The following is a 143556-nucleotide window of genomic DNA, read 5'->3' on the forward strand; positions in this document are numbered from 1 at the left end:
TGGAAATTTTCAGTGGGAATTCTAATGCTCCTTGGAAGCTATCTAATGATTGGGAAATTTGTAAATCTAAGATTGCTCAAATGAATTTCAGAATTTCCCACATTTATAGAGAAGGCAATGCTTGTGCCGACAAACTTGCTTCTTATGGCATTTCTTCTCACACTAATTCCATTTGGATCTCTACTCCTCCCTTCATAATTGAGGATTTTGCTAGGAATAGGCATGATCTCCCGAACTATAGATTTCGGAACTTGTAACATGCTTATTGCCTTTGTTTGTATCTCCTTTCATCTATATATTTCGGTGCTATTGCACCTTGCTTAAAAAAAACAAGAAGAAAAAAAAGTTGAGATTTTCTCCACTACTGGAGAGACCACTGTACTATGGAGTATAAAAGAAAAAAAATAATTTTCTTAATTTTTAAATTTATTTTATGGAAATATAATTTTAAATTAAGACTATTAAATATTATTTCTTGATATATGTCGTCATCCTCATTTAATACTAAATCTTTTAGTATTGGAGATATATAAAGAAAAAAGAAGGTAGGAGGATAGCTTAAAAAACCATTGGACATGCATATATTAACAAGAAACCAAAGTAACAAAATACACAAAATCCGAACCAAACAAAACTTAATACAAGCATGAGTCAAATATTACAAGGTGGGAACATATTTCTTTGTTCTCTTATGGATAAATTTTTTAATTGATTGTATGAGTGCATCTACTTAAATACTGATTGCAATATTAATTATATGTTCAAAATTTGCATGAATTGCACATTGACACAGGATAACTAATAATCAATTAATAATATATAATAACACAAATAAAGCAATCTAGAATTTATTCTCTGCCATGATAGAAATAAGAATTAAACTAAGGTTGCGTATGTTTTAGTGATCGAATGAGCAAAATATTATGTCCAAAAAGAAATATGCTTTTTAGGTTCAGTGCTACTATTTTTTAGATAATAACATGCATCGAAATGCCAAGGGGGAACATATTTTGTTGATGTAAACATGAAATACATTTTGATGTCAACTAACATTAATATTTAATAATTAATGAGAGTAAGGAGTCATAAGGTGATTTGATGGTAGAATGTAGGAGGTTGAGGGTTGGAGTTTCACCAACAACAAAATACTAATATACTAACAATTACCGATCAAAAAAATAAAATAATTAACGAGAGTAAATAGAAAGTAATATTGAATTTTTAGCCAATCATAATATTTGTGACACATATTAGTGATGATTGTAGATGTTGTTTGGGAGTCATAGGTGGTAACATTGTTGGTGTGAAAAATGAAATGATAAGAAGATTGATAGTTCGAATATCACTTACAATAGATATTAATATATTAGTATTTGTCTATTAAAAAAGATAGCAAATATTACTAAGGATGACAATGAGTTAGGACGAACGAGAGTAATGTTTTCCTATTTCCATACTCATTATATGCATGTACTTATATGAATAACGGATACCTAATGAATTTTGAACTTTATGTATATATCTTTTTATTTTATATTAATTAATATATATATAATATAAGACATGAATAATATAATTTATGTATATTTTAAATTTATCATTACATGTTAATATTAAAATTCATTACAAAATAAAAACATATATTACAAAATAAATTTTAAACATGCATGTATGAGGAGGCAAATATCATATTACTTATTCTCACCGGTAACCTATTTATACGTGTTACTCATATTATAGGATATATTAAAAACATATTTTATTAATGGTTGTAGTTTGAGCATTAAAAAGAGTCAACGAGTGGGACCTGGCTTTAGTTCAGTGTTACTAGTCACCTGTAATTGAGTCAAAGTGAAGCATTAACTTGTGAGTGGGGATCAGATTAAAACATGCGGCAAATTTTTTATTAAAAAATAAATAAAATTTCTTTAAAAAAATATCATCCTCATATTTCAGTACTGATTTTTTCAGTATTGGAGAGGAGTTGAACTCTTAACTTATTGACTACCTTAACTGCTGCTTTGCTTATGTCTCATTCGCTGCTTCTTCTTTCAATGCCTATTTTTTAACCAAAATTTTCGCCCAATAATTCATCACTCTTGCTTCAACAAGATCTTTCATTATTTAATTGCTTCTGAAATTTTTACACAAATTTAATGATGCTCATCTTTCTGAAGGAAGATTGTGATTACATACGAGCTTCTCATTTTGGTTAACACAAATTTTTTGCATTATTATTAGTTTGTACAATCTTGAGCACAATTATCTTGAACAACATAATTCTTGCATCTAAATTCACGTTGCTAAAATAAAACAATTAAAGAGCATGGCAATGATCTATTGAATATAAAATACTTAAAAATAAATAGGAGGACGAGAATAAATATAAGAATATATAATGAGAGATATAAACTTCATTTAGATAAATATCTTTGAAATAATTTTCATTATTCCTTTTTCTTAAAGTATAAGGTAGGTGAGTGATGGATTTTCTATAGTATGATGCCTAATCAAATTAAAGACTCTCGTAATGGCACTTTTTCATACACATGAATCTCACAATCAACCCTAAAACCATACTTACTTAAAACAGAGTTGATTAATTTAAGCAACCTTCCACAATTTATAAATTATATGTTAATTTCATATATTTGTTTGCTTTCTTATATTATCATCTTACCTATATATGTGAAAGCTTAATCTTTCATCATATGCCAAATGCAAAATTGTTTTCAATAATATTTTTTCATACACATGAATTGTAGGTTAAACCTAATATCACATAAAAGATCCAAGCATATATATTTTACACTAAACATAAACCACTCATTTACTCCAATCTTTTAGGTCATATAGGAAAATTAATAGGAGTTGGGTAACTTTTTGAAAAAACAAACTGAGCAACAACAAAAAATGCAACACTCATTAATTCCCCCCTCAAAACTATTATTCAACTCACCAATTAATATATAATAAATTGTTTACCATAACCCAACTTCAAAGTAAATCAACTTCACAGATTTTAGAAACTATGAATTGAAAACAACAACATAGCAAAATAAGTATCATAGATACATTTTCACATACAAAGTAAACAATAACATTACATAAACATTAAACTCAAATAATACTATTAATAATAATAATCTAACAATAAATCAACCATAGAAAAACTTTTGATTGGGAAATTAGGCTAAATATAATTGAATTATGAAGTATGAGTAAGTTACACTTGATACTCTCTGAGTTTTAGTGAAATTATACAAACCACTTTTCACTTTTCTACATCTACACAAACCCCATAATTTTTATACTTTCATAATACTAACCACCCGTGAATGAGAAATGAGTGTAATCTTTTAAACAAAAAATGTGATAAATGTAATTAAGTTAAATAAAACATGGTATAATGTGGAGATAAATCCAAATAATATACAAAATCAATGTGTTTTCGTTATTTTTTGTTACAAAATACATCAACAATTCTAAAGAGATATTGTTTAAATCGCTTTTATACTATATCGTAACGAACCAAAAATAATAAAATGGTATTGACTCATATATTATTTGGATCTGTTTCCACAATATACTATGTTTTGTTTAAAATATTACACTTACTTATTTATCATGCAAGAGTGATTAGTATAATGAAAGTTAAAAATTAAGGTTGTATAAGTATAGAAAAAATGAGAGATGATTTATATAATTTTATTAAAAGTTATTAGTGTAATTTACGGAAGAAGTATTTAACCTGAAGTTGTTGTTGTTGTTGTGATTATAAAAATAATTAAGGCAAAGTCGATTGAAAGTGAGTAAAAATTGAATGAAGTAGTAAAAGTGAAGCTGAAATTGGTAGGTCCAAGAAAAGATTAATTAAAGCTGAAAATAAGGAAGAAAAAGAATAACAAAGGTTTTCAAGTGGGACCCACTCTCAAATCTGTGACAGAGACATTAGTTTCATTTCTCACCGCTTCCCTCTTTTCTTCTCTCTCTCCCTCTCTTCACTGAACTATTCAAATATAATAATTTTTATTTTTTATTACTATTTTATGTTTAATATATAAATATATATATATATATAGAGTCTAAAGTTGGAAACTTTGTATTGTTATGTATGATGGGTGTGTGAATTCGTAAGTGAAGCAAAGTCTTCTCTTTCATACCTTTCAATTCTAAACCCATGGATGAAGAAGAATCTAGGGTTTGACAGTACCAAGTTCAATTAAGGTCTGTGCTTTGGTTTTTTTTCTTGTTTTTTTTTGTCACTGCAAAATTGGATCCATTTTTTCCCCTTTCTAATTGCAGATATGCTGCAATCTTTTACGTTCAGTTGGTTTTGATTCCTGGGTCTTCTCTGTTTTTCCAAAAAAAATTAACCCCCGTTTTCAAAATTTGAAACTTTTACTTGAAATCCTATTTTTGTGACCTATTGTCTGGTGAAAAAATGGAAAAATTTTCTTCTATATGGGTTAGTTTATTTGCCACAAATGGTTGAATGTCTGGTATGTTTGTGGATAAATAGAATGTTTTTTTAAGTCTTATGGTGTGTTTGGCTTAGTTCTAACCACTTTGATTTGGGAACTGAGTGTTTTTGTTTTGTTTTCAGTATTTAGATAGATAGAGGCAAATAACATGGAAGAGGTTGAAGTAGCTAACAGAGTAGCTGTTGAAAGCTGTCATAGAGTTCTTAGTATGTTGTCTGATCCCAAGGGTCAGAATCAGCAAAGGAATTTAATGGTGGAGACTGAGGGAGCAGTGGCAAGGTTCAAGAAAGTTGTGTCCTTGCTCCATAATGGTTTGGGTCATGCTAGAGTTAGGAAGCTTAAGAAACTTCAAGTCCCCTTTTCCCAAAGTATTCTCTTAGATAACCCAAATTGCCAAAGCAAAACCATCAACCATTCTAAAAATCTTCACTTTCCATATACCCAAACTAGCTTTCCTGAGAATTCAGTTCAGGAATTTGGCTCAAGTGTTGTTAGGAACACTCTCTCTCTTGGAAATCCATCTTTGGAATTGAGCTCCAGTGGGAAAACTCCTCTTCAGCTTGCACAACAAGCTTCGTCGGCTCACTATCACGTCCTTCAGCAGCAGCAACAGAAACAACAAAGGTTGATAGTGCAGCAGCAACAAATGAAACATCAAGCGGAAGTGTTGTACCGGAGGAACAATAACAGCGGCATAAACCTGAACTTTGACAGCACTAGCTGCACGCCAACAATGTCGTCTACCAGGTCTTTCATCTCTTCGTTGAGCATAGATGGAAGTGCAGCGAACTTGGATGGAAGCACCTTCCATTTAATTGGAGCTCCGCACTCTTCAGACCAGAATTCACAGCAGCATAAGAGAAAATGCTCTGCCAGAGGCGATGAGGGCAGCGTGAAATGTGGGAGCAGTTCTCGATGCCATTGCTCAAAGAAGAGGTAAAACATCCTTCTAGGTTCTGGTATTATGGTCACTGTCATGAATGTATGTTATTTTAGGCTTCAACGATTTAGTATTTCTGTCAATATATAATTAAATAATTCTCGTCGTTTTCCTCAGGAAGCATAGAGTGAAGAGATCAATCAAGGTGCCTGCTATCAGCAACAAACTTGCAGATATCCCTCCCGATGACTATTCCTGGCGGAAGTATGGGCAGAAGCCTATCAAGGGCTCTCCTCACCCTAGGTATGTTCAATATCCAGTTTATTGCTTTGATGCTTGAATGATGCCTGAGTATAATTGTGCTTTCAGCTGTGATAACTTTGGAAGGTTTATGAACTATTTGGTTATCTCTTCTTAATATTGTGCTGTTCTGTGTGCATTTATGATTTATCCTTTTCTTTTCGGCAGCATAAGTAAGTACACTTCATGTACTAGCCTTTAGTTTTTTTCGTCCTGTGAGGTGAATGTGTGATGGTGGTGCTTCTATTGAAGTTTCTAGCTAGTTCCCTTATCCTAGGATGTGTTAATGTTGATGAGAACACTGTATGAAGATTTTCTTTATGTACTGTCCACCACTCCACCAGCATCTCATAATCTTTGTTGAAATTATAGAGTTTAGATATGAAAGGAGAAAAAAAGGATTGCTCAAAATACTAAATTTATAGTATTTTATACTATTGTGAGCGATGATGTGATTATGTTGTGATACAAAAGACATAATACTAACCCCTATTTATACTAAATACTATACTCTTAATTGAATAAGGAAACAAATCTTTGAGATATTATCTAAGATATAATCATCATAATATGAGATATTATCACTATATCTAAGCATCATTTAAATATTGTCTACAATAAAATTTAAAATATCCTAAGATACTTTATATATTCTAATAGTCTTTATTACAAATCCTATATCCACAGTTCTATTAGTTCCTTGCTTTAGATAAACTACAAAAAACTTATTCCGCATGTTGAAAATCTGAATGGCCAATTAATCAGGCATTATTGCCAATTATAGATGAAAGGTGAATGTGAAGTTTTACTATGGAGGAAATTGACCGTAGTTCCTATTTTTTCAGGGGATACTATAAGTGCAGCAGCATGAGAGGCTGCCCTGCTAGGAAGCATGTTGAGAGGTGTTTGGAAGAGCCTACAATGCTGGTTGTTACCTATGAAGGCGAGCATAACCACCCGAAGCTACCAGCGCAATCGGCAAATGCGTGACATGCGTGTGTACATATATGTTAAGTGGTGGTGCAAGCAGGGATGATTTCCTTGGCACAGATTTTGGCTTTTGGATAGTTTGGTCAGTTTATGTAGAGAGTGGAGATGAGGATCAGTGATAATATCATGAAGTCTGTAAAATTGGGTACTTTCAATTTGTAAGAACTATTTTGTCCATTATTTAGCTTGGTAAACATTTAAGGGTTTTCTAAATGAATAGAATGCCTTTGAAATTTTTTATGTTATTGCAGTTGATTTCTCACAGTCTGAGGTTTCAGTCTTAGTTAGAATCAAAAGTCTGTAAAATTGGGTAGTTTTCAATTTCTCAGAACTATTTTGTCCTTTACCTTGTTAAACATTTCAGGATTTTCTAAATGAATGGAATGCCTATGAGAAATTTAAGTGATTACAATTGAGTTCTTTGACAGTATCATGTTAAAGAGTTTCAGTTGTTGGGAGGGATAACTATGTATCTGAAGAAATTAGTTCTTTAATCATGGGTGAAGGGATATCATTGTTAGTATAAAAAATAGTATGGGGTTTCAATACTTAGACATAATCTATCATGAGCACTAAAATTATCATTTTGAAATAATTTAATATTGAATAATGATTTTAAAAATTGTTTTTCTTAGTCAGACACACAGTATATCATGATCACTAAAATTATATTATGATTTAAATGTGTAAGGTTATGAGATTCATGATAGAGTTTTACTTCAAAAATGTTTTAATACATATTGAATAATGATTTGAATGTCTAACCATAATTCAGTCACACAAAAATTGGGTTTCTTTTCTATGTAATGACAACTTAGACTAAATTAAGAAAATGAAAGTGCCATTTAGTGACAATGGAGTGTGCCAACAAATTTGATAATCTACTTAGTCAGTTAAAGCTGATTTTGGACCATCAATTCTGAACATTTCTTGAACATTATGAGGTAAATGTCACAACATTTCTTGATTTGTATTATAGCTACAATCATAGCATCATTGAGCTAGTTGTTTATTGGTTTATGGAAGTTTCTCAACAAAGATTTTGAGTTGCAGGGGGACCAATATAGGCATTCATGCTGGATCATATTTTCTTAGGTCCAATACCAATTGTTATCAATATCATTACAGAATAAATTCTATTTTTGACTCCTTTACTATGGTACCATTGGCCTTTTTATGACCAATTACTGCATTCATCATTTTTAAATTGAGGGGTGTGGAATATACTTAAGTTGGTGGTTGCATTGAGCCTATAACTTTAAGATTAGGATGAAGAAAATATCAAATAGTAAAGTCTCTATGTAGATATTTTTATAAAGGACTTAGTGGTGATAATAGTAATGATTATCCACTATTCCTCAACTAGCACACACATATACATAATGGTCTAGTTCTAACCTCTGATCAATGAGAAGGTGGACTTTAGTTTCAACAGATTGATGATGATTTCAAAATGTTTATAACCTTTGATAGATGGTGAGCTTGGTGCAACGGTAAGGTTATTGGTTATTGACTATGAGCGAGTTCAAATTTTAGAAATAGTGTCTCCACTTACGGAGTAAGATCCCTGGATCATTAAGCAGTAATTTAAGCAACACTGGCCAATGACTACTTGTGAAAGTTTAAAGTTGAGGTGGTAACTTTCCTTGGTCACAAATTTCAATAAATTATGGAAGCTCATTGAGCTTATCTCATGTTTAAATTTTGTACTGTAAATGATTTCTATCTTATGAACTTCATCTTAAAAGCTAAAAGTGGAAAAATATAATGACAGGTTCATAAACAACTTTTATATATCTCAACTTTTTGGATTGAATACTTGAGCTCCTGCTGGATATTCAACCTTGAAGGTGATAATACAATGTCTTTCCATATTGATCCAGCTTCACAAACTGGGTTTGGGTGCTTGTAAAGTTCATATACTGAGTTAGCATCTTCATTCAACCTTGCAACATTCTTCAAACAGTCTATTTCATCTGGATCAACCAGTAGTGTCTTGTCCCTATCTTTCCACCCTATTAACTTTTGAAACATTTAACATCTTAGTTTTGCATGTTGAATATAGTGAGAAAAAACAACTAATGTTGTAGTAATTACATGAGTGAGTAATAAAATGATTAGTTATAGAGATATCTAAAGATAGCTTTCACTTTCTGTTGCAACAAAGTTTCACTCATGATGGTAATTTTCTTAGAGGAAATGGTAGGATGTAAATTTTACTATTGACTGTGACAACAATCATTTGTATATATGCAAAATCCAAACTATGATATTCTTTTTCCTCTCCTTGTAAAGAGTGTGTATATAGGCAGGTTTTTTTCATCTAAGGGAAACTATAATGTAAATCTTCAGAAAGTTTTAAGACTAGTCTTATGTTAAGACTTGAGATATGCAATGCTTTTCAATGTCTTAAATTGAGTCTATGAATCTTAAGACTCTACCATGTACTGGTGGGAAAAATGTTGATGTAAGTGGAAGTGCAGTGATGTACTGATGTATGTAGCGGTCTAGCGGAGGCATCCTAACAGACCGGTAGACTTGAACCTTTTTCCTACATGACCCGATTGATTCGGGTCAGGCACTCACCATCTATCCAAGGGATGGAAGGGCAGAGGTCTTTCGAGTCTTAAATTACGCATATGAGATTAAGATGGCCTATAAAAGAGGATGGAAATATGTGTAGGGTACCTTTGGTGGCCCTTCCAAAGCATTTGTACTATATATCCTGGCATTGTCTACTAGTTGACAATAAGTCATAAATGCATCAGCAAATCTCTTGTGTGATTTCAATTGTGGTTTCACTCTTACTCCTCTTCTACACATTATAGCCCTCCTATTGGTATCAAAATGTGATTGTTAGAAGATTCCATTTCAATTGGAAAAAGCAATGATTGATGATAAGTAAGAATGCTAAAATAGAAGATTAATGATGAATCTACCTTATGCCTCTAATGACTGCAAGGTAAGCATCACAAACTACTCCAACAAGTTCTATCCTATATGGTTTTCTCTTTTTCCCTCCAACTTTTTCAGGTTCTTCATCTTCAATTCTTTGCCAGTAGTTTTCAGTTACAGTTCCATCTCCATTCATTTTGTAGCCTGCTCCCATGCGGTAACGGCGACGATGGACATTTCGGGCCATTGTTATTGTTTGTACAACAAATGGTACCCACGAGAGTGTTCCATCCATAATTACATCCCTCCCCTCATTTAGTGCTGTTACCAGAAGGGATGAGGCTGCATCTGTGGATGATTGGTGTACCTATTCGCGACAATGACTTCATCATGCAAGAACCAAAAGCATTGTACAACTAGATTGAATAAATTTGGACTATGCCACTTTTTCACCATATTCACCACAGAAAGGAAGTAAAAAAATGGAATGTTGTGCATATCTATGATATATATGAATAGAACTACGGTTTTAAATTGTGGTTGCAGTGGCGATTTTAGTTAGATTGCTTGAGCGAAAAATGCGGCTGCAGTTATTAACATGATGCGGTTGCGTAAGCTATCGAAACTGCAGTAATTAAAACCTTGAACAGGATAAAATGCAGGGGAAAAGCGGAGAAGAGTTTCAACAATCTCACAAGTTCGGCTGTTCGAATCATATCATGATGCCCTCTTGAACTAAGGGCCCTGTAGATGACATCTGATTCTTTAAAGGCATCTGCTTCAATAACAACTGCATTCCCTGCTGCTCCTGCCCAGAAAGGTCTGTTCAAATTTCATTCATAAAGAAACACAATTAGACTCTTTCTGTTTTTTGTTTTCATCATTTCGCATCAAAGGATAGCTAACAAAATCAATGGTTCATTTTTGTCGAAAAATTATAAATGTTCTTACTCTTTGAGAATTTCCTTAAGCACAGTGCTCTTTCCAGCTCCCATACCACCTCCCATGAAAAGGAGCACCGGACTCCTATCACTGTGAGCTACCGGAGCCATGACCTCTGTGCATTGAGAATCATCAGCTGATACAAGTCCCATTGCTTTCATCTCTTCTACTAATGTATTAAAAACTCTAGCCACCTTCAGATTCTTGGTTACCCTCTCCACCCTTTGTTCTCTGTGCAAACCACATTATTTAACTTCTAAAGCAAGAAACTATATATCCCTTTTCACACAGTTGAAATTACTTGCAAGCATGTTTGGATTATAGTTCTCAAATCATGGTTTGACTCAATGAAAAAGTAACTTTTGTTACTACCACTAGAACTTTGGTTTTAGACCCAAGTTTTTATTGTTCAAACACAATAATTTGAGTACTACTTAGTTCCAAAAAATGAGTTATTTATGCATGAAAACCTTCTTTTAATAGCAATGTATTGCTACTTCAAAAAGAAAGGGAATAGCAAAGATGGTATAATTAGTATACAATACATACCTAGTTGCAGCCATAACTATGTTCTTGAGCTTCCTTTTTGGCTCAATTTCTGAGCTCAAAACCTACAAAATCAGAATAAAAAACAAACATTTTTGTACCTAGTTTTACACAAAGAATTCAACATAACATCCATATCTTCCCTTAAATGACTAGATTACCCATTTACCTGACTTATCAATACATCACCATGTTTCCAATGGAATGCAAAGTAACTAAGAATGCATCTCTCAAACTCCTCCACAAGCTTCACAAATAGTGAATCAGCATCTGGTTCATTCTCAAAGAAGGTGTATATATCATCTTCACATCCCTCACATTGCCTTATATATTCAGATGCCAATTTACATAAATGTGGACAACTTCTCCTATCTTTGAACCCCATTTGCCTAGCTGCACCAAATCACATAGAATATCGGTTGGTACCGTAGTTTTTTAGATTTCACACCAAAAAAGTTCTCGGCAATATTATATATGGAGATGCATGCATGTTATAATGTTAATATTATTACCTACGTAATGAGAGAATCTTTCAAGCTTAGGGGGTTGGGCATGTTTAGATAATCTTAGACGTGGAATGATCTTTCGATCTCTAATATTTTTGAGACGATAATGCATTGCAAAAGCAAACATCAACCCAATGGAGGAAGCAACCATGATTTGTGTCAAGCTTGTTGTTTTCCCATCTTGTGGAGAACAAGATTCAGGTGCCACTGTACTTTGCATAATCAATATATATCAATATAAATACACAAAATTAAACCATATACTATATATCATATAATATCATGTTAACAGTGTTAGTTATCTACCTTTCTGCATTTCTTTCACCATGAGAATCTCAATTATATTGTGTCTTCTTGTTTTATTTTTTTAATTTTTCTGAAGAATGTGATTATGTTCGATCAAGGAAATTCTTCACTCCTTTGACAAGTGGGTGCACTTCTTTGCATGGCATTGTAGACAATGGGCTTACACGTATCAAAATTATTTTTTTACTAGTCATAATGATAATTATAAGTATAATATATGGTTTGGAATGTATGACATTAACATTTTATTTCTACATTTACATTTTACAACAATCTCTCTCCCCTTTCTCAAATGAACTTTTTTTTCATCATTAGATTTTTCCAAAAACCAAACCAAACTCAAAGAAGTTTATTTACAAAAGTGCTTATTCTGGAAAGTAAGTCAATTCAAACGTGCTCTAAATTGATATCATTTATTTTATAATGAATAAAATCATCTCAAACATAGTTGGTTGATAATTGAATTTTACATGATATGTGTTTCAATAATTTTGTCATGCTTATGAAAAAAAGACTTTGTTAGTAAAGATAAAACCCATTTTTGGTATTATATGCATTTCAAAAGCTTCAATTGCCAGCTGAGTATATCGTTAATGCGCCCAAAAAATGACAACTTTTGTTATCTCAACAAATTTATTCATTACCGATAAAAATGTAATTACACATTATCTTCTGTGTGTTATTGTATGACATTTGCCTCTCCATTTCTAATTTCGATTTTTTAGTTTCCACATCTTATTGCTGCCACATTTTTGTACATATCATTCTTGACAACTTATGATATACATCATCAGATATTCCCTTAATTTGGTCTCAAGACATATCTTTGTCTACACTCTCAAAGAATAAGCTCCAATATTTGTGTCCATCAAAATCATGGGCCCACTTCTCCCTAGTGAAAAAGAAAGGGACAATCAATAATTCAACTGCTAAAGCTAGCTTTTTTCTAAAAGCATATCATATTTTGAGCTATTTTCATTATCATAAACTAACTTGCACAAAAGGGTATTGGATGACCAACATCACTGATGTTTGGTGAGGACAAAGTGCTACAAGTTTGGTCTCTAAGACGTAGAAAACGAAACATTAAAGCTCCTGCTACAGCTCCAATACTTGGGGCTATGATATATATCCATATATCCTTATATTTGTTTGAGAGAATTGCTGGGCCTAATGATCTTGCTGGATTCATTGATCCACCTGACACAGGCCTGCAAAAATGTAGGTAGGGGAAAAGTTTTATATACTGTCCGTTCATCATCCACAATTCATTTTTAATCATTGATTCTTTAAAAAATAATACAAATGAACGATATACTGATTTTATATAAATCTTTATGCCGACAGTGTAGAGATATATTACATTCATAAAAAAAATGAGGATTTGCTAAGTGTTTTATGGAAAAAATTAGAGTTTATGGGAAGGTTACCCTGTGATTAGTACAGCAAGACCAATTGCCATTCCAGCAACAAAGCCAGATAAATGACCTACCTGCACAGAGCTTCAAATTTTATCTCATACAAATCGAATTTCTATTTTATTATATCGAAGTTTTGTATTTTATCATTCATTGGATACTATTTTTCGTTCGACCGTATATATTATAAATTCTGATTGGTCAAGAAAACATTATTTCTCATCACATCTTATTAGAATGTATGACACAAGATTGTTATGGACATTATGGTACATTAGTTGTCCCTTTACTCAAAATTTGATTAATGATTAAATAATGTAATATTACTCCTTACTGATTGAGATTCAGATGTCAAAGCTGCAATGAGGAACATGATGATGAAGGTTGCAATAAGTTCAACCCAGAATGCAGAGTTGCACCCTTGGAGTGGCTTAGTCATTACAACTTCTGATTTTATGCCATAGACAAGGCTACCAATATATGTTGCAATCACAGAACCTATTGTCTGAGCTATTATGTAAATTGGAACCTGTTCACCAAACAAAGGAAACATATGATAAAAATATTAAACTAACCAATTATGGTACCTGAGCTATTATGTAAATTAGAACCTTGATCCATGGAAAATGACCGAGTGTGGCAAAGGCTATTGTGACAGCTGGGTTAACATGAGCACAAGATATTGGCCCAATGGAGAATATTATCACAACTACTGTTAATCCTGCTGTGGCTGCATACTCCAGAAGGCCCACTGCACCATTTTGGAGTTGTGTGGTTGCAATGATTCCACAAACACAGAACATCAAAATAAAAGTACCCATCATCTCTGCAATCACCTATATATAAAAAAACAACTTACATTTTCTGTGTTGCCAAACATAATAATGTTACTTATCTTTCTCTCATAAATAAAAAAAAACTGGGATTCCATGCAATAATTTCCACTCTACATTTCCCATCTCAACACATCTCAAATTATCATGAAGAATAATCAAAGGGGTCATTGCACTCTAAATGCTACTGACTTTATTTGGTTTAGCTTTCTCCCTTAGGATTATAAGGGCTTAACATCCCTCCCCTTGGAACCTATAATGGCTCCTCAAGCCAAATGCTATTATGAGAAGCCTTAAGGAAATAAAGTTAGGCCTTGATTAACAGTTTTAATTACGGTTGTGGTCCGATTACTGTGTGATTGCGGTCATTGCAGCGACAAAGCAGTTGATTTGAGAAACCATAGGGAAGTAGAGTTGCATAGTGACTAAAAGCTATAACTTTTGGCCTAATGGTAGATGTTTGATCCTACAAATACACTTGGAAGGACTGAATATACACTATACTCTTACCATGCGAGCAAAATTGAGGTCAATTTTGAAGGGTAAGAAATGAAAAACAGAGTTTTTGGCCGAAAGATATCCATGCTTGAATGTTGCAACTCCATACCCGATCTCCTTATCGTCACCGGACAAACCACTGCTTGATGCATAATTGGAAACATCAGAAGATGTCTGTTTCTCAAACATGTCTGTCATGATCAAACTTGTCCTCAAACACACATAAGATATTTCACTAAGTCTCTAATAAGATATCATATGATATATGCATATAATAAGTGAAACTAACATGTTACATAAAAAGGTTAAGTTGTAGTATTCAATGGAACAGTGATGATGCAATAATCCAGGGATCATTAAATATATGGTTTAAGTCTTCTGTTGCTCACACATATTTGGTTTCTTAATATAAGGAGCTTCAACACACGATTCATGTGAGGGTCGAAATGAGTTAGAGAGGAACAATTTGTGCTTATTAACTGCTTCAATGTAGAAAGTAAACCATATATTTTCAACAAATATAAACCTTCATCAATCTACTCTTACCTTGATGGTGTAGATTCCAAACTAAATGCTACATCTCAACTACTTCCTTACTATTATTACTATGTTTGTTTCTTATCATTCTCCTACCTTTAACTACTCCCCTATTTCACTATTTGTGCATGTCATCAAAACGGGAGTCACATTTGTTAGGAGGAGCAATCACGCATTCCGATTGCAATTCTTACTTGTGAGGGATACTCTTAGTTAATGAAATGTGTTTGGGTATATAGGAGTGAACATTCATTTAGTTGAGAGAAATACAAAAGTGAAGAATGAAATGTATTTAGACCAAGAGAGGGTAGGTTTATCTATCTTAAGAACCTTAGTTGATTATTATGCACTATTAGTATAAAGATTTATACATCATCCAATTCATTTATATATCTTTTTTTTGAAAAGTCGATAATGATTAAAAATGAATGATGAATGATAGACTGACAGTATATAAAATTCTCATGCTATAGATGCATACATTTTTTTCTCTTCTAAGATTACATATAATAATGGTTTAGTTGAAATGTAAACAAATACTTTGCCTCCAAAACAATAAAAACAAAGCATTTTGATGTGGATATTATGGTAGAAATGCAACAATGAGGCCTTGACTTTTGAGCAAGTTGCAATTGCTTTTCATACTTGTCTATGAGAAAAGCTATAAGCTTATAATCGATTATAGCTACACTTTGACCATAATGAGGTGTTGTGAAATCTTCAAAAAGCAAGTTTAAGTGTCGGTGGCTTAATAGGTAATAATGCTAGCTTTTGAGGTGGCAGAGGAACATGTAGTTTGTTATCTGAGCTTTTTGCAGTCTATTTTAGCTGCTAGTTGCTTGGAGAGTTAGGTAAGTGATCTTGGAATCTGATTCTGTGTAATTAATCAATCATGGTAACTTCTGTATGAGAACTAGAATCTTTTTCTACTTATGACATGTATTGCTTTTTGTTCTTTCATTGTACCAAAATAAAATGATCACAAAGATGAACCCAATTGCTATTTGATTGCAGCTAGCATGTAGGGCCAACAAAAAAGTTCTCATAAAAAAAGCACGTATAGGAATATGAGTATCGAAACGATATATAACTTCGTGGATAAGAGTAGTCTTGAAAATTACAGGATATAATATGTTTGGGATACCCATATAAAATATGCGCATAAAAGTCATGCAATATAATACATATATAATTGTTATTCTAAAATTCAAATAAAGAATATAGACATTCATATTGCCATAAAAATCATTATTGCCCACAAATTGAAACAATGTTGATCTCGTTTAATCCTTGATCGTCATTATGGAGATCATTTGTTCTTCATTCTCTATGCAATTACACATGTTTTATCTTCATAGGATACATGTGAGTCCCAGATATGCACTTGATTTGCTTGCTTCTGCATTGGATGTCTAGTAAAAAAAATCAGTTAATTCAGTTATAATTCAATGTAATATATACTTTCCAAGCATAATGCTTTCTTTTTTGGACTACCCCTTTTCTGGTCTTTGTGTGAAAGGTTATATATTCTTTTGCCCCTAGTTAAGAATGTCATTTCTTTCAAATCATATTTATTGTTTATCTAGTTTATTTTTTCATTGGATAAGGATTGATCTATGATTTACCTTTCCTAGTTTTCAACCAACTTTACAAATTTATAAAGCCATAAATGTCAGTGACTTAGCACCTGCTGCATGCTGAACAATTACACTGTTCTTTTCTCCATTTGTGCAAGTTAATACACAAAGTGATACTCTACTGTCCATAATCTGTAGAAAAGATGTTCCTGTCTCTGTAACTGCAATTTCTGCAAAGGATGATGTTAAGACTCCAAAGTGCCCATAGATACATTGAATCAGGAAATGCCAGATGAATAGTGCTAGTTAGATATTAATTATAGTACTTTTATTAGTACATGATATTTTACTTGTCTTTTATCTTCCTTATATACATGCATGTCAAAAATATATAAACAAATCAATAATATATCATTTGGTGTCCCTATTTTATTGCAAATTAAACATTTTCAGTAACATTATATGCACAACTTTCTACACCTAACATTGACACTTTCCTTACAAGGTTTTGTGTTCAGCTAATAATATATACCTATATCAGTATTAATTAAAGATGAATTAGATTGACTAGGTGAGCCTAAACTTTATGCCACAAATCACCCATGACTTTGATCCTAACAAACCCTGTCCTTTGATATCTATATCTTATTGTGAGTACTTTTCCATGTGATTATTATTGTAGGATAATAAAAAGGGTATGAAGAATCTTGTGATGAGATTTTATTGCATCAGTTACAGCAACTAAGGACCACTTTGAATAAATTGGATAGACTTACATAACTGCTTTTGTTCTCTCATTTTTCTCTTTCTGCTTCTGTAGCTTTTGTTTCTTTATGTTCAGGTTGATCCACAAAGAGTAAATTCCTGTTCAGCCTGGTACAAATAGTTTAGAATGAACAAATGTTTTATGATGAACCAAAAAGTGGTTGGTTCATATGGTCATTCTTGATTCCCCTTAAACAAGAACCTAGTTTTGAGTCCTGCCTATAGAAAAACCTCCGTTGGGAAAGCTAAGCCGGTCGCAATATGAATGTTCTCAGCTCAAACAAATTGCCTCCCGTGGAGGATACCTGTTGGTCTAGACCAAAAAAAGATTTTTATGATGAACTATGGATCCGATTAAAGAGCTTATTTCTCGATAGAGCGCAAGTAAATGTCACATAGAAGAATAGACTAACTATACACAGTTCAGATCCTGAAAACAATAAAAAAAACTCCACGAGAAGAGTTTATCAACAAACTAACATATACCTATTCTTATGAATATGAACATATTACAAGAACAACCTGACCTGGAAGCTTATCCAATTACCAATTACTCTTGCATAGCTGTTTCTGCAATCCATCTCTTATCTTCAATTGCATGAGGACTAGTTCTGAAGCAAAACTTTTCAAAGGAGAAAATGATTCACTTGCATAGTGTCTGTTTGGTAGTTGAGGGGAATGAAGCCTGGTCCGAAATCACTCATCAAGAGTTATGCCTGAGGCTACTTGCATGGATGATCTCGAGCCAGACGACATTCCCCTCAACCTTTTATGTAACATATGGCAGACAAGGAAAGTGTGGAGAGGGAAGAGAAAGATAGAGGAAGAAAAAAACTAGGTTGTCAATGTTTTTGATATGGCCATGCATTATTTTTCATGGGGTCCTTATTATATACGTAAGTTTGGAGATCCTTTCTTGGGTCACATGATTTGTAGATTGTAGTCCACTTTTTACACTACTCCTAACTTGCTTTTCACACGTAGGATTTTCATTCAATAGTAACAATTGTTTCAATCAAGAATCATGCATTTGAAGAAATCAAAAATTCACTATAAATCTTGCATTGGGATTAATGTACTTTGGAAATTGCATTATCAAGTACCTTATTAATTGTGTCTGGTGGTGTTAGATGACAAAAAAAAACTAACCAACTAATTAAAAGAAGGAAAAAGATTTGTTGTCCTAAATTATGTCTCAAATTATATTTCAAATTAATCATATTATGTAATATTCATGATTTTATCAATTTTTATTTCATTGTGAATGGTTAGGAACAGGTTTCAGGACAACAAATTCTCTTCCTTAAAAGAAGTGGTTAAGTTTCCTGTGAGATAACAAAAGTTTTACTGAAATTGAATACACATAGTAAGTACCCTTTATTAATGGTATCCTAAAGTTTTTGTATTCTGATTTATTTTGATGCTTTTGAAGGTTATGACATTTGTTTTATTCTCATATCTCAAGTAAAGAATTTCTCCTTTGCTTGCCACTAAGGTAAAGAGAAGAAGATAGTGATCCGTTATTAATGATGGCATAGATGCAATATGCCAAACTTGACTCCCAAGCTTAACAATGAAAAGTGATTTAAAGGTACAAGCATATATATATAAAGAGAATAGGGTAAATTGTTCCAAAGAAAAGGAGATTATAAAGTCACAATAACTTGTTTTAATGTAGTAGACCCTTGAGTATTTAGCTATCTTAAAATGTAATAATGTTCCAAGAAGTGGTTATAGATATGCACATGAAAGCATATTCTAAAATCTAAATGCAACTTATATAAAAAGACTAAGCAAAAATGGAATTATTGTATCTACAATTATAATTTAATATAATTATCTATGATTAGAGAGCCTCCAACTACAGGAGAGTTCCATTGTTACTGGGGTGTCTCCAAAACCTTAAGGCATTAGTTCTATAAGCTTTTTTCGCTTATAAATTCTTTAATTTCTCCTCTCGTATTTAATGTATGACTTCATACTTGAATAAATCGAATAACTAAAGAGAATTGGTTAGATACATGGACATGAGAAATTGTATGAGATAAGGTAGAGAATTTGATGAAATTGGGAACACATGTGAGATCCAGCTAAGGGAAATATGTGCCACCACATTCCTATTGACAAGTCTTGTTGAGAGATTTCAACCATTAAGTTCATTATCAAAACCAAAGTTATTAATTATGTTAAGGACATTTTCTGATCTAGAAGTCTACATAATAATGTGCAGGAAAACACATACACATACAAAGTCTATAAAGGAAATTTGTTTTGTGAAAATGAGCTTTTGGGGGGCTGCAATTGTCCTGAAAGAATAAAGATTCTTTGATATAACTTCCAAAAGCTATAGATAAATCTAGCACCAAACAAGTCCAACAGAAAAAGGTATATGAAATCATGACTTTTATAATAATTAAAAGAAATTATCCTGTAAACTATAACCTAAAGTCAAAATGCCTTTTAGTATGCCACTATGTGTCTACATTTCTGAGCATCTTCACCTAAAAAAGTTACATGGTCTTTAAATTTTGTGAAGGTGGCAATCACTAGTAACTTCTACAAGAGAAATTGTTAATCTATTGACATCCTATATAGGAATATTTTTCGGGGATTTGGATCCTCTCTTATAGTTGTATTTCTCTAGTTACTACTTGTCCCATAATTCCATACGGGGATTAGATGATGTGTATCGTGAACCTTTCTATTTATACATCATCCTGTATGGAATATATAGGGAAGAATTCCAATTGATGCCGGAGATGATCCAAATTTTATTTTCCTTCTCTTGTAACTTCATATCTAGTGGCTTCTTGCCTTTATTACATTGACCTTTTGGTTGGAGAACTATGTATTATCAATCACTTCAAGCTGGCAAATCTCTGAATGAGTGTGTCTTTTATTTGGTTACCACTTAGAATAATTGTAACATTCAAACTTTGTTGGGTCCGCTTAAAAGCAATTATTGTGAAAAGTAACTACATCATTATGTAGTTGTGTCACTCTTTATATCAGATGATTTGTTCTACCGTTACTAATGTTATGTGATGTTTTAAATTGTATTCTATTCATTTGTATTATTATGGTTTCGACGGTCTCCACAATAAGATCAACATCGTGATTATAATTGCATCAATTGTATTTTTCTGCTATCTAAGATACTAATGTTATATATATGAAGTATAAGTGCAAAATTAAATGGAACACAACTGGTTTATTATATGGCTAAGATGGGTTGAGTTTGTGAGCTCATTTGTTCCTCAAATTACTTGATATCAACTTACTCATAATATCACACATTGAGAAAATAGTATATACATTTAATAGTATAAGGATTTTTTTATACTTTGAGCGCATGTTCTAATATTCATTAATTAATACTCTTTAATAAAAAACTAATATATATAAATGATGTAATGATGATATATAAAAAATGTAGACCAAATATGCAATTGATATTAAACTCAACATTTTATATGGGTTGGCCCATGTACCCCGACCTATGCATATAATTGTCATCATATTTTTGTGAGTGGCCAACAATGTTATCAAACATCATCATTACATTTGGAAGTTCACTCTCTTGAATAAGGTCATCAAAACAGAATCATTTGCTAAGACATTTCAAGCAAAGGGATTAGCCTCATGTTTTGTTCCTTTACTTTTTTTGTCAAATGCAACAACTTCTGAAACGTTCTTCCATGCTTTTTTTTTTTTTTTGTAATACGAAGAGTATTTTTTCTATGGGTAAAGAATTAATTCCTTTCGGGATTCGTGTTTCTCCCTTCCAACAAGTGTCGTTCCCAAGAATTGAGTCATCGACCTTGGGGATCTAGTGGAGCGTTACACAATTAGACCAACACATTGTTGGTTCTTCCATGCTCTTTGTTTCTACTGCACTTAGCTATTTTTTTATACTCCCCAAGGTATATCTTCACCTTCTTGAGTAAGGAACTAATCTCTTTTGGGTTTCGTTGCTGCCCCTCCCAACAAGTGTTGCTCCTAAAAATCGAACTCTTAACCTTGGGGCTTGGGGATCTAGTAAAGTCTTACACTATTAGACTAACGTTTTGTTGGTGTTCCTTTCTTTTTTAAATGAAAAAGGGGTAAAAAATGAATTAAATGGAAAAGTTGCTCTCCTAATAACAATTAACATATAGGAATTTTTTTTACAGTGAAATACAAGTGTTATTATAAATACAAAATGTGGAAGGAAATGACTATGAAGGGCAATTTGGGTGGGTTAAAAAAGATGTTCAATGATGACAACTAGTACTACTTGTCCTGATTTTGAGTGTGCTTTAAATCATCACCAGAATCTTCCACTGCTACTTTTGTAGATGATTGAAAATATGGCAAAAGGGCACTATTATTGAAGAAAAGGCTTAATATTTGAACAATTATTGTGTCTCCAAATCTAAAGTTTCCTAACTTCCACAAAAGATATATATATATAGTTAGATAAATAGGCAAGGTGACAAACTATGCACAAAACATAAAGCTTGAGTTTCAAAGTATAGGCTCACTCTTTAGTTCGAATTTATTGTAACACCTCATAAACAAATAATCATTATTCACACATGAGTCGTTATCATTAAGTTACTATAGTATGTCAGAACTGGGGTGTTACATTTGTGACTTTAAAATTCACAATTTGAGAAGGTTGTTTTGATTTGATTTGATGGTTATAAATAATTCCACATTCTGGTTCTTGAGTTTGACTTTGGGCATTGAATTTTTCACATTCAGTGTATGCTGCATAACGAACTAATGATATTGGACTTGACTTTCAAGTTTTCAACACACAGCTAGACCATATGTCAAAATAATATCTCCAGTGTAAAATTTCTACACAATACACATTAACCAAGGTTATAATGTAAGGTTTAGGTCTTGAATTCACACTGCATAAGAATTAACAAAGTGATTATTTTATAAGTAACTTGACTAATCAACTTATTCCTTTGATAAATGTAATGACTTATGTTTTGTAAGGATATTCAGCTATGAATATATTTGTTATATTAAATAATGACTATGAATGGAAATCTAGATAGTAATATACTCATGGGCTTAAAAATGAGGTTAGGCCTGGTAGTTTTATAAGTCTCCTGACTTTATTTTTATTAACTGAATTAAACTTCATTAACATTTGTATTTTAATTAAATGTTCTGGTTTTTTTAAGTAACTAATAAAAAAATTAATTTAATCATGAAGTGTGACTTAGTTGGTAAACAAAGTTTCACTGGGAAGGCTTTGTCTGATATGTTTAAAGTTTTTTACACTGTCATTATATCATTGACTGACAGTATAAAAATACTTACACGTCAATGTATACATGTTAAATCCATTTAAATAAAGCTTTGCTTGATGTCCCATTAGACTCACATTGTGATCTTCTAAAAAAATTATAATGTTGAGTATAGCTTGAGACAAAACTATTTGTCAACATAATTTTGTTGGTTTAAAAAAAATATTTTTTCACATTATAATGGAAAAATATTTTGACCCAGATTAATTTATAAACATAGTAAAATAAATTATTTTTTTTCACATTATTTCACCCTTCCTATTTATAAGTTGAATTTAGAAACTAAACTGAAAGATTTTTCTCTGTTCTGTGTAAAGACTCTAACTACTTGTCTTCTTTGAGTTTCTTTCATTCTGTTTTCTTCCAAATGTCACTCTTAAACACAGAATCTCTTCCACAGAACATGATAGTGATGATGATGAAAAAGTAGAAGGAGCAAGTGAAATAGTAGAAAGAACATCACAGTGTTTGTTTCATGCATATTTCTCTCATATACTCATCTTTCTTCAATCTTTGTCAACTTCATAATAACTTAATATGCACAGAGATTAACATGCTTTGTTGCATGTCCCTTCTTGAGATTTCCTATCCTCTTGTAATATTCACCCTTCTTTTCCAATCATATTTCTTGTCCATAATAAAAAACAAAACTTTTTGGGAGAACCACATTGTACAAGTTAGCTATTGTAGCTGTAAAGGAACATGTCAAGGTGTTATTTCAATATATTTAAACTATCATCATGGTTATTAATAAAACTTGGTTCTATATATTTTTGTAACTACTTAGTGCTTCAATATATTTGATTATTTCTTGTATTTTTTTCATGAATTCAGAATGAAAACTGATGAAGTTAGGCTAAATGTATATAGTAAAGTCTCACAGGATAAGATTTTTATCAACCAAGTACCATTTTCATGTGTGTTCATACCATGTTTTTTTTTTCTTTTTCGATATTGTCAGCGAACATGGTATAAAGAAAAGTGTATCCAAAGGAGAGAAATACAAAATGTAGCAGTTATTAAAAACATGGTTGGGACTAGTTTTGTGGTTGCTCCTACATCTTGATGCACCTGTTACTGTGTTTTTGTTTGGTTTTAGTGCATTTATCTGAATTGGCTATAATATATCTGATGCAGAATTTCATGGCTGAAGATACAAGTGCTGCATCACAGCAGGATCATATGGGGGGGTCAATGAACCAGGTTACAAGGTCTATCAATCAAGGCTCCTTCTGCAGACTATGGTCCTGTATATGGCACCAAATATGGCTATTAACCATTTTAGTCTGATTCTAGTTTGATTCTGGGAAGATTGTGATTTGTGAGTGATCATGCTAAAGAGCAAGGTGTCATGTTTAATGCCAATCTGAATCTGAATCCTCATCTTACATTATCATGAATATGGACTTTATTAAAAATCAAGGTTTAAGTATTATGTTTCTGATACTCAATGATAGAGACAGACTCAAACAAATATGAAAGCATCCTTTTCCGAATGAACCTCTGAATATCCTTTACAAGAATTGGACAACAAAGTTAAATATTTTTAGGCCATGTACAATTCATGAAGTATGTCAATCAAAATGCCCAAAAACTTGAACATAAAAGGTTGCCTAAATTATATGACCACTGGTTTGGTTTCTTCACAAAAAGAATGAGCTAAACAATGAAGATAATGTACTAATGTGACATGTGTTCCTGTCTTCAAACTAAAAGACATGCTATGTTATGATCTATCTGGTATATTGCTAATTACTTTGCACCTCACATAGGGACAAAACATGTGGTTCGAAAATGGCCTGTTTGATTACAGCGGCTGCAATGCACAACTCGTTTCATTCGACCACCGCTCTCTTCTGCAGCAGGAGCTCTCCTTTTCTTCGGGTTTCCAGGTGGGTTTAGAGACTTGGGTGGATTTATGACAACTTCTACGGCTCTACTTTCAGACCCGTCAGATATTGTGCTCCACATGGTTTTATCTGGAATTGGGTGTATGGTTTGTGAATATGCTTTACGATAGTTAGCCACAGTGAAGCAACTTTCAGTAAACCTGTGCACATTCTGCCTGCATGAGAGGAGCACTGCCACTGCATGAGAACATGGCACACCACATAGCTGCCATCCATTACAAGAACAGCGGCGTGTTCGGATGTCCACTATGTATCTGCCTTCTCTTGCATGACATAATACTTCAAACTCAGCTTCATTTCCTCTCAGTACTTGGTAGCTGTGTGCTTGTTCTATTGCCTTTGTCACCTGCTTTTCAGCAAAAGGAACCAGGATGCTTGTCCACTGCATGCTAACTTCACGCCGTTCATTGAACATCAGCATCAGTTTGCGGCGAATACACTCCATCATCTGAACAATTGGAAGTCCAGAGGATTCAACTATCAAGGCGTTCAAGGATTCAGCTATCTTAGCTGTTAGATGGCCAAGCCTAGTCCCTTCAAAATATGTTGTTGCCCACAAGTGAGGAGATATATTTCGAACCCATGTAGCTGCTTCTTGTGAGATATCTTCTATTTCGAGGATTTTGGTTTCAAATTCGATGACAGTGAGGGAATGAGCAGCCTCCCAGAATATGTTACTAAGAACAGTATTGTTGAATTCATTTCGGAAACTCTCACTCAAATAATGCATGCAGAACCCATGGAAAGCAGTAGGGAAGTTTATTTCCACTGCATCAACGATATCTTTCTGTCTATTAGACAAAATTGTAAGCCTTGGCATGTTTTGAGCATTAGTTTCAAGCAGATTATGTATCTCGGATAGGAACCACATCCAATTATCATCAACTTCTTCATTGACCACCCCAAATGCTAGAGGATATAGGCCACCATCTCCATCAAAACCTGCAGCTAAAATCAAAGTTCCAAGATACTTGCTTTTAAGTGGAACACAGTCGAGTCCAATAATGGGGCGGCAGGCATTCAAAAACCCATGAATTGATGCTTGAAATGATATGAACAAATGTTGGAAACAGCTATCAACATGATTGCCATATACCAAGGCAATACTTCCTGGATTTGACCTTTTAAGTTGGTCACAATACTGTGGAAGTAGGCGAAAATCTTCTTCAAATGAACCCCTAACAGCAGCCATATACCTTTCCTTTCCCCTCCATGCTTGTTTATATGTTAAAGCAATCCCGTGAACTTGGTGGATCTCTTCGAGTATCTCTTTTGGTCTGCAATTAGGATTTTCCCTCAGGTGTTGTTCCACAGTATCAGCAACCCATTGCACTGAGGCTTGCTGATGACCTAGATGTGTGATTCCAGCACAAGTATGAGGCTCACGGATGGTCCTAATCGTGAAGGTGGGAACACCAGGAAGCTTTGCAGCATGGATTCTCCAAGAGCATCCTTCACCTGCACATTTAGCAGTGAAACGAACCTTATCTGACTTAACTGTCTGTATCTCAAAGTGAAGAGCAATGGCTGCCTCCCTCAGTGCCCTACGGCAGCTATGAACATCAGGAAATTGTTGTCCAACAGTTAGTTGATGGTTAGGAGATGAAACCTGGGCTCGGGACTGAAGGACAGGAGGAGTGCAAACCAACGCCATTGGTTGCACGTCAATCATATTCGAGACATTCAAATTATCCATTTCCACATTTTGATCTGTATCATTATTATCCTCGGCAATAGCTAGTTGGCGATCGTCTGACAAATTCAACTCAAATGCCTGAGTAAGCAGAGCCAATCTATCATCACAGTTTTGAGAAAAATCATGGTCCTGAACATGATCATCTGCAATCAACTTAACACCATGTTGTTCAAGACTCTGAGCACGATCTAGTTGTTCAATTTGAGAAGCCAAGTCATTCACATGCCTCTCACTCTGACTAAGAACTAGTCCGTGATTATCCAAACATTCAGAGCCGACGTCATGAACTGAATCAATAGTATGGTCAAGACCCAAATGACAAACAGGCATGGATGACACATCCTGACTCTGACCAGGAACTAAATCATGGTTTGCCATAACAAATTCACCACTTTGACATAAACAGAAATACCACAAAATATTGATAACACCCCCAGTTCGTCTCGAAATCCAACGTTACCTAAACAAAACAACAAGGATAACAACAATTATGAAACTTCTGAGACAAATAGAATTATAAAAGAAGCTGCAAAAAAGTGAATTTCCAAAGTTGAGTCAAAATACAAAGACCTCTCACAAATTTCAACTAACACAAATTTCAACTAACACAAATTTCTCCCCCATTACCAAACAATGTATTTTAAATGTAGATAAAGAACATATTTTTTCGTATACCCATGTTGTTTTCTCTCATGGAACCAGATACAAATTTCACAAAGTTAATTGCTTTATAGTTCCTTTTCTCTAATCAGTCATTCCCCATAAAACCCAATAAGATCAATAAAAAGAGCACTTGATTTTGCTTCAATAATTGAGAAAATAAATAAAAACAGAAATTTTCCCTCAATGAGAGAAACAGAGAAAGCTAAAACTCACAAAGTAGAAGCTGTTGTATGTGGAAACAGAAAGAGTACCTGCAATGAAATAAAAAATAACAGAGAAGAGAACCCATTAATCAAAATTCGAAGAACAAAAAAAAAATGTAGAAAGAGAAAAGGAGAGAGAGAAAGAATGAAAAATTTGAAGTTTGATTTGAAGAGTGAGGGGTTTGGCGGGGAAGAGGGAAAAACCTGAAAAGAGAAGGGTAATGGAAGGGAAGAATGAAGAATTGGAGGGGCAAAAGGGTCGCACCACTATCAACATTTGAACCACACACTCAGCTTTTTAGGGTTTTGTTGTTACCCAATCTTTCTCAACTTCCCATTTTGCCCTCCTCACCTTTCCTAACCTACCCCTTCACTTATACCCTTTTTTTAAAGTTACTTAAAACCTTACTTCAATGCTTAATAATAATAATCAAGTAGCAAATCCAATCGTTATTAAAAATGTTAGAAAAAAATTGATTGAGAAAATGATAAAATCAGGAATTTTTGTTTAAATTGATAAGATTTAAAAAAAAATTGTTTGGATTTGTGGATTACAAAAAAGAAGGATTATTTGGTGAAAAAATACAAGGACTAGATTAGCTTTCGAGATAATAAGGGATTTGTTATTCAATAGAATCATCGATAAACGTGATTAAATCTATTTATCAGTATTGTTAAAATTGTTTTATATTAGTCGGTTCAATCGGTAAACTAGTGAACTGGTCCTATTATTAGTACAGTACAATAATTATATTGGTTATGCAATCATATCAGTCAAAACTAGTTAAAATCAGTCATACTGACCGGTTTTCAGTTTAACTGAACCGGTCATACCGACGAGTTTTTATTTTAAAATTAATTTTTTAATGAAAATAAAAAAATATTAGTTTTTTATTGATTTTTCAACATTAATATTAATATATTATATACATATATCTAATTTTACATGAATGTAGTTTAATTAGTGAATATATTTACCATTAAAATATTGATTTCATTTAATAAAATTAACAATTAGATTATTCATTACTAGTTCAATTTTACTAAATAGAACAAATTGACATTCAAAATAATTCATCCTAATAGAAATAGATTCTACCCCATACAAATTTTGCTACACAAAGAGGATTAATTTAGTGGTTATGCAAGCAAGGACACCTTTTTAAAGATTAAAATAAGGTTACCAATGTTTATTAGTCGAAGTGGAAGGAGCTTGAACCACTTAAATATAAGCCTTTGAATTTGAACCACTAATTCATAATTGTGCAACAAATATTTTAGAGGGATTTTTACTTAAATCATACACTCAAAAATTGATCTCTCGTCAATTTAGACAGGATCATACCATGAAAAACTTTATAAAAAAAAGACAATGAAAACTTTGGCATTTTATAAAAATATATATTTAATCTATACAACTGAAAATTTATAATATATAATTCTATACTTCACTAATTAATTAATATAAGAGTTTAATCTGAAAAACTTTATATGGTTTGAGAATGATATGGTTTCATTAGGGCATGTACATTGAAATGTGGAGTTATTAGATCATCTATTTTCAAGTTTGTAAGAATATTTATGTAACAATATTTGATTGATTTTGAAGAGAAAATAAGATAAATTTAAGAACATGTGATTTCTACCACTACAACATTTTTTTACCTACAACAACTAATAACCGGTTGTCAAATTTAAAAAAATCGTTTTATTTGTCAAAATTTAAAAAAAAAATCGTTCTCTTTTCAAAAACAACAGTTTTGTACTTTGACAATATATATGGAACAATAATCCTCTTCATTAATGAAGAATCAAGTAATTATTTTTATTCATATTTTTAATAATAAATATGTGATTTTATAGTAAACAAAATGATAAAAATGTTATTATATATTAACTTTTGTGTGTTATTATATAGCACTTATCTTTTGATTAATGAAGATGAGTATATAAGAGGCTGCCATATTTTTAGGCCACTATTTGACTTTTGGAAAATGATGTAAGTTATTCTATTATGTAGTTTTTTTTGTTACGATTGAATGGTACACACAAAGTTGTTGACCACAATAATATTGTTTAAGTTGATATTTCCAATTTATAAATAATAATAATAGAATCAAACCATAACATAACTTTTGCATCGGATTAGATTAAATTTGACATGTAATAAAATCAAACTAACTCACAAGTAGGGCCAATTTTTATATTTCTTCCATCAAATTATTATTTTTCCTAACCAATAATTAACAATATTGGCATGGGTATGCATGCATGCCTTGCAATGTTTTCGTTCTGCCAATTATTCAATAAAATACTTACTCCCAAAGCATTATTTCAACACTAAAACTGAAGTATATTACAACTTCTTTTGAATTATTGCAATTGAATATGTAGAAAAAAATTTAAAGAATGAGCTTTACAAATGAGAAGTTGAGAACTGATCAAGCACTACTTTTGCTATGACAGTTCCCATTAATTAAACCCAAAGAGGGAAAGAGAAACTAAAAATGTGAAGAACTAGATATCCTATATTGAAGAATTTCTCAGATGAGAGAGGCATTGATGAATCAAAAAGTTGATGAGCTGAACACATTCATGTTGCTTTAATAAAGGGTCATTATGGAGTCATAAGGTGGTCTGATAGTGAAGAGGGTGATCGTAAGGAATGGAGTGCAGGAGGTTGTGGGTTCGAGTCCCACCATCAACAAAAAATGGGAGTTACAAGGTAGTTTGACGGTAAGGTGTAGGAGGTTGAGGGTGGAGTCTCACCCACAATAAAATACTAACATAGTAACAATTGCCGATAAAAAAAATAAAGGGTGATTAGTTGTTTATACTTGTTTTTCCATTTGAATAATATAAGTTATTATGGATGAATTGGGTCAGGAGTTGATGGCTTTGAAGGGCCTCGTGGAAGTAATTGCAACAGAAGTTCATCTTGTAATGGCCTACAAGCTGCACCATATTGAGGAGAAACAACCAACATAGCAAAAATGATCAAAAGAACTATCAACATAATCCTCATCATGTAACTATAACAAATAGACATGTTTGTAATAGTAACTATCTATATATGCTTTGAAGTTGTCTTTTTCTGATTTTGAAGTATGGAAAAAAGGTTCGCAGGGAATGGGAGTTAATGTTTGTGATATGGATATGATGAATATTGAAGCTTATATATATGTATATAGTGCAAGAATGAAGACATTGACTTGTGTGGTGAATTAATATATTAAATGGTTTTATGACTGAGTATGAAGTTTGAAGGTTGAAAGGTATATAGCTGAAAGAGATTGAAACAATCAAAAGAAAGTAAGTTGGACGCAAAACACCCATCTCCCTCCAAACTAAACTGCATGCTATTGTAATAGATCATTTATCTCAAATAGTGTGTCACTTTCCATATCAAACCAATTAATTAGAATGTTAAATTTTAATACCTTGTTTTTAACTTTTTTTTATTCAAGTAATAATATGTGGTTGGCTTGAGATAGGGAATGAAACATCACTAGGGACAGGTAATCTCCATCTGCATGCTACATCCAACATAAGGATCGTATGTCCCCATTCATGTCTTATTTGGTTTCTCAAGTCAATGAGAAAACTTCATTCATTTAAAAGGAAAAATTATAAAAACAGAAATTAATATTTTAATATTATTTCGTGAAGTTTGATTGGTTTGGGATATGAATGCAGAAAAATTATGAGACAAATAATCTTTCTCCCTACGTCCTAATCAACTTTCTTTCTTAACCATTATTCACACCCTTGCTTTATAAGTATTATAATTTTTTATTTTTTAAATAAAATTATCATTATTATTTCCATGATACCCTTTTCAATTCATTTTAAGACTTCACTTCATACTTTTTTTCCACAATAATGAGAATTTGTCTTAAAAATCTAATGAGACAGTTAAGTAGAAACAATTTATTATTTTGTAAAAAAATAACACTTGTAAACAAACAGACCAATAAGAATAATAGTTCTTTTAACCAAGATGCAAGTATAGATGACTAATCCTATAATGATGGTCCCTTTTAACAATTATTTTTTCAAATATTCAAATTTATGTTAACAAGAAATGCATTAGTATTAAGTTTGCTTAACAAACAAAAGCTTCTTAGCTAAATAATAATAATTTGCGTGATACTTGGTTTATCTTTCATAAAAATAAATTATTAATGAATTAATATTACTGTTTTTAGTAAAATATCACATGTATAGTTATATTATATTTTATGTGGAAAAACGTTGTCATGCATTAAGACGTGTGCTAAATATGTGCACGTAGTTCAATATCGATGGATTTACAAAAATAATAATTCATTTGCAACTTAATTTTTATTTTAATTCTTTTGAAAAGTACCCTTGGACTTGTTACTTATTCAAATTAAAGAAGCGAAAATGCATGGTTTTCAATCGTTATTTTTTTCGATATAATCCTTTAGTAAGGCTCGGTCTTTGTTGAAAAACCATATATAATAAGTGTTGTGTGTACTAAAAATAACTATACATGATGAAATGAAGAAAAGAAAATGAATATAATGTTTAATTATCGTACGTGACCTAAGCATTTAAAACATCATGTGTATAGTTATATTTAGGAGTTTACTTCTCCTAGCATAACTCGTTTTCATATTATATTGTTTGGTTCCCAAGGTTGAGAATATTTGAATCTTGATTCATTCAATTTTCAATCTTCAAGTTCAACCCATATTTACTCGGTCAAGCTAACTAAACGAGTTTTTAAAACCACTTCAAGCTCCGGTCAAGACACAATCCCAATTATAAATCCAGATATCATCAGATGTCTCATTTTTGTACAATTTCATGTATCATCAATTCTGATTTATTAAAATTTTTTATTTAAATTAAAATTATTAAATATTTCTCCGACCAATCACACAACCTGGTATATGGAGTGACACAAAACTATGAGACATCTAGATCCGTTCCCTTAAGAAAACTCACCACTAATGCACTATATATATATTTATGCATGTCTCTTCAAATCTAATTAACCAATATCATAAATTATTACTAGAAACTCATCATCCAATTTAAAAGAGCTAGCAAGAGCATAAGCAGAATAGTTAGAGACTTAAAAAAAAAGTGGAAGCTAGAGCAATTTTATTTCATTGAATTAAAGTATAGATATATAGAATCATAACTTACAAGCATGGGTTTATGTTATAGGAGGTTGTTTTTCCGAATTCTAATGATTATCTTCACCATTTTGGTTGCTTATTCTGAAGTTGGTGCAACATATAGGCCATTGAAAGATGAAGAATGGGTAAGGAAAAATAATAGTCTTCTTTTGCAGTTGCTTCCAAGAGGTCCTTCCTTGCCATCAAGTCCTGATCCAATTCATCCATAAATTCAAATATAAAAGTTCATATGATTTTATTTGATTTCGTTGGCTAACTCATAAAGAAACCCACCCATGAGGAGGAGTTGTTCATCCCGAAGAAGATCACTGTACCAATAAACCCTGTTTTTTCTTGTCTCTCTCCAATTAAATTATACTAATTAACTTAATTTGATTTTTATAATTTTTTATTTAATTGAATGACATATTATAATTGGTGGGGTGGATGACAGTGTTAAAGATACAATCGGGGTCGTTCATCCTTACCTAGCTACTTTTAGACCAATAGACTTACATTTTTTTTGTAAATGTTTCATTCAAATTCATTTTTCTCTTTTGCTTTTAAGTTGCAGATCCATGCAACTATTCTATGTAATTGTTAACATTTTTTGGGATAAGTTCATATTTTAATTACACAATTAATAAACCCCAGTTTATTCTTCTAATTTTTATAACATTTGGTTTTAAATACTAAATTTAAGCTTGTACAAATAGTCTATAAAATTATTAAATGTGATCCAAAAGTGACAAATGTTCGATTCCTGATAGCAATATTTATTAGAACAACCATCTACACTATTCCAAAAGTGACAAATGTTCGATTCCAACCATCTACACTATTCCAAATATTCAAAAAGTAAATGTGATCCAACAGTGACAAATGTTCGATTCCAAAAGTGACAAATGTTCGATTCCAAAAGTGACAAATGTGATCCATGAAATAAGAACAACATTTACAGACAATATTCTTATTCTTATTTTTGTCTCGTAACATCTACTTTTTCCAACAAAATATCTTTCCCTCCCTTCTTTCACTTAGTTAAGAATAACAAAAAGTAAGAAAATAAGAGACACGGTGAAAAACATAGAAAAAATATATTCATATTAAGTTAAGAACAACCTCAAGAACGACCATCTTGGATTCGTGGTCGAATATATTATAATATTGAAAGGGTTCCATTCCATGGAGTGCGGGAGAAATAGAGAAAGAGTAAGAGGAAGAGTGAGTGAGAACCACAAACATGGCTATTTTGAAGGACCTTGTAACTTTTACGTTTCCACAACCACAAAACCTCACTCTCCTCCATTCCCGCAATACCAACAAAACCACTTTCCCTTCACATTTTTTTTTCAATTCCATGCAAATGCTACCTATTCTTCCAATTTTGATTCAATTTTGTCCAAATCTTACAAATCATTGGTGCTGTTGTCCTGTGATTTCTATTCAGCTAACTGAATATGGTAATTTCGCTTACAGCATCAGTTTTTGTTAATTTTACCATTGTTAAAATCTATGTTAATGTTATGAGGAATAGCTACATTGTTTTCGCTTTCTTCTTTAAATTTGATTCATATTTTGTTGCAAATTTGTATGAACCGATTGCTGATTACCATAATAATGCGGGTGGTAGCGGAAACTTTAAAAACTACAATATTATGGTCACAGTTGTGGCCGCAGAGCACAATTTTAGAACACCTTCAGCATCTGAGGGGATCAATTCCAAAAAATAGAGATTAGTTAATTTGTAACTCATGCACGAGTAGAGATTTTATGATTCATTAGAAGGTGGTTTTTGTTGTGGCATTAATAGGGAGGGATGATAAAGGAATTGAACTATTTATAAACCAAGATGTGAGAAACTTCAAATAACTGCTGATTAATTTAGTAGATGCAGATTTTATGTCCTTGCAAATCAAAGGCCTATAACATAAACTAGCTAGAAAGTAGAAACTATTTCTTATATTTTCCTTACCAAGAATAAAACATGAATGTTTACTTTTTAAATGTTATTTTCTAAAAACCCCCTAAGTGCTTTTGATTACAATTGTTACAGGGCATTCCGGAAAACATAGTTGTCGGTTCCCATGTTTGGGTTGGAGATCCAGAATTAGTTTGGATTGATGGACAAGTACTGAATATTAATGGAGATGAAGCTGATATTCAAGCTAGCAATGGGAAGAAGGTAAATTCAGATATTTTCTAGGTCATAGCTTTCGCTCTTATGTTTGCAGTTATCTCTGGTTTCCCTTTTTTTGTCATTCCCTTGTGAATTGTGATGGCCTAGTTTTCAAGATTTCTTGATATTTCAAATTCCTTTTTCATTGTCTATTTGGTGTATTTTTTTAATACAAAAGAAACATGTATGTATGCCATGAATTTTGAGTAGGATCTTGTCCAGTTGTCCTTAAAATATATTGTGAAGGGTAGCCTAGAAAGCTTAAATATCTATAAAACAATGCTTTAACGTTTCTCGTGAACATCTTGAGGACTTGCACTGCATTCATTATAAAAGAAAATTTTAAGTTCCATCTCATGTTTTTTTGTTCTTATTAGTACGGTGAATCTTACAAGTTAATCTGAACTTCCTATTTAAAAGAGATGGAGAAATGCCTATCACTTTTTTTCCTAGAAAGGATGTCTTCAAGGGTGCAATAAAGAAAGGGAAGTTCAAGCAATTGTTCTGTTGTTATTTTGGTTATCAATGATTGAAGAGAGAAAACATAGACAAGTGTCTCATAACTGAAAAAATATTCAGCATTTCATTCTCTGATAGAACTTTTGCTAACTTGAGCAATGAAAAAAAGTATCCAAGGACTTCAAATCCATTTTATGTTTATTCAACTCAGGCATTATGTCATCCGTCACTCCTTAAGAATTGTAAGTGTTGAAAAAAAAGCAAATTAAAAAGGTTTATGGAAACATTAATTTGGGATGCTTATATCTACCAAGATACCTTATGCCTGATAGGACTAAGAATGGAATTGATTTTACTTACATGAGCAACAATACCGCAGATATGTGTGGTCATATACTCTGAATCATTTTTCTTCTATTTTATTTCCATGTTCTTTAGGTTGTTTCCCGTTTATCAAAATTACATCCCAAGGACACGGAGGCTCCTACTGATGGAGTTGATGACATGACCAAGCTTGCATATTTGCATGAGCCAGGGGTGCTGCATAATTTGGAAATTAGATACAAGATGAACGAAATATATGTAAGATTAGTCCCACATTCAGTATGAAATCAGTTAATGTTCATCTTTGTGGGAGATAATAATAATTTACCACTTATTTGGTATTATGGCAGACTTACACTGGAAATATTCTTATTGCGATCAATCCGTTCCAAAGTCTTCCAGACCTGTATGATGCAAATATGATGAAACACTACAAGGGAGCAACATTGGGAGATTTGAGCCCACATGTTTTTGCTATTGCTGAAGCAGCATATAGGTGAGTTTTTTGCTGTCAATTTGTTTTTCTTAAATGGTATCCAAATTATCCACTGTTTTGTTAAAATAGGGCAATGATTACCGACGAGAAAAGTAATTCTATCCTGGTCAGTGGTGAGAGTGGTGCTGGTAAGACAGAAACCACCAAAATGCTTATGTGTTACCTAGCATATTTGGGTGGTCGCGTTGCATCTGAAGGAAGGACTGTTGAACAACAAGTTCTTGAAGTAAGATGGTTATCTAACTCTGGATTATGGTAGCTGTTACTTCTACATGTTTGGTTGGCTTTACTGAAGACAATTTTTTATAATCATATGAGACGTTTTTAAGAGCTGCATGCTTTTGCTCTTGGCCAAAGTAAGAACATCATGGAGATGCCTGGAAAAAAGAATCACTGTCTAGACATATAAAGAATAATAATGAAGGCCAAATACATTTCTCACGTTAGTAACTGGAAACTGAAAACAATGGATTCAATTTGAAGATAACACATGTTTTTTTATTGTTTTTTATGAACCTGACAGTTCACTTCAAGATGGATTTGGCCTACCTTAAGATACTCTGAAATGTACTTATTGCGACTTGTATGCTAGAAAAATAGGTAACATGCAATTTGATCAATAAAAAGTGCCTAAGTGAAATGATTTCTAGTGAGAGAGTTTGCTGAAAATGACTTACTGTTTTTTACTAGTATCTGTATTTTGGTTGTGATTAGAACATGGTTAAAACTAGTTTAAACTCCTTTTTGCTTTCTTCAGCTGTTTTCGATATCTTGTTTCTCATATTTCGTGCTCACTTCATTCCTTCTAATAAGTCACAATCTATAACGTTTTGGTGGTGATTTTAACAAGGCACTTTACAATTTCAGTAACATATTTATTTTTTTGTCCTCTATTTGTCCTTGTTAAATGTTTGAACTATTTCTACTCTTTTGGTCATTGATTAATGAGGAACCAATTAGATAAATCAATACTAATGAAATTAAATTAAAAGTTTTTTATTTCTAATACTATTAACTATAGAGTACTCCAATATTAAATAAGGATAAAATTGTAATTTTGTTGTACTCCAATATTACAATTAGAGGTATTTTTTTCCTCTTTTAGATAATTCTGGTTTTGATTACTCCTCTTTTGATATGCTAATATGCTATTTTCTTTTAAATTATACTTGGCAAATGTTTAACTCACTGTGCCCCCTAAGTTCTTAAAATTGTTGATATGCAGTCAAACCCAGTTCTTGAAGCATTTGGTAATGCAAAAACTGTTAGAAATAACAATTCCAGGTAAGAAATGATGGTTATGCTCTATGATGCTTGGCTTTTTATATCCTTTCGATGCAGTATTTTTTTGAGCTTTCTACTTGTATTTCCATGTATGTGATTTCGAGTATATTCAACTATCTTTTTAATTTCATAATGGTTTCTTATATCTGTAACATTTATGAATACATGATTCACTTTTTCTCCATGCTTTTGACTTTACCATTATGTACACAATTACCTATGCTATACTTTTTAGTTCTTCAAGAATTTTATGAGGAATAAGTATTTAGTTTTTCACGAATTTTTCACCAGTATCTGTTTCTTCTATTCATGCTACCTATATTCAATGTCAGTGAAAAGTACCTTGCATCATGAAGGTTCTTTGTCATTTACAAATTAGTGATTTGAATAACAAGTAGCAGTTTTGTACCTACTTCTGTTTGCCTTATTTTCGTGCAGCCGTTTCGGAAAATTTGTTGAGATTCAATTTGATAAGTATGGACGAATATCTGGTGCAGCCATTAGAACTTATCTGCTAGAGAAATCTCGAGTTTGCCAAATATCAGATCCCGAGCGTAACTATCACTGTTTTTACCTTCTTTGTGCTTCTCCCCCCGAGGTAGGAATGCCAAAAGATTGATCTTCTACTCACTACTCTTCATGTCTTGTATAAATTTCTTGGTGGAATTCTGAATTGTTAGTTGTTTTGTTAGGAAAAGGAGAAATATAAGTTGGGAGATCCTAGAGCATTTCACTACCTAAATCAATCCAGTTGCTATGAATTAGCTGGTGTTAATGCTGCTCAAGAATATCTTAGCACCAAAAGAGCCATGGATATTGTGGGAATCAGTCAGGAAGAGCAGGTGTGACTATGACCTTCATTAGTGATTCTAATAATTCTCTTAGCTGCCCCGAATAACAAATTTGAGTAAAATTAGTAACAGATTTCCTTCAATCCTTCTCAGGATGCAATTTTCAGAGTTGTAGCTGCTATTCTTCATATTGGAAACATTAAGTTTGCAAAATCAGAAGAAACAGATTCATCGGTTCTTGAAGATGAAGAGTCTAAGTTTCATCTCCAAACAACAGCAGAACTTCTAATGTGTGGCTGACTTTTTGCTGTTATAGCATTGTGCAATATTTGTTTCATACTAACTATTATTTATGTATTGAATTTATTCTTATGTTCAGGTGTGATCCTAATGCTTTGGAAGATGCACTTCGTAAGCGTGTGATGATTACCCCAGAAGAAATTATCATGAGAAGTCTTGATCCTATTGGTTCAACAGTTAGTAGGGATGGTTTAGCAAAGACACTATATTCTCGTTTATTTGACTGGTAATATGCTTTTGTCATGTGCAAATATGAAATTAGAAAAAAAAGGATGTCCAGTGTTTGTTAAGGTCTAAATGATTTCTTATTTCACTAAAATAGAGTAAAGGAATACATCAATTACAATTATGTATTTTTTGTTATGTCCAGGTTAGTCTATAAAATTAATGTCTCCATTGGGCAGGATCCTACCTCAAAATTTCTCATTGGCGTTCTTGACATATACGGCTTTGAAAGTTTTGTTTCTAATAGGTGAGAATTGTATTACTAAGTTATCAGCTATAATATTTTGCTGTATGTTTGCATGCTCTAGTTTAGGCACAAACATACAATCACACTGACACATAAAGCCCCAAGATTGACATTCGTTCTTGTTAATAAACAGAAATATTTGAAAGTTCATGTTGCTCCTAAGGTTCTCTGCTTCAATGAGATTAGATATCTTGAACTCCTTATCCTCAACATTACCCCTCTTCCTCAATACCATTAATATTTTTAGTTGGAAAGACATGATTGCAAAACATGCTCTCTGTTTCCTTTTGTTATGTTAGTGAACAAGATAAACCCAAGCTGATTTTTAATTCCCTCTATGCAGTTTTGAGCAGTTTTGTATTAATTTCACAAATGAAAAGCTGCAGCAACACTTCAACCAGGTATGAGGTTAGTTTTTCATATATTTGACAACTTCATCATGATTTGTATCTTAACATGCAATCTGATGTTGATGATGTCCTGCAGCATGTGTTTAAGATGGAGCAAGAACAATATACAAAAGAAGGGATTAACTGGAGCTACTTAGAATTTGTAGATAATCAAGATGTACTGGATCTTATTGAAAAGGTTTGTACTTTGTACATGCTTTCAGTTTGGGCTTAGTATCACTTTATAGAACTATTGTAACCATACTGTATAGCTTTTCTTCTTTTAGTAATCTTTTTTTTGAAACCGAGACAAACAATTCCGGAACCCATGTTTCCAGTGCAAAGACCATTGCCAAATTTAATACCATGCCTTGCTTCTATATATGAACATAATTGGGTTTCAGTCAGTTAGTTAGAGATAATCTGACCCAGTATTCCATGTCTGCTTGCAAGTTGCATACTTGGATAATGGGTATGTAACTGTATTCTATATTTGTTCCGTGCAAGTGAAAAGTAATAGTGGTAATATCTTGATTTTCATTGGTGTTCAGCTCATGCCACTAAAAGGTATCAGGGTCGCCAATGCTTAAGGTGCTAGGTAGAGGTCCAAGAACTATTGTCATATCTTTAACATTCCGCTTCACACAAAATCCTTGCAGGTTTGAACTTTGAAGTGTAGACTGATGCATAGACCCTTTTTACGTTGCACCAAAACGGGTGTAACAAGGATTGAACTCTTGACCACTTGGTCATAGAAGCTTTCTGGTTCCATGTCAAGAACCAGATACTCTAGAAGCTTATACTGTTACGCATAGGCCCAGCAAACATTTTTATATCTCTAGTGAAGGGATTTACAGTGGCTAAGTTTAGAGAGATTAAGAGCCTTTATTGTTATGGACTAGTGTTTCTTGTCTTTGTTTTACACTATTGTGCATGATTCAGCCATAACAAACCATATATCCTTACATACACTGGACTTATACTCTGGAATATTTGTAGAATATTATTTCTTCTTTTTGAAATTTTCTTAGATCGTGTCATCAAAATCTGCTTTTGGACTGTTATAACACTGATATCTAAAGAAGTCTTCTTTTGTAGAAACCGGGTGGAATCATTGCTCTGCTTGATGAAGCTTGGTATGAAGAAATTTCTGTATTCTTATATTACTATACCGTGTATGCATTACTAGGATTTAATATTTTCTTACAAGTTTGAAGAGAAATATGGTTAAGTTTTGGAGTCTTACTAATTACTTTTCCTGGAAAATACTTCCACTATCTTATGGTTGTTTCCTGATAATCGTCCTTTTGTATTCATTGTTGATATATTGCAAAGCTGTTCACAGGCTGTGTGCAAGCTTGTTGCTGCAATTTTGAATAAATGATACCCTGTACTGAAATGCCCATTGTCTGCTTTCAGTATGTTTCCAAAATCAACTCATGAAACATTTTCGCAAAAGCTTTATCAGACGTTCAAAGATCACAAACGCTTCATCAAGCCAAAATTGGCACGCTCGGACTTCACTGTTGTTCATTATGCAGGGGAGGTGAGTTTGATTCTTCATTATTTCTATGTAGTTTACTATTTTTTTCATCCTTGGTTTCTGATCGAAGTTGTAATTTATGCATTTCTTGCAGGTCCAGTATCGGTCTGAGCTGTTTTTAGACAAAAACAAAGACTATGTTGTTCCTGAACATCAAGACATGCTAAGTGGTTCCAGATGTTCATTTGTATCAGGCCTTTTCCCCCCACTTTCTGAGGAGACAGCCAAATCTGCTAAGTTTTCTTCTATTGGTTCTCGTTTTAAGGTATCTAAAGCCTCGTATACTGAGCAGCTTTTTTAAAAGCCTTATTACAATTGAAAGGTGAATGCTGTTGAAATAATTTGTGCAGCTACAATTACAACAATTGATGGAAACTCTCAATCTGACAGAACCCCACTATATTAGGTGTGTGAAGCCAAATAATCTATTACAACCTGGAATTTTTGAGAATATGAATGTCATCCAACAATTACGTTCTGGTGTAAGTAGATTTTGGAATTCAATTATACGATATTTGCTTTAAGGGTAGGACTATTGGCACTTCCATTGCCAACTCATATATTCCACTAACTACTAATTGTAGTTTCCTACATTTCTCTTTTTAAATAATGGAATATTCAACCAAACCTTTACTTATATTGCTATTTTTGTATTCATATTTTTTAAAGGATAATTAGGAATTTTCAATTAATAGTTATTAGTGAGAATTGTCAGTAGCCAATTAGAAGTGCTAATAATCCTGCCCTAAATTTAAACTAAGATTTGTAGAATTTATACCCATTGTTGATATTGTAGGGTGTTCTTGAAGCAGTACGAATTAAATGTGCTGGATTTCCCACTCATAGGACTTTTCATGATTTTTTAACTCGAGTAGGAATTCTTGCTCCAGAGGTCCTTCTAGGGAAGTAAGTATAATATAATGCCTTTATGCCATTGTTTTCTATTTACTTGGTTTTCCATCTTCAATCATCTGCATCTATGCAGCTTCAATGAAAAAGATTCTTGTAAAATGATTTTGGAGAAGATTGGCCTATCAGGTTATCAGGTAGAACTGGAACTCTGTTGAATTTATATTGTCCATTACCCTAATTAATCTCTATGTTCCTATTTATCTGTTAAATTTTCTGTTGCTGTTCCACTTAGAAGATTAAGAGGGTTTTAATTATTCCCGTTTTACCCTTATTTTCACATTAATTCCCAATACAGATGTGATTAATAAGAGGGATAAGGAACATGCTAAGGAAATTTTCTGTATGCTTTCTTGTAATGAGCAGGATAAATAGGAATTGTGGAGTAAGAACATGGAATTTGTTATCCTAAAAATTAAATTACTGTCATTTAGAATTTATCGGTTAAGATATTTTCCCCCGGTACCTTCCCATTTGATTTGGGCAAGAAATGGAATGTGTAAACTTGTTCTTGACTTATGAGGATGCATATTCTGACTCACATATTTTAGTCAAGTTCTTTACTCCAAGATGCTCTTCTGCATCCAACTTTCACTTTGTAATCTTGCTAATTTTGCAGATAGGGGAGACACAAATATTCCTAAGAGCTGGTCAGATGGCTGAGTTGGATGCGCAGAGAGCACGCCTGCTTAACAATTCTGCAACAATTATCCAGAAGCAGATTAAAACTCATTTTAGTAGGAAAACTTATGTTGCATTGTGGAAGTCCTCTGTCTTTATCCAATCCATTTGTAGAGGTCAGTCATTTCTATTTTATGTATTTTGTGAAGGATGAAAGGCATACTATTGACTCTGCCTTGGATACTTAGAGGCTGAGTAACTCCATGTGGTGGAGAGCATGAAGCCTTTTAGGTTGAGATCCACCTTCATTTTATTAAAATTAGTAGTCTTTTTCCTTTCATAGTTTTGAAAATAAGTGAAAATTTGAAAATTCATCATCAAAATGCGAAAAGACAATAACAGTGCATTGTCTTGACTCTTGAAGTCTAACCCCCAAAAATGAGGAAGAGAATAATATTACCATTTGTAATATTTGGAGAGGAACTTCTAAGAAACTCTGATAATGATTTCTTAGAATAAAAAATAGACACCCAATGATATTATTTTGGAAAAATAATCATCCCATCTCTCAAGACATGCTTCTTGTTGCAGAAAAGGTTTCATCCAAGCAACAAAAAAATGGAATTTACCATTTGCTCATGCCACTCTGGCATGGACCCATGTTGATTTGCCTTTCAAATTCTTTAAATAAAACAGTCTGAAAAGTAGTATAGTTTACACAGAACAATCAAAATACGGTACATTATGAAGACTTATCAAGATATGGTACATAATGAAGACTTATTGTACAATTTTCCTTGTGGTGCTCCTGAGTCCTGATAAATATTGTAAGTTAATGAAATGCGTACATTATGAAGACTTATCAAGAGTTTGGTCCTCATGACATTTTTTGTTGTAGCTTATTTGATGCTTTCTTTCTGCAGACACAACAGAATTCTGACACATATATTTAAGAAGTTCATTCAATGTAGAGAAATCTACAAGCATTCATTTAATTAGTTAATTTATTTGTTAAACACTTTATTGTCATGACTTTTAGGGGAATTGGCTCGGAGGTCATATTATCACATGAAGAGGGAGGCAGCTGCAGTTAGAATTCAATCATATATGCGAGGAAAACTAGCCAGAAAGAAGTACACTGAGATAAAGATTTATGTCATCATCTTGCAGACAGGTTGTCGAGCAATGGTTGCTCGAGATAAATTGAGATATAGAAGGCATTCTAGGCAAACTAGTGCATCAACTAGTATTCAGGTTGGAGCTGTCCCAATAATAGTATATGTTTTTTGAAATACTTTTCCCGTGTCTGAATTTTAGGAATGAACAAAAAATGCAGTCCTATTGGCGCCGACATAGAGCACTCTTCGAGTATCAAAACCTTAAGAAAATGTCAATCATTTCACAAAGAGAAAATCATGCCATGGATAATCATGAACAGGAAGTTGTACGTATTTACGTTTTTACTCTTGTTAATTTTCCATATGTTCGCATTTTTTATATTTGTTGTATATGTAATTGTTAGTGGTAATTACTAGCAACTGCCAACTAATAAGAGTAGAAGATGTGTAATTGTTAGAGATATAATTGAAAACTATTCTGGATCCTTATCTTGGGAGCATAAAGCTTTCTGGAGGGCTACTTCCTTTTCATCATTAAGTAAAAAACATTATCAGGGGTGTCTTTGGTGCTGTAAAAAGCACTGCCAAGAATGAATACAGAAAGTCCTGAAGGACCCACTTTCCGCATAATTCTCTTCAAGCCCTTGTCAATGACAGAAGAAATGATCTGGTTTGATATTATGGAATGCCAGGTTTTGGAGAAATCAGTAGAAAATGAAAGTCCTTTGGTTGAAGAATTTTCAAATCCTTTCCAAGCCGAATCCCCAGATCCTTTCCCTGAAGAATCCCAAATTCCTTTCCAAGAAGAATCTTCAAATCCTTTGCAAGATTGTGAAAGCGTTGAAGCTACAAGGGGTTCCTCTATTCCTTTCCAAGACACTGAAAAGACGGAGGATCTTACTGCAGAAATAAAAAACTTAAAGGTAAACTTAGTATATCTATTACCTTCACCTATTGAAAATTAGAACCCTTAGTTCTACACCCATGTCCTTATTCTTCTTCTCGTTTTCTGACTGGATATTCATAAACTAGATAAATCATAATTAAATTTCCAGTTTAGTGTGGTAGTTTTTAGTTGAATCACATGAAAATGTACTGTATCAGTGGTGTAAGAGAGCAAAAATATTTGTTTGTCATAGAACTCTTCTATATGTTTTAGAGGCCGAGTGAAGTTGATAATTAGACAATTAGTTTGATGTTTAAGTACAAAAAACTATTGGGAAGTTTATGATGAAATGGTTGCAAACAATCTATGATTGCAGATAGCAATATGACCGAGAACTGATAGACTAGGTAATTTGTGTACATGCTTGTAATATATTTTCACAGAACGTGTGATATATGACAATAGATCTATAAAGAATCCAATGGTTGCCTATTATAAATATATCAGTGCTTTTATGTGATATAATCCTATGTACATAACATGTTTGGCATATGGTTTTATGATTCAAACTTATCAACTGATTGTTGCAATGTGCAGATCATGTTGCAGGAAGAAAAACAAAGAGCAGATGAATATGAAAGGAAATATATAGAAGCTGAAGGATCAAGTGAAGAGTTACGAAAGAAATTAGCAGAGACTGAAAAGAGAGTATATCAGCTTCAGGACTCATTGAACAGGTAGTATTAGTATTATTTCCTTGACGATTCATGTAATGTTTAACTCCTCAATTCAATACTAAGATCCATCAATGATGGTTTACTCATAGCATGATGATACCAAGAGAAAATTGATAGCATAGTGGAACGAGTGATACAACCCCAGAATATAATTCTACATAGTCTTGCTTAAGTGATATATTATCTTTCCACTGGAAATAGAACTTGCATAAGCAATTATAAAACCAAATGAATTTGCTTAAAGGATCAAACTCTAACTTAAGAGTCATAAACACTTTAAGACATACTTACTACAAAGATTTGGTTGTTTTAAGTTTAAATATGTCAACAAGTCATATGCTTTTCCAATACTGTTTTTGAATTAACACTCATGACTTGTTACTGACCTAGAAAACCTATTGGATTGAACTTGTATGAAAGTATCTGATGCATAGCTAATAAATTAAGATGCAAGGGTGAATAGATTTAAGGGTAAATTAAGGCACCAATAAATTAGGTTTCTGAAAGAATGATTTTCAAAGTCTATCTGCCCAAGATGTCTGGTTTGGACATTTTACAAATTGGAGGGGGAAAAGGTGAAGATATAAAAAGAAGAAAATCAACTTAGGGTTACCCAAGAATTGAATTCATCACAACCAAGAAGAAACTAATTTTCTTCAAGTAAAACTAATGGTTCACTGGAGTTATTGGTCCGGGTAAGGTTCCTAAGATATCTTCTTCAGTAAGCATGGAGCCAACCAAAGATTGTGAGATAGAAATCCTTTTTCATTCCTCATCATACTTCAGTATATTATTTCAAGAATATTAATCATGTATGTTAGGCATATCTCTAGAGTTGACCTTGTGGGAGAAGATTAGAGTATACTATAGGCATTAATTTATGACGAGGTGTGATGATTTTGCTTGAATTCTTAGAAATATGTATTCATACATTCTTAATATTTGTTGGGAAGAGAATGTTCAATGCACTCTATTATATAAGGCCAGTCATCTTCAAAGGCATAATTGGAACGCCAAAAAAAGGAAAGCTGAGATTTACCACATAATGGTAAAGGTGCATTTTTAGGCCAATATAGATATCATAGTTAAAGGAATATAAGCTGAGGGAAAACATATTGAAAGTGGCATTAACCATGATAACAATCACCGAAATTGTTTAAGTTGTCTGGCTTTTGTGGGTATTAGTATGATATGAATTATGTCTTTTAAAACTCAATACTATTTGGTTAATGCTAGATCTGAATTAGTGTGTATCAGGATGATATCTTCCATGTCAAGTCAAGTTGCGGACCTGAAGATGATCTTAAGTACTTCATCAAGATTGAGCTCAACTTTTCGACCTATTGCTAGAGTTGATGTCGCTTCCAGTAACTCTGATACTTCATCCACAGACTCTGATTTCACATTTCCAGCTACTGTTTCAAACCCAGAAGATGTTTCTTCTCCCCAGCCAAGCTCTTTTCAATTAATAGTTCAGGATATCTCTGCAGTGGAAGGATCAGGTCAGTCCAACTTTCTTCACAGATGTCAATGTCTTCCATTCCCATTGAATTTGTGTACTAAATAATGAGAAAATAAGTTTGGTTCATAGAGGAGTAAAGCCACTTATTTTATAATAAAAGAAATATTATTAGAAGACAAGAGAAAAGTACATAGTGGATAAGGCCTCCTCACAAAAAAAAAAAAAACCATGCAACAAAATGTAGGTTCTAAGGAGCCCAAAGCACCAAAGGGATGTCAAGAGTTATCCTATCCCAATCAAACTCTAGGGTTCCAACCATATGCACCAAAGAACAACAAAAACAAAGCACTGGGATGAAGAGTCTCCTAGTCCCCACTACAGGAAGACCAAATCTTGAATAACTCTATTTTCGACCTTCGGCCCCTTTAATCTGGGGTTTATAATGGAATATCACTTCTAAGGTGGAGGTAATAGGATTTAGTTTCTTTCTATATTAACAGACACACAATTAACAGTAAAAACATGGTTATATTTTGATTCAATTGTTTTTATTGTTCTTTTCTTATTGATAAAGAGATCAAAATAAGATCTGTCTGACATTATCATTTTTCCTTTTCCCTATGGTTGCATTTTCAGGTTCTGAAAGTGAAAAAGAGGGTTCCTTTGATGATTTCTTCTAGCAAAACTGTATTTCTTAGATTCTGGCTTAAAATTTCATCCCCTCTCTGTACCCAGGGAAACAAGTAAGAAAGGTGTCAACGAATGATCGTTGCATCGGTTAGTCACGTTCACTCCTTCTGTTACATAAGTACAAATTTGTAGATACACAATTCATCTCAGGATCCTGTAGATCAGTCAGGTAGAGTAGCAAAAGTGTCAATGAATGATGTGGTTGTTATTAGTGTTCGACCTTGTCGTCATCCCTTCTGAGTTCCTCATTATTTGATGTCAAATGACAGATAGAGTGACAATTTTGTATATAACATTTCTGCAGAGGTATTACCCCTTCTGTCTTTCATTTTTTTCTACATTACTGAGTTGTAATGTAATCTGCTTAGTGCTTAATATCTTTTCTATGTCAGTAAATTGTATATTGCACGGCCTGGGGCTTCATTGGGTGTAAATTTTACTGACTTTTTTCCTATGTATCTTACACACTTGAAAATATATGCATCAAGAAGAGCAATCCCATTAAAATATAGTCTTGCACTTTTGGTCCCTATATTTTTTGCAAATTAGTCTGAAACATGTTCAATCATTAAGATGTTTAGGGGAGATTTGTTAAGGGCAAATTTTTATCATAAGGAGGTAGGGTGACATTACTGAATCGGATGCTTTATGAAATAAAACTTAGATATGAAGATATGGGCAATTTAATTAACGATATATGACATGACAATAATGTGCATATAACTATTAGTGAGGGGATCCCTAAGGTTGAGGGTTGCATCCTTGATAGCGACATTTGTTGGAAAGGACATTCACGAACCTCGAAAGGGTTTAGTTCCTTATCCAAAAAAGGTGAAGATATACTTTGGTAGTACAAAAAAAAGAGGCATATAACTTGAAGAAAATACATGATTATTTTTCCAGTTATCTAGATTGAACTTTGGTGAATATGGTGTTGCTTCAGTTTGGAAGAGATCGAACCAATTATTATTAACCTGAAAGTTAATACTAACGATAATGAAGAAGTGCTGAGTATAAGGAATTCTTTTACCACCAAACCCGTTTTTCTTACCAAGTTCTTCTTGCTCAACCCTTTTAATGTGGTTCACGCACGATTCTCATAGAAGAATAAAAGTTAAATAAGATGTTTATATAATTAAGTCACAATACTTGATGCATCTACATGAACATATGTATGGAAATGATATATTTTTCCATATATCAGAAAATATGCAACACCACAAAAAAGAATTGTTCTAATGGTGTAATGTCCTATTGAAATCTTAAATATCGTACAGGTAGTTCAATCTTTAAGAATTACATTTGATCATCGAGACAACCACACACATACATTAGTTATTAGCTCACAGGTTAAAAATATATTCTTAAGCAACTAGACTAAGTTAGGAAACTAAGTAGTAAGCATCTATTTGGTGTGTGAGAAGAGTAGAGTTGATAACAATTGAGGCCTTTGGTGCCCACACCTTTCACCTACAATCCTCTAATTCCCATGCAATGCAATATTTTTGGTATATATATGGAAATGATGATAGATACTTGTATGTGTCACTGTAGTATTCATGAAACAACTTTTATGTTCATTGATTGAACTTCGGAAGAAGATGAATAATGAGATGCAAAATGAAACAAAAAATATTTGGAAATTTGAGCAAGCCATGGAAGGAGCTTCTGCTTGATTTAGAGTTCAACATATCTTAATACTATCTTATTGCTTGTTTTTAAACATATGTCGCACCAAACCATCAAGTTAATTAATGCTTTTTTGTTTTCCAAATCCTCTCTTTATTTCCTTCTATTTGAAATATACTTTTGCACGATACCCTTATATATAGCATACCGCACCATTATATTTTGCAATGTGACCGAGGAAAACTTCAATAGCTAGTTACCTACTACACTTCCATGTAGTCCTAATCTGTAAAACAAATATATTTAATCAAATAATCAACATCATGACAACGTAACGAAGGAAACTTCGAGCTCATATTAGTCATAGGAGCAATTACTTAGAAGTACATTTTGTGAAATAGCCCTTCCTATCTGATAGAAAAGGATCCCATGATCCTGAACTGATCTTAACAGCATCAAGCACCAGTGGTCTAGTGGTAGAATAGTACCCTGCCACGGTACAGACCCGGGTTCGATTCCCGGCTGGTGCATGTATCATCTTTTTTTTCCAAACCATGGTAAATTCAAAAATGAATTTACATTTTACATAGTTGGTACTTGATATAGTATTATTAAAGATGAAACAATAACTTTAATCAAAGGGAATGTAAATTATACACAATGTGGATATGGACATTATTCATTGACTTGAGTGTGTGTATAAAAACATCTTTACACAAAAGTCTTAGAAGTAGTAACAGTGATAGAACAAGTAGCTTCATCTGGACCAATTACTTAGTTAAATAGTATATTATAAGAAAAATCACCACAAAGGATGCTACAAGTGAAAACATTCTTCGGCTGGATTTTGTCTCAAATACCTGAAAAGTGACACAAAATCTTCAATACACAGATATGGGGGAATAAATATTTAATGGGAAGAGAAAAAGGAAATTAGAAGACAACAAATATAAAGTGCAAAGAAAAAAAATGGAAACACTTCTTCAGAAGGCATATAGGATAGGACTACAAGTCTATATACCGTTTTGAATTTGTCCATAGTGCCTGAGAGGACCCCTCTTGAAGAATCCATGTCATTACCCTAAATGAATACCAACAGAAAAATTAAAGCAGAAAAAGAAATAGCAGGACAAATGGCAGATACTTCCAAATAATTGAATTATACACACCATGCTATCCAACATGCGGTTATGACTATCCACTTCCTCATGTATATCACCTGACAACTGTTGCAATCACACCCATTAGAACTTCAATTCTAGTTGATAATAAAGCAAGCTAAATTAGACAACCATGAAACTGCTTGCAACTTAAACCTTTACATACAATTCGAATAATTTAACATGTGTGCACACTCTCGAAGAATAAGGTATTGAAAAACTAATCAGATATTGTAACACACAAAAAAGTGAGCACAACCAGCTATGATTCACAGACATTCAGCAATTTGTGGAGAATACGAATTCGATACCCATAATCCCATATAATATTGTTGCCTACTACGTATTTTTGGCATATCACCCTTTCTTGTGGATACAGCCCTCAAAGTATTACTACTCAAACAACACGATATACTAATTCAAGTCCTATTCTCACTAATTACCTACCTCAAAGCACATTTTCGCTCTTGCAATCTAGCTTTCCTCAAAAGACATTGCACAAAATACCAAACTTTCATCCTCTCTAATGTGGCAATGCATAAAAGAATGTATGGGACTCACGTTAGGGGACCATTACATGATAAATTCACCCTTTTAACATATGTAAACAAACATATTTCATGAAATACAAATTGACAGACTTGTATCTTACTTGTACTGTTGTAGTTGTACCCTAACCCATCAATCGGATAATGAATAAAAGAGAAAAAATATAATTTTAGACAAAATTTCCAATTTCAAAGTCGAGAAGGTTGTAATTCCCGTAGTATAGTTTACCTTTTACCTCTTAGCAGGCAAAATAACATTACATTAAGAGGCATATATTAAAAACAATGGCATGGTTACCAATAATTGAAACAAATTGGAGCAGGGATTATAAGATGCAACTATTATCTATATCCATGAAGAACTAATAGAAAATCTACAGCCAATTACAAGCAATAGAAAACTTACTCTTTTCAGCAGATTGACTCTATCTTGCAATCCATCCATTGCTTGCTCATTGTCATGTTCATCAATTTCATGGGAAGAGGAGTACAGAGATGATGCTCTGATGCCACCCTCCTCAATACCATCAAACAGAGAAACTCTGCTGTTACGATTGTCTCTGAAACAAGAAAATAAAAAAAGGAAAAATGGTGAGATAATAGTAAAGAGAAATAAGATAATTTCCTCTTATAGACATTTGGACAGATTTAGACTTGTCAGAGTCATTAGACATCTCCATAACTGCACAAACTATTAAGATCTTTTCTCAACTGTATGTCTGTATCTTGGGCAGCTAAGAATTTCAAATCTCTACATTAGGTGACTCAACTAGATATTTATTAAACAAAACTAACAAAACAAAATTTTATTATGTCAAACATTCATCTGTCCCTTCCAAGTTCCAGGGACAACCTCATCAGTCATCATAGTCTTCCAATTACAGGAGAATACACGCAGAAACATTTTTCATATCATTGTTTTCAGTACCCATGGAAACAAACATGTTCTGTCAAACTGAGCTGCTTGAATCAAATGTGGGCAGTTAAACAGGTGTTGGAATCAGGGGCGGAGCTTCCCAACAACAAGGATGGGCTTTTATTTTTAAATAAATATGTACATACCTAACATAGCTCAGTAAAATGTTGCTCTTAATTCCCACTTATCGAATTCCAACATTTTAGTAGAAACAGAGAAATCGAGATTCAAACTTCGATTGCGAGGGTAATAACTAATAGAAGAGGCATTGTGCCGTGAAGCCATTAGTATTATACTTTAATTTTAAGCTAATAAACTCGATTTTGAGCCTACAATCTAAATATATATATAATCATACTACTGTATGGCTTTATTTTGGCTCCACCACTGGTTGCGAATCATGCCCGAGTCCACTTCCAGGGCACTCAAATTTGTAAAATTTTCCACATATTCGGAGAATCAGCTAAATTTGTAACATGAATCTACACGCCACTGATAAGTGCGGATGAAATTTATTCAAAATTAGAAGATGCAAGGAAAAAGATCATTGAATAGTGGAGTTCTGAAACAATAAGAGCATTGACACCCAATCTACATTAACATTTTCACGATATCAAAGTTATTCCAAAATGAAATAAAACCATAGCCTTGAAACTGTAATTGATCAATCAATAAAATCATAATTGAGATTGAAATCCAAAAGTTCCGATGCGATAATACATCGCGTTCACGGATCTGACCTAGGAAAATCAAATTGATCAACTATGGTAACGAATTTTCAGAAATTAAAAAGGTGATTAAATATAGTAAGGACCTTCTAACATTCATGGCTGATTCCACTAGCGTTCAGCAAATTCTTAATATTCCAATCTCTGCAACAAAGAATTATTAATGTTAAAAAAATTACGATTAAATAATCGAAATTTTGAGAAATGATAATGAAAAAAAAAAAAGGAAGAATGAAAGAGGGAACGGCAATCAGATCTGAAAAGTAAATAAGAAAATGACATGATAAAAATTGAAGAAAGAGTGTGTGTTAACCTTGGTGGAGAGCAGAGAAATACAACTAAGGTAGAACTGAAGAAGGCGAAGAATAAGAGAGTTATATCATATGTGGCCGAATATTAAATCGACTCGTTAATTAGAATCATTGGATTTCTATATTTCCCCATAATTGATAGTTAATATGACTTTAGAGTAAATAGATTCCCTCCCATGAGGTATATTAAAATTAAATTATCATTTCACTATTGTATCACTTTTATAATCCATGCCTCATATTAGTTTCTGAATTACTAACAAGGCTCCAAGGTTAATGATTTTATTCTTAAATGTCATAATTGTTGAGAGAGATAGACACAAAAATTGAAAGAGATTAATTTCTTACTAAAGATGTGAAGAGATATCTTTGATAATACAAAAAAACATTAGTTTCTGAATTTTATTTTTCAAACAAATTAGAATACTCTATAAACAACACAAATGTACTATATACGTTATTACATTTTACATATTTTATTTATACTAGCGTGTTGACATGCACTGTCGTGTCTGTCAACCCGCTTTCCTATCGTTTGTATTTTATAAATTCAAATATAATTTTTTGCGCTAAATTTACGGTTGAATTTATTCAATTGGTCTAATATTCAATTTTTAAACACACTTTTAAAATAAGAATATAATAAAAATAAAATAAGAAAATAATATTATATGGTTTTTTTGGTAAAAATAAAAAGATATTGAGGGTAATATAGGAAAACACAAATTACACCATGATGGGTGGTTATTTTGTGTTTTCCCTTTATTAATAGTATAGATGTAAAATGTAAGTCTGATTTATGGCTAATGAAACATATAGCTTGTATTAAATAACATTAACCTTTGTTACAAACTTATTTAAATAAGTGACATTAGCAGCATTGGAGTATGTTAACTTATTGGTTTATCATCATTCAGTGGTGCATTGTCCCTTTCATTTGTCTCCTTTAAGGACATACCATATTATATATTGCTGATTTTTTCAATGCTATAATTCTTATTTAATTGCCCATGAAACAGTAGATATAACAGCAATCCTCATTGTTGCTTCTGTAATTTGATTCTTTGTACAGATTTCTTTATTTATTTATGTTGCATTTGTAATTGAGTTAGACTATTTCTTGTGCTGAACTTCAGTAACCTCTATTTCATGATGTGTCCCGAGATGAAGTTTAATTGATATATCATGTTTTCAGTGGCGCGAAACAATGTATCAGACATGATCTAGGACAATTTTGGAGTAAAAATTACTCCTTTAAATTTTTTTGCATATACCAATTTGGTACTAGGTAATTATTCTTAGCATTCTATTTTGACTATATTTATGATCTTTTTGAATTTTTATTTCTTGAGATATTAATATTATGCAAAAATTTATAAGATATATTTTTTTAAAGAAGTTCCATAAGAGAATGGGGACCACATGACCTTATTCCTCACTCACTTTATATCTCTCCTCAATTAAAAAGTATTATTTAATTAAAAAATTATAAAAATAAAAATTAATATTTTTATATTATTTTGTGAACATGATTTTCTTCTGAAATATGATCGTGTTACGGAAAGAGCAGCACCATACTAATGTAGTGGTAGAGGTTCACCATTCCACTCCTTTAGGCAGTCCAAAAGAGGATGAATGAAGTTCCCTTCACTCAATGCAGAGAATACCTTATCACATTCCTCACCTGGTGACCTTACTTTCTCACCTGTAAGCAAAGATGTACCCAAAGTTTCTCTAACAAACTTGTAAAGTGGATAAGACCTACATTCCTTAATCCTGTTAGCAACAACAGGATTTCCTTTCTCAACTTCAACCCTTGCATTTTCCACTTCCTTAGGCAAAAGGGTCTTGAGCTCTTCCTCAAAAGCTCCTATCTTTTGGAATATTGAGGTCCTTGGATTCACCTCATTATCACTATTATTCAATGCATGATCAAATAGTACCCTTCTCAACTCCTGCATTAAAGGGTATTTTGCATTGCATGGGTCATCAATGTAAGCAAACACATGCTCCTGGTCAACAACTTTGAGCAAGTCCTTCTCACAGAACCTTGATGGATGCAACTCACCATTGGTATGGATTGTGAGGACCCTCTTTGCAACCTGACTCACAGTGTTCTTCACACAACTCTTCAAATTCTCCTCCAAGTGCCTCAAATCAATGGCTTGGCACAATGCAACTAGGAAAGTTGAGGACATGAGCATTAATATGTCCACTGCTTCAGATGTTTTTCTTGATGAAATCAAGCCTAAAGAGTTCACATCTTGGTTGTGTTGCTCAGCACTTTGAACATGAGTGGTGACAGGATTAGCAAGGTATTGAAGTTCTGAGCAGTAGGATGCCATTGCAATTTCTGCACCTTTGAAGCCATAATCCAAACTTGGGTTGGAGCTAGCTGTAAGATTTGAAGGAAGACCATTGCTGTAGTAATCATTCACAAGCTCAGAGAATTGAGCAAACATAAGTTTACCAATTGAAGCAATGGCCAAACGTGTGTTATCCATTGAAACACCAATAGGGGTGCCTTGGAAATTCCCTCCATGAATTGCTTTATTCCTTGAAACATCAATTAAGGGGTTGTCATTGACAGAGTTTATCTCCCTCTCAATCATCCTTGTTGAATGCCTTATTACTTCAATCTGTGGTCCAAGCCACTGAGGTGATGTTCTAAGAGCATACCTATCTTGTTTAGGCTTCTGAAGAGAATAAATCTCATCTGTAACCTTAAAATATGCACTTCCATCCAAAATATGTTCCATTATTGCTGCAGCCTCAATTTGGCCAGGGTGGTGCTTCAATTTATGTGTCAAGTGGTCTGTGAATTCTAGTTTCGCATGCATAACTTCGGCGAAAATCGCAAACATCACTTCTGAGAGGATAACAAGTATGTGTACATCAAAAAGAACCTTTGAAGCTAAACCAGATCCGACTGCAGTGCCATTCAGTAATGCCAAACCTTCTTTAGGTAGCAACTTAAAGAAACCACCTTCAATTCCAGCTAGCTCAAAGGCCTCTTCGGCATTAAGAACTTTTCCATCAGGTCCAATAGACTTGGAGTTTGGCCTTCCAATCAAAAGACCAGCAACATATGACAAAGGGACAAGGTCACCTGATGCAGTGATTGTACCCCTTAGAGGGAGGCATGGAATTATGTTTTGGTTCAGGAATTTGGCTATTGCTTCCATGATTTCAAATCTGATTCCTGAATATCCTTGAAGCAAGGTGTTGATCCTAACAAGCATGGCTGCTCTTGTGGCTGAGTGAGATAAGATGTGCTTGGATTCTGTGCCATTGCCAAAAATGCCAGCATTCAAGAATCTGTTGCAAGAAAATGGTCAAGATAAATTGTGTAGAGTCAATCATATCCATTTAGATTTAATTTTTTGGTTTCTCACATGTATCCTCGCATTGGAGTCAATTTTGTCCAAGCCGGGAACATACACAAGTATGTGGGGCTAACTCTCGCAGTGAGTATTTTTTTCATCCACAAGACTCGAAATTGAGATATTGCTTAAGGGAAATCAAGCACGTACCACTTGAATCAACACCCGCTGGTTTAGATTTAATTTAATAACTCAATCATGAGCTTTTCTGTTTAGTTAGACGTGTATTTTATTTCATTTTGTAATATTTTATCAGACAAATAAGTTAAAGAATAAGAGAAATCATAAAGTATAAACTGTTCTTTATCTTCTTATAGAAATATAGCATTTAATATGGGCTAAGTTGTAGCATGGGTGGTTCTGGTGTCTCCATAATATCGGCAATTAATTGTTCTGCCATTTGAACTATTGTAGAAGTGTAGAACTTTTGGCTCACTAATTGATTCAAAAGATAAGGTTATATCATGCAGATAAGCTTCAAGGGGCCAAGAGAATGGAAAATGGCTAAGCCAAATTCAGAAAATTTTGAACACACTTTGTTGGACCAGATTGCAACGGGGAGTCTCCAACTATCGCCAACTATCAGATATGAGAAGAGTGAAGAGCCACAAATGAGATATTCTTAAGTCCACCATATCTCTGCAGAACCATTGCCCTATTACCACTTGTTGGACCACCAATGAATTTCATTGTTATGGGTGCATGGAAATAGTGAAAAACCACGATTGAAACACTATATCTTAAACAAAAAAAACCTTAAAACATTAATTTTATATATATTTTTTACTTATAACCTTTACACTTCTTCGATATATAACTTCACACTTCAATAAACCTAACACAATATTTATTTATGCTATGAATGCTTAACAAACAAGATGACTTGTATATATTCTTTTATAATTACTCATAGGGGTGAGCCCCATATGTTAGGGCCCAATAATATCATGTTTGATAAGTTCAGTTCCTCTTAAGGTACTGAAGAATTCCATGCTTGAATACAATGAAAAATAAATAAAATTGCTATATTTATTTTATTACAGAATAATTAAAAATCATGACCTTAGATGTTTTTGTGTCACATCCTCGTCTTGGTCTAGTACTCAATACTTGAGAGGATCTATTCTCAAGTTTTATTGGGTCTAGGTTTAGGTTTAAAAATTAGACTTCATAATATTTAGGATATGATAATGACAAACATGACTAGTTATGCTACATGGTCATTCACTCATCATATTTGTATATGTGTTTATTTAATAAATTGTGTATAGAGTGATGACATTTCTTTAGCCAAAATATTATTGATTCTCTAATTTTTCATAATATATATATGATTAATAAAATATCTATATATATCATTTCATACGTCAAATTACATATTTATACTAATAAGTAATATTAAGAAAATTTTATCTAAAAAATATAAATAATGCATTATATTTAATTAAATCTATGTCAACATGTATACATATGCCAGGGATGAGAGAATTATTCAACATCAAATTCAAAACAAATACAACATTTTTTTTATGTTTAACCAATCATAAATGGAAAAAAAACAGTCTAAGCTTTTATATATAAAAGTACTTGTGTCAAATCGAGTAAACATACGAAAAAAACTAGTTTTCAGATCATGACATAAACCTTCAACTAATTACATCTAGCATATCACTAGTAACCCACCAACCCCCATGTCTGGAATATTAATACTTAGTTACACTAGTAAAAAAACACCCCACAATAACTTAACTTACTAATTGTGAATAAAATGTTCCAAATTTTTTTTTTCAATGATGGTATGAGACTATTCAATAATATTCTTTAATAAAATAGAAAATATTATTTTTAATAACAGTCTTTTTTGTATAAACAATCTTATACCCTAACCTTATAATGGATAATAATAGTATGCTAATTCAAAAATGATTTAATATATATACATCGATAGTATAAGTGTTTTTTATACTGTCAGTAAATCTTCATCATTCATATATATGTTAGTTAGTATTGACTTTCAAACAAATGTATTACAGATCAATGTTGGATGATGTGCTGACAGTGTAAAATTAACTAATTAATTACCTTATGAGTTCATTTTGTAGGGCACCACCCTGATTTGTTCTTCTATGTGAGCTAGAACCAAACCCAGTGGTAACTCCATAGCAATCTGTCCCATTCTTAATACTGTCCAATATCCACTGGCTACTAGCCTTAACACCGCCACGTGCCTTCTCCGCCAGCTCCACCGTCACAGCACGGTGGTGGCCTGCAACTGCTGCCACCTGAGCTATGGTGAGGTTCTCACCACTTAACTTCACCACTGGCCTCCGGTACTCCTCCACCATGCGCTTGACCTCATCAAAATGGCTACCTTTCAAAGCATCAGCAGCTTTGTTCCAATTCAGTGGGTCTTCATGAGTTATAGTACTGTTACCATTACAAAGGTTCAATGAAATTCCCATCCCAAAATGTATGATAATTAGTTATCTCTATGTATGAGAGGAAATGGAATAGAGAATAAACCCAAGGTTTGTATGTGTGTTTATGTAGCTATCTATGGTAGGTATATATATATATAGGTAAATGGATCGAATTAACAATGATGGCCATAATCTAAAAATGGAGAAATTGTTTTTTGTTGTAATAAGAAGGATATCCCAGAGATGGATTAGAAGGATTAAGATTATGTTGGCATTAAGAATGATAAAATGGAATTTTCTTCAAAAATGTTATATCTAGGAAAGGAAATTTTGGTGAGAGATATGAGAGTAAAATGGAATTTTATTCAAAAGTGGTGTAGGATAGGAAATTTTCGTAAGAAGTATGATAGTGAAATGGGCACACACACATATATATATATATATAGTGTAAGAGTTTTTGTATATTCTTACTATATCATCTATCATTTATATTTAATCATTATTGACTTTCAAGTAAAAAATAACACAAATGTGTGTAAATCTTTACATTGTAAATATAATTAGAATTAAAATATTAATATGTTATCAAGATCTTATTGATTGTCTCTACATGGTTTCGCCTCCACATAGGTCTTTCTCTCAAAAGATAATTGATCTATTTAAATCTACTTATTGTTTGACATATATCTTCTTTCTCTTCCTTTCAGAAGTTTTTATTTTAAATATATTATAAAAAGAAAATATAATACATATGTCAAATAATGAATGAATTTAAGGAGATAAATTATTTACTGATGTAAGAATATATTTTATTCTTTTTTAAATAACCAGATCAACCTGGGTCTAACATTCCAATACTAGAGTGTTTAGTACTAGAGAGATCCTATTCTCAACTAACCCTTGGGATGACATATAGACATTCAATTGACCAACTCAATTATTGGAGTACATATGTTGTTCCATAGAATATGTTAGTTCATGTACCACTCTTTGTGATTGATTGAAAAAAATGTATTTAAGTTAAAATTTTAATAATTAAGTATTTTTTAACCAATCACAGAGATACATGAAGTGATATACTTTTGTGGGATAGAAAATGTTTACCCAATTATATATATATATATATATATATATATATATATATATATATATATATATATATATATATATATATATATATATATATATATATATATATATATATATATATATATATAATTGGGTAAACATTTTCTATCCCACAAAAGTATATCACTTCATGTATCTCTGTGATTGGTTAAAAAATACTTAATTATTAAAATTTTAACTTAAATACATTTTTTTCAATCAATCACAAAGAGTGGTACATGAACTAACATATTCTATGGAACAACATATGTACTCCAATAATTGAGTTGGTCAATTGAATGTCTATATGTCATCCCAAGGGTTAGTTGAGAATAGGATCTCTCTAGTACTAAACACTCTAGTATTGGAATGTTAGACCCAGGTTGATCTGGTTATTTAAAAAAGAATAAAATATATTCTTACATCAGTAAATAATTTATCTCCTTAAATTCATTCATTATTTGACATATGTATTATATTTTCTTTTTATAATATATTTAAAATAAAAACTTCTGAAAGGAAGAGAAAGAAGATATATGTCAAACAATAAGTAGATTTAAATAGATCAATTATCTTTTGAGAGAAAGACCTATGTGGAGGCGAAACCATGTAGAGACAATCAATAAGATCTTGATAACATATTAATATTTTAATTCTAATTATATTTAATCTTAAATGAAAACATAAAATCATAAAATGTACTTGTCTTCAAATGTGACATGTTACATATGTCTCCATACTAGTTTTTATTATCATCTAGTGTAAGTAGATATTTTATTATCTTAAAAAAAACTTTATTTAAAGATAAGTTTTTTTAATGTCATGTGTTGCCATCTCCTCTTGGGAGTTATATGTGTTGTCCTAAGATTTGCACAACTTCATCTAATCATTGTTTTTCATTTGTTAGAAAAGTAATCATGAAGATGCATATAATACGTTACATTTACAGACAAATATATTTATATTTTCTATGTTATCATTTATGACTAAATTTTAATTGGAATTAAATTTTTAATATATTGGTAAGGTTTTATTGGTTATCTCCACATACATACATATTTGTACAAGTCTTTCTCAAATATGAATTTAATATATATTAACTTTATATTTTTACCAATGAGAATGAATGGGTAGATAGAATGGTACACATCTAAGAAGAGAAGGTGTGCTCTCCATTAAAAATATAATTTGTTTATAAAAATACGATATTATAAATTGTTATAATTATAATTATAATTTCTTTCTCTTTACTATAATACCAAATAACTAAAATATCATTTCACTTTCTAGTCTCTTAGTTTTTCTCTATTATTCTTTCCTTAACTCTTTTTTCCTTTTCTTTTCCAAACTAAGTATACCTTAGTGTAACTAGGTTTGAGCCTAAAATTTTGCAAAAATATGCTTAAAAGAAACTAGATGTAGGTGAATTGTTTGTTATTTTCTATGTATTTTTTTTATTTGTAGTTTGTCTTATTTTATTGTTAATTTTAATAATTGTGCTCATCACCCCATGAGGACTACCTAATAAAGGTTTGACTTATGTTTATAATAATGTATATATATATTTCTATACTAATTTATAAAGTAAAAACATAAAATAACTACCCATAGTAATTTACGTTTGTCTAATTTACCTTTGATAATTTGAAATTGGTACAATGATATCTCACAATGTAAATTCATACCTTCCACTTTCTTTCCATAATTACTTTAATTTTTATATTCTCTCTTAAAAAACAACTCCAATCCTTCTCCAATTACTCATTTAGAATCAATCAAAATTAAGAGGACATCATAATGTCTTTGATTTGTGTTTCTAATACTAGCAAATTATTTCTCAAAATGTCACATTTACTATATACTAATGTAGTTGTTATCAATTGTGACAAAGCAAAATAATGGATAGCGTCATCATCATTGTTATTCTCTTCCTTTTCCCTAAATATGTTAATCTAACGCAAAACAATTATGGTGATTGGGAGACACAAATAGGATAGGATTAAAATAGGATTTAAGGTTCTACTCTTTTAACACTCTATTTCTATAATTTAAAAGATGATATTTTCTTCAAATACATAGATTTATTTTCTCTCTTTTTCCTCTGCATTATAGATATTCTTCAATGATCAAAATACATAAGTTTATTGTTAGAAGAATTAACTAGAGGTGAATGTGATTGTTTGGTTTAGTTTTTTAATGCAACCTAACTTGAGGTTTTTGATGAAACTGATCAAATTGTCACACATAAAGAGGAAGACTTTTGAGCATAGAAAGAAATATGAGATTGGAGAAAATAATTGAGAGATAGTTCAATGATGGTTCTTATTGTAATACTAGGCAATTCTTTGAATTTTCCCCCTTCACCTACTACTAAATTCTTAATATGCTTTACAATTTTCACTAACGAAGCTCAATTACATTCTTCTAGACAAAGAAAACACTTATTTTGATTTAAACAATTAGTATCAAAACATAAAAAAAAATTAGTTATTATGATTATCTAAAATTAAGAATGTAGACCAATATGATTTTATGAAATGAAATATTATGTTATTATATGTAAAGATTATACAATCTATATTAGAAAAATAAGAAAAAGGATTGACAGACACGAAAGTATTCGTTAACACGCTAGTATAGATAAAGATTAAATATAAATAAAACCAAATATAATTTTTAATACTTTTGATTTTTATGATGATCCTTATTGATAAACAATAAAAATTAAACTAAAAGAAAGATAAAAATAATTTTATATGTCTAGCATCTCGATTTGAGAATATTAATTTCATTCTTATTTGGGACTCGTATATTATTCTATAATTTATTAGACATTTAATTTCCATAAATTAAAAATAATATTTACTCCTTTCCAATAATAACAAATATCATTCTATTTTTACTTGGGTCTCACAACCTGCCCATATACACAATTTCTCTCTCATTCTTTCTGTCTTTGGGGTCTACATTTTTTTATAATAATAAACATGAGAATGTTGATGAAAATGAGTATTCTTAAGAAATAAGAATCTCACACCAAAAAATAAGAGAAGAATATTCCTAATTCAATAAATATCAAATAAAAATGAGTTGATGAAAATGCTCTGAGAATGAATATATCTAGGTTGTAGTTTATAGTTGTGCATATAACTTTTTAAACTAGAGATGTTATGTAAAACAGATTTGTAACTAGCTGAAATTTGAAAAAATGACTAAAAATAACATACATTATAATTGGATATGTGATGTTTTAGTTATTTTTTTATTTTAATATATATTTTTTGTTCTCAATTTTTTTCCCTTAATTTAAAATAATCATTACTTTGGTATAGAATATAGATTATTTAAAATAATCACTTATTCAATAGTTTATTTTAATATAATTGGAGTAATTTGTTTGTTTTATTTTAAATATATTTTTAGTTATAATTGGATAAGATTTTAATTAAGGACATCTAATGTAATTTTTTAAATATTGAAGTGAAAATTAGTAAGCAATTACTGAAATCTATTTTTATTTTCTAAACGCTACTTGAAATAATTTTCCAAAAAATAGTTTTCAAACGCTACAAGGTCTTTTTTTAAAAGCTAAAAGTTACCTTCATTTTTTATTTGTTGAACGACTCTAATAGCTTTTTAACTCAGTAAAAAAACTACAAGTTACCTGAAAAATTACAAGTTTGTTTTCTTGAACAACACAAAATAGATTATATTCTTCCTAATCCACAACTTAAAATTTCTAGATCCACTAGAGGAAAAAAGAGAAATAAGAGAAACTAATTACATATACTTACATAAATATTATTGTTATTAATATGTTGTGCCTCAATTTTCGATGGAACAACGAATGCATGACTAGTTTGAGTTGTTACTACATTTTTATGGTCAAAGTATAGAAAACCCTCTTCACGTCCATTTTGGATTGTATTGGTTTTTAAATTCAAAATTTGGACACGAGAGTCGGTTACGGGCCGAAGAATATATTACCACCCCGTTCGCCTGTACTAAAGAGTACTTTTACTAATTCCATGGACTAATATAAAACCCAAATTTGTTTATTATTTATTTATTTAGGAAAATGTTTTTTTATTTTATTTTTGTGTGTCACAAAATTTTACATGGCTCTTACGTATCTCAATGGGCAATAAGAAATCAGACTAATGTTTGTTGGTTGAGTAATTTTTATTTTAAAGTTCGAATAGAAAAACAATGTTTAATCGTAGTTCATACTCAAGGGAATGGAGTACAACTTTATGTCTCCTACCGCATCTCCACTCAATCAGAGTGAAAGTACATCATATCGCATCTCATTTTCTAATGATTAAAAGATTTTTATTATGAGGTTTAAATGAATGATTAATTATTCATCATTATTTGTGGACCAATTTCACGATGGTGAAGCACAACCCTATATCTGCTATCACATCTTAACATAAAAGATTGACAAATATGATTTTAATTGAAACGTCATGTTAATCATTATTAAAAATTTATTATTATTTATGAAAAATAAGTTTAATAAATAGGATAATATTTATTTATATAAAAACAAATTAACAAATTAATTATTACTTAATTATATACCAATAAAAATTTATTACTAAAAATGAAATTAAAATAAATAAAAATAGTAGGTGAATATAAATTGAATACATGTATCACACATTAGAAAGAAAGGAAGAAAGGACACAAATTTCCCTCTTGCATTTTGTTGTGTTTCTCTCCATTTTTGTATGAGATGATACACAAATTAGAAAATCAATAATATTTTAGACCAAAAAAATGGAAAGAGAAGACACACAAATATAAAAGTTTAATTAGTACTATTTTGATATTGTAACAGAGTCAGAATGTGGTTTGATGGTGAAGATGAATGACTTAAGAAATGGAGTGTATGAGGTTGTGAGTTCGAATCCCACCATCAACAACCTTATGTCTCTCACTTATCGACTAGGGGATCCAGTTGCCGATATATCACTATATCAATGTCATGTTAGTATTTATCCTTCACACTTTAAAAAAGATATAGTTCATCATGATAATATTTTAATTTGTTTCCCTCTTAATATGTTAGAACAAATAGAATAACATAAGAATTAAGACAAATTAAGCTATTTTCATGATTTGTTCTCTAACTTATTGCTTGCAACTATATATATGGATTGCCATACCTTATTTTTTTCAACGAGTTCAACTAACAAGTAATATTTCAACACCATTGCCACTCCAATAAATAGAAGAAAATTACATCTATTATGTGCAGCTCCATACCCACTGAAAATTAATTGCACGCAGTAGTGACTCTATATGCCATGATATGTGGATGTGAACAACATTATCCGTTACACTGCTTTGTGGCAAAATTAAATAGGCCACCATTATTGTCAACATATACATTGATATTTTAGTAAGGCTAAGTTCTTAATTTAACATTCTCAACCCATAGCCCTTCAGATCCTTCATTTTGGTGTATAAGGATCACTTGTCCTCAATAATGTCTTATTTTCTGTCTTAGACCAATCACATATTGTCGTATTAATAAAACAAAAATTTTAATAACATAAAGTAATAAAAAGTAACATTCTGGTTGTTGAGATCAGGTCATGAGACATCATTTGGGACATGTGATCTCTGTTCTATTTTGGTATTAATCTTATATTGTTATTTTTGTGGTACTTCCAATTATATCATCTTACTCTATAAATAAGGAAATAATTCATTTTTTGGATTGTATGACTATCTCTTTCAAAAATATCGCTCATAATAATCAAACTTTTACTCTTTTGATCTTTCTAAAAATCTAACAGACCTTACATTAGTATTATTATATCATAGTCTTATTTGCTCCGCATCAACCACACCAAATAAGATCAACAATACTATGGACATTCACAAATGATGTGGCTAAATTTTGGGCCTCATGAGGATACTTATTTAGCCGGTCCAGCTATTGTGTGTTCCAATTTAATATTGTTTTGTCTCCTAATTAAAGGGACATGTTTGCTAAACTAGTGTTGACGGAAGGGACATGTTTCATTCTAATATATTTAATTCTTCATTTGATGCTCATGAAAACAAACATGGGAAACTAAATTCTATTCTAGTTCTTTTCCACTATCAATGTACTTTTTGATAAACTATAAACCAATCATGTATTACCGCATGTAATATAATGAAGCATCCTAATAGTAATATTGACATGATTAAATATTTTTATAGGTAATGTTTTCTCTTTAAAGGGGATAGAGTTCACTTGTAGAGATTTAAACTCATATGATCAGGATTATTGTTCTACAACTCTATACATGTCATTTATTTTCAACTTTATACTTACATTTACATCTATTTACATGGAAAAATTCAAATTATCTTACTTCCATGGATAGATAATTCAAATTAAAACTAAAGAACATACATTAAAATCTTAACATGCGAAGCTGCTAACTCATTATGTTGTCTCTGTTGTTTAGATGGTGACCCTTTTGAATATTTATTATGCTTTGGCCCAAATTTAATAACTCTTGTTGGATTTTTATACAACTCATGTGGTTGTAATCTAAATATCTAATCTTGACATAAATCTCCCGTTCCCGAAAAATCAAAATCAAACAATCAAGCTTATATTTCATTTTTTATTGCCCCCAATAGTTGAGGTTTTTGGAGAGAGAAGAAAGTTGCTGATTTTTCTTTTGAAGTTTTTCCTCATCTCAAATTTTCAACTAAATTACATGTTTATTTATTTCCCCTTCCCTTTATTGAAATCCTTCCTCAACCAAACACAAACTTAGCTCTTTATTGGCCTCAATTCTTTTGATTTCCCACATGTATCCTCGTACTAGAGGCAATCTTATCCAAACCGGAAATATTACAGGTAGGTGTGGCTAACTCTCCCAACGAGTATTTTTTTCATTAACAAAACTCAAACCGAAACCTTACTTAAAGAGAATCAAACATGTATCATTTGAACTAACGTCTGTCGGTAATATTAGCATCAATTGAAAAGGCTTGTTGAACTTACCATCTACTCATAAGTCATAAATAATTCAAATATAACATATTCCATGCTTCAATATTGTCAAAATATGAAAATTCAGTTGCCTCCTCATCTGACTAAAATTAAGTAACACAAAACTTGTACGTATCTAGTATTATATTTGACCACGTACCTTATTGTAATTATCCATACACATTAACATCAATTATCAATCTTAATTAGAATTATATATTGCCATGCTATAATCTTTTTAAGACAGTTAAGATATACACAACATACTTCCTTTATTTGTTTATAAATATAAATATTCTCACCCTCAAAAAATAGCATCTACATATTTTAAGAAAATTAGGAACTATTTAAAAAATAAAACAAAAACCTCACCATAAGTAAAATTTTACTCAATCAATGATCTCTTAACTTTTCTTATAATTTTCTAACCTTGAAAAAATTCTATTACTATATAGTAGCACTATCACACGTGGGCTTTGAATATAATTCAGCACATTCTAACTATCTTAATCTTAAGTATTAAGGAATCAAGTCATATAAGTATTTTTTTTTTTTTTACTTTTAATCTTTCCCTCTTTTGTCTTATCCTATTGTTCACTTAGAAATATTATAGAAATGGATGCCGGTTTAGAAACGCAACCACTAATTTCTTTTTAAAACCTAGTTTGAAATTTATTAGTGAGTTTATAAAGTACTTCATAATAGTTAAAGATTTTTCATCTTGGATAAATCAATGATATATAGGAAGATTAAATTAAAAGTTGTTGTGTTCAATTGAGAAGTACAATAATGTTAAAGTATGGTAAAAAATGTAATTTATAGTATTTTTTAAATATCAAGGAAGTTGATTAAATAAATAAAACTTTTTGTCTATCTTTATACTTCAGTTGAAAATGTCTTATAATAAGTCTATTATTTTGGTGTAGCTTTAAGCCAAATACATTTGTCTAGTATGACAGAAATAAAATTAAAATTCAAACAAATTTCTTGGCCACATGTTCATACCAACTAATTAGGTCATAGGGCATATTCTTTCAAACCAAATCCAACTACCATTTTTGCTAAAAGGTTTCTAGTGTTAAATAAATCCAACAAATTATATTTGGGAATACTAGAAATTGAAATTATAAATAGTTGAGAAGATCTAACCTTAACAATAAAATATTTTATAACTAATTCTAATTAATTATTGATTTGATTCTAACCATGCACCCAAATAATAATAATATAGTGTAATTTATATGCATTATTCGTGTAAATATTTATACATTGTTATTCCTCACTCATTTAAATTATTTTTTTCAAAAAATTAACAATAATTAAATATAAATAATATATAATACAATAATGATGTATAAAACTTATACGCTTTCATTTCATATATGAGAGACAGCTTCATTTCATCTGATTTTTATGTATATGAAATGTCATATCTTCCTTAATCTCATCAAAATCTATTATTATTATTTTATAAATAAAGCTTGACCTAGTTACCGTTGTAACTCATCCTATTCTAAATTACTTTATTAAGTTATTTGATCTATTAAGTACTTTAATTACACTCTAAACCATCTTCTTCAAAATGTATACTCATTTTATTATCATCATGAAATATTGGTGTAAATATAATTATCAAGCATCACTAATCTCATGTGATGCAAAAATTTAATTGCGTGCAGAGGGAAAATATAATGATAATTGAATTCATTAGAGATATGTATAAGCTTTTAAGTAAAAGAGGTATGGTTAGAATTAAGTTATATGTTCAGGAATTATTATTACTTTAGCATATATATCGTATTAAAAAGGAAAATATAATAATTGATAGATGATTGGTTTTTGAATATGATATTAGACATTCAATTCATATTTATATGTATAGAAAAAAATGTTAGTGGAGCACTAGAGCAAAAGAGGGATATCAGATGAAGCAGTAAATAAATAAAGGACTACCAACTAGGCGTTAATCTAGTTGTATAAGATCATGTTAGATCCTAGGATAATCAAAATGTTAATAATTCAATTTGCTAATAGCGACGTTTGTTGGGAGATGCAGCCACGAACTCCAAAAATGATTAGTTATTTACCCATAAAATGAGGGGATTTATACCAAAAAATAAATAAACAATCTAATTTTATGCAAGTAAGAATATAACATTACTCTGACTTAACATAGCCACAGAAAAGGAAAAGCCATATTGGACCACAAATCTTATCTTCTACAGAATTCTTTTATTATTCGTTGTATTAATTATTAATTATTAGAGGGATATTGGACACGTGATTCTAAACTGTAAACTTTCGAAGCCCAGAAGCATATGAAAATCTATTTGAAAATAATAAGGCATATATATACTCACTCTTTTATATTTTTTGTTGTTTAAGTTTAATGTATATAAATTAAAATTTATTAAGGGGTGTGCTATTTTGAAAATAAAAATTGACCAAACCTTAAACTTGTAGATTAACAATAGTTTTAAATTAAAAAGAATTATAAACCACAAAATATATGAAACAAAAGGAAATATCTATACTACTTAATAAAGGGAAAACACAAAATAATCACTCCACCATTGTATAATTTGTAATTTTTTATTTTGCTCTTGTTATCTTCTTATTTCTATAAAAAAATTATATAACATCATCTTCTTATTTTGCCATCATCATCTTCTTATTTTAAAAGTGTATTTAAAAAATTGAACATTACACCAAAAAAGTATTTGACACCAATCGAATAAATTCAATTATAAATTACAAATATTTGATACCAAAAAAGTAAAAATATGGTCGGCAGACACAAAGTGTCTTATAAGATTTTATCTTACTAAAATAAAAATTATTTAGCAAACTACATTCAGATTTGATATTTGTATTTTATAATAATTTAATATTTATATATTGTTAGAATAGAATTTTATAGAATTAATATCTCATTTATTATTTATATAATTATATGTTTTGATTTAGAGTCAATGTGATTAAACATGAATGATAGATAATATTCAAATATCATAAAAATACTCTTACACTATTAGTATATAAATTATTTCTATTTATATAAATAAGCACAATGTAATTGATAAATAATTAAAAAAATTAAGCATAGTATCAATAAATCAATGTTTTTTGTAAATAAAAATATTTTAACTATATATATTATAACTCACTCCACTAATTTCTACACCTCAAAAATATTATCTCAAACTCTTTTTGGTTATTTTTATGTCTATCTTTACAATTATTAACAATGAGAGACTTGATTTAGAAAGGAAATATTCTTAAAGTATTAATATTGAATATGGACAATCATAATATCAGAATCTTTATTATTTTACTTTATTTAAAAAGCTTTTAAAACAATGGTTGACTAAGATGTAATGTTGATACAAATGAAAAGAGTTTGAATAATTCTAGCATGAAAAAGATTATAATGTGCTTCTTCTTACATGTGCATTTTTAAGGGATGGTTAGTCTATATAGTACATACATATTTTTTATTGAGAAATTTTGATTTGAATTCTATGGCAAGAAAACTTTTATTAAGATCATTATACCTGTTTTTATTATATATTTGGACCCACTATATTGCTGATATTTCCAGATTAATTAATTGCCTTCCTTGGTGGTTATATATTACTGGACTAGTTTTTTGTTTGTGTTTATTTTAAAAATAAAATGTAATTTTAAAGAAGCTCATCAATGAATAAGTATTTTGAAGTCTGATCCGGTTTTTTATAAGGATAATAATAACACGTTTTATCACATTGCACATTAACCATTCCCACCAACGGAGTTGGTTCAAGTGGTACATATTTGATTTTCCTTAAATAAGGTTTCGGATTCGAGTCTTATGGATGAAAAAAATATCCGTTGGAAAAATTAGTCCCACATACTTGTGGATATTCTCAGCTCGAACAAAATTACCGATATATGTGGGAAACCAAAAAAACATATTGACTAAACTGAATTAATGGTTACTTATTCAGGAAATGCGTGTATTTCTATCTTACCTACAATGCTTAATTTTAAAATGAACACTTCAATAATGAGAAAAAAATATATATATAGTGAGAATATAAAATTTTTTAACATTATTACTCAAACATCTATTATTTATATTTTATGATTATTGATTCTGAAATAAAAATGAATGATATATGATATATTAATTGTATATAAATCTTTATATTAATATATATATTTACATTTTTCTAGATCAATTTTCTTTGACATGATTAAACATGGGGATATAAAGATTGAACATAGGACCAACAAGGGATACGGGTAGATATAGATAATACTTTGGAAATTTTATTTATACATCTATGAGTATTTGCTTTTGTGTTTCTGTATGTATACGCGGATACAACAAAGATTTATGGATATATATTAAGTGTTTTAAAAATTGAAAAAACTTCATTTTTAGGATATTTTGCAAGTAGATTACAGCCAAAAATCAACCAAAACAACATTGCTTCAATATAGTGGGAAATCTGCACCACTAAATTAAACGAAACAAATTTAACAATTTGAATACAAAAAGATATTAATGTAATTCATATATTTTGGTACTTGGGAACACAAGTAATACCATATAAGTGTTCACATGTATATATTGTCAGAATCCATTTTTAAAACTCGCAAATACTTGTTTGTGACTTGTACTTGTATGATTTTATTTGTGATTACTTATAAATCCGGATTTTTTTTGTTTTGCAATCTCTGGATATACATTTCCAAAATAACTTTTAAAAAAAATATCATATATGCAAATTAATTAATTGAAGAGTTATCTTTTTCTTCAGTTTCTAAAGTTAAAGATAAAGAACAAAAAAAATCTAAATACATAAAATTTGAATCCAATAAATAAATTCTTTAAAAAAACTCGTCTTCAACTTTTAGGAATAAAATTAACAAATAAACTAATTTAAATGTGGTAGATTTCCATATATTCAACTTGTTATTTAAGCAACAAAAGACAAATGGTAAGATGATGCTTAGAAAAACAAGCTTTAATCATCCAATAAATACCTTAAGAAAGAGACCAAGTAACAGGAGTTCAAAATTCACATCCTTAATCTCTTGTCCCTCATAAAGGATACAAATATATGACTCATTTTGAGTTCCACTTTATAATTTATGGGTGTATATGGCTATAGTTTAAACTGTGAAATCAATGGAACCAAATCAAACTATAAAATGTAGTTCAATTTCGTATTTCATGGTTTTAAAAATTTAGGAATTGTTGGAATCGAACCAAACTACATATTAAAAAATATATACTAAAGAATGCTTCAACCAATTTTATAGCTTAAATTATTAATTTTATATAAATAATAGTGTTATATATATTATTAAACTATTATTATGTTGTTGTTATATATGTTATTATTTACTAAATTGTCATGTATATATGATATTTTCTTAGTGTTATGATGATTTATAACATATCTTCTAACTATAGTATTACTAGATTTGAAACAAACATATATTATAAATTATTATATATGTATTCATGTTAGCAACTGTGAATTGTAATGTTATATATACTAATAATTGATTATATATATTACTAAATTGATATGTATATTATTAATCATGCATTATTATATATGTTATTACTTACTAAGCATGACGTACTATTATGTAAGTGATTATTCACTTATTTTCATTCTAAATTACATATTTGTAATATATGTTACTAACATCCCATTACAAGTTTCAGTTTTTTACTTATAATAATAATAATTTTATTTTTATGGACAAACAATATATCTTGTAATATATTTTAAACTTTCAATTAATTGAAAAAATAAAAAAGAACATGAAAACTATGGAACTGAATTGAACCAAACTATTCATAAGCAGTCCAGTTCGATTTTTTCAATAAAATCTGTGGTTAACAGTGGTGAACTGAATCATATATTTGTGTTCGGTTACTGAATTATACAAAAAAATAAACCAATTGAACTGAACTTTTATACTCATATTCTACATATTTCTTTAAAAATTAAAAAGATATATGCACCAAAGTATAAGATTTTTTTACAATATCAATATGTTATTTATCATTTATATTTATTATTATTTACTCTCTCTAAATAAAAGTAATATCAATGAATAATAGATGATGATCTCACTTCATATAAATATTTATTTATACTACTTATAAAGGGAAAACCCAAAATAACCCACATCATGGTGTAATTTGTGGTTCTCCCTATTTTGCCCTCACCATTTTCTATTTTTTACTAAAAAACCATATATAACCCAATGTTTCTCTCCAACCAATATATGTTCCATATTATTTGGTTAAATATTTCTTCTTGCATTATAACTATCAGTTTTGAATGTAGAACATGAATGTTCAATTTTCTAAATTGAACATTACACAATTCGAATAAATTCAACTGTAGATTACAAATATTTAACATAAAATATTATACTTGACATTTATGATATACAAACTATACATTATAAATAATAGGAAAATGGGTTGATAGACACGACAGTGTATGTCAACACGCTAGTTTATATAGAATAGATACTCCTACAAAATTAAATTTGAAATAAATACATAGTATCTTAATATTTTATATAGAATGAAATGAGAGTATTAGGCTAAACTCCTTCAAAAAAGTGATAATATTTAAATAGCCAATAAATATTTATTGCTTACCCTATAAAATAATAAAATATGACAATGCATGTTAACATGCTAGTTTATATAGAATAGATACTCCTAAAAAATTAAATTTGAAATAAATACATAGTATCTTAATATTTTATATAGAATGAAATGACAGAATTAGGCTAAACTCCTTCAAAAAAGTGGTAATATTTAAATAGCCAATAAATATTTATTGCTTACCATATAAAATAATAAAATATAACTGTTGCGTAATAATAACTCCTCCACACAGGAAACAGCACACAATTAAAACAGGAACAGGACAATATTTGAGTTGCAAAGGAAACAGAAGAACCAATTTGAAAATGACCAAGCCAATGTTTCTGTTTCAGTTTCTCTGTTTTTCCACTTTCGTTTCTTCTACTCTATAGTTACAACTATATTGATTTTCTCACCGGCTTCTCTCACTTTCCTACAAAACTGTTCAACAAAACCATTTTTCTTTCTTCACTTTATTGGCACTTTCATATTATTTTTCTCACTAATTTGGGTTAAACGTGATGGGATTGCTCAGCAGTTTATTGGGGATTATTGGTTTTGTTATTGGAATCCCTCTTGGCCTATTGGTTGGCTTCTTTGTATTTGTTTATCCTCAAGATACCAAACAAGTCAAGGTAAAAACTTCAAAAATCTATTTTTGCATGCACTTGTATTCATTTCAGTTCAATGCAGAGACAGGGTGATGGCTTTGATACAGCACTTGAACTTTCATTTTGAATTCTGGGTATGCTTCAAAATCTGATTTTGAAATATGGGTATGCTTCAAATTCCAATGCAGGACCCTGTTGTTAGGCCAATTAGTGAATTAGGCCCAAAAGCTTTGGAAGAACTTCTACCTGAGATTCCTCTGTGGGTGAAGACACCTGATTATGAACGAGTTAGTATATTGATGATAATACTATCTGTGAAGATTTCTCTCTCTAAGGTTTATGATACCTTGTTATTGATATTGCATAGTTGTGCAGGTTGATTGGTTAAACAAGTTTTTGCTGGATATGTGGCCTTTCTTAGACAAGGTAATTCAGCAATCCATAAGGGTGATTTGTTGTTCTTATTGGATAAATTTTCACTAACATTTCATTATGATGTGTAGGCAATTTGTGGGATGATTAGACTCAATGCAAAACCAATATTTGCTGAATACATTGGCAAGTATCATATTAAAGGAATCGAGTTTGATAAGTTAAGCCTCGGAACTCTTCCTCCTACTCTCTGTGGTAAGTCTTATCTTTATCTTCTGATCTTTTGTGCAAATACTTAATCCTAATTTATACCCAGCAAATAGAAATTTCAGATTTATTAGGATGATTTTCACCGATAAAGATAGATTCCTAATACATGTCTTAATGTGGCTCTAAGAATAGAAGGTGAAATTGAGTTTTGGACATGATTGAGATGGTTGTGTTGAGAGTCCTGAAGTTCTTATATATGTAATTATAGTTTTTCATTTTGGGTGCTAAAATAAATATGTGACTGTAGTGAAATTAGTGGGTGATAATACTAATGGAAGGCAAAGTGAAATGCACTCTTGTGTCCGGTCTCAAATTAGGTTAAACAAAATTGCTCGAGACCTGCTAGAAAATCACATCGACATCTGCCACAAGAACTCTTCTTGGCAGCAAATCCAAAATTTGCCACCTTTCGCATGCAATGAATGATTAAGGATATATTGTAGATATATCAAATAGGAACCTTTGGAAGTGTGAACTACAAATGCACTTTAGAGCACTTGAATAACTTCTGATGACAAAACCAGAACTTTCTAAACCTGTTTTTCAATTGATACTCACCATACATCACTTTACTTTATAAACTGCACCCCGACACTTAATCGGAGCCTTTATCACTATATCTGGTTTCTTTTTCCCTGACTACTTTCTGATTCCGCAGGTATTAAAGTTTTGGAAACAAATGAAAAGGAATTGGTCATGGAACAAGTGATCAAATGGGCTGGCAATCCAAACATAGTGTTGGATTTGCACGTGTCTTCTTTGAAGATCTCAGTTCAGGTTAGATAAGCCATAAGCCTTGAGGTACAATCCTAAATGGTGAATGTTATTTTTAGTTCCTTCAAGATTGACATGTTCCTTTTGGGAATTCATTTTGGCTCTTCTCAGTTGGTGGACTTACAAGTATTTGTGACATTGCGGACAACTTTAAGACCTTTAGTGCCTACGATACCTTGTTTTGCGAAGATTGTGGTATCTTTGATGGAGAAGGTAAAGGAAATACTGTAATAACTTTATTCATGATTAGTTTCATTTAGTCGTTCTAATATAAGAAGCCGGAAGAAATATCTTATAACATAATTACTCATGTTTGATTTCCAGCCTCACGTGGATTTCGGGATGAAAATATCTGGAGGAGACATCATGGCTATACCCGGTCTTTATGGATTTGTTCAGGTGCTGCCCTTGTTATTTCTTTTTTTCCTGCTGATGGTGGTTGCGATTTTGTTAAACTGTCTCTACCAATTTGAATAAATGGCTGCCAACTTACACTGTTTTGTGTTTTGATTTTCTCACTGTTTTTATTTGGATTAGAACTTTTGTAGTACTAAACCTTCTAGTAAATTAAAACTTCATATTTTTATTTTTCCTTTTATGTCATGGAATTTGGTTTATCACTACAAATTGAGGTTTCTTCTATGAAATGCATAATCTATTTTTCGTATGCACATTTAATCTCCAACTCTATAACGAACAGAATGATTATTTTAGTATACTTGAAGACTAACTACTTCAGTTGCTTACAGGAAACAATAAAAAAGCAAGTTGCAAGTCTCTATCTCTGGCCTCAAACCTTGGAAATTCCTATCCTCGATGAATCAACGTAAGCTCATTGAAATGACAAGTTCTATTTGCTCACAAAAGTCATTTTTTCTATCCTACATTTTTTTGACAAAAAAATATATAAACGAATGGTGCTATCTCTTATGAAAAGTGGAGTTTGTGGCCTTGATCCTTAGATTTTGCATTTGGTAATCGTTTTTAGTGATCAACAATTGCAACAATTAGACATAGTTGCCACCATATATCTTATTAGGATATAGTTACTATTTAACATGTTATCTGAATAAAACAGCATTTGATGTTCCTCTGTACTGCAAATCACCAAAATCTAAGCTGGCAAGAACTTTTTGTTTTCTCGATGATGAACATGAGCTTTTCAAAATGATTCCTGATGTTTTCCTCACATCTCTTCAGGGTGGCTATAAAGAAGCCCGTGGGAATATTACATGTGAATGTAGTTCGGGCACATAAGCTTTTGAAGAAGGACTTGTTGGGAACTTCTGATCCTTACGTCAAACTAACTCTAACTGGAGACAAACTTGCAGCAAAGAAAACCACTATCAAGATGAGGAATTTGAACCCGGAGTGGAATGAGAAGTTCAAGCTTGTCGTGAAGGACCCTAATTCTCAAGTTCTCCAATTACAAGTCTATGACTGGGACAAGGTTTTCCTTAACTTTCTTCTAATTGAGTTACTTGTTCGAATTATAGCATAAAAAGCGGAACACGAAAATCCTAACTATATTAGTTGCTTACCTAGTATTAGCCTTACAATGTGTGATGCTTTTGAATGAAGCCTAATAGTATTATTCACAGGTTGGTGCGCATGATAGGCTGGGAATGCAATTAGTCCCTCTTAAGGTTCTTAAACCCTACGAGAATAAAGAATTTACGCTCGATTTACTTAAGGACACTAATATCAATGAAGTTCCAATAAAGAAGAATAGAGGGCAGATTGTAGTGGACTTGACTTTTGTTCCTTTCAAAGAAGATAGCATGAAGTTTGGTGGAAATTCGAGGACATATAGCAGAAAGGAAAGCGGAAAGGATGTCGTATCCGACGATGAGGTCCAAGAAGGAGCAGGTTTACTTTCACTTGTGATACAGGAAGCTGAAGAGGTTGAAGGGGAACATCACAACAACCCATATGCAGTGCTTACCTTTAGAGGTGAAAAGAAAAAGACTAAGGTAAACCTCCTCTTTCTTTCCTTTTGGTGCTATAAAGTTTAGATTAGGAAAATACATTCTGAAGAAGATCACCAATCTACAACAACTAAACCGGATCAGTTACATGGATCGAACGATGTCATCATAATCTTGAACTCACATACCACCAGCCAATAAAGGAAACAACCTTGAGAGTTGAACTCAAGCTACAATTCTGTCTAAAATATTAATAGATATTATAAAAAGAACTCATTTCTTTAACTACATTTGACTAAATTACCTTCTAATATGGTAAAATATAATGATATTTTCTCTCTAAAAATATAATTATACACTTCTTACATGTCTATCATGCACCTTATGTTACATGTGTGACTCAGAAATAGGCTTATTAAAAATGCATTCAGCATGTTATCAATGTATATGCACCTTATGTTATATTTACTTGAAAGAGTTTATTCTAGAATTTATATTTGTGCAGATAATGAGGAAAACTCGTCACCCACGTTGGAATGAAGAATTCCAATTCATGCTTGAGGAGCCTCCTCTACATGAGAAAATACACATTCAGGTTTTCAGCAAGAGGAAAAAGTTTAGTTTTTTCTCAAAGGTACCCACTTCATTTTTTTTCTCTCTACATTACAAGTCATCTTCTACAATTACCATTAGTTCAATTGGTTAAAAAATAAGTTCAATTTCTGTGCAAAGTATAGTTTTTTATACAGTAAGTGTAACATCGCCATAAATGATCGGTAGATGTTGCACTAACAGTATAAAAAACTATTACATTGACGCAAAAACGAATTTCTCTTAAAAAGTTAGAATGTGATTATTAATATTAGATTGCCCTTAATACTATATGCAGGAATCATTGGGGTATGTAGAGATTAACCTGAATGATGTGGTGCACAATGGTCGCATTAATAATAAATATCATCTTATAGATTCAAAGAATGGAGTGATACAAGTTGAGATAAGATGGACAACAGCTTGAGAAATCAAACCAATGTCTCAACTCTAATCATACATTTTTGGATTCCTATCATCAAAGTATAAATTATAAACTGTTTTTACCTTTTGCTTCCCGTACATAATGTACATCGTTTTATTTTTTATAGATAATCATATTAGAGCTACAAAGTACAAACATTATATATAATGTAACTTTATCTATTAGCACACAAGACTTAAACCAATCACCTTTTAGTTACAAAATAATGCTTAAAGAATCTTAGATGCAAACTTTTATGGAAAGAAAGAAGAGTGGAATATATATACACTGCTAGTGTAAAGATTTATATATAATCAATATATAAATGATAAATGATATAATGTAATATATTATTCACTATTCATTTTTTAAAATCAATGATGATTAAACATAGATGATAAATGATACAATGTCACAAATCCACATTACTAAACTAAAATTTTATTTTTAAATGAACTTGAAATGTTATGATAAAAGTTGTTTACACTTTTAATAACTTTAGGCAATTCAATCCAAAATTCACAACTCTATATTTATATTTTACATTAAAATATATAAAATTATAATTAAAACTTGTTAAACTATACCACGTTGTGAAGTCAATTGACTTCTCAACGTTATGAAAAATACTATACCAAAAAGTTGATTTTACTTAAACTGAAAATTATCGATTTAAAAACAACTTTATAGTAATATCTTAATATCTTCAATTTTGTCAAACAATTCTAATTTGTAAAGAAATTATATCTAACCACAACCCCTCTACACGTAAAAAAAATGTAAGAACTATTCTCAATGATTTAGAAACCAAAAAAGGTAGTTGTTGTGGATTAAAAAACTACCCCAATTTAACTTTTTATTTATTTAATCAAAGCAAAATATAAATGAAATATTTTATTTTGTGCAAAAAAAGTGAAAAACAGAAAATTGAGGACCCATTCCCAATAATAAAAATTGATGGGTCAAAATTGAAACCCAAAATAAAAAATTGAAGTATTTGTATGTGAGGAGTGTAGTGTTATAGTGTAGTGATTTTCTCTTTCATTTTCTTCGTCAACTACAATGGAAGCTGCTCAACGAAAACCCTTTTTCTTCTTCATTTCCCTCTTTCATCTCTTCCTTTTCGCCAATTCCTTATCTAATTTCCAAGACCTTCATATCATCAATGCTGAACGCAGGGTAAGTACTCTTCCTTCCTATTTCAAATCTTCTTCTATCGAATTTCATTTCTCAATTTTTTTTGTTCATAATGTAATAACGACTTGTTTCCCATAGAGATCTGTTTGAAAATGGCACGAAATGTTTTGGGATTGTGGCCATCGTGTTAAAAATCTGATTTTGCGATATGGGTAGCAATGAAAATTGTTGATTCATCTATTTCTTCTTGTTTCAATTGTGTCTCTTATATTATTTTGATCTCATTTCTCTGATAGTGTTTGTGTCATATTTTTGTTTTCTTTAGGGAGTAAATAATTCTATATGTTACACCATATTTTAGGCATAAGCTAAATTTTTTGTTTTACACATTGTATGACTAATAATATGCCAATGATCCTTGCAGATTGATTTATCCTCTCACATTATTAAGGTGTACTTGACATTGAAGGTAACCCTTCCTTAGTACTTACTATCGCTCTTTTGGTTATAACTTATAAGTCAATCTTGGGTTTGCCACGATTGCTGCTTTTTATATCCGTAAACCTTGTTCTATATTCAGCTCTGAGTTAAGAGTTAATCTAAGATGGAATTATTTTGTAATCGTGTATGGTCAGTTATTTGATGAAGTTCATGGAGAATAAAAATCATGTTTCATTATAGTGCAGATAAACTTTAATTTAATTTTTGTGGAAAATGGTATGACCGAAACTTATGTCTATGCAAAATAATCTGTTGGCATTGACACCTTTTATAATTGTTCCTAATATTCTTTCTTTTTCTTGGTGACACCCAATTCGATTAGAGGTACCTCTTCCAAACACTTACATCATGTTTGGTACACATAACCAATTTTTGCAGAATCGAAATAGCTTCCAGTATTCGGTAGCTAAGGAACGGAATTATATTTTATTCCATTTTATTTTATTTTAGTGTTTTGTTGTTGGTACATGGAACCAACATTGAATGGAATTATAGTTATAATCTTACCATTGTGTCGAGGCTCCCCTTTCGAACATTCAAGGAATGACCTTTCTCACCTCTTTAGGACAGAATGTGATTTTTGTCTGTATGGAATGGAATCATCATTCCATTTCTTTCTTTTCCTTCCAAAAGAAAGAATACTCTTCCTACCGAATAAGGCAGGAATTCAATGACCATTGTACGTGTGCTCTCAAGTCTATTATAGTTTGCAACCTGTTTTAGATTTCCACGCCATCGGATCAGTATTTTTTTAAGCCAGTTTTTTCACTGATTAATTTTATTTTGTTTAGATTTATTTTCGATCAATAAAAGCATCTATCTTAACTTTGTAGATATTGTATTTCATAGACCTTTTCTTTCAGGTTGAAAACTTGGGGACATCTCCTGCTTCAGAAGTACATCTTGCTTTTTCACCTACTGAGGTTGAACATCTAGCAATAGTAAAAGCAGCTGCAACATCCGGGAAGCGGAAGAAGAAAACTTACACTCCTCTTGGTGTTAAATCTGCTGATCTACCTGATGGACCAAATGAAACTAAATTTTTCTCGATAGCTTTGTTAACTCCACTAAGCAAAGGTGAAACCATAACACTAGAGGTGCTTTACCAGCTGACACATTCTCTGGAACCTTTCCCAGTAGAAATAAGTCAATCAGAATCGCAATTGGTCTATTTCCGCGACAGTGCAATATTATTGTCTCCCTATCATGTCAAACAACAGACAACTTTCATTAAGACACCAAGTACACGGGTAGAATCATTCACAGTGGTAGATCCCATTAAACGTTCTGGTACAGAGCTGAAATATGGGCCATATGACAATCAGCTCCCATATTCATATTCTCCTGTCCTTGTTCATTTCGAAAATAACAATCCATTCACTGTTGTTGAGGAGCTAGAGCGTGAAATTGAAGTATCTCACTGGGGAAGTGTGCAGGTCACAGAGCGATATAGGCTTGTTCATGGAGGTGCTCGACACAAAGGTGTTTTTTCAAGGTATATTTGCTATGTCTTACTATTCTCATTGCTCCAGATTTTGTTCTTTGTAAAATAATACGTGTAATTGTATTAAAAGTAATAGGAAATTGCTACATGCCAAATTGCTCTCTTACCTATTTTTAATATATTCTTTAGTAGTGTGATGTTATTTGGATCCTATTGTAATTCTTTAAAAATGCTCTCTTATCTTCTCTTGAAAAAGTGTATAGTTTTGACTTTTGACAATTCTGCATGATTTGATAATTCGATAACAATTGGAAAATAGTCATTTTCGTATATGTTTTAATTGCATCATTTGGTGGCAGCATAGATGGATAATTCCTTTTATAAAGTAGTTAACAACCGAATATGATCAATTTTTCGTTTTTCGTCACATTCAGTCAAGAGCTTACAGATTGTCCACATAGTCCAACAGCACCATGTCCCATGTTAATTGCTCCATATTTTGTAGATTGCGCAGACTCCTGCTGTGGTTAATACTCATGTATTTGGACTGCCATAATTTTGAAATTGCCCCACTTTTAACTTATATTTCACTTGTGGGTCAGCTGAGCTAAAGTTAATGATGCGTTAACTTGTAGAAATCTTGGTTTATATGTAATATTTAAATTCTTCTGGATTTACTCGAATACTTTTTCCTTTCATGTAAAGTTTCTTTTATTATGTATGACTGGAGTTTTCTGTTGACAGGGTTGAATATCAAACTAGACAAGGTGGTGGTGCTGGTGCGTCTTCATTTAAACATCTTCTTGCAAGACTACCCGCTAAGGTTCACTCTGTATACTACCGGGATCAAATAGGGAATATTTCCACTTCACATTTACGCACAGGTTTTGTGAAGGTAACATATATTGTTTGATCTTAAGATAACATGATTTTTTGCATACATACCTCTTGGCATAGAGTTGTTATTCATGTTCACCTATATCTTTTTCTTTCTGTGATATCATGTGCACCATTTCTTTTCTTTCCCCCCTTTCTTTTGGCAGCCATAACTAGAATGCAAGTCATCAGTGGTTTCAATGGTTAAGCACATGATTGTGTGTTATTTAAAAGTGAGGGGTTGTGCTGTTCACCCCTTTTGCATTATAAATATTACTGTTCCTCCCATCAACATTAAGAGAACCGTCTTCATTGCTTGGTCTAGTTACATTTTACTGGGCAGCACTGTCACCATAAAGAGTCAATAGAAAACATATGGAAATGATGTTTTCTTATACTTTCTACACGGCGTGTTTCTATATTGATGAAGTGTTTTGAGAGCAAAAGTTATACCTGTTTTGTTGAACTGTTGAGATCAACAAGGACAACAGTATTGAAAGAAAAAAAGATACATCTATATTTCTTAAAATGCACAAATGTAGACCATTGAATATAGTAAATGATTGAGACTCTGATACTCTCAATTAATGAACCTCCATCATAACATTTTCTTGATTCATGCACATAAAGCAAGCTGCACTTTAGAGGAGACTCTCCCATTTTTAACATATTGATTTCTGACCTAATTCTATATGCTTATTTATTGCAGTCAGAACTTGAATTTGAACCCCGATATCCTCTATTTGGAGGCTGGAAATCAACATTTGTCATCGGTTATGGGGTACCATTGCAGGACTTCCTTTTTGAGTCTTCAGATGGCAGAAGATACCTCAACTTTACTTTTGGTTGTCCTCTTCTTGAGGCAGTGGTTGACAAGTTGACGTTAAAAGTGGGTATTAACTTGTGATTTTGCACTGTTAATTGTTACTATTAACTTAAGCTTGTGTCCTTTTTACTTCGTCTGCTTGTTTATGCAATAATGGTGGTTAGATTTAACCTTCTTGTACCATTGAATTTTAGGTTGTGCTGCCCGAGGGATCTAAAAATGCTACTGCTGTGGTTCCTTTTCAAGTAGAGCAAAGACTAGAGGTAATGTTGCTTAGGCAGCTTAGTTACAAGTGCACACAACTGCTGAAATATTATAAGCAAAGCAGTTGTTAAACTCCACTTATTGAGAGAAAAAGAAAGAAGGGGGCGTCACTATGTTGAAGAAATAGATAAATTTTTAATCTTTGACTGGCGAAGATAATAAGTTAGAAATTATATAAATAACTTTCGTCTCCACACATAAGTTCATGTTCTTTTTCCTTCTCTGGCCAATGTTTACCTCTGTTGCTGAAGAATTAATTAACATTCCTAGAACTTCTAGCTTAATAAAACATTGGATTCCTTGCAGCTAATGCAGTTTTACATTTTAACTTTTTCAGACCAAGCATACATATCTTGATGTTGTTGGAAGGACTGTGGTGGTTCTAGAAAAGAGGAATGCAGTTCCTGATCACAGCATTCCTTTCCAGGTATAACCGAACCCAATTCAAAGCATACTTTCTGAAACTGCTTTCAAATGTGGGTGTTTTGTGAGGTCCCTGTTAATTATATTCAGCTTTCACCTCCTCCTCTGTCTTTGTATGATGGACATGAAAGATTGTGAATAAGTTGTTACTTTAACCATTTTGTTTATGGGTTATCGACGTGTTGGATCAAGTCTGAACTATATATTATTAGTTCATACCTTTGGAATTTGGATAGAAATTAGAACCTTTTTTTTAAACCTACATATAAACTGAAAAAGGGAAAAATTAAATACTTCAAGAAGATGCTATCCACAACCCTACAATATGTAGACTACAACATTTCATGATATGAAATCACAGACTTGTTTCTCAAGATTTTTTGCGGGTAAACGCATGGTCTAACAATGTTCTCTGTTGTTATTGTTATGCTCTAGTCTTGTTCTAACCATATTTTCTGTTACTAATATTCTTTTGTAGGTATACTACAGTTTCAACCCTATATTCATGCTTGCTGAGCCATTGATGCTGGTATTTGCATTTTTCTTGTTTTTTGTGGCATCTGTGGCATACCTACACATCGATCTTTCGATACGGAAGTGATGACAATCTAGCTATCTTGAAAAAGGGTATGTATTAAATTCCCTTACAACTCTTTTTTTAAGATTAAAACACTCTTTCTTGGCCTTGCTCTCAATTTTTAAGCACTTTTTGGCCTTCTTTAACAGGCAGGGAGCAAGAAGATCCAAAGATGGTGCTGGTGTTACTTTGATGAGAAGTTGATATAACATTTTGACAATATTGTACTAAATGCAATTATAGATTTGCTTCTTTATACGATTTTACCCCTTGGATTTTGATCTTGCCTCATTCAACCATTACTTCTATTTAAGAAATATAGGACATGTTAGTTATAGGGCCATCACCCTAAATGTCTAATGGCAAGAAACTTATAAGATCTTCCTTTTAGGTTTGACAAATATTTCAATCTGAGCATGAGATTTTAAGCCTCTTATTCAGCTAATCACACAAGCTAAGGAAGCTTAAATATATAGTTTCACCTTTAGAAAAAGTTGGAAAAATGACCTATAGGTAAACAATGAATAAAAAAGGGTAAAACAATGATTGGCAAGAACATTCTATATTACATGCTTATAAGTCCAACTATATCAAACTATTATTATCATCATCATCCCATGATCTATACAAAATAACAATAAAAACATTCTATACTTTTTAAACACTAAAAATGCATTATGCTTTTTTTATGTATCATGATATAGTTCAGCTAACAAAAAGAAAATTAGGAAGCTGGAAGAGCTTGTTAGTTGGTATTTGGCACTCACATTGAAGTAGGCATTTTAGACTTGGGCAAAAGCACAATAGTCTGGACTAGATCTCTCATCATGCAGATATACTAGATCAGTCAGCCGAAGCCTGAAAAAGTATAGGTCCAAATATTAATTTAAGAAGATATTGTTTAACTCGAACTTTTTTAATCTGGTTTGACCGAGTCATAATAAATTCAGGTCTAGGTTGGGATTACCCGAATGTGTTTGGACCAGTAAACATAAATGAGGTTAGGCTTGTAGATAGGACTATCTTGTGATCAAGGGTGAGTCATATTTTCCCAGCCACATAATGTCACAAACAATTTTCATGTTACACAGCTTACAAACATGCTAAGAGAATAAAATATTATTTTTATTTGTGATCCTTAAGTATAAGAAAACAGATCAGAGCTAAGTTTTGGACATCCAAAAACCAGTTCAGTTGGTAGAATTACAGGATATAAAAATTGAGTACATGAGTCAAAATTTGGCTGCTACACATTTTTCCCCTTCCTCATGTAAAATTTTGTGACTAACACATTTGTGCTCTCAAGTCAAATCACATGGTTGGGTAACCTCATCACTCAGCAATATTGGTCCCATTATTATGAACAACCATTATGATGATTGGCAAACATGTCAAACTATATGTACTCCTTTTCTTTAAAACACTATCTGACACTGTACCATATTGTTTATCAATCCATCATAACTTACACTACATAGCGTGCATTTTGCACATTTCACCTTCTTTGCTTCTATCTACAGTTACATGTTGATTGTGATTTCCATAACCCTCCCATTATCAACTGCTTAATGTTACATTTAGTGCTACTTATTTCAAACATAGTTCCTATGTCATTTTCTTTTATTTCCCACAAATTGTGTAGTTGGGATATCAATATCATTGCATATTAATGATCTTTATGATACCCCTTTGAAAGAGGAACAATATAATGTCAAAAACCAAATGAAACTTTTTTTAACCCAACTTATTATGTGTCAATATAGTAAATGTATATTGTTATAAATGAAGAATATTGCTCTCAAATAATTTGCATAGGAAAAAAATTGATACATGTCGGTGATATTGGTTAAATAGTTCCATGATGTTGATTTGAGCATCATTGTTTTTATTGCATTGCTTGTTAGGTGCATTTCCTTTACTTCTTTTGCTTTTGTATTTTTTTTTTGGTTGTGTGGTGGACCTTTTTTTGCATGAGATTTGAACATGGTTTGGGCTTTCAGATTTAGTTGGTTCCTTTATTAGACTTTGGGTTGGCCCACAAAAGGTAAAACATAACTTTCACATTAAAAAAAACAAGCCACAATTCACAAGTTGAAATTCATACTTTAACAAATTCTAGCTACTTTTTGTTTTTCCTTTGAATACAATATAATATAATACCATGTGGTAAGTGTTGTAACTCATGTGTAGTCCAAGTGGTTTAACTTAAATGACACTTTTTTATAAATAAAAAAATCTTAAAAATATTCCCTCCAACATTGTCTTGTCTTATAGTTTTCTCTTTCCGAAAATGCAAGTTCTTACTTTCTCTTTTACATCGGAAGATAAAAATGTCATCAAAATTATATTCAATGAGAAAATTTGTCATATCATATTATGTTTTCTATTTGTTTTTTCTGCAGTTTTCTCTCAAGTACTGAAAACGATCTTCTAGATACAATGTTTTGAGTCTTTCGAGTTGGGTCCCTCAATGCCTTTGATTAGAGGTGCGTTGCCACTCTCCATAACACCATTCTTTTTTTTGTTCCACATTGTATTAATGTGCTTCTTTGAACAATATGCTTAATCTTCTTTACCTGAAATGCTCTCCACTACTTATACCTACAAAATCATCATATACAAAGGGCAATAATGTCATTTGGGCACACACAGACATTTTTAATTCTGCAAAGTCGCTCCCACGTAGTGTCATTTGATTGTGGCACTCACGTTGCACGTGTCAACGTTAAAGATGTTTTCTCTTTTTTTAACTCAAACATATTTTTTTTATTTGTAGAAAACCACTTTTATATTTAATAATTGCATTTTGGTTGATAGATCAAAAAAATGTTGAAAAGACCATCTTAGGCTCAGCTCACATGTCAGCATCAATTTCATTTCCCTGTTCTCGGCGTTTAATTCGGTGATTGATTTTTTTGTTTGGATTTAATATGTATACACTGACAGTATAAAAGTTTTTTACACTGTTAGTGATTATCTATTATTAATTTGTTAACCAATTTTTTACTCTCAAACAAAAGTAATACAGATCAAAAAATAAGTTATATACTAACAGTATAAAAAACTTTACATTGTTAGTATATAAATTTTAAATTGTTTTTGTTTTGTAAATACTTATTTTTTCTTTGTAAATAAAAAATGTAAACCCTCGTGGCACGATCACGTGCTTCATTTATTCCCTTTGAGTTCCACCACTACATGTCGTAATAGCGAAGAAATGTTTTGTCCATAAAGTTAAGAAATTAAAAAGATAATGTTTTGTACATAATAAATGTCCTATTTTTTAATTATATCACTTCTAAATAAAAACTGTTTTTTCTTCTTAATTTATTAAAAGTTCTGTGTTCGAATATAAATATAATTGAAGGGAGAGATAATAATGACTCATACAGTTAATATATACATTTTAACAATATAAATGAAAATATTTTATTTTGTCTCAAAGAACTAATAAGATTTTCCCGTTTATAAGAGGTACTTTCATACTCATTCCGTTTGTTTTCAACAAAGTAATTGAGTAGCATTAGTTAATTATTATAGGATTAGAGAGTGACTCACTTAAAAATAATGCATTATTATGTAAAATAAGAACAATTAATATGGATTATTATATCTTATATGAATGATTAAGACTAAAATATATATATGATTATCATCTGATCAACAACTAACTTTTAATCATAATCATTAATGATTAACTGTAAGACTTAAATATATTATTCTTATAGTTCTTATATGAATATGATTAAATACATGTCACTAATTAGACTGTTGCTACGTTATCTTTTGCCTTGGGAATTAGAGAAGCAAGAAAGTAGAGATATAAGTCTTTGTTATTTAAATATGATGTTGTCCACTTCTACTTATCACATGCTTTGAGTCATTTTTGCATGATATATAGGTTATTATAGCATTAGAATGGAGTTCTTTTGTTCTCTATTCTCTCCTCTCCTTTTTTAAGAGTATTTTTTAGATTCTAATTTTTATTCTTTGTGTACATTAATTAACTTTTTAGAAATAAAAATACCCTTATTAATTGATGTTAAACATGATGAATCGATAAAAGCATTAATCGAGTTGAAAAAAGAAATTAAATATTCTCAATAATGAAGAATAATCCTAGAAAATAATACATCTAAACATTAACAAATTTAATATTATTAATTCAATTCCTCAACTTTCTTAATTCACATCAAATTATTCAAAAGAATATCTTAAAAAAACATAGTACTCTAAAATTTTAGCTTCAAACTGTAGTTTATTATACAAAGTATATGCGTTTTATATGATTAATTTATATTTTTTTTTTTTTTGAATGAGAAAGTTTAATAATTTTATATGCAAGAAAAGAAAGTACAATTGTACCTCATATTATTAATTGTGAAGACTATTTGTTAAGTCTGACCATCCTGCCCTAAAAAATCTTACGCTTTTTTTCCAGATAATAAATTAAAAAATAAATCACATCACATATTAAGATAAAAATTTACTCAAATGAGAACATATTTCATACAAAAATAATAAGAACAACAAATTTTGACCTTACAATCAAACATGTACAGTTATAATTAAAAGTTAGTTTGGTCACATGTCATTAAAAATAATATGCATTTTTTAATATTAACTATTCAAATAAAATTTAATAATTTATATTAACTTTTCTTATTTATCACAGTATCAATTATTCTTATTTGAGGCATTTGAGAAACTAATACGTGTATATTGTGAAGGAGAGTATGTCCCTTTGAAATGATATTTCAGATTCGAGATTTATTAATAAAAAAGTATGGAGAGAACTTTGTCATTTTAATGAATCTTCCCAAGAAAAATAAGTATAGCATAAAGTCATAAACAATGGGTTTGGCAAACAATGAATGGATTTAGATTAGCGACTTTAATATTATATCAAATTAAAGTTGTTTAAGGGAGATTTGATAAGTTAAATTTCAAATTATATTGTGATTATGATTAGTCAATATCTTGTATAACTTATTGGTTTTCTAGTTCTAGAAAAAAAAAATAAGAATATTGTCTTACCTAATTGAATATCCGATGCATGTTTTCCTCTTTGCATTGATTTTTAATCCATGGACCTATGTTAGCAAAACACTTTTATTAATATATGCTAGTACTATTTTACTTTAAGTGTAAAATTTATACATTAACCGTGTAAAAATTTATACATATGCACTTCATCATTCATACTTAATTTAAAATATTTTTTTAAAAGTCAACAACATTTAAATATCAATAATAAATTATACAATAATAGTATATAAAACTTATAGATTATCAGTACATATATTTTTTTCTCTAACGACAATATATAAAATATGGAAAATAACGGGAAACCGTTGGGAAAACGGAATCACATGAAAGTAAAAGAAAAAGTAGGCACCGACACATGCATGGGATTCAGTTCCAGTTGAATTACGTAACCGTAGATTACAACTTATTTCCGGTAAACCTGTCGGTGAAGGATCTGTCGGCACCGACACGCAAGATTTACTTCCGGTCACATGGGAAATACTATCCTACACCAAGGAGCACGGTTGTGTTATGTTTTGATGGGACCCACTCGGGTGTAGCATATTCAGTTCTGTGGATGACAAGTACTAGATCATGCATGCACGTGATTTACAACCCAATTTGCTAAGAAGTCTTCAAAAGCTGTGTATTAATCGATCAATAATTGGCCCGGTCACGATTTAGAGAACACATCTGTTGTTTTACAAGTTGTGTCATTAGTCTACTATTGATTGAAAAAATATATTTAAGTTAAAAAATTAATAGTTAATTATTTTTCTGACCAATTATAGTTGATGACACATACATTGACACAACTTGTAGGATAGTAGATGTCTACCCACTATTCACAAATCACACAACCCACCCCAATCCCAAAATCTATACCACTATTAATACATTATTATTATTATTTAGAGAATAAAACATTTCTTTGTATTAGAATATAATTTTTTTCCTTCAACTACTAAAATTATGTCATGTGTATTATTTTTTAGTTTTTAGAAATAGTTTTATAAAAAATAGCTAAATATGATACGTGTCGTAATTTTAATGGTTGAAGAGACAACATTGATAGATACATTCCTTCATGTCTCATAAAATGGTAAATATGTTGTTTGATTGTGAAGGAGAAACCGAAATTGATATTTGACCCAATCAAATATAATTATTAAACATGAGTTTTTAAATTAAATATAATTAAGTTACTGTTGAGATTACTATCATGTTTCATCCATGTCGAGGTTTCAGTCATGAGCAAATACCTATCTAGTGACCTCATCAAAATGTACAGGTTATATATATTGGATGAGCACATAAAATTCAGAGTCATTATCTTTAGATGTTATGGAAATTAATATGATTACTTTTGTGAAAGATATTTTGGCTATAAAGATATATAATATACTATAAACTAAAAAATCTATACTATTACAATGTCTGAGTGGATGAAAAGGATAAATGTTAGTAATAACTTTAGATAAGGAATGGTGAGAAGTAATGATTGTCCACTTGGTTAGAAATTTTATTCAGATCACAAGAGATAAGATAATTAAATAGGGGAAGAGGACTTTTGTGTGCTTTGGGATCCTAATAAGTAACAGAAGATTCCTGAACATTTTGTAATAGTTTATTCTGAAATCTAAACCCAAGTTCAATCATTCAACATTAAAATAGTACTAACTTATTAGTAAAAAATACACTCAAAATCATGCAATCTCTAATTGTTCATTGTCCTATTTTGATTCAAGTTTCAACTCACTGCATTCTGCTCGTGAGCTGTACAAGCCTGAATGAACCAGACATTCTATTCATCTAGTGCTTTTATCCTAAAACCAAAGCAACTTGCAAAATCTTTATTTTCCCATGTGTAATTCTTCACAATGCTTTACAATATGAAATGTGAAGCTTATTATAATTTTGCTCCTCTCAATAAGGGTCGCTTTCACGGATCGAACTTTTAATATTTTAGTTCTTCAGTCTTATCATAATTGTTAAAACCATATTATAATCATAATTGTGACTCTACTTATTTCATTTGCTCGAATTAGTCCTATGAAGGTTTTGTCACTTATGATATTAATGCATTCTAGTTCTATGAATTAGTACTGTGCTAACTAGTTCAACAAGTAGACATTCATATATAGAGATGTAGGAGAATTCATATAAAAAATTAAAAAGCAAAGTACCCTAGTTCGGAACAAAGTGCATATATAAGTAAATTATGAAAATTGTATAGCTTAAGGAGAAAAATTAATGAACACAACTAATTTACCGTTTAATATTAGTCCTAAATTAAGGACTGATTGTGGGGCATAGGATTATTGTAGCCAGCATGACCCACAAGGTCATGAGATATCACATTTTGTCTGGGACCGTTTTTAGCACACAAGGACCCACCACCACATGATCCATCCAAATATCTCCGAACAGTACCAAAATAAAATCATTATACTAGTACAGTAGTATTCACTTTCCTTTTAATAAAATGATTAACACTACTCCTATTTAAAGAAAAGAAAATAAAAAAACAACAACTACTAAGTTTGAAGCAAAAAATCAACAAGAACACGAGTAAAGATTAACAGAGAGACAGTAGTACAAAAAACACAAAGAAAACAATAATATGATAAAACATTTTTACCTTTTTATATGTAATAAAATAACACTTTTATGGTTAAAAATATATATAAAATCAAATATTTGTCTTTTCATTAATGAAGATGTACATATTCCAATAACACATAGGTGGATATGGGATGGAGATCTCTTGTACTCATTGATGTCCCAAATGGTGTACCAAACCAATCAAAATGTGTGAATTAATTGAGAAAAAAAAATATAAAAGATATAAATTAATATTTTATATGATTTTGAGAAAAACTATTAATTAGAGATATGGAGATAGGATTTTTTTGGACAGAGGATCCTTGTCAGGTAAACATAAAATGAAATTTGTGTGTGTAATGGTCACGTGAGGAGGACCCACGTCGTGTGGTGATTTGGTGGATGGGGTCCATAGTAACTGTATTCGCCACGTTGATGAACGTGTGGACCGAACCTTCGAACATGCAACCCCGTTGGAACATGGGTTAAGGTGAGATTAAGGTAAAGATTAATATAATACAAAAATATGATTTTATCTTTCATTTAAATAAAACTAGTAGTAAAGCATAAATGACACAAGCAAACAAATATAATTAGAAAATATTAGTAACTCCTAAACAAGGAAATTATTTAAAGAAGGTGCTGAACAATGTCATCATATAATCAAAATTATTCATGTCAGATCTTGAAAAAAGAGAAAGAAAATACATAAAAAAATGTATCATAGTATGAATGAATTTTATTTGATCTTCAATTCTTAACCTTAGTTTCTTATCTAGTGAGATTAAGAAACTAAGAGAAATAAAAATGTGGAATAAAACTAGAAGTCCTCTTTTTCAATCATAATGATCATGAAGTAAAAGAAAGGTTTTTTGGCAAATTAAAAATAAAAGATAGTTCAAACGTTCTCAATTTAAAAATTAATTGTAAGACTCATATCATGCTTAATTATCTAAATATCATCAATTAATTGCTCTCAACTTAAATATTTTTTAATGTTGATATTTAATTCTATTTTTATATTATGTGAACACATACATAATTGTGTGTCCTATATCATGTATTTTGAACATCATCTGAAAGTACCTGTTAGTGTCTTGTCTGTTTTATTCATAAATATTGAGCAATAAATTATATCTGTACGGTTTCTAAAGTTTATAAATATACATACTGCATACATGAACTCTACATTACTTAGTATTTGGTAGAGTATAATCCTCATATTCATATTTAATTTTAGTTTCTAGAAATAGAAAAAAATTGTGAAGCTAAAGCTAACTAATTATTAATTTTCTTTTTTATTTCATTTGTCTTATATTAATATGCATCACGATGTGGTCGTGTAAGTACTATGTATAGTTCATTTTAAACATATATTTTGGCATCAAATCTTGGTTTTTATATTGGTATAACGCTTCTTCCTTACATAATGATGATACAAAACCATGTGCAATTTTCAAATCGTACAAGTACTAGAGCATTTTGCTCCTTCTACCGACACATGCATTTAATTAAGGGAAACAACATTAGTGTTACTTAATTTTATGTAAATGTAAAAATCAATTCAACCTTCAAAACGACATCAGCATAGCATGCGATTCTACGATCAATCAAGTCGTTTATTTAAATAGGTTGTGTTCTCAATTATATATGTTTAAATGTAAATTAAATCTGTGACTAGTTGTGATTGAATATAAGAGCATTGGCCAAAACAGGTAAATATTCAATTAAATCGTATCAGTTATACTCACTGGTTAAACCGTTATACCAATATTTGACTAGTTTAATAATTTGTACGGGATTAATAATATTGATTTATAGTAATTAAAAATAGACAATTTCGTATATCGATTAATTTAGATTTTGAGAAGATAAATGGCGATTTTATTTATTTATTTAGATTATTATCGATTAATTCAATTATTAAACGTCAAATATTTGAAAGATACGGAAAAAACGAAATAATAAATATATTGAGAAAGTTGGCTATTATAAAATGAATTGTACTTAAAAAGATTAAAATTCTTATTGTTTTCGTATGTAATTTAATTTTATTTCAATGAGAGCACTTACGTTAATTAAGGAAACGTGAGAGGATAAAATTTGGCATGTCAAATCTAGAACACGTTAGGGCAAGGACCACTTCTATCCATGATGAATAGTGTTGTTAGGCTATTTTAGAATTGGTTTATTTCCATTAAGCATTGATTAATACCTTGAATTGTACTCATTTATAACAAATAAAGAAATTTATATTAGTCTCCGTTGTTGTTTCAACAAACTTTGAGTGCTGCATTTTTTTTTGGATGATTAATTGCTATTAAGCCTAACACTTAACAATTTGATAACTTAATTGGGTTTTGAACCAATTATTATTTTCTTCTTTTCTTTCGGTTGAAGAAGTCTTTTATAAGAAAGAAATGGATTCAAAGAGTGCAACCTAAGTTAGTTAAAGAAGTAAAGATTGAAGGGAAGTAGCACCATTATATTGCACTACTACCTTCTCTTGCCTTTTTAACAGATTATTTTAGAAAGAAAAAGGGTGAGTGTTTTTTAAGGGATTGATTCAATGAGTGTAACTCAAGGTAGTTAAGGGAAAAATAAAAAATACAAATATAAAAGGAGAGGATAAAGTGTGAGAGTAAGTGAGTCCATCATTTCACTTTGACCAAAATTGAAGAAAAAAAAACATTGGGTGTTGATTCAAGTGGTACATGTTTGATTCCCCTTAAGCAAAGTCTCAGATTCGAGTCTTGTGGACGAAAAAATACTCACTGAGAAAGTTAGCCCTATATACCTGTGAATGTTCCCGACTCAGAAATGATTATTTCTAGTAGGAGGATAAACAAAAAAATAGTGAATACAAAAAAGTTCAGTTGTGCACTCACCTTACTAAACCTTTTTCTTTTATTCATTTTTTTTTGGATTTTCCTTTCTTTTTCATCTGTTTATTACAAATATTGCAAAAGTTGCAACGTGTATTTTATTTTTAGAGGAATACTTTTATTTATTTGTGGCACTGTCCCTCTCGATTTAAACACACTTGAGTTGTTCTAGCTTCTAAGTTATTTGTTCTTTAAAAAAATCGAAGTCCAATAGTTGTGTCAGAAAGGTAAATGTAGGTCAAAATATGAATAAAGTGATGTAGAACATTTTGATATGAGTACCCTTTGATTTATGGATTGAGTCTTGCTTTATTTGAACCCTTTGAATCCTAATCATTAATATTTTTCTCCATGTTAAAACACAAAAGAAATTGAGGTTTAATCCAATAATTTAGGTTCATTCCAACTAAACAATTAGAGCTTGAGTCATTTAGTGGATTGAATTTCATAATTAGAGCTGAATATGTATTCGTATCCATTTCTTTTGTTTGGTTGAATAATATTGAAAGCTAACTCCAACATCTTTCACAAATAATATATTCTAAGATGTCGATATTATGATAGTGAAAATATTACCTTTATCAGTAAAATATTTCTCCTACATAATACATTTCAAACACTAATAAGTACTAACTAGTTGCTAATGAAAACAATTATTTACCAAATGTGTTTGACTTTTTTGGTGCTGGTGCTGTAGTTTTAAAATATTTGCTTTGACATTAATAAATATTTGATTAATTATATTTAATTGAAGTTGGAGCAAGACTTTACAAGGCTGGTTCCTATTGGGTATGACTAACCAAAATCTATAGTTATTGAAGCAACACCCACTACCATTTGTGTTGGTGAATCCACATCACCAAAGTGTACATATTTATCGTTTGTTTGCGAGTTAAATTTTAGAGTTAAATGAAATAAATATATTTGTAAGATGAATCTGAAGTCTTTTATTTTCTTTTTTCTTTTCACAAAACTCAACTCGGAAACTAATCCTTAAATACATGATCCGAAAATCCTTATATTTATCTACATTAATCTCCTTGGCTCTCGTTGATATATCTTGTAATGTTCTTCTTGCACCCGGTATAGGATACACCTTTTGTTCTTGCGATGATGTTGACTTAATCATTCATGTGCCATACTTATGAAAGTTCACTACTCCTACTCCTACTCAATATACCTATTCTTTTAGATGAGTGGCATGTAATTTATTTTGGTGTTATCAAAAGTATCTTCTTATTTAAAATGGGTAAAGAACTAATATATTTTTGAATTGTGATGGTTCATCCCAACAAGTGTCGCTCATCAGAATCAAACTTTTAACTTTTTAGTTATTATAGAAGTCTAATGGGACCTTCCACAACTATGATATTAGTTAAGGAATAAAAAATAAAAAGTATGTATCAAAATATGAAAACTTTTAATTTGATGTATATTTGACTACACAATTTTTAATTAATATTTTATTTATCTTGAATTAAAGTTCAGTCATAGAGGAGTACTTTGGGGGTGGATACAGCGTTATTTATTATTAATGTTAAATAAATGAATAACTCAATCCAAATTCCAAAATAACAAATTACATCCTCTAATCACAAGAAACTAGTAGGATACACATGTATTCGCACGACTGGTAATGTGTTTTGCATGAATTTATTTAAACAGTATAAAGTAAATTTTAAATTAAAAAGTTAGTGATTATTACCCCATGAGACAGTATTTATATATTTAAATGATAAACTACTGAAATAAAACTGTTATTATATATCCTCTTATATTAAATAAAAAAAGTATTTATAAAAGATTATGTTATAATATTCAATAAAGGTTATATGTAACATCATACATACTTTCATAGTAATGATAAAAAATGTATAAATTTAATTAATAAGTATCGAGATAATATATCACTACATATGATATTTTATATGATTGATCGAAAAATACTTAGTTATTCTACTTTTAATTAAAATAATTTTTTTAATAAATCATAGAAAATAATACATGTAATAACATATTTTTTGGACAACAAATTGGTAAGTTGATAAAGTAGAATTCTCACAACAAACATTCAGTGGTTTGTGAACCCAACATGGAAAAAAATGGTAAGAGTAGTAATACTTTCCGTGTGTAGCACGCGCCTTAAGGAAAGTGAGAAACTGGCAATTGGATATTTTACGGTAAGTGGTACGACTTTACTGCTATCCATGAAGTAAGAATTTTGTTTTATTTAGAAAACAATAGACGAGCCTTGTCTGAAACAACGGCGGTTAAAACCTGACAAATGCAAGTGCTTCTATTTATGCAAACTCTGTTTTCTCACACTTCTTTATTACTCTTCACAAGTAAAACTAGGGAAAACTTGATATTTGTTTAAAACTTGATTTATTATTTAGTTTGATAAATTCGATTTATGAATCAAATTAGTTGAATTTATGCTGAAAATTAAACTCATTAAATGAAAGAACTAAAATTAAGTTAGATATAGTTAGACTCATTAGGTTCATAAAATCACTCAATAAATTTATATAATATATATATATATATATATTTATTATAACTTATACATTATTATATATAACTCACGCATTATTTTTTATATTTATTATTATTATATATAGAAAAAATTATATATATATGAAACGTTTTGAAGTATTTTTTAAAATCTAATTAATTATTTGAGTTGTCCAAATGAATTATTCGAATTGAACCGAACAGTTCACAAATTTTAACCGAACCAAATTCGAACTAAAAAATAACTCGTATCGAACTCGAGTCGAGTTTTAAGTTGAGTCAATTTTGTTAAGATGAACCGAGTAGTGGTTGTACTTCCATCAAATTATGCATTAGTCAACATAAAAATGTATATCATCTTTTAGTTTTTGCTATAATAAAAAAATGTTTGTACCAAAAAAAATATGTATAATAAAAAATATATACATAACATAATTGTTACTTTATCTTCCATCATTTATATTTATTTATTATTTATTCTTCAATAAAACTAATTAATTAAATGGTGGATAATGCAATAATTATGTATAAATTTTTATACCGATAATAGTACATATATATTATAATCTTTTTTGCTATTCTATTTACCTTTGAAGTACTATTGTTCTAAGATTTTTATACGCTAATAAAAAAAATGATTTTGTAATAAAATTTTAAATTATTTTTGTGTTATATGTTTGTTATTTACACTCTTCATTTACCTTAATAATTCTCTTATCTATCCATAATAATTAATGTAAGAGTATAGACATTTCTTTTCCTATTTAATAATATTTTTCACGGGGAAAAAAGCATTCTTATTTATATGTCAATATGAAAAAAATTAATGATTGCTTTATAACTATATATATTCATACGTAATTAATAAGGGAATAATAAATGAAAATGAACACATATAATTATTACTAAAGATACAACGACAATCTAAGAAATCATTATATAGATTTAATACAAATAAATATATTAGTTTGTACATTACAAAAAGTTAAATTAGAATGCAAGTAGTGACTACCAATATTATTCTCACCTTTTTGGGTAAAGAACTAATATTTTTGTGTTTATGATTGTCTCTTCAAACAAGTGTCGCTTCTAGAAATTAAACTTTTAATCTTTAGGTTCCGGTAGAGCCTTACACTACTATACTAACGTCTTGGTGGTAAAGTAGTGATTGAGAAAATTAATTAATATTATCTTAAATTTTTACACTAGCAAATAAATAAGAATAAAACTTTCTTAAAACCATATACTTAAAAAGTATTAAGAGAATAATTTTAGAGGGAAAAAATGTATAAGATAATAATTCAATTTTTTTATTTGTGAGCAAATCATTAATTATTCATATATTAATTATTATCCATTTTTAATTATAATTAACATATGAGAAATTGAGAATGTATTGAAAATTACTTTTGTTTATAATAATAGTACATAAATATTAAACTAATAACTTATATGCTAATTCAAATATCAACTATAATTTCTGTCTTACTATGTGAGCTCATTTGATACTTAATGAATCACCATTGAGGAAGATTGGAGCATATATGTTAAGATATAAAATATTAATATTAAAAAAGTGATTAAATGTAAAAAGTGAATGAACACAATATTATAATTGATATGTAAGTTACATTGTAACCTACGAGATGTATGTTAATGATCTAAAAGTTAAGTTAGGGATAGTAACGATCACGTTATATTACCAAGTACACTTTAGTATTGGGAGATTTTGTTAACTTTTTGGGATAATATGAAAAAATAATATTGAAATTGTAAAATGTTTGGATGGAGTAGATGATAGAAATTAAATGATTTGATGTTATCTTAAAAGATATCTTAAACCAAAATATTGAAATAAAAATAATAAATATTTGATTTTTTTTAATTAATATAATATTTTCATTAGTTTAATACATGTTTTTAATTGATTTTTTAAGGAACAAAATCCTTTACAAGTTTGTAAATATCTTTTCTGACAAGTAACATTCCCAAAAATTTAACACTAAGCGTGAGAATTGAGTGAAGTCTTATAAAACTAGATGAGATAGATAAGAGATTGGGAAGGAGAAAGTAGTGTTGGGTGTGGGACCTATATGGGTAAAGTAAGGAGAGAGAAGAGTTGAACATGAAGACAGCTAGCAATGAAGAAGGAGCCTCACCTACCATTACATTTGTTTTCTCTTTCTTCATAGTGCCTTCATAACCCCACACTTCTCCCATTTAACCCTCACTCACTCCAGATCTCATAAACCCTTCCATCCCTCACTCACTCACAGACTCTCTCTCTCTCTCTCTCCTTTCACTTTCACACCTCAAAGGAAGGATTTTTAGCTTCAGGTTTGCATTTTTTTATTTCATTTCATTCCCAAGTTTTGATTTTGAACATTACCCATTATGAGAGGAAATGAGAAATTATATTCTACCCTCATGTTCGATTTTGGGTCTTCTTCCTCTCATTTTAGGAACCTTTACATTCAAAATTGAAGATCTTTATGGAATGTTAATGTTTGTAGTCATTACATATATATCATAACCTGTTTCCAATTGCTCATTTATTTATATTTTTAAAAAATTCAGTTACTTTTACACTCAGCTCATGAAATTACTCAAATTGAACAATGATAGCATTCAATTCATTTTTTTTTATTTCAATCAAAAGGGATGAAAATAGAATTGATGAATTGGTACCAGCTGTTACTAACATGTGCCACAATGGGTACATTCCCTAGTCCACACGTTTTCATAATTTCATATAGTAAAATTCTTCAATTCCGGATTTTCATTTCACACAAAATAACAAATCAACAAAAATTAATACACGCTTTACTTTTTTCAACATTATTTTTATACTCTTTTGCAATAGTTTCCAAATATAAAAATATTACCCAATTCAATCTCATTTATTCAAAGTTTCAAACAATTTCCTTTTTTCTTTCTATAATTTTGCTTCAACTTTTGAACAATCTCAGGAAAATTGAGAAGATGGTGGGACTTAACTTCATGGACGAGTTAGACTGTGGAAGCTTCTTTGACCAAATCGACGACCTCCTTGACTTCCCCGTCGAAGATGTCGTCGACGGCACCACCACCACCACCACCACCGCCTTGCCCGCCGTCTCAGCTTCCGGAAACTGCAACTCCCTAGCTAGCATCTGGCCACCGCAGTCAGAGTCATTCCCCTGCTCCGACTCCATTTTCTCCGGCAAAAGCGCTCCTGACCTCTCGGCCGAGCTTTCAGTTCCGGTGAGTTCCTAAAACGCTGCCGTTTTATGAACTATTTGTATTTACTTTCTGGTGAGATTTTTTTCGCGTTGTCATAAATTACAAAATTATATTAGTTGGTGTAATTTAATTGAATAGAAACACAAAAAGACAGTTTTTTTTGAGACAGATGATCTTTTTTCCGTAATTTCATCTAAGGCTTCATTTGTGAGCCGTTGGATATATAATAGTTGCGTGTACGGACACGATATTTTGAAAGTTCAGTATTGCCAACCTGTTTATACAGACACGCCTAATGTGGTTGCATGAAATTTTGGTTCTACATGTGGGAGACACTGTTCACTTATGTCATTTTCTTCATAAATAGTGCATTTTTTTTAAGAGAATTGAAAATTATAAATGATAATTTTTAAAATACAAAATACTCAACTTTCAACATTGATTTTTATATTTTTGGGGTCCTTTATCTATTAGAGAATAGATAGAATTTTAATTTTTTAAAAGAAGGATATTTTGATTATTTTGGAGGATATATTGATTGCGTCGGTGACATGTGGCACATCACATTCACTGGGGTTGCTATGTCTAAATTATTTGTATCATCATTATTAGATGTCACATGATTTGGCATTTGATGATCACGTGATGTGTCACCCACTTGAATAATGAATATTGATGTCAAGTCACTCTTGCTTAGTTGTACCAACTAACAACGCATGTTTCATTTTACTTTTTAGTACATGGTCACATTCATATTCGTCATTAATTTTCAAGACCTTATAAAATATTTAATTTAATTTTTTGTGTTAATACTATGATGCTGTTAATTTAGTAAAGTATGTATATGATTGTATGAATGGCAAAATATAATTTACTAAATTGTATTGTTTATTTCAGTATGAAGATATTGTACAATTGGAATGGCTGTCCAACTTTGTGGAGGACTCATTCTCCGGTGGAAGCCTCACCATGAACAAAGTGGAGCAACCATCTTGCACCACCACTACCACCACCTCTACCAAGGAGGACACATCATCAGTTCATAGCCAATTCCAGACATCAAGCCCGGTGTCTGTCCTCGAAAGCAGCAGCTCCTACTCTGGTGGTAAGACAATCCCTCGCAGCCGCCCGGAGATTTACATCCCTGTGCCTTGTGGACGTGCACGCAGCAAGCGTCCACGCCCGGCTGCCTTCAACCCTTGCCCGGCTATGCAGCTCATCTCCCCTGCTTCCTCTTTCCTTGGGGAGAACATGCAGCCTAATGTTATTATTTCCACCAAGGCATCTTCAGATTCAGAGAATTTTGCTGAGTCTCAACCTGTGACGAAGATGCGGAAACAAGGCTCTGGGGAGCATAAGAAGAAAAAGAAAATCAAACCATCACTTCCATCAGCTCCAGCAGCTGATGATACTAGCCAGAATGGTTCACAAGCAGTTAGGAAATGCATGCATTGTGAGATAACTAAGACACCACAGTGGAGGGCAGGGCCAATGGGCCCGAAAACACTCTGCAATGCATGTGGCGTTCGCTACAAGTCCGGTCGGCTTTTCCCCGAATACCGTCCCGCTGCTAGTCCAACGTTTTGTCCATCCGTGCACTCCAATTCTCATAAGAAGGTCCTGGAAATGAGATACAGGAGTATTGAGGAAACTGGTTTTGAAACCCATTCAGCTGCTTCTCCAGAACTCATTCCAAATACTAATAGCAGCATCCTTACCCTTGAATACATGTGATGGGTTGGAATCATCTTTGAAACCCATTTAGCTGCCTCTCTATAACTCATTCCAAATACTAACAGCAGCATCTTTACCCTGATGTACATGTGATGGGTGGAATCATCTTAGTTGGAGCCTTTAGAGTCATGTCTTTATGTTATTTCTTATTTGATATTTCATTTCTTTTGTTCATTGTTTTTTGTACAGAGTTGGACTGAGGGAATAGGAGCAATAGATGATGATCATATTTTAGCTGTTAGTAATGAGAAAAGGTGGTAGAGATATGGAAAGTCAAAAGGGTAGAGAGGGTTTTTTAGGTCTAGTAATTGTAGGTCCCTTAAGGTCATTAGGAGTTGGTGTCTTCATTGTCTTCTTTATATTTTTCCTTTTTTTCTCTGGTATTATTTTTATTATTTTTATTATTTTTTACCTCTTTAAATATCCCTACCTGTGGGAATTCTTTTTGCAGTTCATTTGTAGTGAAAATTCTGAGTTAAGAAGATTAAGATTTGTTATGCCTTATTTTCTGTTTCCCAATCACTATTGTTCTGTGCATATCCTCTCCTAAGATCTCTCTAAGGCCTAAGCATATATGCTAAGTATATTTTTTGAATAAAACTTGAAGATGAACATCATAACAAGTTGCTTCTTGCCAAATTGCTCATAATATTTCTTTTCTGAGCAAAAGCATACCATAAACATAGGCATTGATACCAGCTTTTGCTGCCATTCTAGTACTATGTGCCAACTATCTCTAAAACTTATTTGCTTCATAAACAAATTCAGGTGTAAAAAATGATAAAGTTGAACAAGTTTTTCAATTGAATCTCTTTTTAACTCAGTGGTCTTGATTAGAACCTAGGACATGATAGTAGGAGGACAAACTCTAGACCAAAAGCATTAGTTATAATAAAAGGGTATTGGTTATCTTTTGACTTTTGTTATGTTAATTACTTGCATAAGTGTTCATCTACCAAACCAAACAAAAAAGAAGAGAGGAAAAGAAATGATGATTCTGATTGGTAAGACTCATAATCTGAGGAGGATTTGGCAACATGTCATGATCTTCCACTACTTTTCAACTAACAATAAATCAAATGATACCTTGCTGGTATGCTTAATTGATTATTGCTTAAAAATAACTTCAGTTACTTCAACTTCTCCACTTGGTGTGATATTTCCTTTCAAAAATATACATCTCCATATTCTAAGTTATGCATAATCATACATGCTATGCTAGAATCATTTAAAGTGCAAGCTCCTCTAACATATTATGTTTTTATACCAACATGTACTCATTACTGTTCTGGGCTAATGTGAACATGCCATCTTATATAATATATAAGAATTGTGTCAATTTCATTACCAACCTCTCAGGTCTTACCAATTTCACTAACAACTTGAATTGCTCATATAACCAATCTATTGAAATTGTTAGTTTATACACCTCTAAGGTAGTTAGGTATAATTTTAATCTGTTTAAAGTTCTCTATCAAACTTGGGTTGCTGTATAAGAGTGAGAGAAATTTTCTTCCCAACTCTTTGAATAGAAAATGATAGTTAGTAGTTTCAAGTTTTGTGATGAGTCTCCATGTTTTTGACATTGACTTGTGGTAATATTACCTACCAACTGGAACTATGCTAGAAATATAGACAATGATTATGTAGAGATGCTTATAGAAACCTTGTAACTACAACTCAGATTGTCATTCAACAAATGAATTGGTTTTTGTTCAGTGCATAGATTAATGTCAATGACTATGAGAATCAGCCCTTGCTAATTGAGCAATAAAGTTCTGTTTTTGGTACTACTAAGTGTATCCTCTCACCTTATAGGTAGGGAACTAATCCCTCATGGGTAAAGAACTAATCTGTTTCAGGGTTCGTAATTGCTTCTCCTAAAAAAATGTCGCGCCTAGGAAATGTACCCTGACATTTTGGTCATTCTAGAGATCTAGCAGAGTCGTATACCACTAAACCAATGTCTAATTGGTATATAAAGTTCTGTTTGAAAGCATATTGCTATGATCTTGCTGCATTAGAATAATTCATTTTAAAGTGCCAAACCTTAAGGGAACACATTGTGTAGATTATTCTATGATTGATATAAAGCCCAACCTTAGATTAGATTGTGGGCCTCAATCTATGGGCAAGGGTAGAAAATCCACTATCTTTATGGTAATACTAATAACCATTAACAACCACTACTCTTTGAAGTTTTATTATTAAAATTATACATAAATAGCCCAGAACAATATAGAACAATATAAACAGCTTCATCTTTCTTTCCTTAGATTTTCAATTTCTCTGGAAAATAATCGAGATAAAATGCAAAGATACTACTGAATGAGTAAGATGGAGGAGATAAAGAAGAGGTGAATTTGAAAGATGAGTATATTAGTGTATATAAGTGTTAGTGTAATGACTAATGAGGTAGAAAATGAAATAGTTAGAATAGAAAAATAAGAAATATATAAATTTGAATTAGTATAAAGATGGGTGAAAAAGCTATGACCCCATGCAAAATATAATAAGTGGTGACTCATCAGCGAAAGCGGTGGCACTAGAGGAGGCTCCGGCAGCGTATAATAACCACATGCAGCATTAATCACTCATTCATGGTAACCACATGCACCATTCATGGTAATCCCTCCTCCACGTTCTCCTCACTACTCTATAATCATGGTAAAGGTGGAACTACTAGTTTTTTTGTATTACCAATGGTATCTTTCACCTTGGTAATGCCATTTCGGGTTCGTGTTTTGTCCATTCCAACAAGTGACGCTTGTGAATCCTATTTTTGGTAAGTTTGCAATGCTAATATATTATGCCTATCATTTAACCACTCCCTAATTCAATTAATTAAGTACACAATTATAACCTTCTCATATATTAATTCTTGAAGATAACGTTTTTATGTTATTAATTAACATCTACATTGTTGTGTAATGGAAAGGGTTATCCATAAATGCAAAAACTTAGCAGCAATGTTGACTAACAAGATGATAATACAAAATGAGTGTAATATTTATGTACCAATATTATAAATCAGTGTATCATCCACCATTTATTTGGATTACTTTTCTGAAAAAATTAATCATGATTGAAAATAAATAATAGATGATACAATGACAGTATAAAGAATTGTTACACTATCAGTATATATATATCATTTTCTCATATTAAATTTTTCTACTAATAAAAAAGTGACATATATCATAAAAATGATATTTTATTTATTAATAATTAATATACAAATGAGAAATATCATTTGTTAGTAAAAAAATTTACTTAGAGAATCTAATTAATATCTAAGTTAATAGGAGAACAACTTGTGACCAGAGAGGGAGAGCCTAGGGAACTATGAAGTTGACTGTAATTAATACATCACTTTTGGTTTGCCTTGATTTCAAACTATTATTACATCATCAAATTTTCAACATGTTCAAATATAAATATTCTGTTTCCCGTGAACTAGCACTAATAATAACAATCTCCTCTTCTAAATACCGTTCTAAAATATTTTTAATTCAAATCCTATTATTTTTTATTGTATTTTAATATTTTAAAGTATTTATTTTTTAAACAAGTTTTCATAGTTTTTGAGTGGAAATAGATTATTAATACATTTTCTTACATGAAGGATAATGTAGGCATCAAGATTTGTTTTTTAGACGAGATTAAGAAAATTAAATGAGCTTAACAAACTTTTTTTAATAAGTTTTTGTTAATTATTTTTGTTGCTTATATTTGATGTGTAAATGAGTAATCAACAAAACATACATTAAATTACCCTAAACATACATTAAATTATCATCTTGATAATTTAGTATACGGGGAGATATTCATTTCCGACTTAGTTTTTTAAACTTACTGCTCATCCTAACCATCAATTCTATAGAAATTCAATGGTTTGAATTAGTGGATAGATCTAAACAATTAAATGTCTATATAATTAATAATTATGATGGAAAGTAAATTTAAAAAACTTACTTTTCAAGTAAGTGAATCTCTCGTGTGTATATAGTTTTTAACTATAAGCCTTTAGGGCACTAGTTAAGCTGGCAAAAGAATATCTTCATTTTGACAATGAATCAAATAGTTTAATAGTTAGTGAATTTTAATTTTTAATATAATTTTCCCTTATGTTTTTTCTTAACAATTATAGTAAGATAAATCAAAAAAAAAATATATATATATATATATATATATATAATAACTTTTTTATCCTCCTCATTTATAGTTAAAAGACATTTTTAGTCTTAACCTAAAACAAAAAATACACACTCTCACTCTCTAAGGTTTGTTAGAGTCTAGATGACTCTATTCATTGAGATTTGAAATTATTTATTACTAATTGAACATATTAAAAAAATAAGCCATGAACAAATTTATTAAAAAATATATTAACATTTTGAAATTACTCTCTATTTATTTATGACGAAATGAAATATTTATTAGAATAATAAATATAAAGTATAATTAGGAACAAATTTCTAAAATGTGGTTCATCGATAGAGGTAATATGGAGTAGGGTCTATTTTTGATCCCATAAATATTTATTACACGTTTAAAGTCTCTTTTACCGATACTTTGAATTGTACACATTGAAAGTTTCACTGATTTGATTAGTGCTAACATTAATGTAACCATTTTGCGACTAACCCTAACTGTTACACATTAATTTACATGTGGTTTGTTTCTTGGTAGGATATGAGCCTCTAATTCAAACCAACATATTTTGTCTCAAAAATATACAATTTCATGTATCTTTTTTGTGATTGATCAAAAAACACATGATTATTATATTTGAAGTTATATATATATATATTTAATCAATAAAAAAAATAACACTCATTTTAGGAAAACAAATATGTTTCCCTTATTTCTTTATTGCACTATTTTAGTTTGAAATTCTAATACTCCCAATTCATCTCCCTGTTTTTTCGCATATAAAATTTTGACCTAGCAAATTTGGAAATACAATTACTTATAATATAGTAATTGATAATACAAAACTCCCATCTTTTTTATAGTCATTAATTGTTTTAACCTTACCATAATTCACTGTTCTATTTTCAAGTGAATAGAATAAACATGTGGGATTACCATTTTTAATGAAGGGAAGTCAGCTTGGTTGTGATGAATTCTACTTTTGAGAAGTTGGTTTAGGTCAATCATCTTCTTAGGGTAGCAAAAAAAAACCATGTTGAAAAGTTGGTATTGTCAAAACTATATTAGACAAAAATCATTCGTCCTAAAAAGATCATGTCCTCATGTCTTTATTCAATAGTATTTCAACAAATAATAAAAAAAATTAGTTCTTTTTTTTATAAAAACTTTCAATTAAATGAGATATTTTGATTGGTTTGGAACACCAATAAAGAGTGAATACTTCATCCCATTTTAATATGGGTGACAATTATAAAGTGTCTTTTTACTGAGATAGGTATAGTTGCATAGAGCCACAATTTTCTTCTTCTCCAAGTTAAGATGAAAACCCTCAACCTATGGAATTCAACATTTGGTGCATGACAAAGTACATTCCTATAAGTTTGTTTCAAGTGTATTTGGCATTTTTTTTATTTTAAAAACTTCACAAATTTTTTATTGAGATTTATTTATTATAACATTTACTTTGTTTGAATGGTAGTATTTTTTGTATAACCAATAGTATTTTCTTATGAGTAAAGAACTAATACATTTTGGTATATATTTGCTCATCCTAACAAGTGTCATTCACAAGAATTGAATTATTGACTTTTTAATCTATCCGAGCATTTAATGAAATCTTACAATATTAGACCAGGCCTTTCAGGTAATGATGATATTAAAATTATAATGATATAAAGGAAGGAGTATATATCCTTTAAAATAATGAATATTATCGAATATAATTAACTAAAATATGAGGAGAAATTACATTTGACATTGTTTATTTGTCACCTAAAATGAACTTATTCGATTCGAAAAGGGTTATATCTATAGAGAATATTTGTGGTTCATAAAAAAAAAATATAGTTTTAACATGATTTAATTAAAGAATATTTGTAAAATAAAGCTATATTATGCTATTAGTAATTTTTTGTAATAAAAGTTTTTACACGTATTAATATATACTTATTCTCATTTTTTATTAACATGTGAGAATTTAATAAAATACATTTAAAATAATAATCAACTAACATAAAATATGAATAGACTATTTAGAGCATTAAATTTTAACAATATTTCTTCGAGAGATAACTTAGTTATCAAAAGAAGTTGTGAATGAATATAAGAAGAGAAAGATAAAATATGAGTTTGATAAACTCTTAAAGAAGTTTGGTTGTTTTACATATTCTATATGATAATAACTTTATATTTCCACCCGATAATGATATAATATTATATAAATTTTATGCTAATATCGAAACTACATATATGTCATAGTTATATACATTTTGTAAGGAATGAGAGTGAGAATATCAATAAGGTTATAGTTGTAGTCCTTGTGTTGTGGTGGTGATTGCAACGATAGCAAGAGATATTTTGATGGTGGCAAAGATGACGGGTAGTACCATATTACAAGTGATTATGTGGCCAAAGGAAATACCTTAGGTGGTGGGGTTTGATGATGATTAATGTATATTTTTTATATTCACCACCCATGTATTATTTTTATAAAATAGAGAATGCCCTTAACATATGAATGATTATATGATAATGTAAAAAGATCTTTATGTTGTTCATACATAAATTATCTCTCTTTTTAAAAGTTGAGTCTTGTGAAATATACTTTTGCACCTTTTTTATTAGTGTCGTCTTAGGAAATTTTTGTCCATATTTAAGTGATGTTCTCAAAGTTTTAAGATAATACTAATTACTTTTTTATATATAATACATTTAAAGAGGAGGGAAAATAACATTGAGATTAGATGGAGAAATAAATTGAAATTGATATTATGAGAAAAACAAAAACAATATTTTAAAAAATAAGCTCAATGATTTTCTTTGGTTGCAAAAAAATTAAAACAGCAAAAGTCAATGACCAATACTGATATGAGGTGATGTCGGTCAGTCAAATAAACATTCTGGTCGGTAACTAAAAAACCTGAACACGTGTGACAATGAGAGAGGCTGAGTGAGATGTGCGTGTCCTTTTGAGAACGTCATCCCAAATTAATCTTATCTTATTTTCATTTTCATGCTATTTGTAAAGAATATATTTGTAAATGTAGATGTAAAAGTTGATTATATAAGTGTGAAATAAATGGATAAGTTTTGTATGGAAGTTAAATGTTGGTTAAGTCATTTTTTTTAAATTTAGATCCGATTTTAGATTTATTTTAAATATTGATTAGATTGGTCTATGAACCTGAACTCGATATAAATCTGATTAAATATGATATATATATATTTTTTAGATAAAATCTTCTCTATATTATTTAGTATTATGAATATGTAATTTGATATATGAAATAATATTTGTATATATTGTTAATCATGTGTATATGATGAAAGAATAAGATAACCAATGATACATTCAACCAAAGAGATGTCATTATTTTGCATGTAGTTGAGTAGTTAAATAGAAACACATACAAATATGATGAATGAGTAACATGAGAAAATTTATGCTTATATAATATTGACTGATTCTAAATTTTAATTTCAAACCTAGACCTAATGAGACTCAACCCAATTTAGGAATGATCATAATTGAGTTAAGCTGGGTCTTGCTCACCCGAGCGAGATGTGATTCATTATGATAAAAATATATGATATTCTTAATTTATGTGATTTATAATAAAAAATATAATTGATATTAAAATAACTTGTGAGAAGGAAATAATAATAATTGATATTATGGGATGTGATGTTCTGACCACTCTCTTTATTTGTTTTCCTCTTTCACTTTTTCCTTCACTACAATCTTAGCCTCTTTCTTCTTCCTCTTCCTCCTTCATATTCCAATCACCTTCTCCATTTTCCTCTTTCAACTCATTCATACTTTACACCTCAATTATATCATCCCTTTCTTTTTCTGTATTTATCCCCTTTCTGGGTTTTTTACTATTTGGTTTCAAGTTCTCAAAAAAAACACTATCAATTTCCTTTCTTAACTGTGTTATTCTTCTTCTCAGCTATCAAATCTCAAAAGGGTATTCTAAAAACTTCACCTTTTGTGTAGGCTTGCAGCATCAAATTGAAGGAACTAAAAAAAAGGATATTTTTATATATTTTTGGCATTGACATGTTTATGGTTAATTCCATGGAGAGAAGGAGTTCAGAAAGGTGTTTAGATTCTCAACTATGGCATGCTTGTGCAGGTGCCATGGTTCAAATGCCACCTCTCAACACTAAAGTTTTCTACTTTCCTCAGGGTCATGCAGAACATGCACATGGGAAAGTAGATTTTGGCCAAACCAGGGTTCCACCACTCATCCCTTGCAGGGTCTCAGCTATGAAATTCATGGCAGATCCTGACACAGATGAGGTGTTTGTGAAAATGAGGTTGAACCCTTTGAGAGAAAATGAATTGAATTTTGAAGATGATTGTTTCTTAGGAAAAAATGGAGTGGTTAGTCAAGATAAACCAGCTTCTTTTGCCAAGACATTGACACAATCTGATGCCAACAATGGTGGAGGTTTCTCTGTACCTCGTTATTGTGCTGAGACAATCTTCCCAAGGTTGGACTATTCAGCAGAACCACCAGTTCAGACAATTATTGCCAAGGATGTGCATGGACAGTGCTGGAAATTCAGACATATCTATAGGGGTACCCCTAGGAGGCATCTTTTGACTACTGGTTGGAGCAATTTTGTGAACCAGAAGAAGCTTGTTGCTGGTGATTCCATTGTGTTTCTGAGGGCAGAAAATGGTGATCTTTGTGTTGGAATAAGGAGGGCTAAGAAGGGAGGAATTGGTGGAGGAACTGAGTTATCTTCTTGTTGGAATAACAACCATGCAGCCCCTCCTCTATTTGGTGGTGGTTCTGGTTTCTTGTGTGGGAATGAGAAAAACAACTCTTTGTTGATGAGAAAAGGTAGTCATGAGTTCATAGGAAGAGTGGAAGCTGAATCTGTTGTTGAAGCTGTAACATGTGCTGTTAATGGAAAACCCTTTGAGGTTGTGTACTATCCAAGAGCTAGTACTCCAGAGTTTTGTGTTAAGGTTTCATCTGTGAGGGCTGCAATGCAAATACAATGGTGTTCTGGGATGAGATTCAAAATGCCCTTTGAAACTGAGGATTCTTCTAGGATTAGCTGGTTCATGGGAACTATATCTTCTGTTCAGGTTTCAGATCCCATTCATTGGCCTGATTCTCCTTGGCGTCTTCTTCAGGTATACACCATTTAGATTTTTCATCATATACTGTCTCAAAAATATTCAACATATTCATTTATTTCAGTGATTCCTTTTACTGTTAAAGTAGTATATTCAGATCCTCTTCTTCAACTCTTCTTTCTTCTTAGGCCAAGTCTATTATATTCAGATTCTGAGTAATACTGGAATTGCATCTTGAATTTTAACTTTACTGAACCTGGATCTCTTTCTTGGATTTATTGTTACTGTTAGACCCTTTTTCCCAATATAAATATTGGATATATATTATACTGTTTAATGCTGCAAAAAGATGGACAAGAGTTACAGTTCTATGATTGATCTGGTTTTCAATTTTCTGATGCAGAATCTTTGTTTATCTTTCTAATTTCTGTTGCCTTTCCTTTTAAATATACTGCACTGTATTCACTTCTTGTGTCTATTATATAAAGTGTTACAGGATATCTATTGGTACAAATAGTGTTTTTATTGTTTTGGGTCTTATTGATGTGAAGATGGTTAATATTATTAACTGTTACACTACAATAAAGTAGCAAATCACTTCAACTGTGTGTATAGAGCAGACAAACCTTCCTGCAAAGTACCAAAGTTGCTTGAATTGTGTCAATTGTGTGTGACAGAAAACTATTGAGTGACACATGATTGAGTTTTACCTGTTGAAGTTCTTTTTCCTTGTAGTATTACCATGGCTCCTTATTTTTGCTTAAAATTATTTTAGTTGGTACTATTTTACCTCTAAATTTCTTCTTTGTGATATCATGTTTCAGGTAGTGTGGGATGAACCAGACCTACTTCAAAATGTTAGGATGTTCTGACCACTCTCTTTATTTGTTTTCCTCTTTCACTTTTTCCTTCACTACAATCTTAGCCTCTTTCTTCTTCCTCTTCCTCCTTCATATTCCAATCACCTTCTCCATTTTCCTCTTTCAACTCATTCATACTTTACACCTCAATTATATCATCCCTTTCTTTTTCTGTATTTATCCCCTTTCTGGGTTTTTTACTATTTGGTTTCAAGTTCTCAAAAAAAACACTATCAATTTCCTTTCTTAACTGTGTTATTCTTCTTCTCAGCTATCAAATCTCAAAAGGGTATTCTAAAAACTTCACCTTTTGTGTAGGCTTGCAGCATCAAATTGAAGGAACTAAAAAAAAGGATATTTTTATATATTTTTGGCATTGACATGTTTATGGTTAATTCCATGGAGAGAAGGAGTTCAGAAAGGTGTTTAGATTCTCAACTATGGCATGCTTGTGCAGGTGCCATGGTTCAAATGCCACCTCTCAACACTAAAGTTTTCTACTTTCCTCAGGGTCATGCAGAACATGCACATGGGAAAGTAGATTTTGGCCAAACCAGGGTTCCACCACTCATCCCTTGCAGGGTCTCAGCTATGAAATTCATGGCAGATCCTGACACAGATGAGGTGTTTGTGAAAATGAGGTTGAACCCTTTGAGAGAAAATGAATTGAATTTTGAAGATGATTGTTTCTTAGGAAAAAATGGAGTGGTTAGTCAAGATAAACCAGCTTCTTTTGCCAAGACATTGACACAATCTGATGCCAACAATGGTGGAGGTTTCTCTGTACCTCGTTATTGTGCTGAGACAATCTTCCCAAGGTTGGACTATTCAGCAGAACCACCAGTTCAGACAATTATTGCCAAGGATGTGCATGGACAGTGCTGGAAATTCAGACATATCTATAGGGGTACCCCTAGGAGGCATCTTTTGACTACTGGTTGGAGCAATTTTGTGAACCAGAAGAAGCTTGTTGCTGGTGATTCCATTGTGTTTCTGAGGGCAGAAAATGGTGATCTTTGTGTTGGAATAAGGAGGGCTAAGAAGGGAGGAATTGGTGGAGGAACTGAGTTATCTTCTTGTTGGAATAACAACCATGCAGCCCCTCCTCTATTTGGTGGTGGTTCTGGTTTCTTGTGTGGGAATGAGAAAAACAACTCTTTGTTGATGAGAAAAGGTAGTCATGAGTTCATAGGAAGAGTGGAAGCTGAATCTGTTGTTGAAGCTGTAACATGTGCTGTTAATGGAAAACCCTTTGAGGTTGTGTACTATCCAAGAGCTAGTACTCCAGAGTTTTGTGTTAAGGTTTCATCTGTGAGGGCTGCAATGCAAATACAATGGTGTTCTGGGATGAGATTCAAAATGCCCTTTGAAACTGAGGATTCTTCTAGGATTAGCTGGTTCATGGGAACTATATCTTCTGTTCAGGTTTCAGATCCCATTCATTGGCCTGATTCTCCTTGGCGTCTTCTTCAGGTATACACCATTTAGATTTTTCATCATATACTGTCTCAAAAATATTCAACATATTCATTTATTTCAGTGATTCCTTTTACTGTTAAAGTAGTATATTCAGATCCTCTTCTTCAACTCTTCTTTCTTCTTAGGCCAAGTCTATTATATTCAGATTCTGAGTAATACTGGAATTGCATCTTGAATTTTAACTTTACTGAACCTGGATCTCTTTCTTGGATTTATTGTTACTGTTAGACCCTTTTTCCCAATATAAATATTGGATATATATTATACTGTTTAATGCTGCAAAAAGATGGACAAGAGTTACAGTTCTATGATTGATCTGGTTTTCAATTTTCTGATGCAGAATCTTTGTTTATCTTTCTAATTTCTGTTGCCTTTCCTTTTAAATATACTGCACTGTATTCACTTCTTGTGTCTATTATATAAAGTGTTACAGGATATCTATTGGTACAAATAGTGTTTTTATTGTTTTGGGTCTTATTGATGTGAAGATGGTTAATATTATTAACTGTTACACTACAATAAAGTAGCAAATCACTTCAACTGTGTGTATAGAGCAGACAAACCTTCCTGCAAAGTACCAAAGTTGCTTGAATTGTGTCAATTGTGTGTGACAGAAAACTATTGAGTGACACATGATTGAGTTTTACCTGTTGAAGTTCTTTTTCCTTGTAGTATTACCATGGCTCCTTATTTTTGCTTAAAATTATTTTAGTTGGTACTATTTTACCTCTAAATTTCTTCTTTGTGATATCATGTTTCAGGTAGTGTGGGATGAACCAGACCTACTTCAAAATGTTAGGTGTGTAAACCCTTGGTTGGTTGAACTAGTCACAAACATGCCCACCTTCCATCTCTCTCCATTCTCACCACCAAGAAAGAAACAAAAGCTTCTACAGGACCCAGAGTTTCACCTCAACAACCAACTTCCAATGCCATCATTCTCTAGCAATCTTCTCAATCATCATTCTAACTCTCTACATAACATTCAAGACCATAGTTCTTCAAGCATACAGGGAGCCAGGCATGCTCAATTTGGACTAACTCCATCAGTTTTTCCCTTAAACAACAATAAGCAGCTACAACAAGAGATGCATCTTTTTGGCTTCCAAAGGCTTAACCATGCAGAAAAACCTGTTAGGCCACCTTGTGGAATCTATAAAAGCAGTACTAAGAACAATGTTGACATATCTTGCTTGTTGACAATAGGAAATCCTGGCCAGAGTTTTAAGGAATCAGATGAAGCAAAAGCACCACATATCTTGTTATTTGGAAAACTCATTCATACTGAGCAGAAGAGTTCAAACAGTAACTCTGCTGGTACAAATGGGAATAGTGTATCTGATAGTACTTCACAGAAGACATCAAATGCTTCTGATGGCCATGGTTCTTCTGCTTTGCATCAAACTAGTCCAATTGAGAACTCTTCTAATGAAGGGTCTCCCTGGTACAAAGATCAGCACAAAACTGATCTTGCAACAGAAAAAGTTAACATATTATGTATGGCTTTATAATAGACCACTTTGTTTCAGTTGCTGTGCCAGTGAATTCTTGAAGGACATCAAGGAGGCTAACTATTCTTGCAATTTTCATTTACTTTGTTGTATAGTTTCTGATTTTCCTTTGGCACAATTCTACTTAGGTGCAAGTTAACAAAAATATTCCTCATAGCAAAGTAGCTATTATGTATTACAAAATTGAATACTTGCTTTGGTGAGCTGAAGGGGTAATATTTTTGTTAACTTGCACCTACCTCAAGTTTTTCTCTTCTGCTAGATTTAATTAATGATGTAACTCAAGAATTTCTATCAAAGAATGTTATCCAATATATTGTCTTTGTTTCTTGATTCAATATTCAGATTTATTTCTCTTTTAATGGTGTGACTTAACAATCAAGCATTTATTCATCTGCTTTTCCTGTACTATTTCCAAAGATGAGAGATCTTAAATAAAGTATATTATTTTTTGTATATTACAATTCTGCCACTCATGGTTGATGTGCATGTAACATTTTTTATTACTATGGTTACTTTATGAGATATCCAACTAATCAGCAACTTCTGTTCCTAATAAAACAAAGAACTTCTTTCTCTTCTGATTTTTGTCCTTTGAATATCAGAGCTATGGCCACACACTGCACACCAAGTTTCTTGTTTTTAGGACATTAGTACATCAAGAAAAGAAAAAGATGAGCCCTTAAGCAATAATATATTCTATGTATAGACACTATTATTTATATTATCATTCAATAGCATTACGAAATGAGTTTGAATGAATAGTTATCATATTTTTTGATATGAAGATTTAATTACCAATTGAAAGTCAACCTCTTGATATATCAAATTGTACCATAAAAGTGTAATCTAAATAATAAGTAAATAGTATAGGCTTACTAATCTCTTTAAAGAGAGATAAGAATGTAATATTTATTCATTGTCATTATAAAGATTTATGCACAATTAATACATCATCTACCATTCATTTGTAATAATAATTAAACATGAGTGATCGATAATATAATGACAATATATCAAACTCATACACAATCGGTGAGTCAGTACATACATGGACTTGTCTTGAAAGTTGTCACATGTCTAACAATGCAAACATGTGCAAGAAAGCAACTTTGCCAAAATTGGTTAACACAACACTTTCCTTCGAAGGCTAACAATGCTAATTAACTTGCCATGACAATGCATGTTCAACCACACTCTCTTATGTTAATTGTATTCCCTTCCACGTGCTATCACATTAATTTATTCATAGCTACAGTAGTGGTGGTTGTAGTGGAAATATTAGCTTTTAATTTCTTAAAAATAAACATATGTTATGTGTATATGGATGCTATAAGGTCGTTGAATGTGAAATGAAATTGTAAATAGTAGCATATATTATATTATATATGATAAGAAAGGGTAAATAATTAAAAATGGTAAAGAAGGGGATAAATAAAATATTAATGAGATGCAACCATATAGGAGAATGCTACTCTTGTGCCTAAGAAATGGTGGAAAGTAATGACATAGTAATCCACATTTGGATCCCCAAGTATGCCGCATTTACAGGAAAACAGTGAATGATTCCTTGGATCTACTTTTTTTCATTTTTATTTCCTCATCACTTTCTTCATATTATGACTTACTCCACCATCGTTTTATATTAGTATTGTAATTCATTCCTCCAAAAAAAAATATATTAAATGAAGCTTAGTCTAATTTTTAGATGTAGATGAAAGTAACGAAAAAATCATAAGTGAAACGATTAATTTTTTTAGAAGTTGTTCGATTCATATATTGGATATCATTTAATAGGGATAAAATTTGGTTGTTGTTATGGTATATAATCATTTAATAATCACCCTAATGAAGTATTGGATTTATAATATGATAATATAATTGTGAAGGTCAAGAAACACAGCTCATTTCAACAATTTTATGCCCCAAGACATCGGCACTAGCTGTGTTTTGGTGTTGGACAAAGATTTATGTACACTTGTTTTAATACTTTAATATGCAATATATGTGAAGTTCCAACGTACAAGGGTTGCATGTGAATATTGTCAATGTCGCAGGTTTGTTATAATTGTTTTTTGATCCCAAGATAGGTTTCATTTCAAAGACACCTTTACAAGTCAACAAAAGATAATAGATTTCCCACATGGGGATTGTAATTGTCAAGGTCAACATGGATATGATTCATAACAATTCAATGGTTGCAAAACTATTCAACAACGTATTAGTCTAGTGATTAACATTTTATTAAATCCTCAGAATGATAAAAAAAAATTAAGAGTTTAATTTTTGGAAGTGACACTTGTTGAGAGAAATAATCACACATCTTAAAAGATTAATTTCTTACAAAAAAAAAGGTGAGAGGATACAACTTAATAGTACAAAAATAGTTATGGTTTGATGTAATAACTTCTACACATAGACAAGATGAAAGTTAAATATACTACTTTAGCCTTATCTTTATTTAGTGATATTTTAACTAAATATAAATAAAAGACATCATTAATAAGGACTAAATAGTATTTTAATAAAAATATAATTACAATTTTCAATATTGATTCTATTTACTACACTCTTCATTCCTTTTAAGTGTCATTTAATATTATTCTATATTATCCATGGAAATCATTAAATTGTATTGTTTTTTAACAAAATTGTTAGTCATTTTTATTTTATATCCTTGTTATTTCTTCTAACATACTTTACCATTACAATTATTTTCTCCATCTCTCCATAAACAATGCCTTAACCTTTAAAAATGATAGATAAATAAGAACAATTTATCTAAAAAACCGACACTTAGAAAAAAGAGGAGGGAGTAGCTTCTTTATTATGCATTATCTTGAATGACATGAGTTAAAAAATAAGCTTTTTTATGTGAAATATAATATACCTCTCAAAGGGTGCTATATTTTAATTGTATATTTAAAATATAATTGATATTTCTGTAAAAGATTATAGATTTGAAAGATTTAAAATAAACACATGAGATCACATGATTGGTTTTCATTGCAGTGAATCTCAATTGCTCATATTTTTTCCAAATAAAAAATAACATGGAGGGTGGAAGTAGAACCACCTTGCATTTCATATATACCTGAATTGAATGTTGAGTAACCTTCTCCATGCAGCTGTTAGTTAAGAATATAGTGCATGTTCACCATGTTGATACTTGAAGAGTGACAAATTTTCCCGACAAGAATTTGTTGTCTCAGACTATGTCCCAAACTAATGATATTGAAGCAAAAACAGAAAAAAAAAATAATGAATATTTATTTCTTTATTTATTTTAATTGATATGACATATTTTCATTTGTCCGAGACATGGTTTATGACACTATTTAAGACAATAGATTCTCATCTCAAATTGGATGATTCTATTATTTCAATGTAGGGTGAACTTAAACAATGTATATATATGTTGAGTAAATAACACATCAAAATAATATTACACAAAAAAGGCATTAAACAAATCTTCATCCACAATATCATCAAATTGTTTTTTTACAAAAAAAACAGTACAAAAAAATTGCACAACCATGAGTGCAAATAACTAGATTTTAACATGTCACATATTTTTGGCCATAACACCTAGAAATGAATGATAAAGTTGAGTATGATTGAATTTGAAGTAACTAAAAATTAACAGGAAGATTTGTTAAGAAAGCCAAGGTATGAGGTGAGGTAGACTTGCCAAACAAAGAACACCAACTTGGAAGCTTTGTGAGAATTCTTTGAGTTATTGGTGTTAATCTGTTCACATCAGTCCTAAGTTTCAGAAGAGGAGTATCAGTGTTATGAGTTGAACCTGATCTCCAGTAAAGAACCAAATCAAACAATGTCGGCGCATTCTTTCCTCCGGAAAACTGAATTATGTGCCAACCGTCCACACTAGTCTTTTGGTCCACTGAAATTAATTCTTCAGAATTCACTGCACCTGAAGTTCAAGATAGAGGAGAGGAGATTTAGTGAAAAGGACTTCATGATAATAATAAGTAGTAGCACTAAAATACCAGAAACAAGAAATATAGTTGCGGTTGCTCCAAAACAATAATCTGCAGAGAAGGAAGATATTTGGCAACAATGTATGTTGTTTTCTGCAGTTGTTTTTGGGTGAAAAAGCATTGAAGTTTTCAAACTGAATTTTTGGACATTTGAAAGGGTACTAGGTAAGATTGTCTTTCTCGAAAAAACAGTTGTTGTTGCTCCAAAACGATATATACAAAGACTCCAAGGCGTTTAGAAACAACATAAGTTGTGTTGTGATTGTTTTTGGGCGAAAACAGAGAAATTTTTTAGCTGGTTTTTTGGACATTAAGATTATCTGATAATCAGATTAGTTTCAAATCTGAACCAAACATCTTAAACAAACTTTTGATCATAATAGAAAGCAACAGTTTTTGGATGAATACATAGAGACAAACTACAAATATGTTTGCTAACAAAAAATCCCGTACCTCTAAGCTCAAAATCTTCTATTTCTTCTGTATTGATTGCAAGAACCCAACGGACAGAAACCTTGGTATCGATTGAAACTTGTGTGATTCTTCCATTTTCTTTAGCATCACTATCAACATGAATTGAAGGAACATCTGACTCACTCCAGCCACTTATAGTGTCATTATAGGTCCAGCAACCATAGTTGACCGAGAAAGTTACAAAATCAACTGTTTTGTCTCTACCACATGCAAAACCATTGTCAATTTGTTCTACCTCCTTGTTCAATTTTCCGGGAGTATTTGAAAATAAAGATACATATGATACAGGGTCCAGCCTTTCATCAAGTCTTCCAGTTGCATCCACGACATGAACAACCTGAAAGTGCAGATTTTATAAGATCATCGAGAATCATTAATCCTCATGAAAGTAAAGAATGAATAAGCTAATGTCAAGTACTAAGGCCACACAGTTCAATGGTAAGTTAAGCAATTTGTTTTCCTTTTTGGCTAGGAAAAATAGAGATGGAAACCGATCGGAGGATCATTAAAATAGTAGTACTTTTTCACTAGGAAAAATGTAGCAATAAAAGGACACAGAATATACATTTTTATGAAAACTTACATTCACAGCTCTAGCAGTGTCTTCAGAAAACGGTGGAAGTACACCTGATAATACAATTGCAAGTGATAAACTAAAGAGTACCAAAGTAGCTAGGATGATAGCCCTTTTCGCACCTGAAACCAATTGAACAAAAAATAACATGGAATATTAAATATTTAATGCTTCAAAAGTATATATTCCTTTATATTTTACAAGGAGAGGAACTTGATTTAGATAGACCAGTTAATAACTTAACCATAGTTACAAACTTCAAAATTAATGAATAACCAGCAATAAAGCCCATCAACTTGATTTGTAGACTCAATCAAAGCATAGAATAAAATTGTAAGAAACTGATAAACTTGTTAACAGGTCCGCACAAATTCAAATCCACCACTCTACCCGCACTTCCCCAGCGCAACCAAAAAGAAAAATAATATTATTTCAATGATACTTGCAAAAGAGCTATACAATAAACAAAACCTGAAATATGGACATAAGAAAGGAGATACACCAAGGTCAGAGACAACAGAGCAGCAATAAATGCAGCAATCACAAAGTTTCCCAGCCATTCAGGAGTACTACCAGGATTCCTGCATAAAGTAAAGAAACGTAAATTAGATGCTAACAGTACATAATGAGAACATTGACCTTTATGTGACAAAATGGAGGGTTAAATAAGGGTAATGACAATGGCAACAATAACAGTGATAGTGGTGGTTAAGGCAACTGAGTCAAGGTAGCAATGATAGTGGAAGCATAGAGATACAACGATGGAAATGATGATGATAATAGCATCGTAATTGGGGAAGAACGGTAGTAGTAGCCTCAGCTGTAAGTCACTAAAGTCAGTAACAGAAAGCTTCTCAACATGATTGGAAAACTATGATTTCTCTGTCCTTACGCTTTGAGCACGCAAAAAAGGGAAGTCACTAGAAAAATGGATACAACCGCCAGAAACAATGGCTGGAAAATGAACAAAGTCACTAGATGCTAAAGGTAGGTCAAAATAGACATATGGATCATATACATGTTGGGTCACGTATACTCTGATAGTCCAATTAGGGAGAGAAAAATAAAAAGAACACATACACAAAAGATTTACCTATCAAGTCGAACCATTCCCCCTATGATTGTAGCAGCTAGACGAATAAAAGTGCCAGCAGAAAATAAAATTGGTGTGGCTAACCCCAGAAGCAAGGTTGCCAGTTTGAGTGGTTTTGGTAACCTGGCCGGGGTCAGCGTTGCTTCAAAAAACCCATCTGGATTTTCAATCAAAATTTAGTAAATTGCAACAAAAATTAGTTTTAACAGACAAGGACGAGGTAGTGATAGTTACATGCAAATGCAGGAGAAATTAACCAAACAAGAGCCAAGTAAGAAGACCCAATTTTGAAATAGTTTCCCAAAGTGAGAAGAATAAGCCACTGAAAGGATCCAGCTTTATAGAGCCATCTTTCTGCCTCCAACCTGACAACATCTGCTTGAATAGTCGGGGGCAGTTGCTTTCTCTTCGAGTGTACATTCAAAAGATATTTTTGAAGCAGAAGATAACCCAAATGTTGACCAGTCAATGCTCCAAGAAAGGCCGGTGCACCAAATAATCCAATCACCAACCATGGGCTTGAAACATAAGGCACTGGTGATGAAGATATCAATGGCAGAAGATAGGCAACAATGAAGGAGAAACCTAAGGCAAACACCCACATGAGGAGAATACCCAAACAGGACAAGGCCAATGAAGCTATAGCTGGTATACCACCCATGAACAACGATGCCGTCCATATTAGAAGTGACTGCAATATCACCGAAGTGTGGAGCATATTTGCAAATTGTTGACGGTAAACAACCATATATGTTCCCTGGAAAGATCAGACAATTATCATATATCGGAGTCTAATGATATGGATGAAGCCAAGCATGCTACAATCACCCAGTAATACATAAAGTAATACATGACATGCATAATAAAGCAGAGAATTGAAAAGTGGTTAGCGTAACCAATAAAGATTCTGCAGCTAGAAAGTACCAAAATGTCAAAATATATAGCATTGTTGTTGCTCTTATCTTCATCTGTTTCTTTCTCATTGCCTTCTGGAAAATCAGAAGCAGCACCAATGTGAACCAGGAAAGCTAGCATATTTTCCCCCAGATGTTGAAGAGATCCCTTCTTCAAAAGCTCTAATTTGTCATTCTGCACTAGGAAAACGATACATTATATTATCATCATTGACATGCAAATCCTGAAAGGCCAAAAGGACCCAGATGATGGTACCATCCCAAGCTTAACAATCTCTCCGTTGTATATTTGATAGTAAGAGTAAGATATGTGAAGTTGGAAATATATTTTTTTCTTTGCAACTAGGAAGCTTCAAATATTATTCATATGTTGCACAAGATAAGTCATATATTACTCTAGTAAGAAGCATCACTGAGAAATTAAACAAAAGTTCTTAAACTAAAGAGATTCATTACAAGAATATGCTAGTCAATGGCATCCAACTTCGAACATTCCCATTTCATTTATTTAGAATAAATCGTGTTTCATATTTAAGAGCAAAGAACATGTTATGTTGAATAAATATAATAAAGAGCATAAATAGTTGCATCAGCAATCCAAATAAACTAAATCAAATGAATATTTTAGAGGACTCTCCACCGCAGTTCAAGCACGAACGTGAAACAACATCCCATTAACCAGCCCCCAAAAAAACCTTAAAGATACCAGCTGTGCAAAAATATTTCTTTAATTCTAGTATGCCTTCAGTGACCTAACAACAGAGCTACATATATACTTCCACCTTCCAATGACCAAAATAAAACTGTACCCCACGATCTAGCACTAGAACAAACACATGAGTAAAATAAGAAAAGAACTTTTCTATGATGTGTTCTTGCCATCCAAAACATCTCAAGTCCAATAAATAAGAAAAGTCAAGGTCTGAAACTAAATGTATGGGCTAGGCTTGGGTTTTATACTGGTATATTACTTCAAATCCAGTGAAATTGTGGTACTCAATTTGTTATTGTATGGAGATTGGAGAGCTCAGTTGAAGAGTTTTTTTTGTTGTTAAATCTCATTCCTTCAACCAGCACAAATGAATTTCAATGTTTGGCAATAAAAACAGAACAAGAAGCAGTCCAATTATTTTGTAAAACAGTAAGAAGGGAAGGAAACCTTGGTATGATATACAGCAGTGTTATCTACATATGCAAAATCAAGTCCAGAGAGGCCGGCAACTTCTTTGTACACTTGGAAATCTGTTGCAGATTTTATGGCTCCTGAAGAAAAAAGGTCCTGTAGCATTAATCTTAGTTAGTTCAAGTGATTTGTTAAAAGTCATTGGAAAAAAATTGGTATAGATCAAAAGTATAATCAACAATACCTACAAACCTGTGAGATAATTTGGCCAGATGGGTATTTTGCTACCAAAGCAAACTTCTCAATAGCCCATGGATGAGGACCAGCCTACTAAAGCCAAAGCCATTAGCCAGAGGCACAAATTTGTTATAATGTTATCAGAAATAGCATCCGAACTTGTCAAATAACTAAATAATATTTCCATTTTTCCAACTACTTGCACCTTGTGCAGCTCATGAATCATATAGTAAAATTTTATTTAAATCATATAAAAAGGTTTTCAGGGAAAATATTACTTTTATTATGACTCAATCAAGACAATTATGACACCATTACATGTAATCTACTTATCTGTTTCGTCGAGCAAAACAAAGAAGCAATTTTCAAATAATGGAAATAAAAAAATACCATTACAGTGAAATTGTGATGAATAATCAGACCTGAAAAATACTAGACTTCCCTCCAATGCCCATGGCCTCTAGATCAATTGCCATACGAACAGTACTACTCCAAGGATGCTGCAATAAAAAGTTTCTTTTATAATTTAGTACGGATTCATGTATTCGTTCTACTTTTCTAATTTCGATTTCTTCTAACCCCAACCACTCTTATATAAAGTCAGTAGGAAAACTAAAAAAATTAATTAATTTAAGGATGCATTAACAAATAATTTCAAACCTGTGTTATAAAGCTGTGAGCACCATTAAGACCCTCCTCTTCGCCAGTATTAAATAAGAATATAACACCTCTCTTCAATCCATGAGCCCACTGAGAAACTCCGCGAGCAAGTTCCAGCATAACTCCTACACATGAACTGCAATCTCCAGCGCCTTCTCTGTTAAATCAATGCTATATCTTCAGTGGCAAATATTATGGTTGGAAAACTTCAAATGATCAAATATGAAAAAATCAAAATATTCAAATCTGTACTTTCACATGCTCGCATTTAACTTAAAAAACAGATCAGCATGTACCATAAGGAGATGCTGGTGAAAAATGTTGTAATGAAATGATCTTCCTAGTTCCTAGAAAAGCTTGACAATTGAAATTTAGGATAAATTACAAAATACCTGCTTAAAGTTTAATTTATTTTCACTTTTCATACGTAAACTTTATTTTGTACACATAACTCCCTAAACTATAAAGCAAGTGTAAACCTTTGTTTTCTAGTCAATTTTAATTGTGTCATTCTGAATGTGAAAAGCAGTAAAGAACATGATCTTTTTCAACATAATCTACTAAACAAGTGTATACTGTCATTGTTTAAGTTGATAGAAATCACAGGTTTACACTTTTTGCCACCAAATTTAAGGTGGTTATGTGTTACAAAGTGAAGTTTATGTATGAAAAGTGAAAATGAATAAAAATTCAGGGGGAAAATAATGTGAAATTTACCCTTGCAAATATTTCTCACAATGACTTAAGAGTTATCATTGATTTCCATACCGTGCCTTCCGATTAAAACAACATGCTCCTATTATCACAACATTATTATTACCGATTTTAATTTCAAACAACTGTCAGTATAAAACTTTTTTACACCATAATTGAATCATGCATTGCCATGTCATTGAAAGATTGTGTCAATACCTCTCATGTGGGAAAACTTAACTTTAGGGTTAGTAAGTTGAGCCACAGTGATAAATGCATCGTAATCATATCTAAATATTTAAAAAAGACAAAATATTAACTGCTTAAAACAGAAGTATGATAGCAAATAGATGAAGAAAACATACGTCGAAAAAACAGTATCAATATGAGAAGAGACCAGAATGGAATGGTCCTTTGCTTCAGATAGATATTTTGGCAAGATTCTTACTACGACGTGACTCAGATCGGAATAAACAAGTGTTCTCCCCATAAATAAGCCATTGGCCAGATGGTTTGCACCAGACTTCGCATGAAAAAGATCCACTTCAACATCCACCTCCCAATGAGCTGTTTTCTTAATAGTTTGGCATGCTGCCAAAACATACTGCAAGTCGGAAGCATGTTAAAAGAACTATACAATTGACGGAAATTCAACTAATAAATTACCACAATCAGTTGAATAGCTTTTTGTTACTCCCATTGGTCACCAAGTACAACCAGTAACTTAAGTAATGGAGGTAGTTATCATTCTCATTTACAACGACATATTATATATTTCAAACTTGTGACTCATAATAGCTCAGAATGATTGTGGTAATACAGTGCAGGTCAATTCACCAGTCCAATTTATTTTTAACTGAATGAAGCATAAGATAGCTTCAAAAATATGAAATGAATGCGGTATAACGAAGTCCTAGCTATATTTGATAAGATATGAAAGAATGATGGGGCATGACAATTTAACTATGAATTTGAACTCAGCTTGAAATAAAGAGAACCCAGCACTAGTCTCTTTAACAAAGTAGTAATACAGAAAGTGCAAATAAGAATATATTCTGTTAAACTCTCCTAGCACTGCAGTTCATTGACATAATAATATACCATTACGAATTCCAAAAGATCCTACATTAAAGGATGTTTACATTCAGAATATAAGTACATGCAGGTTCATTCTCGACACAATTTCACTACAGCAAAGAACAACAAATTGATCGATATTCTCTTATCTGTTTCCCTTGGAAGAAACGTCTACAGAGTCCAGTCTATCTTATGAACTATGAGTCATGGTGCTCCTAACCCAAATAAATGATGAAAAGCGGGAATATCCTACAGACTTGGTAAGCTCGCTAATTTGCATTCATAAATAATACAACATAAAGAGAAAACGATATGTCAACTATTCCAACTAACCAGGAGTGAGAAATAATGCAACAAAACAACGGGGTAAAAAACTAACAAAGTTTCGGAAGCCAACCTGCAAGGCGAGATTCAGAGCATCAGAAGAAACAGGATGAGGGCCAACCTCAGTCAAGGCCTTAACATGCTTGAACGCTTCGATCTCAGAGAAACCCCTCTTGCCAGCCTGATCAGCAGTAAGGGGTACAGGCATACTCTGAAATTGGTAATTATAAATAGCAGTACAGCAATATGTGATAATGAGGAACAAGGCCAGCCACACAAATGAAGACCTCCTCGGATTTACGATATGAACATTGGTATAGACTTTAGCACCACCATCAGTAGACTTATCAATTGCTTCACCACTGCTTGAACCTTTAGATGCTTCTTCCGAAACAGTTTCACGCCTTCGCCGCATTCTGACCAAACTCTAGTAGTAGAGAGTGATTAGCAGCTTAAGAGAATAACAAACAGGTGCCGAATTATCAATGCAATGTTAATAATACTATACAGTAGCTATCAGCAAAGAAAACTAGGATGACAAATTCTTTTCATTGATCAATGAACACTAAAAGTCTCAAATTGGGTTCACAAATTAAGCCAAATTGCACAATAAAAAACAAATTTTTATAACAACCCAGAATGTAAATTTTATGGGAATCAAATAATCCAATTGAACAAAAGTCAAGAAACCAAAATAAGTGCATATTAATGTTAAATCTAAAAAACAGAAAACAACGAAGCATGGACACGACACTTACACAGATATGACACGACACGGAATAAGGTGGTTGAGTTTGTTGTCTTGATTTGGAGATTGAGAAACTCACAACAGAAGATGGGTGAGTTTGATTCAGATGTATGGAACCATGTGTTCAACAACATTCAAAGGCATTAAATAAATAATATTATTTCTTAATCTATGATTTACTCCCTCTTTAACTCTCCAAATTAATATGATTAATAAAATAATGATAAAATTGTAAAAATAGTAATAACTGTTATCTTATTTTTTAAAAGGTAAATATAAATTAACAAGTGATGCATGCGATAAGCTTAATAGTAAAAAATGTACTCACATCTTATACTTAGGGAATATAACTAGAGATGATGAGTTAAATTAGTTTACATTCTCTACTAAATAAAGAATTCAGTATTGAAATACGAGAAGAAAAATATTATTTTTAATTTAAACTTTTTATTAAAAAATAAATTCTCCTTTCCATGTACCATTTTTTAAGCATTAGTTTACATGTACCATTTTTTAAAATTCAGCAACACGAGGACATTGTAAAAGTCTAATTTTAAGCACCATTCATAGTATTCATTAATTTAAGGAATATATCCTACTATTTAAAACATAAAGTTTAATCCGTAGCAGTGAAACTAAAAGCATCACAATAATCTCCAAAGTATGAAGTCATATTAATAAACATTCCAAATCATATTAATTATTATTATTATTTTGATACATACGTATATAAGTTCACACACTTCATACAATACCCAAACTTTCTCAGAATTAATAATAGCCATACTTCAAACAGCAATGTCTTTTTCTTACAAACCCATTTCATCAAATTTCTTATTCCTTATTAATATATCTTCCATTGCTGTAATTGTATCATTGCCTTATCCCTTGAAGCTAATGATCATTATGAAGCAGGTAAGAAAGCAAATTATCCCCCATATCTTGAAAAGTTCCTTGCTTCACAGGGTCTAAATTCTGATCCTGCATAAGGAAAAATGTACATTATATTATTTAGTACTATCATTATTTATAGGCAGATTTCGGATTCAGGATTCGAGACTTGACGCTCACACTTTATGTCCCACAGTTCTATCAACTGAGTTAAATCTCAGGGCGAAAGACAATATTATGTCCATTCAGTTATAAAGTAGTTAATTACTTTCATATGTACCTTATCACCAGAAGGACCTTTTCCAGAACTGAGTACTCCTGTCTCGGCGCTTGTTGAAGATTTTATGGGTCCAGAAGATGAGAGATCCTGCAACAAAATGAAACTTTCTATTGTAAAACGAAATACACTAGTTCTTAATATATTAGATGCAACATTTTCTTTATTGGTTAACATTATTGTGATCAAAAGAACTAGACCTGATAAACAATAGGCTTCTCCCCTTCAGCAAACAAAGAGTCCAAATCGATGACCTCGCTAATAGTATCACTCGTATTTTTCTGCATCAACAAATTTATTTTACTTGTAAGATAAGATTTTTATTTTAGAGATTTTATAATCGTTGTGCTTATAACTCCAACATCTAGGTGAGTTGTTTCAAATTCTAATAGATAGTGACAAAGGACCTATTGAATTAATGATAGGACATGCTATAGTTAATGCAGATGAGAAGTAAATAAAATTGTAGTTAATGGATTAACAAATAATTCCTAGACCTGGATTATGAAGCTCTTAGCATCCTCCTTGGCGGAATTAAAAAGGAATATAACACCATTCTCGAGTTCTCGAGCACTTTTAGAAACTCCAAGAGCAAGTTCCAGCATAAAAGCCGCACTTGAAAGTTTATCTCGAGCCGCTTCTCTGTTAAATCAATGTCCAATATCTTTAGTAGCAAATATTCTAGCTGTGGGTTTACATGCTTGAATAGAATTTCAATAACAAGATTATTATTAGTAAACAGATGAAGAGAACAAACTTTGAAGCAGCAGCAGTAGCATCAGTATTAGCAGAGACTAGAATAGCTTTCTCTTTTGCATCAGATACAGCTTTTGGCAAGATTCTCAGTACTACATTTTTCATATTCGAATCACCAGACTTTACAGGAAATATGTTCACGTCAACATCCACGTCCCCTTTGGCGGTTCCCTTAATTTTTTGAAGTTCTTTCAGAACATACTGCATTCAGAAGCATGTTAAAAAAGTTGAATAGTTAACCAGAAATGGAGTAAATTAAAAAATTACGATGACATATTATATACTGAGAAAACGTCAAATTGGTCCTTCAAATGTAAAAGTGTCATTACACCTGTTGGGCAGGATTGAGATCAGCTTTAGAATCAACAGGACGAGATAGCATCTCGGTCAAGGCCTTTGCATGCTTCAATGCATCGGCCCCGGAGAAAACTGTCTTGCCAGCAGCTGAAGAACCTTTGGATGCAGCTGGACCAACCGCATGATCAAGTTGAAGCAGGAAAGGAAGCAAATTATCCCCCAGATGTTGAAAAGATTCTGGCTTTTCAGGATCAAACTTGTGATTCTACGCAAGGAACAAAGTACATGATATGATGACAGTAGATATGCAACGATTTGAATAAACAAGTCGAATCAACTCAGAAACTTAGACAATGGTATAGTTGCCAACAAAAATGCCCCTAAACTACAAAATCATATTTTAATACTCACTATTGTAGCAACCAATTACTTGAAATTATATAACATAATCAAAGCTAAGACATCATATACATTCACTTATTATTTAGTCATAATTTCTTCTTACTTTCATCTATACTATTACCTACTGATAAGTTAATGTCACGACTCAAAATATTTTCTAAATGACTGAATTCAAGCACAGAAATTGTTTGCAGGGTAATAAAATACAAGCCAGAAAAGCAATTCAATTATTTTTAAAGCAGTGTGGATAGAAAGAAACCCTGGTATGAGGCATTTGAGGTCGATCCTCCTTATCTATAAACAGAAAACCTTTCCCAGAAGGGTTTGGTGCAGAACTTCCGGTCGATTTCCCCAATAAGTCTAATGCAGATTTAATGCCTTGAGGAGGTATGAGACCCTGCATCGCTAAAGCACATAAGCAATTTGGAAACAAGCAAAACTCTTCATGATTGAATTGTGATCAATAACAAGACCTGAAAAACACTAGGCTTCTTCCCTTCAGCGAACAAAGAGTCCAAATCAATAGCCACTCGAATAGCATCACTCAGTTGATGCTGCATCAACAAATTTCTTTTACTAGTGAGATAAAAGGATTGATTGTTTTATAATCATTGTGCTTCAGATAACTACAACATATAAGAGACCTGCTTCAAATTTTAATAGATAGTGACAAAGGACCTAGTAAATTAATGAAGGGAGGCATTAACAATTAATTCCTAGACCTGGGTTATGAAGCTCTTAGCATGCTCCTCAGCAGTATTAAAAAGGAATATAACACCATTCTTGAGTTCTTGAGCATTTTTAGAAACTCCGCGAGCAAGTTCCAGCATAAAAGCTACACTTGAAAGTTTATCTCGATTCTCTTTTCTGTTAAATCAATGCTAAATATCTTTAGCAACAAATTATGCATGTCTTTACATACTGGTATGGAATTTCAATAACAGAACACGGAGTATCATTAGGAAGGGCATATGGAAAAATATTAAATAAAAATAATCTTCCTGTAAGAAACATGAAATCATATATGTTTTTCACTAAGACTTTGAGTTGTTATTGATTCGGTCGCTTGAATATCTCTCTAGGTCCAAAATGCTCCTACCATGACATTATGGATGACTCAGGCCGAACATCGACATAAGCATTGATATCATATTAGAATAATTGGTTTCAGTTCTAACTAAAAAAGTAGTTTATAGAGAGTTGCCAATTTCATTATAAACTTGTTTGGCAGCAGTATGAGAGTAAACAGATGAAGAGAACAAACTTTGAAGCAGCATCGACATGAGCAGAGACCAGAGCAGCATTCGCTTTCGCATCAGATACAGCTTTCGGCAAGATTCTTAGTACCACATTTTTTAGATTCAAATCACCAGAATTTATAGGAAATCTATCCACTTCAACATTCACGTCCCTATCAGCGCTTTCCTTAATTTTTTGAATTTCTTTTAAAACATACTGCATTTGGAAGCACATCAAGAGAAGTTGAACAATTATTCATTAACAAGAAATGGACTAATACACTATTTACAATGACATTATATCTATATATGTTTTTAAAAAAAGTAGTATTACCAAATAAGTTGTTGAAAAATTCACCAAATAAACCACTATAAGGTCATTGTGACATTTTTCTAAATTTCAAGGACTTATATACTGTTTTTGTTTTGAAATGACACTTATATTTTTGGAGGATCAATTTCAAGCTTTATTTGGAATCCACAAATTATTTTCTTATTCAAATTTCACATACAATATGAGGTGAGTGATTTAAAAAGTTATATATCAATTGCATTTTACTCATTATACAATACTTATTATACTGATGTTGCCTATACACAACAATATAAGAGAAAGCTAGATAACTTGTCCATCGCAATCGACATAAGAAATGACATGCACGGACTCGCGATGAATGAAAGCAGCATCAGAACTAATTAAATGATGAACATATGAGGATCAAACCTGTAAGGAAGGATTGAGATCATCAGCTTTAGAATCAACCGGAGGAGATAGCTTGTTGGTCAAGGCATTGAGATGTTTCAATGCTTCAACCCCAGAGAAAAATCTCTTGCCAGCACCTGAACCAACCATATGATCAAGCAGGAAAGGAAGCAAATTATCCCCCAGATGTTGAAAAGATCCTTGCTTTTCAGGCTCAAATTTGTAATTCTGCACAAGGAAAAATGTACATCATATTATGACACTAGATATGTCAAGCATTTCATAAACATGTAGAATGAACACTGCAGCAACTTAGAGATAATGGTATAGTGCCCAAGCCTGAAACTACAAAATCTTATTATTAATACTACTAGTCTACCTCTACACTTTAGTAATCTCACGTTGAGTAGTATAACAAATTCAACGTGGTATGTAAGCTACGAAATTTTCCCGTCTAATAGATCAGTTTTTTGAGTTGGACTTTTTTCGCTTGCTTAAGTCGAATAAAATAAAGAATCAGGAGGGATAGAAAGAAACCTTGGTGTGAGGAACTTGAGGTTGATCCTTCTTATTTGTAAATGGAAAATCTTTCCCACTCAATTTCCCCAAGAATTCAGTTGAAGATTTTATGGCTCCAGGAGGTACAACACCCTGCAACATTAATCTGAGTGGCTTAATTTAACTGATTTATCATTTTATCTCTCTTTTTCATTGTCTCTATGATGAGTACTAAAAACCAAACACATCACTTCCTACAAGGTTAAAGACAATGGTGCATGTTATAATACATATTCTGAGTTTTCTTATGGTAATACTTTATATTTGTTTATACAATATTTTTTTTTCATTAAGACTATTATTGATAATATTTGCAATATTAAAAAATGGTAAAATTATAATCTTATACTCCTTCTCATCCTATTTATAATCTTTTACTTATTGTTTTTCTCTTATTTATACTTCATTTATTAATTAGAAATAAATTCATGGAATTTCCGAAAAATAGTTAAGAAGCAAAATTATAGTGTAATAGTATTTTTCAAAAAAAGAAATATTTCAAGAAAAGTAACTATCCTATTTATTTGTGTAATATAGATAATGACATCTTATAATAAAACATAAAGAGTGATATTTTTTAAACAATTCAAGAAAAATAACTATTTTTATTAACATTTGCAATTTAGTTAGAAGTGTTTTTTATAGCTAGGATAGGGAATACCATTTTATTTTAAATGAAACAAGTGTAAAATGTTAAATGTACTTAAGATGCACAAAGTATGGAATTATATTTGTATAAACTCCTAAGCTTATAAATAAATAATAGATATTACTTAGTCCCAATCCTATAAATTAGTAATGTGTAATTATATTTTACTCCACAATTCAAGAATCATAGAAATTATTCAGTGAACATTGAAATCAAGTTTTCAATATGATTAAATTGTGATGAATAAACCAGACCTGAAAAACATTAGGCTTCTTTCCTTCAGTGAACAAGGAGTTCAAATCAATAGCCACTCTAATAGCATCACCCCATTGTTTCTGCATCAACAAATTCTTTTAATTAATAGTGAAATAATTAAGGATTAATTATTTTATAATCATTGTGCTTTAGATAACTCCAACATCAATGAGAGTTGCTTCAAATTCTAATAGATAATGACAAAGAACCTACTGAATTAATAATTGACCCTATTATAGTTAAATTATTAAAGCATATGAGATGTAAATAAAATATTAATTAATTAAAGGATGCATTAATAAAATAATTCCTAGACCTGGGTTATGAACCTCTTAGCACCCTCCTCAGCAGTATTAAAAAAGAATATAACACCATTTTTGAGTTCTTGAGCACTTTTAGAAACTCCACGAGCAAGTTCCATCATAAAAGCTGCACTTGAAAGTTTATCTCCATTTCCTTCTCTGTTAAATCAATGGTGAATATTTTTAGCAGCAAATAATACAGTGTCTTTACATGCATGTATGGAATTTCAATAATAGAGCATCAAGTATATCATAAGGAAGGGCTTATGATAAATATTTAACAAAACAACCTTTCTGGATTAACATGATATTTTATATTTCTCACCATGACTTTGAATTGTTATAAAAAAAACAAATGAATAATGATTTGCATGAATCAGAAGTATGAGAGCAAAGAGATAAAGATAGAGAACAAACTTTGAAGGAGCAACATCAATATCAGTAGAGACCAGAACAGTGTTGTCTTTTGCATCAGATACACCTTTTGGCAGCATACTTAATACCAAATTTTTCATATTCGAATCACTAGAATTCTCAGGAACAAGGTTCACTTCAACATCCACGTCCACATCAGCTGTTTCCTTAGTATTTTGGCTCTCTTTCAAAACATACTGTAGTAGTTGGTAGCGTGTTAGAAAACAGAAAAGAATTGAACAATTAACATGAAATAGACTAATTCAGTAAGTTCACAACTTAGAATAACATATTATATGTTGAGTAATAGTCACCAAATTTCAATAATTTATGACCATTTTTTTAGATGGCATTTATATCTTTGAATAATCAATTTCAGGCTTATAACTCATGCATGCCTTGTTTGTATTTCTAGATCCACAAGTTATTTTCTTAGTCAAATTGCACATATATAACATGCAGCTGAGTGATATAAAAAGTAATATTTCAAACTCATTACTCATTACTCAGTTATCAAGATTGATCAACATAAGAAATGACATGCATGATGGAGTGATGTAGGAAAAAAGCAACAAAACTAATAAAAGATTGAGGATCAAACCTCTAGGGCAGGAGTGAGATCAGCTTGGGAATTAACAGGCTTAGAGGTCACTTCGGTCAAAGCATTGAAATGTTTCAATGCTTCATCTTCTGAGAAAACTGTCTTGCCACCTTGGTTGCTTGACACTTTGGAACCATCTTTGGATCCAGCTGAACCAAACATGATTATGATCACTGAATGTATATGAGAAATAAACTATAGAGGGAAGAAAGTTGAAAGATGATATGGTTGAAGAAAAAGATTTGAGGAAAGGTCTTATATAATGAACTCATAATAGCATGTGGTTGGTTCTATATATCTATAGTTTAGGTGTTAAGGTTTGAAATTAAGATACCAAGAGGATTATAGGCCGGTAGAGGTATATAGCAGAATGGGCATGCATTCATTATTTCTTGGGAATTTGAGATGCATGAGTCTTTGGTTGTTCCATAATTTTATGTTATGTTCATTTTATCTTCACTTTGATTATAAATAGTAATACCTAAGTTGTACGTTGTAGGGATTATGGGCCAATAACATTACTATCATTGACATGTCTTACAACTACGTTGTTGCACACGATGGACAAATTTGATTACATGAATGACATTATCATTTAGTGTCCTACACTTTCTGATTAATAAAAAAATGCTAGAATTAATAAATATTTAAATTGATTACTAAATAGTTTATATTTCATTTAGTTTCCTACACTTTTTATTAGTAAAATTCAACCATTTCATCTTTGTTTTTTAAGAAAATGTGACCCATAAAGAATGGGGGAAATAGGTCTCTCTGCCTCTGTCTGATTCAAATGGAATTTCTTTGTCTCACTACATATTATTTTCTGGTCTCATTGTGTTGTTATTCAAGAGGTATAAGTATAAGATGAATAGTTCAATGACGTCCATTTTTTTTTATCAGCAATGAAAACTTTACCATTTCCACGGAATGTCATTGTGATTAAATCAAATGGCGCGTGTGAATTTACACCTTTTCAAACTTTTTTTTAATGGATGTGGATACAATAGGTGGATCATCGTATCAATATTCCACAAAATATCAAATACAGAAAACTATACCCAAACATCTTCGCTTTATAATCAATGTAGGGCTACTTTGTGAAAATGACTATCATGATACTCCTTATCATTATGTTAATGATCTATCTTTAAACTAATTGGTAATGAGAGAAGTAACCCAACAAACATTTAAATTATTCCCGACAATGAGGGGAGATGTGTGACTTATTTTTTAACATATCCAACACCCTTCATTGATGTTTAGGATCTCATAAAGTGGTCCTTCTATAGGGCACTCATAGCTGAGTTCAAAGCCACTTCACTCTTCCTTTGCATTACTGTTCGCATTGTGGCTGGTTACAATAACCAGAGTGATACCAAAGCTTGTGGTGATATCTGTAGTGGTGTTGGTATTCTTTGTCCTTGTTTACTACACTTCTGGAATCTCTGGTTTGGTCCAAAACCCTATTCTTCCCTTCTTCAGATCTCTTTGTAAAATACACATCTTTTTTGCTTCATGTTTTGTAAGTTCTCCTTTTCTCATGTAGTTTCTACTTTCCTGTTTTGCGTGTCTATATAAATTATATTTTGAAGACAATTTCATGCTTACTTTTACTTCAAGTTTTTTACCTTCAAAATAGAGTCCTTTTTCTGTGATTGAACTTCATGCATGCTTAAAGATGATTTTTCCCTTTCCTGGTTTCATTTTGAGTTTAATCCAACTAGGTGACCATAGTTAAAAGTACATATTATAATTCTTAACAAAACTTTTGTTTTTGATAAATAAATTTGTATTAATATATGGTACAAGATTTACAAGAGAAAATCAATAGTCACATAATATACCTATCATATATTTGAACCTTACGAGATGACTTTACCTAATACCCAATAATCACCACGATGATTAACATGACAAAGATGTCTATAAAAAACTTAGGTCATAAACAAAAGAATATAAAACTTCATATCTAATGTAAAAACGGATGAAAGAATAAACATGAACCATAATTTACACGCAATAGCAAGTTCAATAGTGTTCACTACAGCAATAAAGTGAGTTACTATTTGCTAAACCTGCTGTGTTGGTCATTTTGATTATGTTATTCAAATATAATCCAAGTGAATGACACGTGATGAAATTCGAGTTACTTACTCATTCATATTCCTTGCATGATTCATGATTCATGATTACACATGATTTCATGTTGGCTTTGGTGCTTCACCATGTGGGTGACATAATGCTACTTCTTATATGATGTAAAATCCATGAATGTGGGTCACTCGTTTGTTCTCATGACCCAAGATTTCAAGTAAAGTAAAACACCAATATTATTATGGTTGCAAATTTCCTTTCACTTTTGGGAGGATCAATGGGGATAGTTTTTAGTGTTAGGAGATGGGGATTTTTTGTAATTAATTTGATCGATGTCTCTCAGAATTCTCGTTCTTAAATAAATAATTAAAGTAACTTAATGATTATATTATACTATTCCAAATTAATTATTGGTATTTTTTATATGATGAATTGAAAGTAAAAAGTAAAAACTAAAACAGTATGACAGATCAAGCATATCATTACAATCTGTGATTTAAGAACTGGCTTTAGATCACTTGAATCAGTTGAACCAATTTCAGTTTTATTAACTAATCTATTCTAAATAAACTACTTCTCTTATTTCTAATTGATTTTGAGATGAAACTTTAACATAGTATCGAAACACTAATCCAACTCTTTTCGGTTATCATAAACCAAAAGATGTCATGTAGTCATAGGTCAGACATAACCCTTCGCCTTGTCCAACAACCTTTGTTGGAGGGCACATGTTGAAAAATAATTCTTACATCTCCTACCTCATTTTCTTAAACATGATGTATATACTTATTCAACTACTCATTTTATAGTCAATTGATTTTGAGATAGAAACTTAATCTAACTCTTATTAGTTGTTACTGTTACTATGTTGTTAATATATAAAAAAATTACTTACTATTCCCATAAGTTTCCACACTTCTTCCATTAAGTGTCCTTGACCTGGAAATAAAGATCATACTTATGAACATTGAACAAATATTGGAAGTGTGAAAAAAATTGTATTGCACATTTTAATGGAGCTTAAGAATAAAGAAATCTCAAACCAAGAGAATTGAGCATAAGATGGAGTATATTGTATCATAGATGTGTATGTGTAGCATACTCCATTTCCTAGTATTCTTGCCTTGTAATTCTCTATTTTCCCTTTCTAGAAAGAGATAGTTAGTAACAGAAAGTTACTTATGGAAGTTATTATTTTAGAGGCTTTCTTGCTGAACAAGCAAAACAACCTCTTCTTGTATACAAGCTAGGTAGGCTTCTTCTTCTTTCAATAAGACAATTACAAAATGAATTTTGCAAAATTTGTATAATACAACTTCTTTTTAATTGTCATGAACAAAAGATGTATGATTATTCACGAGTCAAAAGATAATCATTTGTTTTTTGGGATAACGAAATTATAGAGACATGTTTTGAAGTGAGTAAATACTGAATAATAATAATACAAAAAAATATGGTCTTTAATTAGCTTTTCCTTTAGTTTTCAGCTTTTTTCTTCTTTTTGACTGATAAGTGATAATAGGGTTATGGATATATTGCTTTAGCATCTCAGTTTGAAATTTCCCTTATTGTCCTCTTGTCTCAGTAACATACTTTACCAACCATTATTGATTTGAGTTTCTTTGAAGCAACACTTTCTATATACACATTACACAGAGTCTCACATTCACTCACACATCATTATATGGCACCTATCACCACATACTTGATGATGTGCATCTCTTCAATCTTCTATATTCTATGGGATGCTCACCTTGCTATAGAAGATTTCACTCATCAAAATCTTCTTCTTTTTCCATTGTCAACAATGGGTTATGGCCTCACTCACCCTGATCTTCCAATCCTTCTTTGAATCTCCATATTTGCATTGCATATCAATCTAATGATCCAGTTTCAGTTCATGATATGTGGTATATACTGTTAACCTTTTTTCTCTTGCTCTAGATCACATGTTTCCTGCATAATATGTGTCATACTAATAGTTTGTTAGTATTTTATGCATGCATATTTATATGGGTTTTATTATATGAGATAGGAATAATAACTCCTGCAAAAATTGTATTGTTATGGAAGTGATTTTCTGTAGAGGAAGAGAAGAAAGAATTGAAGCATTTTGATGAAGATCATCAACAGGAAATGGAGTTTAGTTGTTTTTATGTTACCTTCCAATTAATTATGGTTTAATTCAGTGATAAATGTCACTAGTTAGCATGTTTCTTTCAAAGTTGTAACATATACGTTATGCTTTATATTATATCAACTTTTTCTTTTTGCTTTTTTTTATGTGAGCCACCCCTTTCAATGAATGTCACCTATGTTTGTTTTTGCAAAACGAGAGTTGCGTTACAAAGTGAGAGAATCATGCAATATCTTCATTAGTTATATGAATATTTTAAACGTATGCAAAAATGGTTCAAGATTTGTATCGTGTAAGCATCAATAATTTGCATGCCAACCAGCTCAACCTGTTTTATAATTCTTATAGGCTACCCTTCACCCATTTCATTTCCCTAAAAAAAAATTTGAAAAGAATTAGGTTCTGACTATCATATCACGTTAAGATTTCATCTCAAACATATAATAACTAACAAGTATTTAAACTATATCTAAAAGAATAAGATATACAAGGTAAGATTTATTAAACAAAATATATATTTTTCACTATATCAAGTAACCCTGATGGATCTACACAATTCCCATAAAGCCATCTAGAAAATTAAAGTTTTGGATCCAAGAATCTCGTTTTGAATGGAATAAGGATAAAATGATGAAAATGTAAATTCATGATAAACAAAAGGATAAAAATATTATTAAATATTGGCTTTTGTGTGTTATTAGGTGGTACTTGTCTCTAAGTAAATTTACTCCAAAACACCGTTGCACATGGGCCAAATTTTGTGTTGTCAACTTGACATCACTATTGTAATTAAAATGCTTGCTTAAAGTCAAGGCCAATAAGACCAGAAAATGAAGGGGGGAAATTCAGGACCCCAAATGATTATGGGCATAAGATATCCCCATGTCCCATTTAAGCTTTAAGGCCTTTTTTTCTTCTTGATTCACCAATGTTTAAAATATTGATTGGGCTATAGGTATCTTTATCCACTTGTTTTAAGCAAGCAAACATTTTGGTTGCATTTGTATATCAAATTTGTTAACTAAGTATAGGGGATTTACTTACTCGAAAAACAAGTTTAAAAAACTTACTTCATATTTTAGTCATCATTTTTAGGGAGATTGAACGATTTAGATATACTCATTAATTCAACTCATTGGACTTCCCTAAAATTAATGGCTAAGATGTAAACTTAAACTTACTCTTGCAGATCTCTGCCCATACTCATAACAATATAATCAGCAAGACATGACATAATTGATTGATGATTGAATTAGTTAAATATAATTTTTACAAAACCCTTTAAAATAATCCATGACTTAAAAAAAATCAATATCCCACTATCTTTAGCTAGGGAACACCCATATACGCACTAAATTCATAAGAATATAATTATCATCATTTATGAATATCTATTTATTTGCATTCATATTTTATATAGAAGTTAGTACCCAAGTTAGAATTTGCACACAAGAATGCAAATATAATGAAAATGCAGAAGAGTGATTGAAGGGTTCTAAAAGGCTGAGGTAACATGAGATAGATGTATGTCTATTGCATTCATTATGAATGAAAAGAAAGTAAAATATGTCAATGTCTCAAGAAGGGTCATTTATAGAGACATATTAAATATAGTGATAATAAGTGGACATGGTTAAGAGGATGAATATGAGAAGAGAGAATGGGTTAGAGTATGAGATTAATGAGAAATGGACTTTTGAGAGTTATGTAAAGAAAGACATTTGGCAAAGCCATCTATGTCAAAGTTATTGCCCAATATACAGGAGAGAGGATAAGGAAATATAATAGGAGAATGTTATATTAGTGAATGAATATATGATTCTTCGTGAACCAACGGACGTTGGTTCAAGTAATACATGTTTGATTCCTCTCAAGCAAGAACCCGGATTCGAGTATAGAAAAAATATCAGTTGGGAGAGTTAGTCTCGCGTACCTATGAATGAATGTTCCCGGTTCGAATAAGAAGCAACTTTTTTGACTTTATTTTCCCTCCTTTTTTGTACTACTGCCTTTTCCTATTTATATTTTATTATTATATTGATTCCATAAGAATCACAAGAATCCATGTTGTATATACTCTTGTTGAATATTGAAATAAATAAACACTCACATTAATACAAATTCTTATTTTTCTTCTTTATTCCGAGGAGTGTGAATTGCAACATTGATTTTGCTTTGAATAATGGATTATAGTAATGTGATGGAAATGCAAGAACCGAGTATAGAAACCGATAAGCTAAGCTACGAAATCTTCTCCATTCTTGAAAGCAATTTCTTATTTGGTTATGATCAACAAAAGCTTTGGTTTTCTAAGCAAATACCTTCCACCACCGTTCATAGCAAACCTCAACTCCAACAACCACCACAACCACCGCCGTTTGACGCCGTATCTGCTCTTAAGAACCAGCGCGGCAAGATATGTGTCCTCGCAATCGACGGCGCCGGCATGCGGGGGATCCTTCCCGGAAAAGCCCTATCCTACTTGGAAAACGCGCTGAAGAAAAAATCCGGCGACGAGAACGCCACTATCGCTGATTACTTCGACGTTGCTGCCGGCTCCGGCGTCGGAGGCATTTTCACCGCGATGCTATTCGCAACAAATGACCATCGCCGTCCGATTTTCTCCGCTGATGACACGTGGCGGTTACTGGCGGAGCAAGGGAAGAAATTCTACCGCCAAGGTTCTGGAACTAGTGGCGGCGGTTTATTTAAAAGATTTTTCAGCAGCGGAGGGTCCGGTTCGACCGGTTCAGCTACAGCGGGTTTAGAGAAAACCGTGAAGGAAGCGTTCACGGAGAAAAACGGTCGGAACTTAACGCTGAAGGATACGCTTAAACCGGTTTTAATACCGTGCTATGATTTATCCAGTACGGCACCGTTTTTGTTCTCACGTGCGGACGCGTTGGAAACGGACAGTTTCGATTTCCGTTTATGGGAAGTATGTCGTGCTACTTCAGCCGAACCGGGTTTATTTGAACCGGTTTTGATGCGGTCGGTGGACGGCCAGACCAGTTGTGTGGCGGTTGACGGTGGTTTGGCGATGAGCAACCCGACAGCGGCGGCGATAACGCACGTGCTGCACAACAAGCACGAGTTTCCATTCGTGCGAGGGGTTGAGGACTTGCTTGTGTTGTCCCTTGGAACTGGTCAGCTGTTGGAGGTGAAATATGACTATGACCAGGTCAGACGTTGGAAGGCCAAAGACTGGGCACGGCCTAGGACTCGAATCTCTGGCGACGGCTCGGCTGAAGTTGTTGACCAAGCCGTCGCCATGGCATTCGGTCATTGCTGCAGCTCCAATTATGTTCGTATTCAGGTATGTTTTGACTTTTCATTGTACATGAATTTTTACTTTCATGTGCATATGCCACTAAACATGTGCATATTGTATTTTACTTTCGATGTAATAAATTGATGTATTCTATATTTTACCAGCAATTGTGTAAATCAATTGACATAAACTTATTACAGCTTAATTAGACATCTAATAGTATATTAGTATTTACTGTGCTGGTATTTGGAGAATTATTTTGATGGGTCATATTTGTTTGGTTGGTCAGAATGTCAATTAAACTATATTTTAATAGAATAAGGGTTTGGCTATGAGTATGAACCTCTGGTTTTTAGTTTCCAGTAGCTGCTTGAGTTTGTGAGTGCCCAGCTGTTATTGATTCCATAAACGTTAAGGGGTGTTAAAGGGAGTGTGGGGTTTCCCAAGGGGATTTCTCTTGCCTTGTTATTAGGAGAAATAGGGAGATATTTCTGTTGGTGGTAATTGATGTTATGCATTTTCCCGGTAACAACGGGTATAAAAAATGGGAAACCTTGGTTTTGGTAGTAGGTTGATTATAGCATGGAATGCCATGTGTACACTGCCAACAATTGGAATAGAATGGATTAAATTTCTTTTCTCAGTGTAGGATCCAATCAAAGGGTAGTATTGTTATTGCAGAGCATTGAATTTCATTTTGTCAGTTGTATTAAAGAGATGGCCGATGGAGGCATTTCCCTTAACTATAGCCGTGCGTGCTAAAATACTTATTTAGGTAAACTAATAAAGCCTATTCTAAAGTAGTTCATATTGTGAGCACCAGAAGAAGTTGTAGCTTTAAATTGTGATTAATAACCCGTCTATCTCATTCACCAATTTCTCTTTGTGATGTTATTTGTGTATCTTATTTTGTATTTGGTTGTGAGTTCATTATGTTGGGATGCAACTTTTAACTCTTACTCCGATTAACAAAACCTTATTGATCATTAAATCCATCATTTCGGAGTTGAATAATTACTAGTTACCAGTATATTTCAAAATCAAGGATGTTCTCAACAAATTGTGATATATGACAGGCAAATGGGTCAAGTATGGGACGATGTGGACCCAATATGGATACAGATTCAAGTCCTAGCAATGTAAAGATGCTGATTAGAATAGCAGAGGAGATGTTGAAGCAGGAGAATGTGGAGTCAATGTTGTTTGGAGGAAAGAAGATTGGAGAGCAGAGAAATTTTGAGAAACTTGACTGGTTTGCTGGAGAACTTGTTCAGGAGCATCAGAGGAGGAGCTGCAGAATAGCTCCCACTGTTGCTTTCAAGCAAGCTACCCCTAAAGGGACCTAGAGGCCACGGCCAAACATTCAAGAATCAATCTAAGGTAAAACGTAACCCCTCTTTGTTGTTTTGTTACCCCTCAATCATTTGTAGACATCCTTTCACAGAAAGCCGTTTATTGGATCCCCTAAATAAGTTACCATTAGAGAAAACATCTTAATCAAAAGACACTGTGAAGTTTTTTACACTGCCAATATATCATTCACCGTTTATTTGTATTACTTTTGTTTAAGATAATCAATTATGATTATATATGAATGATGTACTGAAAGGGTAAAGAACACTTACACGATCACTATATAAATATTAAATCCAAATTAAAATAATTATATATAAAAACAATTTGATAAATCATGTATGCCTCCGACATAATTGATGAGTTTGAATTTTATTATGAAG

The 143556-nt window shown here is 31.5% G+C and overlaps 15 protein-coding genes, 1 long non-coding RNA gene and 1 other non-coding gene across 33 annotated transcripts in view; 10 read left to right on the forward strand and 7 right to left on the reverse strand.

Annotated features, from left to right (window-relative positions):
* Positions 4113-6887, forward strand: LOC109354553 (probable WRKY transcription factor 21). Its single transcript, XM_019597147.1, has 4 exons — positions 4113-4227; positions 4607-5420; positions 5542-5667; positions 6510-6887. The coding sequence occupies exons 2-4, from the start codon at positions 4633-4635 to the stop codon at positions 6652-6654; spliced, it is 1059 nt and encodes a 352-aa protein (XP_019452692.1). The 5' UTR covers positions 4113-4227; positions 4607-4632; the 3' UTR covers positions 6655-6887.
* On the reverse strand, positions 8331-11962 carry LOC109354552. The gene is made up of 9 exons (XM_019597146.1): positions 11850-11962; positions 11550-11750; positions 11207-11430; positions 11041-11102; positions 10501-10722; positions 10245-10371; positions 9594-9916; positions 9343-9487; positions 8331-8676 (listed from the first exon to the last, which is right to left on the reverse strand). The coding sequence occupies exons 1-9, from the start codon at positions 11869-11871 to the stop codon at positions 8431-8433; spliced, it is 1572 nt and encodes a 523-aa protein (XP_019452691.1). The 5' UTR covers positions 11872-11962; the 3' UTR covers positions 8331-8430.
* LOC109354554 (probable aquaporin NIP7-1) lies at positions 12573-28004 on the reverse strand. 2 transcript variants are annotated; one of them, XM_019597149.1, is made up of 8 exons: positions 27997-28004; positions 26195-26197; positions 23169-23177; positions 14611-14803; positions 13879-14103; positions 13602-13796; positions 13280-13341; positions 12573-13060 (listed from the first exon to the last, which is right to left on the reverse strand). In XM_019597149.1, exons 4-8 carry the CDS (start codon positions 14794-14796, stop codon positions 12838-12840), a joined length of 891 nt encoding a protein of 296 aa, XP_019452694.1. In that variant the 5' UTR covers positions 14797-14803; positions 23169-23177; positions 26195-26197; positions 27997-28004; the 3' UTR covers positions 12573-12837. The 2 variants fall into 2 exon arrangements, with proteins under 2 accessions (XP_019452694.1, XP_019452693.1); XM_019597148.1 differs by lacking the exons at positions 23169-23177; positions 26195-26197; positions 27997-28004 and adding exons at positions 17489-17585; positions 18000-18347 and having other exon boundaries at positions 14611-14789.
* Positions 24316-27570, reverse strand: LOC109354551. Of its 3 annotated transcripts, XM_019597143.1 has the most exons (3): positions 27463-27570; positions 27269-27306; positions 24316-26852 (listed from the first exon to the last, which is right to left on the reverse strand). In XM_019597143.1, exon 3 carries the CDS (start codon positions 26768-26770, stop codon positions 24551-24553), a length of 2220 nt encoding a protein of 739 aa, XP_019452688.1. In that variant the 5' UTR covers positions 26771-26852; positions 27269-27306; positions 27463-27570; the 3' UTR covers positions 24316-24550. The 3 variants fall into 3 exon arrangements, with proteins under 3 accessions (XP_019452688.1, XP_019452690.1, XP_019452689.1); XM_019597145.1 differs by lacking the exon at positions 27269-27306; XM_019597144.1 differs by lacking the exon at positions 27463-27570 and having other exon boundaries at positions 27269-27420.
* Positions 33581-47580, forward strand: LOC109354833 (myosin-9-like). 4 transcript variants are annotated; one of them, XM_019597586.1, is made up of 26 exons: positions 33581-33871; positions 34465-34593; positions 35485-35628; positions 35721-35866; positions 35936-36092; positions 37092-37150; positions 37589-37748; positions 37843-37992; positions 38095-38231; positions 38321-38467; positions 38612-38713; positions 39057-39114; positions 39200-39301; positions 40201-40238; positions 40522-40648; positions 40740-40910; positions 40996-41127; positions 41442-41551; positions 41631-41691; positions 42174-42351; positions 43215-43429; positions 43512-43619; positions 43986-44216; positions 44777-44916; positions 46174-46418; positions 47015-47580. In XM_019597586.1, the coding sequence occupies exons 1-26, from the start codon at positions 33869-33871 to the stop codon at positions 47056-47058; spliced, it is 3294 nt and encodes a 1097-aa protein (XP_019453131.1). In that variant the 5' UTR covers positions 33581-33868; the 3' UTR covers positions 47059-47580. The 4 variants fall into 4 exon arrangements, with proteins under 4 accessions (XP_019453131.1, XP_019453132.1, XP_019453133.1 ...); XM_019597587.1 differs by having other exon boundaries at positions 38646-38713; positions 39057-39121; XM_019597588.1 differs by lacking the exon at positions 38612-38713.
* TRNAG-GCC lies at positions 49157-49227 on the forward strand. Its single transcript has one exon. It is a non-coding gene; the product is annotated as a tRNA-Gly (tRNA).
* Positions 49354-52422, reverse strand: LOC109353408 (bet1-like SNARE 1-1). 2 transcript variants are annotated; one of them, XM_019595668.1, is made up of 6 exons: positions 52363-52422; positions 52136-52193; positions 50812-50965; positions 49867-49923; positions 49719-49778; positions 49354-49557 (listed from the first exon to the last, which is right to left on the reverse strand). In XM_019595668.1, exons 2-6 carry the CDS (start codon positions 52147-52149, stop codon positions 49468-49470), a joined length of 375 nt encoding a protein of 124 aa, XP_019451213.1. In that variant the 5' UTR covers positions 52150-52193; positions 52363-52422; the 3' UTR covers positions 49354-49467. The 2 variants fall into 2 exon arrangements, with proteins under 2 accessions (XP_019451213.1, XP_019451214.1); XM_019595669.1 differs by lacking the exon at positions 52363-52422 and having other exon boundaries at positions 52136-52194.
* On the reverse strand, positions 53928-58291 carry LOC109353417 (phenylalanine ammonia-lyase 2-like). 2 transcript variants are annotated; one of them, XM_019595682.1, is made up of 3 exons: positions 57826-58291; positions 54427-55678; positions 53928-54396 (listed from the first exon to the last, which is right to left on the reverse strand). In XM_019595682.1, exons 1-3 carry the CDS (start codon positions 58203-58205, stop codon positions 53938-53940), a joined length of 2091 nt encoding a protein of 696 aa, XP_019451227.1. In that variant the 5' UTR covers positions 58206-58291; the 3' UTR covers positions 53928-53937. The 2 variants fall into 2 exon arrangements, with proteins under 2 accessions (XP_019451227.1, XP_019451226.1); XM_019595681.1 differs by having other exon boundaries at positions 53928-55678.
* LOC109353315 (synaptotagmin-3-like) lies at positions 73251-78000 on the forward strand. The gene is made up of 12 exons (XM_019595540.1): positions 73251-73581; positions 73746-73844; positions 73933-73983; positions 74061-74184; positions 74858-74976; positions 75085-75186; positions 75298-75372; positions 75723-75799; positions 76174-76423; positions 76575-76946; positions 77407-77535; positions 77791-78000. Exons 1-12 carry the CDS (start codon positions 73468-73470, stop codon positions 77917-77919), a joined length of 1641 nt encoding a protein of 546 aa, XP_019451085.1. The 5' UTR covers positions 73251-73467; the 3' UTR covers positions 77920-78000.
* Positions 78958-84404, forward strand: LOC109354555 (dolichyl-diphosphooligosaccharide--protein glycosyltransferase subunit 1B-like). Its single transcript, XM_019597151.1, has 9 exons — positions 78958-79095; positions 79478-79522; positions 80418-81049; positions 81743-81893; positions 82584-82763; positions 82895-82963; positions 83302-83391; positions 83866-84014; positions 84114-84404. The coding sequence occupies exons 1-8, from the start codon at positions 78979-78981 to the stop codon at positions 83986-83988; spliced, it is 1407 nt and encodes a 468-aa protein (XP_019452696.1). The 5' UTR covers positions 78958-78978; the 3' UTR covers positions 83989-84014; positions 84114-84404.
* LOC109354556 (GATA transcription factor 8-like) lies at positions 99219-102453 on the forward strand. The gene is made up of 3 exons (XM_019597152.1): positions 99219-99332; positions 99965-100238; positions 101115-102453. Exons 2-3 carry the CDS (start codon positions 99978-99980, stop codon positions 101949-101951), a joined length of 1098 nt encoding a protein of 365 aa, XP_019452697.1. The 5' UTR covers positions 99219-99332; positions 99965-99977; the 3' UTR covers positions 101952-102453.
* LOC109353882 (auxin response factor 16-like) lies at positions 109815-112076 on the forward strand. The gene is made up of 2 exons (XM_019596243.1): positions 109815-111261; positions 112029-112076. Exons 1-2 carry the CDS (start codon positions 110170-110172, stop codon positions 112074-112076), a joined length of 1140 nt encoding a protein of 379 aa, XP_019451788.1. The 5' UTR covers positions 109815-110169.
* On the forward strand, positions 112101-115416 carry LOC109354595 (auxin response factor 18-like). Its single transcript, XM_019597198.1, has 2 exons — positions 112101-113537; positions 114305-115416. Exons 1-2 carry the CDS (start codon positions 112446-112448, stop codon positions 115052-115054), a joined length of 1842 nt encoding a protein of 613 aa, XP_019452743.1. The 5' UTR covers positions 112101-112445; the 3' UTR covers positions 115055-115416.
* Positions 118495-127124, reverse strand: LOC109354557 (endoplasmic reticulum metallopeptidase 1-like). Of its 3 annotated transcripts, none has more exons than XM_019597153.1 (14): positions 126983-127124; positions 126298-126651; positions 125189-125427; positions 124131-124287; positions 123893-123970; positions 123486-123560; positions 123270-123389; positions 122121-122285; positions 121431-121953; positions 121197-121353; positions 120575-120684; positions 120113-120225; positions 119509-119866; positions 118495-118988 (listed from the first exon to the last, which is right to left on the reverse strand). In XM_019597153.1, exons 2-14 carry the CDS (start codon positions 126637-126639, stop codon positions 118687-118689), a joined length of 2739 nt encoding a protein of 912 aa, XP_019452698.1. In that variant the 5' UTR covers positions 126640-126651; positions 126983-127124; the 3' UTR covers positions 118495-118686. The 3 variants fall into 3 exon arrangements, with proteins under 3 accessions (XP_019452698.1, XP_019452699.1, XP_019452700.1); XM_019597154.1 differs by having other exon boundaries at positions 126298-126640; positions 126983-127113; XM_019597155.1 differs by having other exon boundaries at positions 126298-126675; positions 126983-127108.
* Positions 127647-134553, reverse strand: LOC109353750. Of its 3 annotated transcripts, none has more exons than XM_019596117.1 (16): positions 134316-134553; positions 133718-133911; positions 133315-133459; positions 132998-133078; positions 132074-132187; positions 131558-131764; positions 130860-131050; positions 130318-130462; positions 130069-130149; positions 129855-129992; positions 129228-129458; positions 128898-129097; positions 128638-128782; positions 128341-128421; positions 128144-128230; positions 127647-127929 (listed from the first exon to the last, which is right to left on the reverse strand). In XM_019596117.1, exons 1-16 carry the CDS (start codon positions 134475-134477, stop codon positions 127867-127869), a joined length of 2265 nt encoding a protein of 754 aa, XP_019451662.1. In that variant the 5' UTR covers positions 134478-134553; the 3' UTR covers positions 127647-127866. The 3 variants fall into 3 exon arrangements, with proteins under 3 accessions (XP_019451662.1, XP_019451661.1, XP_019451663.1); XM_019596116.1 differs by having other exon boundaries at positions 127647-127953; XM_019596118.1 differs by lacking the exon at positions 128144-128230 and having other exon boundaries at positions 127647-127953.
* LOC109354559 lies at positions 138299-138827 on the forward strand. 2 transcript variants are annotated; one of them, XR_002108562.1, is made up of 2 exons: positions 138299-138322; positions 138499-138827. It is a non-coding gene; the product is annotated as an uncharacterized LOC109354559 (long non-coding RNA). The 2 variants fall into 2 exon arrangements; XR_002108561.1 differs by having other exon boundaries at positions 138305-138322; positions 138486-138827.
* The window catches only part of LOC109354558 (patatin-like protein 6), a 4163-nt gene continuing 1264 nt past the window's right edge, over positions 140658-143556 (forward strand). For 2 of the 4 annotated variants that reach the window (XM_019597158.1, XM_019597159.1), the window contains exons 1-2: positions 140658-141865; positions 142897-143200. In XM_019597158.1, the coding sequence (XP_019452703.1) occupies positions 140732-141865; positions 142897-143166 (1404 nt within the window). In that variant the 5' untranslated portion in view covers positions 140658-140731 and the 3' untranslated portion in view covers positions 143167-143200. Of the gene's footprint in view, positions 141866-142896; positions 143208-143556 lie in introns of all 4 variants that reach the window. The other 2 variants (XM_019597157.1, XM_019597156.1) reach the window with 2 other exon arrangements.

This window comes from Lupinus angustifolius, chromosome LG08, assembly GCF_001865875.1.
Source record: "Lupinus angustifolius cultivar Tanjil chromosome LG08, LupAngTanjil_v1.0, whole genome shotgun sequence".
NCBI classification, from domain to species: Eukaryota; Viridiplantae; Streptophyta; class Magnoliopsida; order Fabales; family Fabaceae; genus Lupinus; species Lupinus angustifolius.

Excerpts from the sequence above, each read along its gene's own strand:
- LOC109354553 (XM_019597147.1), top strand. The coding sequence starts at position 4,633 with ATGGAAGAGGTTGAAGTAGCTAACAGAGTAGCTGTTGAAAGCTGTCAT. Across the intron at positions 5,421-5,541 it reads TGCCATTGCTCAAAGAAGAG|GAAGCATAGAGTGAAGAGAT; the intron begins GTAAAACATCCT and ends CGTTTTCCTCAG. Across the intron at positions 5,668-6,509 it reads AAGGGCTCTCCTCACCCTAG|GGGATACTATAAGTGCAGCA; the intron begins GTATGTTCAATA and ends CTATTTTTTCAG.
- LOC109354552 (XM_019597146.1), bottom strand. The coding sequence starts at position 11,871 with ATGGTGAAAGAAATGCAGAAAG. Across the intron at positions 11,103-11,206 it reads GTGATGTATTGATAAGTCAG|GTTTTGAGCTCAGAAATTGA; the intron begins GTAAATGGGTAA and ends CTGATTTTGTAG. Across the intron at positions 9,917-10,244 it reads TGATTCGAACAGCCGAACTT|GTACACCAATCATCCACAGA; the intron begins GTGAGATTGTTG and ends TGTCGCGAATAG.
- LOC109354554 (XM_019597148.1), bottom strand. The coding sequence starts at position 17,510 with ATGAGAGAACAAAAGCAGTTAT. Across the intron at positions 14,104-14,610 it reads ACCTCAATTTTGCTCGCATG|GTGATTGCAGAGATGATGGG; the intron begins GTAAGAGTATAG and ends TTTTATATATAG. Across the intron at positions 13,342-13,601 it reads TGACATCTGAATCTCAATCA|GTAGGTCATTTATCTGGCTT; the intron begins GTAAGGAGTAAT and ends AGCTCTGTGCAG.
- LOC109354551 (XM_019597145.1), bottom strand. The coding sequence starts at position 26,770 with ATGGCAAACCATGATTTAGTTCCTGGTCAGAGTCAGGATGTGTCATCC.
- LOC109354833 (XM_019597586.1), top strand. Across the intron at positions 40,649-40,739 it reads TTGTTCATTATGCAGGGGAG|GTCCAGTATCGGTCTGAGCT; the intron begins GTGAGTTTGATT and ends CATTTCTTGCAG. Across the intron at positions 41,128-41,441 it reads TCCAACAATTACGTTCTGGT|GGTGTTCTTGAAGCAGTACG; the intron begins GTAAGTAGATTT and ends TTGATATTGTAG.
- LOC109353408 (XM_019595668.1), bottom strand. Across the intron at positions 49,779-49,866 it reads ACCGCATGTTGGATAGCATG|GGTAATGACATGGATTCTTC; the intron begins GTGTGTATAATT and ends GTATTCATTTAG. Across the intron at positions 49,558-49,718 it reads CTATGGACAAATTCAAAACG|GTATTTGAGACAAAATCCAG; the intron begins GTATATAGACTT and ends GTCACTTTTCAG.
- LOC109353417 (XM_019595681.1), bottom strand. The coding sequence starts at position 58,205 with ATGGGAATTTCATTGAACCTTTGTAATGGTAACAGTACTATAACTCAT. Across the intron at positions 55,679-57,825 it reads CTACAAAATGAACTCATAAG|ATTCTTGAATGCTGGCATTT; the intron begins GTAATTAATTAG and ends TTCTTGCAACAG.
- LOC109353315 (XM_019595540.1), top strand. The coding sequence starts at position 73,468 with ATGGGATTGCTCAGCAGTTTATTGGGGATTATTGGTTTTGTTATTGGA. Across the intron at positions 74,977-75,084 it reads CTTTGAAGATCTCAGTTCAG|TTGGTGGACTTACAAGTATT; the intron begins GTTAGATAAGCC and ends GGCTCTTCTCAG. Across the intron at positions 76,424-76,574 it reads AAGTCTATGACTGGGACAAG|GTTGGTGCGCATGATAGGCT; the intron begins GTTTTCCTTAAC and ends TATTATTCACAG.
- LOC109354555 (XM_019597151.1), top strand. The coding sequence starts at position 78,979 with ATGGAAGCTGCTCAACGAAAACCCTTTTTCTTCTTCATTTCCCTCTTT. Across the intron at positions 79,096-79,477 it reads TCATCAATGCTGAACGCAGG|ATTGATTTATCCTCTCACAT; the intron begins GTAAGTACTCTT and ends TGATCCTTGCAG. Across the intron at positions 82,964-83,301 it reads AAGTAGAGCAAAGACTAGAG|ACCAAGCATACATATCTTGA; the intron begins GTAATGTTGCTT and ends TAACTTTTTCAG.
- LOC109354556 (XM_019597152.1), top strand. The coding sequence starts at position 99,978 with ATGGTGGGACTTAACTTCATGGACGAGTTAGACTGTGGAAGCTTCTTT. Across the intron at positions 100,239-101,114 it reads CGGCCGAGCTTTCAGTTCCG|TATGAAGATATTGTACAATT; the intron begins GTGAGTTCCTAA and ends TGTTTATTTCAG.
- LOC109353882 (XM_019596243.1), top strand. The coding sequence starts at position 110,170 with ATGTTTATGGTTAATTCCATGGAGAGAAGGAGTTCAGAAAGGTGTTTA. Across the intron at positions 111,262-112,028 it reads CTCCTTGGCGTCTTCTTCAG|GTAGTGTGGGATGAACCAGA; the intron begins GTATACACCATT and ends ATCATGTTTCAG.
- LOC109354595 (XM_019597198.1), top strand. The coding sequence starts at position 112,446 with ATGTTTATGGTTAATTCCATGGAGAGAAGGAGTTCAGAAAGGTGTTTA. Across the intron at positions 113,538-114,304 it reads CTCCTTGGCGTCTTCTTCAG|GTAGTGTGGGATGAACCAGA; the intron begins GTATACACCATT and ends ATCATGTTTCAG.
- LOC109354557 (XM_019597153.1), bottom strand. The coding sequence starts at position 126,639 with ATGCGGCGAAGGCGTGAAACTGTTTCGGAAGAAGCATCTAAAGGTTCA. Across the intron at positions 123,390-123,485 it reads CTGGCCAAATTATCTCACAG|GACCTTTTTTCTTCAGGAGC; the intron begins GTTTGTAGGTAT and ends TTAATGCTACAG. Across the intron at positions 122,286-123,269 it reads CTGCTGTATATCATACCAAG|AATGACAAATTAGAGCTTTT; the intron begins GTTTCCTTCCCT and ends TTCCTAGTGCAG.
- LOC109353750 (XM_019596116.1), bottom strand. The coding sequence starts at position 134,477 with ATGTTTGGTTCAGCTGGATCCAAAGATGGTTCCAAAGTGTCAAGCAAC. Across the intron at positions 129,459-129,854 it reads CTCAAATGCCTCATACCAGG|AATCACAAGTTTGATCCTGA; the intron begins GTTTCTTTCTAT and ends TTCCTTGCGTAG. Across the intron at positions 128,231-128,340 it reads AGAAGCCTATTGTTTATCAG|GATCTCTCATCTTCTGGACC; the intron begins GTCTAGTTCTTT and ends ATTTTGTTGCAG.